The following is a 144,179-nucleotide window of genomic DNA, read 5'->3' on the forward strand; positions in this document are numbered from 1 at the left end:
AAATCAAATCTTTATTTTGTTTTCCTTATTAATATTAATTTTTTATTTTTTAATTTAAATCACAAAACAAATCTTTATTTATTTTTTATATTAAAATTTTTGATTTTTTTTAATTTAAATCACAAATAAAATCTTTATTTATTATTTTATATTAAATCACAAACCCAGAACTCGGAGGCCTCTGGGTTTAAACGCTCTTAAAATACTATTATTGCATATTTGAATTGTGTTTGTGAGAGATAAAATATATCAAATGAGATGTCATTGCGTAGATCTCGAAAAGTTATGTGGAATTAAAAAAAATTACCTGATTTGGATACCCGAGTCAAAAGTTATGGTTTTTTAAAGTTTTGCGGTTCGTAAGTTGACTTTTTTGTGCCATGTGTCAACACCAGGTGAGTCGCGCCTAAATTAGACGTGAATGCCTTAGGAGTTACGCCTAACTTAGGCCTGAATGGTCACGCCTAATTTGGGCGTGAATAAATGCAATAGATCCGTAAGTAATTTCGAAACAACTATATATTAATAATTATTTATTAAAATAGTAATATTTTAATTTTTTTTGCCAATTATCTCTTCACTTCTAAAGTTACTTTTACAAAAGTATTTTTAATTGTTATTTTAATTGGATTAAATATCTAATTAAGTATGTTTACATATGTCAAAGGGAGAGCCTAAATAGATTTTGTATGTCTTGTGTTTCCATAAAGTTTTGTATTGGATTATAATTATATATTGATTGCGGAATTTATATTTTGTAAGGGTGACTTAATACTCAACGTCATGATTTATACTTTGATATTATGGTCTTTTTTATAATATGGGAAATATTACTCTCCTTTTACATGAGGTAATTTATCTCATTTTCTCTCACTTCGATTTTCGCACCCCACTTTTTTCTTCTTTTTCTTTTTCTTTTTTGTAATGGTGGGACCCACCCATTTTCTCTCTACCACATAAGATAACTATCTTATGTGGAAGGAGATTAATAAAACCCTTATAATATATGTATATAATTAGAGTTAAAAGAACGTAAGTAACGTTTTTCGGTTAATAATCGAATGATGTTACAATTATGGTCAATGTTATTAAATCTGGACTAGTGGTCGACCTGATTAAAATACTAGGTTAATGGGTCACTGATCCAACCAATGGATCATTGGTTGAATTAAAAAATTTATATATTAATATATAATAAATATAATAATAATTGTACCATAACTAGAACATTGCTTCGGTGTAGTGGTTGAGCTTGCATCCACCTATACCAATGGTGCATAATTCAACTCGCACAGATGCACAAAAGGTTGTAAATGCTATTTTTATATCAAAAGGAAAAGGCAAATATTGGTGGAGTGACTACACTTCCAGAGAAATATTTCACTAGTAGCATAAGAAATGAAAAGGAAGTGAAAATTATACAATTTAAATAAGGTAACATGTAAGTAAGACAATATATGGCTAAATTTAGGGAACTGGCAAAAAAAAATTCATATTTGAAATAGGGACAGAATCAATTTACATCGATGTAAGAATTATAAATCTTACATTCAATCTTAATCATTGATTTTCGTCCATCAAACAACTATAATTAGTTGGTTATTCTCATTAATTAATTATTAGTTTTCAATAAATTGTAACCGTCAGATATACGAAAATCAACAGTTATGATTAAGTGTAAAATTTATTTCTTACACTGACGTAAGAAGATCATATCCTTTTGAAATACAATCCCAATGTAGAGCGAAAAGCAGTAAAATTTAATCAAGGATTGAAACTAAACATCTGAAATATTGTCGGGGCTTTTGAAATACACAAGTACTTCACTCTAATCAATAAATGTTGCATTGTGGAGAACGGAGTTCACGATGTAGAGGCAATAAACAATAAACACTTGTTTTTAAAAAAGAAAAAAAGAGATCTCAAACAAAATAAGAGACGTAAAAATAATAATAATATTTTGAAAGGAAAATAAGTTTGAATTTGGTCAAATAATGATAATTGTGTCAAGTGTGTGAATGCCTATAGGGATAAATCTTGTATAATTGATCAAAATGTTCGTTTTATTTGTATGAACCTCGAACATTATGCTATAGAATACCTACAAGGTAGAAAATGATATTTTGGGAGGCGTCCAAATATGGGGAGAGGCAATATGTGTCTAAATTTGAGGAACTGGCCGAATTTTCTTCATATTTGAAATATAATTCCAATGAAAAGTGAAAAGCAATAAAATTTTGACTATGGATTGAAACTGGCTAAATTTTCTTCATATTTGAAATATAATCTTAAAGAAGAGTGGAAAACAATAAAATTTGATCATTGATTGAAACTAGACATTTGAAATATTGTCAACGCTTTTGAAATATGCAAGTACTTTAGTCAATAAATATTGCATTATGGAGAACAGAGTTCAAGATGCGGAGGGCAATAAGCAGAAACACTTGTTTGTAAAGGAAAAAAAAAGAAATCTCAAACAAAAATAAGAGATTAAAAAATAAAAAAAAATTGAAAGAAAAATAAATTTGGATTTGGTCAAAGAAATGATAATTGTGTTAAGTGTACAAAGGCACATGGGAATAAACCTCGTATAATCGATTAAAACATTTTTTATTTGCATGGACCCTAAATATTATGCTAGAGAATGTCCACAAGGAAGAAAATGATATTGGGAGAGACATCCCCAGTATGGAAGGGGCAATATGTGGTTAAATTTGAGGAATGGACTAAATTTTCTTCATATTTGAAATATAATCCCAATGAAAAATGAAAAGCAATACAATTTGAGGAAAGATTTAAACTAGACATTTCAAATATTGTTGAAGCTTTTGAAATACGCAAATACTCCATTATAGTTTATAAATGTGTCATTGTGAATAACGGAGTTCAAGACATGGAAGCCAATAATTATCAACATTCATTTTCTTTTACTTTCCTTGAAACACTCCATCTTCCAGCAGATTAACTTTTAACCTTCTAGAACAATCAACAACTGTCGCGTAAGAAGGAAAACGATTCCTTTTGGGGGATACTAAGTCAAATAGAGATCTTTCCAAATTGTCTACAAATAAGGCACATACCTAGATAACTGTATGAAGCTAATATCATATTCTGTCACAATCACATTAGGAGTTTATCTCAAAATCTCAAATTCCTTAGCTCTTGTCTATCTAACACTTTCAAGTATATAGTAATCCATAAATATTTCTCTAAACTACTCCGATGTCATTGGAGGTAAGTTTACAGATCTCCCTCTAAGCACATTATCAAACCATACCTTAGCCAAAATTTTAAATATAAAGGCAGCCAACTCTACCATCTTTTAAGTGGAACATCCTAGAGCTTTGCAACATATGTCTATCTTATCATCAAATTGGTTGGGATCCTTTGACATATCACAGAAAATGTTGGCGGATAAACCTAAAAAAAATATCTTGATATAGCAAAACCACCAATTTCACCCTAAGCTGCAACCAGTCCTTCTTGCCTAAACATTATGCTTACTAATAGTTGAATAAACTGACGAGTCTCAACCAACCTAATAACTATATGAGCTATATTTTTTGCTTGCCTCGTGGGTTATGGAACTATTGCTTATACATCGACCTCAACTCTTAGTGCCCTTCCTCTATGATGATCGCACCCACAATGATCGATAGGTGGTCATCCCTTATCACCTTAACCACTAGCATCCCATACTACAGAGTTACGAGAAACATCCTCAGTCGTGTCATGAGTAATGACTCCACCACCTCGCATTCGAAGTCTTTGTTGCGTATTCTAAAAAAATAAAAGTGGATAGGAATTAGAATTGAGGATTATTTGGTGACTCAAAACACAAGATAACTTGAAATAAGAATTATGATGAGATTTAATAGTCTTAAAGGTCTTTTATAGGACCCTGAGCGTGAGAATGCCCGGGTACATAATCACAATCATGTTTCTACTAAAGGACACATACTCCATTATCCACAAAATAAAACTAAAGATCTACTACTCACTAAACAAAACTTAAGTTAAGATACCAAACTTGTTATGACCTAAATTTTGAGTCATGATCGGTGCAAAGACTATCATCAAATAGCCTGACAAGCCTAACTGTCACAATGATAGATTTAATAATAATAACTAACTCAAATCACAATATATATAAGGATTATCAAGTTTACAACACAACCTGCTCGTAGAAGTAATGGAGCAACTCTAGAACATAATATGTGTTCAAAATACATAATAACAATTTATTATTTAAACTCTTTGCTCACAAGAACAAAGTGTTAGGCTTATCACTAGGATGGCTTATCACTAGGAAACAACAAGACTTACTCAATTAAATCAGGTGAGTGGATTCAGAGGCTATCTCCTTACCTTTATATGAAAATATATAACCATAATTTGGGTTGTGACAAATATGTTTACTTTTGTTACGAAATTGCAACATCTATGGCTATCTCCAATTTGAAGTGGCAATTCGGGTCAACACGACACGACCCGAAAAGCCTCAACCCGAACACGACCCAATTAATTATTTGTGTCAAAATTCTCAACCAGAACACGATCCGCTTATTTTGTGAGTTGACACAACACGACACAAATAACTTTATAATGTAACCATGACCCATTATTGTACATGTTAACACAACTCGACTAGACTTGACCTGACCCGACATGACACGACACGAGTTATAAAATGCTTATATTCAAAACCTGTATTTAGGCACTGATTTTACATCCAATAAAAGCACATACATCTGACGATAAAACATAAAACATCCAAAAAAATTAGATCAAAGGTGGGGCCAAAAACAAGTTTGGCAATAACATATTTTTCCATAATTTCAATATCACTTGTTAGCGAAAACAAGTTTGGCAGTAACACGATTAAACAAAATTACATCCAACAAAATTTGTAACAAGTTTAGCAAAACATTTCTCCATAATTTCAATATCACTTGTATCATCAGTCTTTAACATTCAAAATCAGAAAAGAAATGTCTTCCATTACAAATACCCACTCCATCAAAGGTGCTGCCAAAAATTCAAAATTAGCAACTGTCTTCCATTACAGCCAAGGATTTACAAGTGTCTTCCTTTCCAGTCCCTATACAAAATGTTGCACATAAATATACATGAATACTTTATCATAAAACCTTGTTTATCACATGTGGTTCAACAACTAATGTTATTTCAAACATTTAGCAACAGATACCTTCACAATAAAAGATTTACATAAGTGGCAGGTTTTCCAGCAGCTCAACATTTGTTCTTGAAATTTAAAGAACTAAACCTTAGCAGCTGACAACATAAGTTAATTCTCTTACATGGATATATTAGTTTACTAAAATATTACAATACTCAATATATGAATTGATTTTTCCAATCAACCAAGTTCAAAAGCTATTAATCAAACATAACAATAAAAATGACGTAAAAAATGAAAATTACCTGCTTTGATTTGCAGTCATTGAACAGTTGAGAAACTACTTTGAGAAGCATGCTCACATGCTAACTGTTGAATAGAAATTTCTTCCATGATATCTTTTGTTAATTCTTCAAAAGCTACATTTGAATTCTCTACAAAAGTAAAATAATTGAATTAATTAAAATCTATAGAGAACTAGCTCATCAAATGATGGAAGCCACAAAAAATTACCTTGTTCTCCATACAACAATCTCTAGTGCAAATTAATGTTACCATTGTATCAGGTTTGAGTGCACTTCTGTATTAATCAAGCACTCTTCCCCCAACACTAAAAGCACTTTTAGAAGCAACACTAGAAATAGGTATCTCAGATATACAAAAAAAGAAAAAGAAATAGGTATCTCAAATATATCTCTCGTCATTGCAGCAACCTCTGGATACCTAAATTGGTTAGCCTCCCAATATTTTAATACATTCTACTCAACTTTTTTGTCAAACCTTTAATCCTCTAAATATAACTTAAGTTGTGACTTTTGAGGCACAATCACTTCATTAAAATTATCAAATTCCTAACAACATTATCAAACAACGAAAATTAATAAACACACATAAGATCAAATTAACTTTAGAGGACAAGTATAATTAAATGAACTTACACTCAAAACCTTGGTTGATGAAGAATTTGTTGAATAGTTTCTGATTCCATCAATTGCATACTCCCTAAACAAAGAATTCAGCTTGTTCTTGACCTTTGTTAATTCATTTATCCCATCAGCACTATACAATTTATTGTAACACCATTCAACTAAACTCGGCTTATATCTCAAATCCAAAATGACAGCTATAACTAAAATCAAGCTTAAATCATACTAATACTTCTCAAATTTAGTAAACATCTTTGATGCCATATTCACAGTATAGGCATCATCACTCTTCAATCCATCTTGTAATGTCAAATATGCTATAAAAACATAAGGAAATTAAAGGTTTGAAGTTAGATACTTGGTTCTGGAGAAGACACAAGTGATATCATTAAAAACAGACAGGAAACTATTGATTTTTTCAATTCTATCACCTTCATCTTTAGATGGACAATGTTTGTAATTGGAATAACTTAATTCAAGATGCACAAAGGCACGTTCATAGAAGAATGAACTATCAAGCATGAGAAATGTAAAATTCCACCTAGTTGGGACATCTTGCCTTAAACCTCTTTTAGACCTAAGAGAACTATGACCAACACACTCTAAAACCTTTTGTTTCTTTGCTTGTAATCCCTTCACATATTTGATACTTTCTTCAACTTTTACTCAGATTCATCAACTTCTTTCAATCTTTCCTAAATTATCAAATTTAATACATGAGCACAACATCTCAAATGAAAGAACTCATTATAACCTAGAAGTCCTCCTCCTACCAATAATTGGTCTCTCAAAAATTGAACACAAACATCATTTGCATAAGTATTATACAATGTAATTGAAAAAACCTTCGCTTCTAAACCCAAATCCTTAAAAAAATGTGGATTTTTTCAACCAATGAGATTTCATTATGTGGAGGTGGCATAAAACCAAATTCAGAACTCTTTTTGGTAGATGCCAATTCTTGTCGACAAAATGTACAATCAAACATATATATATCCATAAGTGGTTAGAGAAGTCCACAAATCAGATGTCAAATAAACTCTACTTTAATTCTCCTTTAACAAATCCAATAATCTATTTTTCTCCCTCTTATATAATTTAAGGAAGTCAACCTTCACAGTATTTCTAGTAACAATATTTAAATTCGTACGTAAATAAAGAAGAAGAACTCTAATGTCTGGCCACTTAGGGTATGGCAACCATTCATTTCCCTGGCACTGTTTCTGAAAAGAAACAATTCTTTTTTATTTCTGTGCCTTAGAACAATTTTTGAGAAAAAAAATGTGTTTGATAACATGTTTTATTTTTATTCCGAGAATGAGAAGTGCATTTGATAACACAACAAATAAAAATAAGCATAATTTTTTCGGATCATCACTTTTCTTTTCATATGGTGTGGTGGTGGTGACGGTAGTGGTGGCGTCATGTTGGTGGTGGTGGAAGTGATGGCATGGTGGTGGTAATGGTGGTGGCAAAAGTGGTGATGGTGGTAATGGCATGGTAGGGGCGACAGTGATAATGGTGGTAATGGTGGCATGGTGGTGGTGACAGTAGTAGCTGCGACGATGGTGGTGGTGATGGTGACGATGGTGTAGTGGTGGTTGGTGGTAGCGACAGTGGTGGTAATGGTGGCATAATGGTGGCGACGATAATGATGGTGGTGGTGACGGAGGTGGCTGCGATGATGGTGATGATGATGACATGGTGGTGGCGGTGGTGTAGTGGCGGTGGCATGATAATGGTAGTGGCGGCGACGGTGGTGGTAATGGTGGTGGCGGTGGCGTCGATGGTAGTGGTGGTGGTGACAACAGTGTCTACGATGATGGTGATGGAGATAACATGGTGGCGGTGGCGGCGGTTGGGTGGTGGTGGCGGTGGTTGTAATGGTGGTGGCGACAGCGGCGATGGTGGTAGTAGTGGTGATGGTTGTGGTGATGGTGGTTGATGACGATGGTAGTGATGGTGGTGGTGGTTGGTGGTGGTGGTAGTGATAATGGTTGTGATAGCAGTGTCTACGACGATGGTGATGGAGATGACATGGCGGCGGTTGTGTAGTGGTGGTGGCGACAACAGCGATGGTGGTAGTAGTGGTGGTGATGGTGGTGGTGGTGGTTGTGATAATGGTGGTGACAGTGGTGGTGGTGATGGTGGTGCTAATGACGGTGGTGGTGACATGGAGGTGCTGGTGGTACGATGATGGTAGCAGTGGTCGTGTCGGGATGGTGTTGGCGGTGGTGATGATGGTAGTGGTGGAGAGTAATTGAGAGAGATAAGTGTTTCTCATTTTGTGCCCAGGAAAAAAAAAACAGAAATTTTGTTATTCTTTTTTTTGTTCCCCAGCACAAAAATTAAACCGGTTCATCCCATGAACAAAAAAATAAACCGATTTTACCAAACGAGTTTTCTATCCATTTCTGTTCCCGGGAGCAGAAATTAAAAAAAAAATGATTCCGGGAAGGTTGTCATGCATACCCTTAGTAAATTGAAAAGGCAAATCATGCATAATAATTGCATATATCAACAACTCCCTAAATTTCTCATAATCAAATTTAGAACTTAAACTTGTGGAGTTATTATTTTGACTTATAAGGATCATCTGCCCAACATCTCTACTATATCTTTTCAGGCACGTATCTAGATGTTGTTTCAAATTGCCTGTCCCATATCTACTATCTATGGGTATTCACGGTCTGGATTGGATCAATTTTGGAAGCAAAAATCATTTGATCCAATCCCTTCGGTTTGATCATGTAATCATCCATTCGGTTTGGATTTTTTTTCAAATTCGATCCGATCCAATTTTTTTCGGATTGGATTGGATTGGTTTTTGGTTTTTTGAAAAGCCTAAAATTTGTTTCATGATTATTGTGCAAATAACATATCTTTTATATATATATTGGCTTTGTAAAGTTTTTTTTTTTTAAATACAGAAGCATCAGTAAATGATAATATAGTTTTTTTTTTTTTGCAAAGAGATATGAAGCTTGAAATTTTGATGGCGGGATGTGGTTAGGTTTTTTCTTGGGTTTAGTTGATGAGTTAATGGGTCTTGGGTTTAGAATTTTTTGGACTATGATTGAGAAAAAACGCAAGTAGGTAAAGGGGAATTAATATATTGGATCGGTTTGGATTGAATCAGTTTTCATCAACCAAACCGAAATCTGATCAAATCCAATTAAAATTTGCGGGTTTTTTTTTTATTTCGGTTTTTCAGTTTTCGCTTTATTCGGTTATCAGTTTTTCGGTTCGACCATCGCGGTTTGAATCAATTTGGATTGGGTTATGAACACCCCTACTATTATCAGCTAGGTATAGTGATCCATAATACTTACATTTAGCCTGACTTTTGCCACCTTCTTCTTTTGCTTGAATAAGTTCAAAGTGAGTCCAAACCAGTGATATCAACTTCCTCTTCTTCTTTGCTGACCTATCAATGTCTGCTAACCCAGTTGTACCTTCATCCTTATCAATTGGAAGTATAATATCAATCTCTTCAACCAGCTTTGCATTGCTATTTTGTGATTCGAAATCCATCTATATGCACAAAAATTAATCATATTAAAGGTTATAAATGGGACAACATCACAACATATTAACAAATATATAGATTCCTTAAGACAACTAGAGATTCAAAATTCATCTATCTAAAGAGCAGCATATTAACAAATATACATGTGTACTGATTACAAAATTATTGACTTCGTTTAGGCTTAAAATATAAATTAATTGTAGCTTACTTACAGTTTGCATGGAAAGTAATATACATAAATTAAGAATATTACATTAAATTTTATTCAAAATGTGATACATTTTCTTGGAGTAAAATTTTAACAAAGTGGTCTAGATGAAAGAAAATTTAAAAGAATAAATAATAGAATAATATAATACATTATAAAATAAGAAATAATAAAATATATGCTCATTAATAATTGTTATTATATATGAAAAGTTTTTTTAATAACTTTCATACTTCGGATCATCCCTGCTATTTATTTATCTTCTTCTTTTTTCATCATTTTGTTCATTACGATAATAATGCACAAGTCTATGTAACACTACTTTATATGTAATAGATGTTGAAAACTATCTGGATCTGGCTTCATTTAACATTTAATACTCTTTAAAGGATGAGAAATAAAAATATTCATGCATTTTAAGGTAATAATATATAGCTATCGTCATGTTGTCTCCTCGGTCTTCTGGTGGGTAGTTGAGGAGGTGGGATAAGATCATGGAAACCAAATACTTTTTACTCTGAAGTATCATATGTTTCCCCAACTAAACGGACATTCTACATTTCTTAAAAGAAAATCGCATGAAATTTATTTTAAATAAACCATACAAGTTTCATCGAAAATAAAAACAAAACAAAATACCAAAAAAAATAAAAAAAAAAATCAAAGGGGCGCCTGATAAGTGATAAGACGACCCTGGAGTGTTGAAAGAGCCTAGATATCGAAAAAGATAGTGAAAAGGGCTGAGGCAATGATGAATCCCCTTGTCACGGGAGCATTTATTGCGATACACACAAAGATGACAAATTTTTTGAATATAAAGTCGAATCGAAAAGGGAAAAACTTCATCACAAAGAGAGAACCAAATAACTCACAGGTTGCTGGTTGGTAAGCCACCGGTGTTGTTCTTAGATGAACTCAAGAAGGGGTTAATTGAGTTTTATAAAATTAATTTGCTAATTAAAAATTAACTCAAAGCAATAAATCAAGGTAAGGATATAGAGATATTGACATTATAGTTTTTACATGAAAAACCCAAAAGGAAAAAAAAACACGGGCTCTAATATCGAATACTGAAATTCGACGGGCTATTCCATTATGAAACTTGAGTACAAAGAGTTCTCTAATATCATAGTTTTCTGGTCTATCCTTTACACAAATTCCCACCTGGTATCCTAGTTTTCCAATACGAAATCCTAACCTTTCAGGATTCCAAAATCTTATCACACAAGGGTTCTCAAGTTGCTCTCAATTTTCAAGGAAAAGAGATATGTTGGTATCCCATTTTCCTAATACAAGAACTGGCATCCAAGTTTTTCAGGACAAACCTTCAAAAAGGTTAAGAAGAAATTTACAATTAAAAATATTTACCTCGGTGCTTCTTTTCCTCAAGCAGATAGGTAATTTGAATTCCTATGAAGAAATATTCACTTTGCCAAAAGAAGAATGTATGAATGATTGTTTTCGAGAAAGTTTTTCAATTAATGCATAAGATCGAATCATAATCTTGAAAATCTAATTTTCTCTGTTCTCTCTTGTATTTTCTTCACACATAAATAATATGCAATGAGCCTTATTTATAATAATAACACTTTTTCTCTCCTGCTTGTGTTAGGAATGCCAACCCTGGCATTTGGAACGCGAACTTTTCCCACCAACTTTTTCAAAATTAATTTTCAAAATCTTTTCCAAAAACTAACCATAAATATTTGACCCTTATACAAAATTTTAAATGCAATTTTCAAAAATAAGATTTCTAATTTTTTCAAATAAAAATACGTAGAGCATTAAATATCTTATCCTCTTATACAATGCAATCTTAATCAAAATCTTTGGCAAAGAATATTTTATTTATGTTGCATGAAATCCAAAAAGATAAAATTTATACTAAACTTTACTTGATGTCGTGTTTCTCTCTCTATTCATGATATCTTCCATATCTTCTCCAATATTCATGCAATCTTGAATACTATTTCATTTCAATATAAATATTATTTTAAAATCTCAAACAATCAGCTTATTAGTAATTTCAAGACAATAAATTATTATCAATTAAATTAACATTAAATTGATTGTAATCATCAAAATATATTTTAAATCAATTAAACAATTATGGTATAACAAATATCCAACAACCGCTGCTTCTTTTCTGTAGACTCGAAACTCGAAAGGGGAGTTAAAACTCGAAAGAGAGGGAGAGAGGGTTGTCGGCTGCTGCTGCTGAGCGAAAAGGGTTGTTTGAAACCCTAAGTGTAAGTTGTTTCTTTTATACCACTCACTAAAATGACCGTAATAACCTTATACAAAAAGTATTTGCGGGTTAACATGTTGACCCGAACCCGATACAAATTTTTTCGTGTCATTTATCTATCTTCAACCCTAGCACGACTCAAACAATAAAATGGGTTAACCCAAACATGAGAATTTCGTGTCGGTCTGAGTCGGGTTGGTGGGTCGTGTCAGGAATTGCCACCCTTATATCCAATGGTCAGTTCAATATCATTATAACTTAAAGTTGAACTGAAAAAAATAAAAAGAAAAGTGTTTTTCATGCAAAATAATTTTTTTTTGTAAGCTTTTTCATGCAAAATATTATTGTTAAAGCAATTTTGTAATAATAATTTTTGTATAAATTTACACACTGACATAAACTTTTCGTTTAATTGCATAAGCCATTAGATAATGTGGTGATCCTAATATAAATTTTTATTTTTTAATATTAAATGACCTATTAGAAAAAAATAATATTTTTGTTTTATCTTTTTTGGTGGGTTGGTTTGCCAACCTGTTTCAAAAAGAAATGTGTTTGTATTTTTAACCCATCCACCCAAGCAAGTTGCCACTTGCCCTATTTTGGGTAGGTTGGAGGCTGAGCAAGTTGGCCTATTTTGCCAACTCTTAGGAATGGATAAATTTTTTTGGGTAGGATAATTATATGGAAAAAGATTAAAAAGCGAATCAGATAAAAAAAGTTAATTCTATATTAATTGATATTCTTTTATTTTTTTAATTATTAAGTAAAATTTATGTTATTCTTAGTAAAAAATTTGAAATCACTTCATATAAGTGGTGTTATGAAAGTTAATGTGAAATACATTGAAAGTGAGTTAAATAATTAAGTTAAGATTAATAAATGGAACACTTATTCTCGAAGAATGATAGTTCAAATTTAAAAATTCAACTATTAATTCCCAAAAAAATAAAAATTCAACTATTAACAACTAACTCCTTTAGATATTCTTTTCGTTCGGTATCAAATAACCGTAAAGCATTATTAAAAATGAAAAATATAAAATTGTGATATTTTAATTGTCATGGGTAAATTTTTTTGGTTCTTCAGGCCTATGTGGTCCTTTAATTAAGGGGATGACACTTGAAAATTTATTTTTATTTCTCCTCTCGTCTTTCTTCTTATTAATCGTCTAATTTAGATTGGTTCAGACCACTAAAATTCTTCTCATGTCAGGAATGTTTTTGCTTTGAATTCCCTCTTGACTGCCACATGTAGGGATGATAAGACTCTTGATGTTTGTGACTATTTGCAGATTGCAAAGAAAATCTTTAGGCAGTTAGGTCAAATTTGACTACGCAATTGTTGATTTCCTTGTTTGGTAGAGAGTTTCTTAAAATTTTCCCACCTATTCATATTGCATAGCTATCCAGATTTGGCAGTTGAAATGGAGGAATTGTCACTGTTTAGAAAGCTTTCTTAGAGGTGGTTTTCCTTGGTTAGATGGGTAAATGACAAAAGGTGAAAGCTAACCCAGACCAAAATACCCTCATGTTACCAAATTTTTCCGGTAAATTTTTTCAACCAAACAAATTTTTTTTTTACATTTTCTTACCAAACTCACTTTCCAACCATTTCCCTAGTATTCAAAAAATTTCTCCTCAACCAATCATCCCCTTATAGCATTTTGATGGAGGGGTGAGAGGGTGAAGGCCGAAGGGAGTGATGTTGTTGCTAAAGAGATTTTTGTTGAGATGGTGACTGATTTTGACTGCTGCCACATTGATAGTACTATCACTGATTTTTAAAAAATTACCAATATGTCACGCAGGTAAAATTTTTGCCAAAATATAATGGTGGCAAACCCATTATTACCGTAAAATTTCAAAAGATTATAGTTTTTGATTCGGGTATCCGAATCAGGTGATTTGCCAAATAGGGCACAAGGAAGATTTTATTACCAAATCACACAATTCAGACACCCAAGCCAAGAGTTATGGTTATGGCCTTTCAAAAATGAGTTGATTGGTTTGAACATACTGGCAGTGAGTTTCTATGGTTATGCCACGTAGTAGTTGAAACCGTTGTCACTGACAATAGATTTGCCACTGTGACATTTTTGCAAATTTTTTGTCCTTCATGGCATTCTGGCAATTTTTTTTAAAAGATGACAATACGGTCAATGTCCTCAATGTACCCGCTTATGATTCATTTTTGTGCACTTCAATGATAAGACTCGATAATTCCCTTAGGGATTCAAGGTGTTACCCGAGAATAGGCGTATATTTAAATATGTTTTTATTTTTTTCAAAAATTATTCTGAATATACATTTTGAAAACTAATTTTGAGAGTGAAATAACGATAAATTTTGTTTGAATATAGTTAGATTTAAAGTTATAAATTATTTATATAAATATCATTAATGAAGTTTCTTAACTACAAAATTACCACCATAAAGTAATATAAAATTAAAAAGGAATTAAATTTATTTATAAAAATATCATTAATGAATTATCATATTTATAAAATTGTTATCGCAAAAATAATAAAACAAAAAACAACTTTTAAGAACATTTCTAAGTTGTTATGCATTTTTTTAAAATTAAAAAATAATTATTGTTTTTAGAGTCATTTTTCAAAATAACTATTTTCAAATAATATTTTTCTTTATTTTAAAAATTGAAAAACTATTTTTAAGAATAAAAATCAATCTTGCTCTAAGGTTTTTAAAGGTAGCATTTGATGAGTGTATAAGTATCATGAGGCTTTTTGACCATTTTGTCCCTTATTAATTAAAAATAACCACTTTGCCCTCATTTCAAAACTATTTACTAATATGTCCCTATTTAATCGATTACAAATACACTTAATCGATTAACTGTTCAAAAAAATATATATAATCGATTACAAAAAAATTTAATCGATTAACTTTCGTGGCTTTGTAACAAAGTTGCATAGGAAACTTCTTGGAGATGAACTATTCAAACGAAGCAGAAGAGTGACAAGCTTGGAGCCCTCAAGCTTGAGCTTCCTTACATAGGATGCGTACACCAGAGCCAAAGAGTGATGATCTTCAACATGCTTTCGGATCTGATCCAACCTTGGCCTCAGAGGATCAGTTTTCAAAGCAAGCATGGATCTACTTATTGATTCAAATCCATGTGCATCTCCATCAAAACTCTAGCTCATAATCAAATCATTCAACAAATTAATTAAATCTCTTTCAAAACAGAGACAGTCCCTTTCTAGTAAGATTTCTTGTCAGATTTTCAGTTTGTTTCCCATGAAAGTAGCATAATAACAAATTAATCTGGTTCTATCATGGCTTCCTTTCACTGTTCAAATTTTCTGTTTGTTTCCCAAGAAAATAACATAATTAAATCACCACTGGATCCAGCGAAAGTCTTATCCTCATCCCATTTGAATCCAGATAGCAAGATCTGCTTTTTTTTCTTTGAATTAAATAAACCCAGAAACAAAAAAGAAACATAAATAACAAAAACTCTCTGTTTACTCGAAAAACAAACAATGAAAATGAGCTAGGATATTTTTACTACCAATTTTTTTTACTACCACTTCACTATCACTTTAATTACCATTGATTCAAAAGTTATTTTTTATCTCTCTTCATTCAACTTTTCCTCACAAAAAGCAGATAATATGAAATTAAAGTGTAAAAAAAAAAAGCTTACGATGTTGTGGGTGGTAAAGAGGAAATAGAAAGTGAAGAAAATGCAGAGAACAATGAAAATGGTAAAGTCCGTTGAGAGGCTCAAGAAGAGGATTTGATCTGATAAGAGTTGGGTGGAAATACGCAAAAGGAGAAAGTTTTGCAGTTTTCCTAAACCAAAGTCACTGAAAGTTAATCGATTAAAAAAGTTTTTGTAATCGATTATAAAAAATTTTGTACCCTTAATCGATTAAATGTCTTTGTAATCGATTAAATAGGAGTAAATTAATATATAATTTTGGAACGAGGGCAAAGTGGTTATTTTTTAATTAATAAAGGATAAAAAAGACAAAAAACCAGTATCATGATATCCATATTGATATGACCAAATTCTTTTGGACGTAATTATGGGGGGAGCCGCTTGAAACCACACCGTAGATGTACAAATTCCATGATTTCTTTAATTATAGCATTCATAGGAAATAGGGATTGACATAATTTATTTTGGATGAAAATAATACAAAGAAAAAGGTTAACATTATATTATTTGACATTTTATTAAAAATTGTAATTATTAAATAAAATTTATGTTAATCTTATTAAATAATTTCGAATAAATCTCTGTAGGTAGAAGTAAAATTCACTTCGATAATCTCTACGCCTAGAATTAGTTTTTGGTTATCGGTTAGGGGATGCCTCGAAAAAACTCAAAAGGAGTATAAATAATTGTGTTTACTAAAATTTCACAAATAGATAAAGAAAAATTAAAAACTGATGTTTCGAATTTAAAATAAAAATAAATCATGACGTATGATTTTGTATTTATCTTGCCATTGATTTTTAAGTCAATATCTAATAATAAAAACATATGGTTAAACTCAAAATATTACAATCATAATAACTTTGCTATTTAAATCAACAGATATATGCCACATTAAATTTAATGCCAATTTAATTTCTATCAAAGGTATCTTTTGTTTATAAATTTCTTTTATTGCAGTTATAATAAGTAGGGCATAAATTATTTTTGGTGGGACATTTATACGAAAAAGAAGAAAAGAAAAATTAAAATAACAAAATATATATTATTTGATATTTGTTTTTCTAAATACTAAGTAAAATTTTAGGATAAATTACATACAACCACTCTGGACTTGTGTTATTCCAGGCTACTATCAAGCACATTTAATAAAATAATTAACCTTAAAAAATTATAATAATTAAACATATTTTATATTTTAAATACTTTTGTCCTCAGATTAGCAAAAAAAATAAAAGTATTTTACTTTTATCCTCAGCCCATTATCAATCATCATCGCCCCTCGTTTCCTGCCATTTATCGCGGCCCGTCACTCATCTTATATGTTAGCTTTACTAGATAATTTAAAATAAATATTTACAGGTAAAATTATAAATAGGGTTACGATGAGATTTCCACAATAATAAAGAATACTAAAATGTAGCTTACCAAAAAAAAAAAAAAAGAATACTAAAATGTATATAAAAAAATGTTAGCTAAGGTTTTTGAAGTAGGTCAGGAATTTGGTGGAGCATGAATAAAATTTGCATTCCAACTTTAACATGGAAATAAATCATGAGCTACAATTTTTTATTTATATTGCCATAATTTGTTGGGAAATTTTTTAAAAACTAAAAGATATGGTGGAACTCCGAATATCACAATCTTAATAACATTGCATTTAGATCAACTAAGATATGTGGAAATTAAATTTAATGCCAATTTAATTTATACAAATGGTATCTTTTATTTATAAATTATAATTTAACTATTGCATTTATAACATGTACTGATTGATATCAACCATTTTTGGTGGGGCACTTATATATAGAAGAGGAAAAAACAAAATAAACATAGAAAAGTAATTATTAATTTATGTAATTTACAAATTTTATACAAATAGAATCTTACAAGAATTTCTCAATAATAAATGAGTCAATCTCCTGTCTTACAATCTATGTAGCACCGATACTGACACGAGACACGGGACACAACACGATATTCTGACACGTTAATTCTAAAAAATGTTAGATTTCGACACGTTAGGATATGTTTTTATATTAAATAATATTTTTAATTTATGTAGTGTATATTATATTTAATATTCAACAACTTAACAAAAAAATGAAGCTAAACTTACACCAGCCATCAATTTTGCAAAGAAACATACGATAACCCAAATATTTGTATTAAACTCAATAAAATAATAATCATAATCCAACAAATCTAATAGTTGGAGCTAAAAATGTAACGCAACACACCCATTGAACCTTGTTTTGAGTCTCTATAACGCGTGTTGGAGTATTGGAGAGTGTCAGACATGACACGTCAAGTTTTTTGAAGTGTCGGTGCTTCATAGCTCACAATAAAAAAAATTAGACTATTTTGTTAAACAATCATTGCAACCAAATCATCGATTTTTTTTTCAAGAAAAATTGTTATGAAAAATCAAGTTTTAAAATCTGTCATTTTATATTTATTATAGCAAATAGAGATGAATTTTTTAAAATTATAAACTTTCGATTAGAAAAATAAAAAAATTGATTGTTCTATTAATATATATTTGTTTATAAGAAAATTTAAATAGAATAGTTTTTTTTCTCCCTCCAACATATTTTTGTAATAAATGCATAATAAATTGAATTGGTACAGAAGATATGGAATGTAATCGATGAGGCAGTAGGTGGGTTCCACTTTTTCCTTACCCAAACCTTAAAAAAATAATAAACACAGAGAAAAGTCTTCTAATCTCTCTCTATAAATATTTGCAAGTTTAATAGTTTAGAAGTAGAGAGAGAAAACCAGAGCCTCGCTTTATTACAAGGTATGCTTCTTCGTTTTATCTTCTTCACGTTGATGGGTATTTGAATTTGAGATAAAAAATGGAACCTTTATTAGTCTTTGATATTGTAATGTTTTTCCCTTGGTTGCTTAGAAAATTTCAGAAAATGATGGGTTTTGGTCTTAGATTCTTGATTGATGGAGGAAAATCACATGAACCATGTTAAAAAAAAAACATTCTTTTTCTTACACTATGAAAGCAACCAAGGAAATCTAGTTTTTGCTATTTTATTTATGGGTAAAGAATATCTTCAATGGGGATAAATTATTTTCAGTAAATTCAAAATGACGTCGTTTTGTGACAGAAATCAAGGTGTTTTTGTAATATATATATATATATATATATATATATATATATATATATATATATATATAAAGGAGATATATATAAAGGAGAGTTCACTGATCGAAAGTTTTGTCAAGTGTCACTCCCTGGTTAATTCTACAATTTGGTTATATACAGACTTTCTTTATTGGGTAAATTGGAAAAAAAAACTCTTTTAAAAATTGAATTTTAATTTTTAAATCGAATAATAGTTGAAGACAAGGCATTAAATGTCTCACTGCCCATCACATTGGTATCCAAAAAGAAAGCACCTGTTTTAATTGCTTTTTATGTTGGAATTGGTCATCTCATCTGAAATTCGAAATTTTAAATGGTTTATCAATTAAATTTTGAAATTATGTATTTATTTTGCACAATCTGAAATTCGAAATTTTAAATTCAATAAAAAGAAAACTCTTTTCACAGACATGCATTCACGATCTCTATTCATGGAGATCAATAGAAACAAAAACAAATTTCACAATTGTTGAAGACCTGATCGTCATTCAATTCACAATTTCGTTATGGTTATTTTAAAAAAATATATATATACAATAATGATATAACAAAGACATTATCTTTGTTATATAGACATTATCTTTGTTATATATTTGATTCAAATATCATAACAATCAAGAATCAAGAGAACCCAATGGGTGCAGCTCAGTTGGTAACTTGGCGCTGAGTTAGTAGGGTTGGATATGTGTTCGATTCCCGCTGAATGCATTCTTGGGGAGGGGGCTGAACCTTTAGCCATCACTGTTCCCCCGCACTCCGGATTAGTCCCATAGCCGGCTCAAAGAGTCGAAGATCGTGGGGATACCGGAGGGAGCCAACTCGTCTCAAAGAGATAATTAGGGTTGAGTAACTCCAAAAAAAAAAAAAGAATCAAGAAAGCTGACAGACAAAATAAATTAAATCCCAAAACCAAAACTATCATATCAGATAAACTATCATACCAATATTCTTTTAAAAATTGAATTTTCGAAATTTTAAATGGTTTATCAATTAAATTTTGAAATTATATATTTATTTTGCACAATCTGAAATTCGAAATTTTAAATTCAATAAAAAGAAAACTCTATCAGATAAACTATCATACCAATATTCTTTTAAAAATTGAATTTTCGAAATTTTTAAAAGGTTTATCAATTAAATTTCGAAATTATGTATTTATTTTGCACAATTTGACAAGGCTTGCGACAGTGTCGTTGCATCAGCAGAACCGAAAAGAGCTACGGTATCTCGAAATTATTGCTTATGAATTAATCAAAAAAATGTTGCATGCAGTTTTATTGCAAAACATAAGTTAATTTCAAACAATATTTGTTTCTGACAAGGATGTGGAAAGTTAGACGTGTGATAGTGCAGACGTTGGTGATATTTCCCTATCAATGCTGACGCCGTTAATGAATCCTAATGATCCCCTTCAAGACGATTTTAATTCATGAGTTGTCCGTCCTCCTATGAAGATTAAGCTAGATAAAGTGTTGAGTACTTACCCATTATTTTTTTTCTTTGTGTAGCTTTTTTTTATTTATAATCGTGAGTGTGATGTGTCTGTTAATACATCGTTATTTTTTTGTTTCTGTTTAGATTTGATGCTATTCTGAAAGACGCGTAACTGGAACAATGTCACTTGGAAGCTGGAATAACGTCACTTGAAAGTTTTTTGTTTTTTGTTTTGGAGATTGTTTGGGATTGAACAATATAATTGTAGTTTTTTATTGCTGTGTTTTGGTAATCACTTCCTCCGTGTTTAACTTCAAATAGGAGCGTTCTTGTAGACAAAGTAATGTTTATGCATATTCTGGAATACAAGTTTATCTGTTTGACATTAGTTATTTTCCACAATATTTTCAATTGTTTTATTGGAATGATAAATATGTGGTTAAGCCGGTAATTGTACAATCAGCTGTTTAATAAGTTTCAAAATTCGAAATTTTAATTGTATAATCAATTGATTTAATTGCTTTTTATGTTGGAATACGTCATCTGATCTAAAATTCGAAATTTGAAATGGTTTAAAATTTTGAATCTAAATATGGATGGTGGGAAAAAAATTTCTTTTAAAAATCGAATTTTTATTTTTTAAATCGAATAATTTAATGACCATTTGTGGTGGCAGAGAAGGCATTGAATGTCCCACTGCCCATCACATTGGTATCCAAAAAGAAATCAGCTGTTTTAATTGCTTTTTATGTTGAAATTGGTCATCTGATCTAAAATTCGAAATTTGAAATGGTTTAAAATTTTGAATTTAAATATGGATGGTTGGAAAAGAATTTTTTTTAAAAATCAAATTTTAATTTTTAAATCGAATAATTAAATGACCATTTGTGGTGGCAGACATAAAAGAATAATTAATTAATAAATATGGTTTTGAAATTCGAAATTTTAATTGGATAATCAGGTGTTTTAATTGCTTTTTATGTTGGAATTGGTTGTCTGATCTGAAATTCGAAATTTGAAATGGTTTAAAATTTTTAATTTAAATATAGATGGTGAGAAAATAATATCTTTTAAAAATCGAATTTTAATCTTTAAATCGAATAATTTAATGACCATTTGTGGTGGCAGTCAAGGCATTTAATGTCCCACTGCCCATCACATTGGTATCCAAAAAGAAAACAGCTGTTTTAATTGCTTTTTATGTTGGAATTGGTCATCTCATCTGAAATTCAAAATTTTAAATGGTTTATCAATTAAATTTCGAAATTATGTATTTATTTTGCACAATCTGAAATTCGAAATTTTAAATTCAATAAAAAGAAAACTCTTTTCACGGACATGTATTCACGATCTCTATTCATAGAGATCAATAGAAATAAAAACAAATTTCACAATTGTTGAATACCTGATTGTCATTCAATTCACAATTTCGTTATGATTATTTTTTAAATAATATATACACAATAATGATATAACAAAGACATTATCTTTGTTATATATTTGATTCAAATATCATAACAATCAAGAATCAAGAGAGCTGACAGACAAAATAAATTAAATAATCAGGTGTTTTAATTGCTTTTTATGTTGGAATTGGTCGTCTGATCTGAAATTCGAAATTTGAAATTGTTTAAAATTTTGAATTTAAATATGGATGGTGGGAAAAGAATTTTTTTTTAAAATTGAATTTTAATCTTTAAATCGAATAATTAAATGACCATTTATGGTAGCAGATATAAAAGAATAGTGCATGGCAGATATAATTTATTGGATTAAAATTATTAATTAATTAATAATAAATTTGGCCTAATAGATTATAACCGTTGATAGACGGAAATCAACAGTTATGATCTAAAAGAATATAAACTTACATCCTTTAAAAGAATAGATGTTTTTTCCATTATATATTACCTATAATACACACTTACCAAATATTAGATTTAAAGGATAGGATATTGTGACACCCAAGTTATGTTACACTCATGTGACACCCAGTCAATCTCACCGTTAGATCGCTTATGTTGATCTAACAGTTATATTTATTTCCATCTTTGTATGATCATGATTTCTCAACATAAGCGATCTAACAGTGAGATTGACTGGGTGGTGTAACATAACTTGGGTGTCACAATATCATATCCCTAGATTTAAATAGCAAACTTATTAAATGCATTATAAAAAAATGAGAAATTAGTGTCTCAATGAAGAATTCATTTCTTCGTTAGAGAGCTTGATCTTGTTATTAGGGTTTATTGCTGAGTGTGTTGCAGATTGCAGTGGTGGTAAGTGGAAGAAGAAAGCATGAGTTTGAGTAGAAAGAGAGGTTACGAATCTCCTCCTCTTTCAACCCCACACGCGGCGGCGGCGGTGTCTCCAATTGCAATGGCCAATAAGCGACCCAACTTCACTTGTTACCTTGACATTCCAAAACTCGATGGGAAGGTGAAATTCCTCTGCGAAATCATCTCTAACACTCCGTCTATCACGGTGGAGAATGCCCTCGAAGATTCGGGTATTCGGGTCACCCCGGAAGAGGTCGAAGATGTGTTGAAGCTCTCATACGGGTTTCCGGGTCAGGCCGTTAAGTTTTTCCGGTGGTCCGGTCGGAAGCTCAACGACAATCACAGTCCCTATTCATGGAACCTCGTTGTTGATTTGTTAGGTAAAAATCGGTTCTTTGATGCAATGTGGGATGCAATTAAGTCAATGAAGGCAAAAGGGTTGCTTTCATTGGCCACCTTTGCCTCCGTTTTCAGTAGTTATGTTTCCGCCGACCGTCCCGGCGAGGCGGTTATGGCTTTCGAGGTGATGGAGAATTATGGTTGTGTTAGGGATGTTTTTGCTTTGAATTCCCTCTTGAGTGCTATATGTAGGGATGGTAGGACTGTTGATGCTTGTGATTATTTGCAAATTGCTAAGAAAGTTCTTAGGCCGGATTCGGATACTTATGCTATTTTGATGGAAGGGTGGGAGGGTGAAGGGAATGTTGTTGGTGCTAAAGAGACTTTTGCTGAGATGGTGTTTGAGATTGGTTGGGACCCTGCCAATGTGCCTGCCTATGAGTCATTTTTGTGTACTTTGATTAAGGGACCTGATGGTTTGCTTGAAGCCATTAAGTTCTTCGATTCCATGAGGGACCGGAGATGTTACCCGGGGATGCGGTTTTTAAAGGTTGCATTGGATGAGTGTGTCAAGTATCATGATATCCGCACGGCTGAGTTCTTTTGGGAGGTGATGGCGGGGAGAGCTGGCTTGAAACCCACCACACCGATGTACAATTCCATGATTGCTTTGTATTGCTATCACAATAACTCTGGTACCGCCAGAAGGATGCTGGATGAGATGGTTTACAAAGGGGCTTTTCCGGATCGGCTAAGTTATAACATGTTGTTCCGTTTCTTGATCAAGGGAAAGAAATTGAGGGAGGCTTCAACGATGTTCGCTGAGATGATAAAAAATGAGTGTATACCAGATCAGCCTAATTGTAATGCAGCTGTTAGAATTTACTTAGATGGAGGGGATCCTTACATGGCGATTAAAGTTTGGAGATGCCTGGTGGAAAATTACCAAGAGGATTTAGAGGATACGGCAAATGTACTGGTTGTGGGACTTCGCAATCTAAATAGGACCCCGGAAGCGGTCAAGTATGCTGAGGATATGATTGGCAGAGGAATCAAGTTAACCTCTTCCACATTGTCAAAGCTGAGGCAAAGCCTTGTCAAAGAAGGAAAAGAATTTGCGTATGAAGAACTTTTGAAAAAGTGGAAATCTCATTAGGTAGGTTGGATTTGCTAAAATTGTATATCTGAATAGCAGCATATGCATCACATCTGCATATTATCACTGTAACTGATCCCATTGCGTTAGAAGGTTAAAGGTGGATGAAGTCTATATAGGTTTTTGTTTCAGGCATTTGATTTAAAAAACTTTATTATTTACCAGTCTAGGCTTGTGTTTGTCAACTGTTTCTGATTTGAACTAGATTATCAATGTTGGCTATTTATACCTTTCTGCTTGAACTTTTGCAGTTCGCACTTATTGGTCTGGGATTCACCTACTTGAAGATATGAGTTATACAGAGGATTGATTTTGTCAAAGATTTTATGGACCTGTAGCTTTTGTAAATCATTGACTGATTGATCCTGTTGAGGTGTCAATTATCGCCCTTCAAGTCCGACCGTATATGTTCATGTTCAATAGAATTTATTTAGACTTTGTTGTAAAGGTTTATCAAATATAAATTCTCCTTTTAAGTGTATTTAGGCTTTACATCTTGGCAACCCTCCTTGAAAACTTGAGTTATACTTAATAAATTGACGGAGTTTTGTCATTCTGTGACATGTCTGGTTTGAACTGACTATAATAATGTTATTGTTGTTGGTCACCATTACCTTGTGCTTCTAGTATTGGTGCAAAATTGTGTTTACTATTTGGGATCATAATCTCGGTATCTGTATGTTAAAAAATGATAGCACTATTTGTAACCTTATGAGGTGTTTGATATCCTGGATGAAGTGGTCTTATTTTATGGATTCGATCGCAGTACATGCTTGGGCCGTATAGTTGGAAAATGCTAATTTGTGCTAATCTAAGGAACATGCTCTTGAGGTTTGAATACCTAAACTTCAACAGTAAGAGGGTCTCAAAATTGAGTTAGGCCCGGACAATTTCATTGAAGGGTGCAATTTGCCTGATTGAGAACGGGTTTTTGATGAATGATCCAATATGATTTGATAATGGACTGATACTGAAGACTTGGTCCTGCTTTAACTTTTCTGTCCAAATACTGTGTTCAGTTGGCTAAAGCTAAAGCCTAGTACTGCCCAAAATGCATGACATTAAATGTAGTGATATAGATATTCTGCATCTTGTTTTTAACCGAGAAGTCTCTTTGAATTTTAGAGAAGTGAAATGAAAAATGGAGGTGTAGAGATTGAACCTTCACCACATAACCACAACTGTTTGACAAGCATTAGAAGGAGTACCAATTGAGTTATGCTGCATTACTAGTTTACCCTGCATTTTAAACTGCACTTCAAATACAATAATGCATTGTATTTGAAGAGTCAGTACAACTCACCTTTATCTAGAGCAATCTGATCATTGAAGCCAAGTTGAATAAATGGAACATTTCTAATGGCTGTAGAAATTCGTGAAAAGCTATCACATGCATTCCCTTCCTTGAATGGCTCATAAGCTTCCTGTAGTCCACTTTGCATGAACGTGAGGTTGAGGGCGAATATTCTTAACCTATATATGCAAATATGCAAATACATGTAGCAAATCACATGATGGAGCCAACACCTCTTCGTATTAAAGATATATATCCCCAGCACAAATAGTAGAATAATTATTCATGTACTAATACTATTAGCATATTTATTGCTCATACTTCAAATGGATGCTCATTTAGTTCCTCAAGACCCACCAGCCTAATGATCAAGTCTTAAAGCCTAACCCTGACACACTATTAATGGCACTCCCTAATTTCTGCTTATGGCGTACATACGTATTGGATTGGCTTTTAGTGAGTGGTACATAGATGCAAATCTTGATTAGGCAACATTATTGAGAAAAGGCCATTTTAACATATGATGGTTATCAGAAATACTCAATGTGATTGATTAATATGTTTAACAATGACCACTTAATCAATATCTAACTGTAGTTTAAAAGTTCTATTTAATTTAAATTGAAGCAGTACTTAAATAAAATTGATTAATTTCAATACATTATGATGATGTGGAAGTACAAATTTAAAATCATTTAAAAAGAGGTTTAATTTTGATTGACGCAAAATAAAATTGAGTTGAGAATACTATTGTTGTACATAGAACCAAAAGGAAAAAAAAAATGTTCAGTTTAATAATATCATGAAGGAATACCATGCTCACTTGAGAAAAGTAAAAGAAAGAGAATTTTTTTTTTTAGGGATTTACTAATCTCATGTTACATGAGATAGTACTCTCATGTGGGTGATACAAATATGTGGGGTCCACAATTTAAAAAGAAAAAATTAACACAAAATTCTATGAGTGTATGACATGAGATAGATATCTTATGTAACATGAGACTATCATTTCCCTTTTTTGTATACACAGAAAGAGAAATTCTTAGTTATACAGTACCTAAGAATATATCAAAAGTGAAAACCAGGATATCTCAAAACTATTATACCAACAAACTTTATTTAACTTTCTTAAACTATTAGGTTTTGGAGAGGGAATGCATTGATAAGGTACAAGATAAAGGTTACTTCTTAACTTGACAAATTCGATTTACTTAATCCTTATGACTTGATAGTCAATGTAAGCCATTATGTTGCTGTCGTTTTGCAATTTTTTATTATGGGGGATTCGTACTAGTTCGTTTGTTGAAACATCTATCTTTCTATACTGTAGTATTAACTTTATATTTACAGAATTTTCTTAATCTTAGAGGGTTAAGGAAACTGAAACATTACCTAACCTAAGTTGTTTACTTTGTAAGATATATTGGTAGGTGTGAGGTGTCGCTTGACAATATGAACCTAAACAAGAGGAGAGTTAATTAGTGGCTTAATTTCATTGTAAGAAGACAAACGCAAAGACTTAACCACTAGTGCTAGAGGTCATATAATTTGTTAAACCTCTGTATCCAAATAATTCAGATTTAGATCAATTGGGTAAAGTGTGATTAACGATGGTTTGTAGTTATTAAAGATGTTAAATGTCAAAGACAACACAAAAAAATAAAATCATCGTAGCTTATAAGTGTATTGTCAATTTATACTGTATTTTGGAGAAAAATTTGCAACAAATATTTTATAATACTTACTTAGTATGGTAATTTGCAAAAATATCAACTTTTAATAAAAATTTAGAACGAATTTAGCCTAAGGGATTGGATATTTGTGGGCCGGCCCAACTTTTAATAAAACTTGTTGTATTGAATAACTTGTGTTTAATAGGAACAGTGACTATTTTGTCACGCCTGTCAAAAACATTTATCGGACTGTCACGCCAATAGTAAATTTTGCCAAAATGTCACGCGGCGTGTAGCAAAATATGTTTGCATATAATTCGCTACACAGTGTAGCGAAATATGCCATGTCAGGCTGCACAGTTAGCAAAAATGACACGTGTCGAACAGGCATAATTCACTACACAGTGTAGCGAATTTCTACATGCTTGACACGTGTCATTTTTGCTGACTGTGCAGCCTGACATGGCATATTTTGCTACACTGTGTAGCGAATTATATGCAAACATATTTCGCTACACAGTGTAGCGAAATATACCGCGTGACATTTTGGCAAAATTTACTGTTGGCGTGGCAGTCAAGTAAATTTTTTTGCAAGGTATGGCAAAATGGTCACTCTCCCTGTTTAATAAGTATTAAATTTTATTGAATAATAAAAAAGGATGAGCATTATTCTTACATTCTCTTTTGGCTTATAATCTTTTACAACTTATTTTTTCATCGTTGATTTTCGTCAATTCAACGATTATAATTTATTGGAATTAATAATTAATTAATAAATATGATCTAATAAATCATAATTGTTGGATTGACAAAATTCAACCGTAAAAAATAGGTGGTAAGAAGTTGTAAGCGAAAAGAAGTTATAAGAATAACGCTCCTCCTAAAAAAGAAGGCTTTAATGTTAGTGAATGCAGATAAATTATCTACATTCACTTCCAAAACGATTTTGTTTTGGGTTGGAAGATTATAAAATTATAATGATGAAGACTATTATAATCTTGAAATAAATTATAATTACAAAAACACATTTATTTTTGCCTCAAAACAATGTCATTTTAAGTTCAATGCAAATAATTTATCTACATTTACAGCGGAAAAAAACGAACTCAAAAAAATCACGGTGTTAGTATTCTCCTTGATGGAAATAATTAGAAGAGTTTGATACTGATGGTGATTAACCTGCTTTTCGACATTCGCGTGCTCATAGTGATGGGTGTGAGGAGTTGGCCATTTTAAGCATATTTTCCGTGAAGGGCGAAGCCATGAACTTAACTTATATGAAGCATCTGTACTTTAAAAAGATTTGCGTACGAGTCTATGGATAATTTTTGAATACTTAATTATAATTATGTCAAACACATAGAAAGTTATGTTTTATATTTTAGGCAATAGTTTTTTAAATTTAATTATTAAGTGTGTAAGGACACCACACAACAGATTACGTGCATGAACAAGATTCTTTCCTACTTTCTTGTGAGTTATAACAAATTTCTCAAAACAGAAAAGAAGGAAATATATATTATTAATGTTTTAGGTAATGGAAAAACCTAAGACATGTCAGTAACCTAAAAAAAATAAGTACACAACATTTCAAGAGTGGGTCCTCGAACCTAATTACAAACCTATCTCCAAAGTGAGAGCCACTCAGGATGATTTCTAGCCTCAAACTTAAAACTAATACGGTTAGTTAAACAACTCTAAATTACAATTTTGCTTCTTTATGTTCTTATGTTAAGCAGCTATCAATAAGTTAATATTCTAATATATATGTAAACTCTAAAGAATTACATTTATATTAACCTTTATTGAGATGGACTTAAACAAAAATGACCGATCAATATAAATATTTCAAAAAATTAAATTGATGCAATCTAATGTTATGAAATTGAAAACACAATTGAATCTATGGGTAAAGACATATAGCTGTGTCTTTTTAAAAATAAAAATAAAAATAAATTATAGTGATGTCTCATAACAACTTTATTGAATTACAGAAAGTCGGTGTTCTAATTAGTCTTTTAATTATATTCATGGTAGGTTCCATTCGGGTACCTACACCTGCCACACGTGTCAAGCCATAACTTCAGTATGATAGGGTGGTCCTACTCCTCCCATGCTTCCACTCTTTGACTGCCCTAAACTCTGTGACCAACCAATGCCTGATCATAACTAAGGCCTCACAATGTACCCTTGTTTCTCCTATGAGGATTGAAATTGTACTTTGATGATTAAGGCAAAAAGAAAAAAGATGTCATATCCGTCAATATGATCTCATTCACCCCATGTAAGTATTTTTTATATTATTTTTGAAAATATATCTCTTTATAATTCAGCATCCAATTTGATGCTAACTTTAAATCTGAAATTCTGTGAGAAAAACTATCTGCAGGTTGAAATCTGGGAGTAAAATAAGCAAATAATGTGTTAGAATGTAATATAAATTATTAAAAAAGCTTTCACTCAATACATGGTATCAGAGCTTCCTTGACCACAAGGTCACGAGTTCGATCTTCACCGCCTCCCACTTGTGGAATTAAATAAGCATAAAGTAAAACAAAAAATTGGGCCTATGCAATAATCCACCCTTCAAGCTCAAAGGGCTCTTGTGTGAGCGGGTGTGTTAGAGTGTAAATTTTGCGTTGAAATGATTCTTTACAAACATTACCATTGATTAAAAAAATCTTTTTTTTTAATCAAAATTCGAAATCTAAAGATCGTGTGAGTCATGCAAAGCATCAAGTCAAGAGTTATATAAAGATATATTCTTCCTTTACGAAAGTGAAATATTCATTTTTAATCTAATAAATGCATGTTACGTGCAAAAAAACTACAAGTACGGTGTCATCAAAATTTTAAATTGCAATTATGGTTGCATGCAATTGTGATTGCATTGTAATCATTGTGAACTAATATTGATATAATTTACATCACGGCTTCATATAAAACTATATATATACGCAATTACGGTCACATTACGTGATACCATTAATTGCAATTTAAAACCTTGTTTGATATGCAATCCATGATCTAATCTAAACCACATAAAACCAATAAGAGATATATATAAGGGAATAAGGGAAATAATGTTTTGCTTGATTACGTTTTTTCTTTTTTTGTATAACTTAATTAAGATTTGACACAAGGACAAAACTAGCGAAACTGTGGTGTCATTAGTGGTTGTCGGGGTTGGGAGCCGTTGGATGGTTAATTGGTCACCAAACTGTAGAACCAATGGCATATTTGTGTGCAAGGCTGTTGATCTTGCTTCCATGTTCCGAATTCCCATTCAAAGAACCAACCAAGAATCTTTGTCCCAGTTATTACCATTCTTATTTTATTATTTCCCCCTATTCCATATCAAGTTGTGTTATTTTTTGTCTCTTTCCCACTTAGCATAGAAGAATAGAAATTTCAACCTAAAAAAATAATTAAAAGAAGATAACTTTTTACCACCTTTTTTAATAAATAAAAATATTTGATAAACAAGAAAAACAGAATGTTAGTAATAAATTAATTCATAGTTCTCCTTATTAATAACAAGTTGTGCTCAAATGCACTAAGCATGTGATTATACGAATCTATACATGACACGGAAGATTAGAGAATCGATATATAAAAAAATAAAAATATATTTGTCATATTACATTAGACAAAATTATTTCATTCAATATGAGAAACATATTTCTCATAAAAAAAAATTATACGAATTTATACGAAATGACATAGAAGATGTAGTCCAACAAAAACGTAATATATGGCCTAGAATAAAAACTTAATCCATAAGAAAATGCGTACACGAAGTCTTGCGAGGAAATAACCAAATTCTCGTAAGCACAAGACAGACAAACCCGATGATGACCAATGACTGAATGACAGGTAGGGGTGTAAATGGGCTGGGCTGGGCTGGGCTTTGGCCATCCTGGCCCAAGCCTACGTCAAAAAAAATTCAGCCTATCTGGCCTACTGGCCTATTAAAGGCTTTATTTGTAGGCCAAGCCCGGCCCATTTTCAAAAATAAGAAAGCCTGACATGGCCTACAGGCCTTGTAGGCCTCCCACTATATATACTAAGCAAAAAAAAATAATTGTATAGAGCAAAGAAAGTTCCATTCATGCATGCACTAGTACTTCTCATAAGAAAAAAATGACAAACAAGAAAGAGTCAACATAATACCTCAGCTCTAGAATGTATATCATAGAGGAATAGAGTCAAAGAAATGGGAAAAATAAAAAAAATACAATTAGTGGATGCTGAAACAAAGTCTACAAGAGAATGTCATTCATCTAAAAATCTTTAAACCACCATCAAGACAAGGGAAAGAAGAGCATTATTGAAAGATCTTCATCAGTAACATCATAATCCAGCAAGGTACCCATTGCTCCATGGTATTAAGCTGCAACAGCATATAAAATTTGGAGACATTAGACAAGTTTTCCTTTCGTAAAATAAAATAGCACAAAAAGTAAGAGATATTGGTATTTGGTACTTTGTGTCTTTGTCACATAAAATAAATATTATTTTATTATTTTATTTTAATAAATTAAATAGGCCAGCCTACAAGGCCGTAGGCCGGGCTTGACAAAATTGGCCTATGGCCTATTTATTAAAAAAGCCTTTTTATAAGCCTAAGCCTACTCTACTTTTCTGAAAGGCTGGGCCTAGGCTGGGCTTAATGTAGGCTGGGCTGGGCCAACCTGGCCCATTTACACCCCTAATGACAGGGACAAGCCTCTAGCTAAACCTAAGCAACATAGCCTACTAAAAAGCATCTCGCATGAAAGATAGACTGACAAAGCCACCCGAGCCAACAAATCAGGAGATATGTTAATCCTGCCGCCATACTAAGGTGGTATAATAAACTAACTAACAAGTTATGTTACATATCATAAAAGGAGAGACTTGAGTCATGTATGATAATCTCATTTCAATATATTTAGAGCATGTTTGACACTTTTTTTAAGCTAAAAGCTGTTTCTAAGTTAAAGTTAAAAAAAAAGCTTAAAAAATAAAATTAAAAGCTATTTGATAATTGAATAAAGTTATTCTTAGAGTTTTAAAAGGAAGGATATGAAATGATTTATTATTGGCTAAATTACAAATTAGCCTCTTGTACTTTAGTTGTGTGCCAAAATACCCTCCTATACTTTCAATTAAAACAATTTACCTACTTGTACTTTAGAAAATCACCAATTAACCATGTCTGTTAAAATTCCATCCCATTCTGTTAATCCATCACGTGAGTAAAACTTCTATATTATAAAATTTCTTCTTCCCTCCAAAGCCAAAACGAGAAAAACGATTCATGTCCCTATTCTTTCTTCACATTTCTCTACAAAAAACTATTCTTGTTCCCATATTCTTTGCAACATAAAAATAGGTTTTCACTTCCCTTTGTTCCATTGTTCGTGCTTCACAGTTGTCGTCCTCTTTCTCATTGGTGTCTCCTCTGTTGTATTTGTTCTCACTTTGCAGTTATTGTCAATCCTCCACATATGCAACCTTGTAACATTGTCAAGCTAGTAAGTCTTTAATTTTTAATTTTTTTTAAAAACATGTAGGGTACAATGTTGTGGTATATTTTTTTGTTAAATTTTATTTTTTATTTTCAGTTTATTTACATCTTCTCTGTTTTAATTTTTTTTTGTTGGATTTTGTCATGTTGATTAATTTTATATTTCGTTTTAAAGCTATGCCATCATCGAAACTCATTTCAGCTATGTTGATAAAGTGCCTTGTGAATGGCATTAGACACATGGATTTATACCATGAGACCAATCCATAAGACAAAGCTTTAGTTTTGTTAATACTGTTTCAACATTGAGTTATAGATTCCTCTTCAGTAAAAAAAGCTTCCTTATAATCGTTATTTACTTAATAAATGATATACATCACACAACTATAGTGAAGTAGTTTAGCAGCATTAGAGCATTAGTATTTAAATGAAGATATGTATTTTTGGTTTAATTTGTCTCTACCTTTTTAAGTCTTGAATGCCTCTAATATACATATAAAAGAAGCATAATCTTGTTACATTTCTAAATTTGTTTAATTATTTATACAGATGTCAAGTATGAGCACTGTAGTGGGAGAATCGTCAATGATTACAGAAGTTCCAATTGAAATTGAAGGTGCTCTGGTTGATGGTGAACCTGAAAAGTCCCCCATAATTTGTTTAGATGGATGTGACTTCCCTGATAGTGACGTTGAGTTGCCTGACTTATTTTTTGAGACTGGTATTAGATATATTGATGTTGAGGAGAATATTGGTGTTAATTATGTAGATAGTGATGAATTGAATAGCATAGATAGTTCTGAAGATGAAAGGGGTAAACCGAAATGGCCAGAGTTTAATGAGAAAATCGACATGCAAAGAAAAATTAATTTGGAGGTTGGGATGAAGTTTGCAAATTTTAAGGTTTATAGAAAAGCATTGCAAGAGTACTGTATTGAAAATGGGATCGATTTCTCTTACATTTACAATGAATCTAAGAGGATTACAGTAGAGTGTAAGAACAAATGTGGATGGAAGATACATGCTTCACCTACACAAGAGAGAGATGCATTCCAAATCAAGACATTCTATAAAAAAAAGATCACAATTGTGGTTGGGTTAGAAGCAACACTAAAGTAAGTGCATCATGGTTGTCTAGTAAGTACATGGACAACATTCGTGATCAACCAGATTGGAAAAACACCGCTTTTATCAATCAGGTACATAGAGATCATAATGTGCATGTGTCAAAGTCCAAAGCTTATAGAGCCAAAAGAATGGCCATTGATCGTATCGAGGGTACTAATTTGGAGCAATTTTCCAAAGTATGGAAATATTGTGCTGCAATTAGACAATTTAGTCCTGGTAGTACAACTATTGTCCAATCAGAGCACATGGTCTTCCAAAGGATGTATATCAGCCTTGATGCGTGCAAGAAGGGTTTTATATATGCATGTAGGCCAATTGTGTGTGTGGATGGTTGCTTCTTAAAAAGTCATTTTGGGGGCCAATTATTATGTGCGGTTGGAAAAGATGGAAATGAGAATATGTACCCTATTGCATTTGCAGTTGTCGAGGCTGAAACAAGAGATAGTTGGCAATGGTTCATGCAACTTCTCTTGAATGATATTGGCACTTTTGAAGAAAAGGGTTGGGTGATAATGTCCGATAGGCAAAAAGTAAGTTTTTAACATTTGATTTTTTTGTTATTTAAGCTCATGTGTATAACACACTAACCCTTACTAAATTTCATTGATATTGTAGGGATTGAATGACGTGCTTAAAGCATACAATTGTGAACATAGGTTCTGTGTTCGACATTTATATAGCAATTTCAAATTGCAATACAAAGGAAAAAGTCTCAAAGATGAGTTATGGAATGTTGCACGATCCACTACTATACACGAGTTTGAGAAGCACATGAGAAATATTAAGACTCTTGACTCATCTGCTGAAAAATGGTTAAGAGATATTGAAGCATCATCATGGAGCAGGCATGCATTTAATCCACGAACTAGGTGTGATATATTGCAAAATAACATTGCTGAAACATTTAATTCGTTTATCTTGGAGGCAAGAGATAAACCAATCCTCACAATGTGTGAAACCATAAGAAGAATGCTAATGAAAAGATTCATTGCAAAGAAGGAAGGGATGAGACAATATACAGGTCCAATTTGTCCGCGTATACAAACAAAGTTAGAAAAGCCCAAAAAGCAGTCAACAGAGTGGATCGTTTATTGGGCTGGAGATGACAGATTCGAGGTAGAGAATGCATGGCAAACTCGAAGAGTAGTTCATCTTAGTGAGAAAAAATGTGATTGTAAGCAATGGGATCTTACTGGGATACCTTGTGCACATGTTGTGGCAAGTATATATAGGATGCATTTGATTCCAGAAGACTTTGTGGATCCTTATTACTTTAAGGATACGTTCGAAAAGGCTTATGCTCATATTATTCACCCCATACCAAGTGAAGAACATTGGCCTGAAACAAACCAAACACCACTATTTCCACCAAAATATAAGAATGCGCCTGGGAGACCAAAGAAAGCTAGGAAAAAGGCTGCTGATGAGCCAATAAACCCTTACCGAGTTAGCAGAAAAGGTCAATCTCTTAAGTGTGGTAATTGTGGTGCATGGGTCCATAATGCTCGCAGTTGTAAAGGCGCGCTAAATTCTGACCGAAGAATAAGGAATAAAAAACAACCTCAAAGAAGAGGTGGGGGAACTAATGGACCAAGTACACAGGTTATACAATTCTCATATATTTTTACAGCTATTAATTTGTTTGCTTGCATTCCACTTGTTTTCTAATTAACTTTGTAAATTATCTTAGGTGAATGTGACAAATGGAAGCCAATCAGTTCAATGAAGGCTTGGAGCACAAATGAAGTTCTCTGAAGACATTTTTTTTTTTTTTGCATATTCTGTAATGGTTGAACAATCAATTGGAGGAAATGAGATACTATTAAAGGATTTTCATTTGCTTGTTTCTTAAGATATTATTTTTTTTGCATATTCTGTAATTGATGCTTTTCTGTCATGGTAAATTCTTCTATAGCCTGGAGCTGTCTTTTTTTTTTAAGAGCATCTTCTTGAAGCTGTCATAGTACCCTATGTTTCTATCTTTACAATCCTTCTTGTACCACTCAAGTTGATAATGTTTTGATGTTGTTGCTACTGCCAAATCAGTTTTAGAAAAGAGATCAGGAAAATTTGGATTGACCAAATACTAGTCTAATTTCTAGTAAGGTTCACAATTAGTATAAAAGTTATTTAAGAAATAAAACATATTCAGCTACCTGCATTTGTGGTGTGAATCCTAGCCCCCACAATTGCAAATGGATACTTGCATGCAGTGTATTAGAATAATTCATGTCTTTAGCATGTACTGTAAAGTCCTAACAAATTGCTTTATGATTGAGATTTTTCACTATATTTCCATAATCCAAAGACTGAAATTCTTGATTTTGATCATGGATAGAGCCCAATGCCACTAGTACAACTGCTTTCAAAATACAAACATACCAATATGCATATGTAAGACTTTAGGATGTCATCTCTTATATATATATCATCGGTTCATTCATTAGTTTAGCAAAGAAAATCAACAAGCACTAATCCATGCAGGACAATCAATCTGATTTGTCTCTCTTTGTCAAGGCCATTGCTTATAGTTTATCATGGAGTTCAAAGATACAATTTAGTATCCACATTACGGATTTTTCAGCTTGAAAATTTTCAAAAACGAAATCAGAGTGGGCTTAGAATAATGAAACGGGAAAGTATTAGATGTACCTCGGATTTCAACTGATCAAGCTTCTAATTGATAAATGCTTAAATAACTCTAGCAAGAGATAAGGGAACATTTTAAGAGAAAAATAAGATTGTCTGAAAAAAAATATACATTATAGATTTATATGATATGAGAGGCAGAGGTTTTGAGAGCACATGTACTTCCACGATCATTTATCTATATTGAGGAAAGACTCATATTTAGTACATTTTCTTGTCCAAAGCCAGCATTACATCTAGGGGATTCTGTTTACCTTGTGGGGTTGAGTAGAAGCCTTCAAGCAACTTCTAAGGAATCAATTGTTACCAATCCTTGTGCTACATTAAATATAGGATCTGCTAATTCCCCACATTACAGAGCAACCAATATGGAAGTAATTGAGCTGGTACTAGTAAATTTGGACAACTTCTACAAAGTTTTCGTATACTAGAAATTGCAGAAAGCACTTCCAAGACAATTTTCTGGGTTCAACAAATGAGTATCACACTAATATAAACTACAAATTTTTCGTTTACAAAATAAAATGTTACAATCTGAAATCTTTCTCCACTAATTGTAGTCATCTTGAACCTTAAACCCTTTAAGGTCTCTCTTCCCAGAGGCCAGCCACTGTTGCTATAAGAACTGTGAATAAGTTCTCTAACAATTTAAATTTACATGGAATTGGAAGTGCCATCTACAATAGGAAAGCAATACCACAGATATATGGAATTAGAAGTGCCAATTTTCCTTTTGTGTTGCCAAATTGCATGATGTGCGTCCCTTTGAATTTATACATAAGTTAATTATAGTTTCAAACCTTTGTTTTTATAATTACAAACTTTTCCAGTACGCACACGACATCCCTTTTATAAGTGTTTGAACATCGTATATCGAAGCCTCTACGTTAAGAGTACCCACACACAAAGGTCTTATTCAGAAATTTCTCACAGGCACGTAGAAGAGAAAAGTATTTTATGGTTTGAGTTGAAAATTAGGAAAGCAATGACGCTGTTGAAGATTGATAAGTTTAGAGACATTGCCTTGCTTATTGTCTTCTTCGAAAACCCATATCATCAATATTGGGAGAAATGGATTGAGGATGAGGTGTGAAGGATGGATTAGGTCACGTGATATGCTAACGGAAGTGGATGGAATTTTAACGGATGTAGTTAATTGTTGAAAGTTGAAAGTACAAGCAGATAAATTGGTTTAATTGAAAGTACAAGAGGGTATTTTAAAACACAACTAAAGTATAAGAGGGTAAATTGTAATTTAGCCTTTATTATTAGAGTAAATCATTAGGGTAAATGATAAAATTTATAAATAAAAAATTTAGAATAAGAGTATAATTAAAAAATAAATGTGAGAAATCCAAAAAGCTAACATACATCTTAAGAAAAGCTGCTCTTTAATTAGAGCTTTTAACTTTTTTTTTTCATTATATAAAAAAAAGCTCTTTTTATGATAAGAACTTTTGTAGAATTATGTTAAGAAGAAAAATTAAAAATAAAAACTTCCAAATAATCACTTAAGCTTATTCAGCAATGCCTTACCGGGGTGTTTGGTTTGGGGTAAATGTTGAGAATGATAGACATATCACAAGTGAGAAACTAAGAAACGCTCGTTTGGTTTGGGGTCCTTCCTGATTTAGCCATCTAAAGTAGATGCATGGTCTTCGTAGATGCATAGCATTTTGTGCTAAAAAAGCCGCCCAAGAAACTCCTCCGTGTATGTGGTATTTACAAAAAGCAAGACAAATTCTCACTTAAGCAGACAATGAGAAAGACGAGTGTGCCCCTGATTTGACAACTCTGTTATACCCTTGCAAGCGAAACAAAACATTTAAAGTCAGGGTTATTTTTGTCATTTCATATTATTTTCCCATCTATATCTTACCTCCAACCAAACATACATTTTCTAAAAGTTACCTAATTTCTCCAGTAAAATTTTTTCTCACCAAACAACTTTTTTTTACATTTTCCTATCTATCTCACTTTCTTACCATTTTCCTATCAATTCTATTTCCTTAGTATTCAAAAAAAATTTCTTCAAGCAAACACCCCCTGCATGTATAATGGCATTAAAGATTCCATCTCGCTGATATCATCCCGCATAGCCAAGGAGTAGATCCTATTGTTTCAACTCATCAATACATCTATTTGGATGAGGCTCAACCATGTGTAATTAAGTTTAACTTCTTGTAATCTAATAAAAATAAAGAAAAATAGATTATAAATAAATAATAAAAATAATATATATAGAGAGAGATAAAGATTATTCTTCTTCATTAAGTGAACAGTCCCCACCAAAGTTAACAACTAAATCATGGCCAAAGATTTTGCCTTGTGGGTTCCCTCTTCCCTGTCTAGTTCAGTCCTTAAAAAACAGAAATAATCTCTTCTTTCCTAACCCAACCCAACCCATATTCTGCATTTTCATTTTTCACCTTCTCCCACATTCTGATATGATGCAACATTACTTTAAATCCAATCTCAATTATTATTTATAGACAGCCATTCCTTCTCTTCTTCCCTCCTTCTTTTTCCTCCTCTTTATAACATTCTCTCCCACCCCACAAGCAAAGCAGCTTTAACTTTTTCAGTTTTTTTTTTTTGGTTGGTTCCCCCACTCTCTCTCTCTCCTCTTTATCTCTCTCTACCCTTTTGTTTTGTGAATTTCTGTGCCTCTTGTTGTGATCTACTTCATAATGGGTTTCTCCCAAGGAACCTGCACTGATTCGAGGGACCTTTCCAATGCCCCAAACGCTTCTCTATCTGCTTCCTCTTCTGAAGTTGCAGATCACTCCTGTGACTACAACAAGCTCAAATTTAGAACCTTTTTGAGAAAAATGATCTGGGAATTTGGTTTTGCATGTGTTGCCGACCCTTCCCGTCGCCGGAGGAGCTCCGAGAGAAACCTGGGTAATGGCCAAAACGACGGCAACGTCAACAAGAAGACAAATTTGGAGCACAACAAGGCTTGGTTGCTTGCAGAATCTGGTGGGTGTGGAGCAGAATTGACCAATGCTGACCCTCAATCGGTTCACTCTTCTTTCAGGTTCAGTTTTTGTTCTCAGGTTGAGTTGGAGTCCTTGAACATGAATTCTTCCACTGCTGCAACCGTTTTGATGGTGAATTTGGACAATGGGGTGAGTGATTCTCGCTCCAGGGAACTGAAATGGAGGAGAATGGAGTCATTGGAAAAGACCATATCCCCTGTTGCTCACTCTTTGACCAGGTTCAGCTATGGTGAAATTCTTTCTGCTACTCGGAATTTCTCCAAAGGTAACTTTTTTTTTTTTGTGCTGTGTTATTGTTTTAATCAAAGTTGGTTCCTTTATGTGAGATCATGATTTATTCTTTTGTTATGGGATGGATAGGTAGAGTGTTGGGGAGAGGGGCATTGAGCTGTGTTTTTAGGGGAAGAGTTGGAGTTTTGAGGACTGCTGTAGCAATTAAACAGTTGGACAAGGAAGACAAGGAATCTGCCAAGGCCTTTTGTAGAGAATTGATGATTGCAAGTTCTCTTCATAGCCCAAATGTTGTTCCCCTTGTGGGCTTTTGTATTGACTCGGAGGAAGGTTTGTTTTTGGTGTACAAGTATGTCTCAGGAGGCAGCTTGGAGCGCCACTTGCATGGTATTCACTTCTCAGATTTTCCTTGGCTCATGTTTTATTGGGTTATGAATTTGAATTTGAAATTGATGAATTCAACTGATTCTAGCATGCCTATTTTACAGGGAGGAAGAAGGATGTGAAGGGTAGTTCACCACTTCCATGGTCTGTGAGGTACAAAGTTGCAATTGGGATTGCAGAAGCTTTGGCTTATCTGCATAGTGGAACTGAAAGATGTGTTGTTCACAGAGACATTAAGCCCTCAAACATTCTGCTTTCTTCTAAGAAGACTCCCAAAGTGAGATGTTTTTCTTGTGAATCAATTGTAGACTAGTAGTTTAGTATTGTGGAAACTGTCTTATAAGCAACCCGTGCAAGACATTCTGATTGTTTTTGTTAAATTGTAGCTATGTGATTTCGGATTAGCTACATGGACTTCTGCACCTTCAGTTCCTTTCCTTTGCAAAACTGTCAAAGGAACATTTGGGTACAAACTTAAGCCCTGTGTATTGATTCTGCAAAATTTTGATCTTTTTTTATTATTTCTTTTGATATTATAGTTACTGAAATAAAATCTTATATACCTCCACTTTCCCAACAGATATTTGGCTCCTGAGTATTTCCAACACGGGAAAGTATCAGATAAGACTGATGTTTATGCTTTTGGTGTGGTTTTATTGGAACTCATTACTGGCCGTAAGCCAATCGAAGCAAGAAGGCTTCCAGGAGAGGAGAACTTGGTCTTATGGGTGAGTTAAAGCTTTAATTCTTGCAAAGTTGCCTTAATTCCTGATAATATGATGGTCGAATTTATTCCTTTTATGGATTGTGGTTGATAATAACCAAAACACTCTAAGCATAATCTTCTCCTTCTTGATAGTACATTATAGCAATATTATTGATTTCACCTTGATTTATAGCTTCTATATCACAGAACAATTTGATAGCCTAGCTGTTTATCTTGTTCTATGATCAAAATTACTCGATGTAGCTGAAAGTATGACAGTTAGATTTCTAATGTATCTTGATAGTTTATACAGATGTTATATTTTTATTGTATGGAAAATTAATAGTGTGATGTAGTGATTTCTTCTTGGAAAAATATTGATGAGTTCTCTAAAATTCTATAAAAGTCAGTCAGAATAATGAAGGTTGTGGATGATTTTGAATCACTCACTCCACCAAGATTAGAGTCATGTTTAGCAAGTGTCAATGTACTACGCTTTTTGAATTTAACTGAGAACTTTCTTTTTGTATGGATAAATAAAATTAGCAGAGTTTAATTATGTGCATTGCAGTATCCATTGTGAATTATGTCTTTTCCTTTATAGTAGAAAACTTCCGCCAAAGTTTGGCATTTATGACCGCATTTGTGCTGGTAATTTGAGCGCTGCATTTAAGAACAGTAATATCAAATGACATGGTCTTGTCGATGCATCCTCAATCTCATATTCATTTGCAGGCTAAACCTTTTCTACAGAAAGGGAAAGGAGCCATTGAAGAGTTGCTTGATCCTCAACTCAAGTGCAGTTTGAGATTCTCTAATCAAATGGGTCGAATGATTGAAGCAGCAGCTGCTTGTGTTACAAATGAAGAATCTCGAAGACCTGGCATATATGAGATTATTGCAATACTGAAAGGCGAAGAAGAACCGGTTTTCTCTAAAAGAAAGAAATCCAGTTTTCTTGGGAATGGATGCGTGATTGATTGTTATTCTCAGTTACAACAAACCAACAATGAGATGAAAAGTCACTTGGCTTTGGCAATGCTTGGAGTTTCGGAGTTTGAGGATGATGATTATCTCTATGGTCGCTAAAACATGATGACAACCAGGAAATAACTTTTTACTTTTTGCCATGATTATCACTAGAGTGCTAAAGGATTAGTTGTGAGCGAGTTGAAATTGTAAATAGAAATAGGAGCTCAGACGAGGATTGTTTGTGTGTAGATATTTTCCATTTACCTTTCCCTTTTCTCAAAGGGTAAAGTGTAATAGATTTTCATTCATTGTGTGGTTCATGTTCAATTCATGTTGGAAAACTATATTTATATTATATGATTTTTATCTGATCCTCCTGAGTTCTTGGCTCACTAGCGTCCATGTTTTAGGTGGGATGGGGTGATAGCTTTCATTTCTATGAAGAGCATTAGGGAGGTGGAGGAATAGACATTCAGATTATAACTTGAATGGTCATGTGTAAATTGCCATATTTGAGAAGACCCCCTCTTCTACGTTTCTTCTACCAATCCACAATGGCCAAAAAAAAAAAACACCTACACAGAAGTAATAGTGACAAGTTTTTTTTATATTAATAATTTATTTTGAGCATCTGCAGTATCATTAATTTTTGTTTATTTTTTTTACTAATGCACATGTAGTTTGATAATATAGCTTTGTACATTTATTATCTCTTCTTTATATAACATTATCCTATATTAAAAGATGTGTTGTGTCTAGATACATCTTAAGATTTTGATGATACATAATTACTGTTGCATTTGTTTCAAAGCAGGTCCCATTTGAGATTAGAGCATCTCAGCTACCTTAGGTCAAGGTCAAGGGCCTTGCTTTATAATAATGCACATGTGAAGTAAACCATACAACTAATAAAACAAGGGTTTAATGTTTCTCGTAAAAGTGTGTGGAGTTCATGTTTTCTCTTTTCCTCACATGATTTCATATGGACTCCACATACTTTTATGTGTGTGTAGAAAATTATTTTATCTCTTATGATATGAGAAACATTAAATCCTAAAACAAAATACCATAGAAGCTATCATTGTCATAGATATAGAAATGATGCACACACACAATGATCATTTGCTGTTGTAATTTTTGACAGTAAAAAAAGAAAGAATAAAACTGAAAAGTAGAATGAAGGCAAGAACTCAAAAAATCTTGGCAACATCCTTCACTAGGCCACGGTTGGCTCTTGCAAAATCTGTGAACTCCTCGTATGAAATGAAGCCATCCCCATCTGCATCAATCTCGGCTATCATCTGTTGCACTTCTTCAGGTGTCACTGATCCAAGTGTTTTCAGTGCATCACCAAGCTCTTGTGAAGAGATTTTGCCATCACCATTGGCATCAAAACTCTTGAAAATGCGATCCCTGTCAGCTACATCTTGTGGATCATCAGCCATTGTAGAATGTTTGTATGTATGAGAATGAGTTTCTTCTGGTTTTGGTGTTGCACTAAATTGAGATCTAGAGGTCAAAGGCCTAAGATCTTGGCTTTTAAACAGTTTGGATGCCCTTAAGTTAATGCCATCTTTAGTATTGGAGTTTTCCTTTTTGTTGACAATAAGACCTAGTCACCAAAATAACGTAGTTCACAATTGTTTTACTAAACTTGGTTAAATTTAAAATCTTCCATGGTCTATGTTTAAGAAAAGGAATGGAGGTACATAGACTTTAAGAGCAATGGTTGAAATTGTTTTACCAAATTGGGTCAATTTGTTATTTGAGATGTCGTAGACCCCTACAGGCCTACATGCATGGACCCTCTTAAAAGGATTGTTTTTATCCTATTATGTCTGAAAACCTGATGTAACATCATATTACCATGGGAAAAAAAAACCCATAATCACCAAAAGAAGACTGATGTGTATATCAATTAAACCTTAGTTTGACCAGTCATTATGTATATTTCTTCCAAATATTAGACTAAAAATTGGGCATAATAAAATTGAGTTTCGGGATATGGATATATGTTAAAAATTTAATAATTTTTTTTATCGTTATCGGATTAATTGAGTAATCGATGAATCAATAAAAAAATCTTTAAAAAAAAAAATTTAAATTAAATTAGAATAGAGTCATAGACAACTTACCCACATCCTAATCACTAAACATTATTATATACAAACTGCATCCAACAGCAATACACATGACGGTACTTCCCGGAAGCGATAGGTTTCAATTACAGAGTGGCTGTCCTCCCCATGTCCCTCTTTAATTAAATTTTGTAAAATAAAATTAAATCATTTGCCATTGTTTGGACGTGGGTAAGGAAGGGAAAAGAAGGGAAAGAGAAAAAAAAAAGAAGCAAAGAAGGCAAAGTGTTTCCCTCACACCCCAAAATTTATTTCCTACAATTTGGGATATATAGGCTTGGCAAGGGATATGTTTTTGCTCAATCTAACACACTCCACAGTTTCTAAGATTAAAATCTAAGAATGTTAAACTAACCCACCCCAAAAAATGTTACTGAAGCCGTAAATGGTTGCAAGTAGGGGTGTTAACTGCCGAGTCGAACTTTAACATTAAAAGGTTAAGTTTGTATTTAAATGTGTCGACCTAACCAAGTCAGCCTAACCAAGCCTGTTACCTGTTATAAATATAATTATTGGTTTGTGGCTTGGCTTATTTACAAAAAATGAAAGTCTGGTTTAGACTATTTAAAAAAAATAAGATAACAAAAATTTATCCAAACAGAATATACAATTAACAGTACTAGTAATTCCATAAATATTCATAAATTCAATGTATATCCAAACAGTATAATATAGAACAAAATCATTCAAAAAGTCTGTTTAACCAATAAAATGGATTGAGAAGAGAGACTATTACAAGTATAAAAAATATAAAATAAAAATAAAATTTAATATGCCAGCCTGGATCTAAGGCCGAACTTTTGAATTGGAGCTTGAGAGGCCTTTTTATTAAACGAGCTTTTATACAAGTCTAAGCTTGTTTCCAACAACCAATTTTAGACATGTAAGCTCAGGCCTTCACGAACTGAGTCAGAGATCCCTGAAAGGCTCCTGATTTGTTTACCACTCCTAGTTGCCAGTATTATACATAAGCCTTCCAAAGATCTCACTACTATAATTATATTTATTTTATTGTGACTCTCTGATGACTACTATAATTATATTTATTTTATTGTGACTCTCTGATGCATCTTCAGAGATGGCAATGTCGCTATATCATCAATTGATTTCGACTTATATTAAGTGGGATAAAGGTTACACTCCAATAAACAAGTAATCCTGCAGATAAGCAACTCGACTGACGGTAGCACATAACTCCCTCCATGCACAAGGCTCCCGTTAAGCCTATATATCATAGTTCACAATCAGACACTCCGCAAATAGAATAGGTTGACAAAGTCACCTCAATCCACAAATGAAAGTGAATCCCATCATATTAAGACAGTACAAGTAGATTATGTAGCTAATATATAAGAAAGACTCAAAGTCTAGGTATAATCATCTTCTCCAATATTACTTAAACTTATTTATTCAAACACTAACTCGAGCATCATATTATTTTGCAGATACCTTCTCCATCTGTCCTAGACAAGCAAATTTATCTAGCACCAGTGCAACCATCGCGCGTCACCAGAGGTGGACCCAGGGGAGGGGCTAGGCCTCTCCTGATTTTTAGAATTTTTTTTTTACTATATATATATAATTTTGGGCTGAAAAAAATAATAATTTTGGACTAAAAAAATTAAGTAATTAGGCTGAAAATTTCAAAAAAACTTAAACAAACACAACTTTAGAAATTGAAATTGTAGTTTTTTACAAAGGAAGGAGCAAACTTTTAGGGCTCAAGAAAAAATTTCAAAATCAGGCACACTTGATTATCAAGAAGGTGGTGAAAATCATTGTCAAAGAAGTCAATAGCAAAACACACAAACAGGGGTTCCAATATTTTGAGCTAAACATTGGAAAAGGAAAAGAGCCCGCATCCATTGTCGAATGGAAGATAATCAAGACCAGACTTTAAAATTGAATGGAAAACCAATTTCTTGATGATTTCTACTATTACATATGTTGAAAAAGAAATTGTTTTGAATTTTAGCACCGATTCAATTATAGAAGAGTTTAATAATATGAAAAAACTTAGAGCAAGAGTTAAGTGAATTGACCTTAAATTTTGTAATAAAACTCTTTCAAACTTTTTATATTAGGTTCATGGGTTAAGATATTGTAACAACCAAGTAGTGTTATTACCAATCAATTTCACTGTTAGATCGATTATGTTGATCAAATGGTTAGATTCATTTCCATCTTTGCATGGTTATGACTCTTCATATTTAATATTTTATATTTATTTTCACCTTTGTATGGTTATGATTTTTCATATTTAATGTTTTCACTTTAAATATGGGGAATAATAACTATTAGATGGAAATAAATATAATCGTTAGATCAACATAATCGATCTAACGGTAAAATTGATTGGTAGTAACACTATTTGGTTGTTACAATATCCTTCCCTTACGTTCATATATGATTGTATGTACTTTTCTTAATAATATAAAAAAAATAATTTGCCCCCCTCTATAAAAATTTCTGGGTCCGCCACCCGTTGTAGTCTCACTTAGGGGGCGTTTGGTATAAGAGATATTTTTTTCACCGAGAAAAAAATATTTCCAAGGGTATAGTGAGAAATATTTTTCCCCAGATAAGTTACGAAAAAGTGTTTGGTAGGCCAAAATTTTACCAGGAAAGTTGAGTTGATTTTACTAACGTTATGTTTGGTTGATGATAAAATATTGATAGAAATATGAACTAAAATGACCAAAATACCCATCATTTTGAATATTGTTAAGGGCATTTTAGTCTAATAAGTGTTAAAATGCTTTTGTCTCTTACTAAGAAAAAAAGAATACCATATGTGAGAGCGAAAAGTTTTTTAACAATATATAGTAGAAAAAGAAATTTATGGGAAAAAAATATTCCTAGATTATTTTATTTTTTCTTATACCAAACATGGTAATTTTAAGGCACCATTTGAACTAGGCCAACCAGGCTCAATCGTATGTAGTCAGTCCCAACTTTTTTTTTTTTTTACTGGTCATCAATCAAAATGATGGTTGAGATCCATACAGCGAGTTAATATTGTATAAAACTATAAATTAGAAACATACAAACTACTAGTTATTGCAATGAAATGATTTTGAGTAACTGAAAATTGTGAAATGTGTATGTGAAAGAATATTGTACAACTTAACAAATATGGATTTATGGGATACATTTTGTTTTTGCATGACTACCACAAATTGCAGCTTTGGTTAAACTCTTATTGGGTTTCTCTTTTCTCATGTCACACGAGATATCATCTCTTATGTCATAGACACAAGTGGTGGGCCCATCACTTCTTAAAAAAGAATAAAAAACAAAAAGGATAACACGAATTTCAATGTCTCACAACATGATAAAACTATCTCCTGTTACATGAGAAAATGATTTCTCACCCTTATTATATGGAAATCAAGTTAAACTTCTTGGAGCAGCATAGTCCCATCGCATCAGGAAAAAAGAAAAGGAACATTGACCGTATTGTTCATTTTGTATGCGTGAATGCCACACTTTTGAAAAAATATACCACACTGCACGACACCATAGTCGCTGAGGTACTCGGCTACTATGAATCGGTCACATGGCACTTCCCCAGTGGCTGGAAAAGGCTAGGAGGTCTGGTTGTCTAAAGTAGCTACCTTATGTAATGACTTTGGATTAGGTAAGACACTTGTCACTTATTTGATCAAAGTAGCCATGATACTCAGCGACTTTGGTATGCTTTTTCTGATGATTCAAAGTCGCTGGGTAAGGAAGCTAATTTGACCTCCTAAATATGGTGTAGAAATTTTGAGGACCAAAGTAGCTAACATAAGTAGCTACTTTGGTCTTATATTTTCATTCCGTCATGTACATGTTTGTGTTATTTTTTTACTTTTCCATTTTTTTACATTAATTTAAAATAAAAAATATAATATTAAGTATCCTATAGTTTACCGTAACTAATACGCTGAGTAAGAAAAATAATTCATACCAAATAACTTATGGTTTAATCCTATACTAAGAGAAAAAATAAAATATAAAAAATTTAAATATCATTTATCCTAATATTTCAGCTACCTAAAAATAATTACAATTAAAATAAATATATACAACACAAATATTGAATAAAATATTAAAATTCATTTATAAAACTAATTCATTTAAGAAAAATAATTCATATTGAATAATTCTAAAATATTAAACAATTAAATATATATACCCAAATATAGTTACGGTAAACTATACGATACTTAATAATTCTAAAATAATTTCAGCCATCGGGGGAGTGGCACATGTCCGGTCCAACCAGACCTTTAATCAATATGAATTATTTTTCTTAAATGAATTAGTTTTATAAATGGATTTTAATATTTTATTCAATATTTGTGTTGTATATATTTAATTTAATTGTAATTATTTTTGGATACTTGAAATATTAGGATAAATGATATTTATATTTTTTATATGTTTTTTTTCTCTTAGTATAGGATTAAACCATACGTTATTTGATATGAATTATTTTTCTTTCCCAGAGTATTAGTTACGGTAAACTATAGAATACTTAATATTTTATTTTTTATTTTAAATTAATGTAAAAAAATGGAAAAGTAAAAAAACAATACAGACATGACTAAACAATTTTGGTATGGTCGTGAGTTGCTTTATAAGACCAAAGTTGCTACCTATGTTAGCTACTTTGGTTTTGCAAGATTTTTGCATAATAGGCTAAATTAGCTTCCTTACCTAGCGACTTTGAATCATCTGAAAATGTATACCATAGTCGCTGCATATTATGGCTATTTTGATCAAATGAGTGTGTGTATTCTTTTTGATCTTTCATAAATTTCAAAAAATGAAAAGATAAAAAATTCTTCCTAGAATCCCAAAAATCGAGCCAACCAAAACCCACAAAAATAAAAATAAAAATACATTCGCCGAGTAAAAGGAGAGAGAGGGGTTTTCTTACCCAATCCAAAGTTGCTACGTAAGGTAGCTACTTTGGACAATCAGATCTCCTAGATTTTTCCAACTACTAAGAAAGTGCCACGTGTCCGGTCCATATAATTGAGTACCTCAGCAACTATGTCGCCGTGACAATAGTATACTTTTAAAGGTGTGAGATTTAGGTATATTATTCTTATAAAAGAAGAGTACGATCAATGTTCCAAAAGAAAATGTATATTTTCCTTTATAAAAAAAGCTTTACCGATCATGTACGATATCCTGACTCGTGACAAAGAAAGCTAAAGAATACGACAATTCAATGTGACCATGTGGATGATACAATTCACTTCTAGAACAACAGGGACCTACTCATAAAGTTCCAACTCCTACTATACCATTAATAATCACCGCCAATTTTATATCCTACACTAAACATTCAATGTTTTGATAAAGGGTTTTTATAACAGTAAAAAAAGTGATTGTGTAATATTATAGATATTTGTTTTGCGTGCCGTAATTATTTCTTTTTTTTCTTCAAAAACAATGAACCTCATAAAATATTGTGTGTGTAAAAATTTTATTGTATCATGTTAATTGACAAATAGAAACCCCTTTGATAAATTGCAACAATGATTAGTTTTTAGAAGCATACACTTAGAGGTGTTTGGTTGAGGAGAAATTTTTTGAATACTAGGAAAATGTAATTACTAGGGAAATGTTTGGAAAGTGAGTTTGGTAGGAAAATGTAAAAAAAGTTATTTGGTTGACCGAAATATTTCCAGGAAAATTTATTTAAATTTGCAAAATCTATGTTCGGGAGAAACTTCGCACCTGTTTTTTCACTTCCCCAGTTATCTCAAAATACCACATCTCACGTGGTATTCTGTAATAGTAAATTTCATCTAAAAATTAACACAAAAGTCATTTCTTCATCTATCCTATTTGTCTAGTATTTTTTTTTTCAAAAAACCTAAACCAAACATGATATTTTTCAATATTAAGTTACACTTTTCTATCAATCCTAAAATAAATCTTTTACCAGACACTAGATATGTTTTTTCACAAGAGCATTTGGTGTATTTGGAGCCAGCATTTACCATAGTCACGAAATGTGGAAGGAAAGTTAACCGTACCAATGATATCTCGTGCACTCAATCGTAACGGAACACGCGTCCGAATTTCGTGTGGACAATAACTACCTTCTTTAGCTTTCAACAAACTTCACACTTTCGCTACACTGAAAAACGCGTTTGCCTCTTAGATAATCTCTGTTTTCCCTAATTAACGCGTTGCGTGAGTGGCACCACTAGGGATAGCCTAGTGGTGTTAGGTGTGTTTAGGGTGTATTAGGTGTGCGGTTCGATTTCCTGTAATGTCAAAAAAAAAACGCGTTGCGTGAGTGGATCGCGCTTTATATAAAGGGCCTTGTGTCACATAAACCAACCCAAGTGAAATGAACTAAACTGAACTTTCTCCTTTTTTTTGTTTCTCCGAGTGACGCCATGGACGAAGAGGTGCGCAAGATCTTCGACAAGTTCGATAAGAACGGTGATGGCAAGATCTCGTGCGCGGAGCTCAAGGATGTGATGGCGGCGCTCGGATCCAAGACGACGTTGGAGGAGGTCAGAAGAATGATGGCGGAGCTTGACCAGAACGGCGACGGCTACATTGATCTCAAGGAGTTCGGCGACTTTCACTGCACCGGTGGCGGCGTCGACGCCAAGGAGGAGCTCCGGGAGGCGTTCGAGATGTATGATCTCGACAAGAACGGAGTGATCTCGGCGAGGGAGTTGCACGCGGTGATGCGCAAGTTGGGGGAGAAATGCTCCCTCAACGATTGCAAGAGGATGATCAGCAACGTGGACGCCGACGGCGACGGCAACGTCAATTTCGAAGAGTTCAAGAAGATGATGACTCGCTCCTAGCTAGCACTCGCTCACGGTTAAACTGTTACCAAGTGAGTGGTTTGACTCGGTTGTGTCATTCATTATCGGCACATTTTATTATAATTCCATAGATGAACATAGAAAATTTTCGTTGAAGTTTCATTTTATATTTATATATAGTATATAATGTGATGTGTTTAACATCATCATATCATATGAAAATATCCTAATATTAATGGTGAATAGGAATAACAGAGAAAAAAATATTAGAATTGAAAATGATAAGACGATGAACATAAATATTTAAAATCTTCTCACGATCATATTGACGAACATAAGATCAATTTACTGAAATAAGTGTTAAATTAAACCTTATCACCTAATGCTTAGATCTCTGTCAAGGTTAGATACAAATAAAATTAACCGTTAAAATTATGTATAAGACTTTTTTTCTTAATTTTACTTCAATCTAATTAATCATGTGATTAGTAAATTAGAGCAATTAAAAACAGGTAAATCTATCATCAATAATAAAATAAAATTTATTATTCTTATAAGATATAAATTCATTATATATATATATATATAATAAATAAAAAAATTAGAGTTATAGTATATAGATTAACTGTGATATTGAAGAAAGATTTGAATTTTCTTTTTTTAGTTAGAAGCTATTTATAAGCTAAATCTAAAATAAATAAATTTATTTAATGATTAAGTAAAAAATTTAGTTTAAAAACACATATTTCAAGAAAATACTCTCTTTATCTCTATAATTTTTTTTTTTAAAAAAAGTACTCAATTCAAGAAAAGTTGATAAGAGTTTAAAAAAGAGCTCATTCCAGGAGCTTTTGAATTTTTTTATTATTATAAAAAAAATTCATTATAAGAACTTTTCTCAAAACTTATTTAATGTATCTTCTGTTTATAAATACCTTCTAGCTTTGTTCGGTCCTGGATAGACCGTATTGCTATACCGTAAGGTATGCGCTCAGAGATAGTGTATATCAAGTGTATACTAGGCTTACAGCCGAGGTCCCAATCACTGCGCACAAGCAATAGGAGGGGTGAGTGTGTGCACAGTGTGGGCAGAAGTAATAAATGAGTTCTGAGTGTTTACCTGGGGTCCTTAGGCTCTTATTTATAGGATTATCTTCCTAGGCTTGTGCCTTTTGAGATTCCCCAATCGTAGTAGGATTCAACCTCCTTCTGTTGGGATGTGATCCTTATCTTATATCCTTTGGCTGTTTGGAGTTGTTGAGATGTTGCTGATTCCATATCTCACCAGATATTCTAGTAGGTAGTTGGGATATGATATTCATATCCATAACAAGCTTAAAAATAAAAAATGATCCAAATAGTTACTAAGTCTATATATATCCTCTCCTATAGAGATAAAGACATGCGGGGCCTATCAAATTAAAAATAAATGGCATGATTTTTTATGGATGCGATGAGCTATGTTTTTATTCGTGCAACATGAAAAAAATATGCTTCAAATACAAAATGACATATAAAGTGAATTATCTTATGTCACATGAAATCATGTGAAGGATATTAATTAACCATTTAGTTACTAATCAATAGTTTTTCTTTTTTATATCATTTATCTTGATGCAAAATCCATTTCTAATGAAACTCAGAGTGGATCATTGACAATGTAATGTAATGTCAGAGGATGACATTGATTTAAATACAATTAATAATTATTCCATTTTATACTTTTTCTTACCATAATATTAACGGAAAAGAAACCTCAGAAATTTAATTCTCTTTGTGTTGAATGCAAAATGTAGATAAATTTAACTCATGATACATAAAATAGTTTCGACACTATTTATATGGGGAAAATTAATTAGAAGAACAACTAGGAGTGTAAAACTAACGAAAAGACCGTTATTTATTTCAAATGTTCATTATTTTTAAAAATGATTATTTTATCAATAAACAACGTGAATCAACTCATGGGGAATTATTTTAAGTTAACTAGTAGTCCCGATTCTCGAGTTCGAATTTTAGATATGCAGCCAATATTATTAAACGCAGATTGTGATTATTGGTTCAACTAATGAGTCATTCATTAAATTGATTAAATTTAACTTATATGATAATATATAATAAATATAAAATTAAAAATACCATATTTCATTGAATCAACCAGCAAATCACTAATTGAATAGGTTAAATTTAATTTATATAATAATGTATAATAAATATAAAATTAAAAATATCATGTTAAATTAAAATTGTCGATGTAACGGTAGTAGTTACAAGTCTCAAATAATTTGAGCTGGGTTCAAAGTCAATCCGTTGGATCGGTCGCTTTGGGATTTCATAACTATATATGCTGTCATGTGCATCTACCCGATTCGAATCCTAATAAATCAGCGACCATTGACTATCAGATGCCGGATAATATATATATATATATATATATATATATATATATATATATATATATATATATATATAACAATATTTTATTCTTATATTTTTAATTTTAGATTGTTAGAACCCTTGTAAAAATAATCCCATTCATAATTACTCAGACTCCCTAATCACAAAATTGAAAGTTTTTATCAATTAATTTATGAGTTTACAATTTCTTATATTATAGAAGATAAAACTATATAAAATATGGATGTACCAAAAAAAAAAAAACTATATAAAATATGTTGAATTCATATTTCCTTTTCCTTTTCCTTTTCCTCACATAACCCCACTATAATGTGCATAAATTATTTTCTATAATATAAAAAAAAATTAAACTCTTAATTTATTAAATAAATAGAACAATTGTTATTGCCTAAAATAATTATCATTCTGCATCATGCACAAATTAAAATTTTATTGCAGAAATTGTTATACATCGTGAAGAAGAAAATTTCAAATGGACCTAATTTGACCAGAACATAAGGAAAGTGAGATATAATTTTGTACCAAAAAAAAAAAGCAAATAATAAAATATAATATTATTAAAAAATTGGGAAAAACTACAAGTTATAAAATAAAATTACTATCCAACTACTCCTTGAGGTCCTCTTGCGCTACTCATAAAATACATACTACGGTTACAACTAGGATCTCAACTTGTTTCCATTTGTTCTCCACCTTCATTTTGGTCTTGACTATTCTCATTACCTTTTTCATGTTTCGCTGTTGCAGTTTCTTCATTACCCTTTGTGATTTCTTCCGGCTTCATTTTCACAGGCGGTGGCGGCATTGTTTTCTTCACCAGCTCTACCATTTCAGTGACCTCTTCATCTGGGAAACGTTCCTCACAATTCTCTAAGATCTGTGAAATAAAAATGAACAAATTGATTACAATTACGCAAGGCCAGCTATATAAGCATAAACTAAAATAGACACAAAGTCTTATAGGTTAACCTAGAATCGGAGAGATCAAGATCTAGAAATAGAGATAGCAAGATTCTTAGCAGAAAATTATTATCAAACATGACACAAGCACACTACTATCTTGGTTTTAATAATCACTTGAACGAAAAAGAACAGAACATTATTTCTGAATTGAATTACAGAACTGTTTTTGTCTGAAATAGCGTCTATTAATCTATGATACTAATAATCTTTTCTAATAATATGATAATTTACAATAATTGCAAGGAATGATATGTTTTAGAGGACTGTTACAACTTACAACATAATTCATGCACAGCTATTTTTACATAAATAGTAGGTAACATTGCAGATTCGCAAACCTGACGATCCCGGCCTCCATATACAAGTCCAAGACAAACACAACCAATAAGGAATTGACATACCCCAAATGCACATTTTACAAAAAAGAATGATAATCAGCCTAAGTCACTCTAGAACGCAAATATGAAGATAGTTAACAGCCCATATTGCTCATGAAGAATGGCAATCTCTAAGAGCTGTAAGATACCAAGATTGATTAAGCAAAATACAGCAGAATTTGCAGAAAAATTATGAACACGTCTACAAAAGTCGTTATCCCCAATGGCCCAAGCCCAAGCCCAAGCCCAAGCCTTCAGAGTTTTAAGTAATGGCTAAATTTCTCGATATCTCTAAGCAAAACTGCTTAGTGGTTACAAACAAGAGACCAACCTAAAAACCAGTAACAAATGCTCCATCTCATATATATCAGTGATCTTATCCACAAAATCAATTACAATGTATAGTTGTGAAAATAATTTCTGAGTTAGTGTTGAACAATAAAATTCAAAGACTTAAAATTGGTGATACCATAACATCATGAGGCAAAGAAATCAAGATTGTTTGAAATAGAAAACGATGCAAGGGATCCTGGCAGCATAACTTCTAAATGCTTTTAGAACAGAAATCAAGTATGGAGGATATTTTGATCCACTCAAATATAGTCGACCACCAATTAGACCAACCATAAACTGCTTTTTTTAGGGCCATAGATTACTTGGTCTGAATGTACTTATGTGCAGACTGCAGACTGCAGACAGCAGAGATTGCAGAGTGACCATTCTAAAATCAAATAAAGAAGTCATTATTTATTTTTTCATATATAAAAAATAAGAGGAAATCATGTTTAACTTGCTTAATTATTCTTGTAACTTTGGCACAAAATGTAAGCTAAAAGTACCATTAGTTTTTTTAACTGATTAAACAACAAAGCTAGGCTATAATGATATCAGCTTTTTTCAATGCCTACTCAGTGTATAGGAAGGTTAAATTATGCTTTGAATATTGATTTGTAGTTAAGAAAATTTTGGTCGCCCCTTATTTTGCTACGGTCAAATGAGCAAAGCTTGTGGTAAGCAAAAGTTCAAGAAGGTGGCACAATAAAAGAAACTGAAAAACTTCATAGATTGGTTATTGCTTCTTGAAGATTTGGTCATCACCTATGCTAACTAAATTTTGCTTCTACAGGTGTGTATATACAAGTTAATCCACTTCTTTGGACCTGAGAAAGTAAAAGTAAAGCATAATTGTCTAAATGCTTTCAACTGAGATATCATATCTGGACTCCCTTAAAAAGCAATTCAAGAATTGACAACAAATATAAATGGGTAGTAAACAATTCAAAATTGAATTGGTTAAAAGCCTTGAGTTATGAATTGAGGGACAACCAATTACTTTTTCTTTTTTTTCCCATTAAAAGTTCTTAAAAATGAAGGTATTATGTATCCAAACTTGTTGATCCTACCTATAACAGTTTCTTATATATTAACTGTATTTTGATAAATTCAGAGCAACATAATTTTTTTAGTAATTAAAAAAATAGGAATTATGCTATAATACCTATTAATTCTAAGAAATTTTTTTGTTGCTTATATGTTACAGTAACCAGTTTACCACAGTTCCAAACCCAATGCTTCAAAGCTAAAGACTGATAAAAGAGGAAAAAAATGCAGAACTAAGACAACATCTAACTAAATACTCATTAAACCCCAACTAAGGAGGGAAATAAAAAGAAAAACATAATTTTGATACTTACAGGGTATATTCCAACGGAAGCAACTGGCCTAATGTTCAATATGTTCAGAATCTCAGCTTTTGCCAGGTCATGCTGTTTAACACCTGTCAAGAACTCGTTGATGTTCTCTCTTGTTAGATCAGCGGCAGCAGTGTTAACCAGATAATCATAAACCTGTTAGAGATGCACCACAGTCATCTACCAAAAAAACTTAATAGTATTACCAACTATCAAAAACTGAAAATACCTATAAAAAAATGGGTTATCATCTCAGTAGAATAACAAACCTAACCTTGTATTCAGACTGTGCTACTTTGGCAATAACTCTATTTGGATCTTCTGAAGCTCCTTTAGCTCGTAAGAAATCAAGGACCTCGAAATTCGTGAGCACACCAGCATTGGCCTCTAAGCTATGACAACATCATTAAACATCAACTATATCACAATAGAGAAAGATTCATTTGAAATATGCGTATTCATTTTGAAAAAAGAAGAAGGAAAAAGCAGAGGCATACATTTTCATCTGCAAGGAACCAGAGAGTGAGAGCAACGGCGGCAACTACAAAAAGAACGAAAACCTCTCCTTAACTACTGCAACAAAGTCAATACAAACAGACAATTACAGAATTGAATTTCTTCATAATACAACAAATGACACTGCTAATACAGATTGAACACATAACAAACAAAGCACATAAAATTCAAGAGCAAAAATGGAAATCAGAGGCAATAAGACTGAGTGTGTGTGTTTTCCCCCATTTTTATTAAGCAATCTTCCAAAATTAAAATAAGCCGTATAATTTCAGCAACTAAATAAGAATAAAATATGAAAGACAAAGACTGGCATATTGCTACTGGTCTACAATGACACCAATATCTCCATTGTCAAGGAGCAATGCACAATTACACACGACACATGGTTGAAAAGGGCCAAAACATATACGAGGGAGGGACTATGCTTACTAGGCAGCACCATTGTCTAGAGGCTCGAGCAATGGAGTAGCACAGAGCTGGTTGCTAGAGCTGTCAATACAAACCATCTCACCCCCACTAAGCCGAAGCCTACATGGGCCAGCGCTAAAAAAGCCCACAAAGGTAAAAGCCCATGTTTTGGCCCACAAATCCCTGTGTGCTAGGATCAACCCATGGGCCTTTAATCCCACAAAAATTGGAGAGAAATCCTAAAAACCATACCAAATAAAGAATGAGAGGGAAAACCTGTATGATTCATTCATTCAAAACAAATTTATACTACAATAGAGTCCTGAGACACTTAGGGTGTGAATGATAACTTTCCCAAAAACTTTTTTTTCCTTTATTTCTAGCCTGTAGAACATAAATAGTTAGAAATAATGTTTGGTAAAACAGGCATAGTTATCAAATGTGGGTAGAACCCCAAAAAAACTATAGTGGGTAACAGAGTCCTATGCATGTACCTGATATATAGATATATAACACACATATAACAACTTCAAATAAAAAAATAAAAAAAAACACCATCATAAAAAAAGAAGGAAGCCTTAGATATCAAAGACAGAAAAAAGAGAGTTAAAAACATCTTCATTAAAAAAACAGCAGCACGAGTAACAACATCATAGAAAAAAAACACCATCATCAAAAAATAAAATAGAGAAATAAATTTTTTAATATATTTGATCTTATCTTTTGTTTTCTTGTCCTGAGTCAATTTTCTTATTTTTGATTTAGACATATTTGGACTTTTTTTCTTCTATTTTTTTTTTACTTTTATTTTTTTCTGTAAGTATTTTAAGTTATTATCATATTTTGTCTTATTTTTTCTTTTTTCATCAATCTATTTTCTTCTTCCATGAAGGGTAAAATAGACAGACTAGTTAATTTTCTAATGGTGCTAAGAATGAGTTTGGATGGAAAAAACCATAGGCAGTAAGTAATTAAAAAAATATAGGAGGGTAAGTGATTCAAGCAAAACAAAGGGTTTTTTTTTTGAATTTTTCCCTGAAAATAAACCAGTTTTCATAGCAGTCTAGCAGTAAATAGCGCATTATTGGGCTGCTATAGCACATCAATAGCGAATTGTGCCATGAAGCCACAACTAGAGTGACGCAACACGTCTATTCGTCGAAGCTGCCACAATAGAGGCCATTTTGTGGTAAATCAATGTGCTAGGGAATGAACTGGTAGCCCATAAACACAAATGGATAGAAATAAGAAAAAAAAATTCCCTGACATATTATTATAAAAAACACATATCATAGAATGTTTTATCAGATTAAATACACACTATTTATTAATTATATTATTTTTTAAATACATTTTCTCTCTCGTAGGGAATAGTAATAAATTGTGTTATTTTCCCTTGAACACTTAAGCACATAAATAAAAAATTTCTCTCCATAAACAGTATCAGAGACCAAAATAGTTGTCATGCACACCTTTATGATTCAATGAGTTTCCCAACATGATATACCTTAGCCGATGAGATCAGTAATAATTTAATCTTAGAACACAAACAGAACAAATGCATATCGTATCACCAACAAATTTAATCGTTCAACCAGCAGATTCTTAACTACGAAAATATTGGTTCAACATGGAAACTTTCCTTCACGTGAGTGACCCTGCACATACACTAAATTCACTAATTACACCAAGGATCAGATGTGGAACTCAACCATAAATATATGATCGGTGATAAGGTTATGATTGAGATGAAAGGACAAAAAGAAAGCAAACCAAGGGACATAAATAGCCAGGTTATAAGTTTCTGGCACATACATAATATCATTGAAAAAACAATCAACAATGCAACAAGTTCTGGACATAAAAGCGTAAAACCAAGGGTGTAACAGCAACAAACTCTAGCAGCATAAAAGGATGTTCATGAAGCCATTGCTTAGTATTCTCTTCCCCAATCTCATTCTGTGCATCAAATATTATTACACTTACACCCATAGAAGAACTCTTATCATCTATAATGGCAAGAATGCTAAACTTTTTAGAACGAGTAAATCTTATTATTAATTTTCTCACAATTTAAATTCCCCTTCTATTCAAGCTCCCATCGAATTCTCTTGACACTAACACTGATCGTCATATTCTATAAAATCCTTACATTCCGCAAAATATATCTTGCAATAGACACAAAATAAAATTAATAATTAAACGTTAAATAGAGATTAAAACACAAAAAAAAAAAAAAAATTCTTAAAAACACAAATAAAATGCCCTTACCAGAAGAAGAGAAACGAATAACATTCACTGCAGTAGTATGGTGAGACAGGCTACTAAGATAGGTAACTACGGGTAGCTTCTTCTGTGTTCCTGCTGGTTTTATTGACCAAAACTGTGAAAATAGAAGACGAATCACATGTTAGTGTAACAAATCACGAGGCATTCCTTCGTTGTTTCAATGTTATCTTTATTTCACAATCAACTCAACGATGCTGAAGGAAAATTCACAATGATTTACCCTAACCGATGAGAATAAAGAAAGAATGACCTTAATGTCGAAATCGGCGCCGGCGGTGGCGAGAGTGGAGGAGAGAGAGTGGAAATCGAGGGTTAAGACAGGTTTGTTCTCATGCCAGATTATCTGAATCGAGGGTAGCTTTTTACTCACTAAATGAACGACGAAGAGAGATCGGAAGAAGAGAGAACCTAATCGAGTGAATATCTCATACGTGATAATTAACATGACCATTTATGCCGCGCAATTATAATCATACATTATTGAATTAATGGTGATAAAGGAAAATAAAGAAAAAATATAATGATAGAAAATTACACCATCATCATTGTTGATTTAATTATTAATAGTTAAGATTCTACCACATGACATGATCATGTTCAATTACACATGAGAGGATCCATTTCCATAACCTAATACCCAAATTGCTTTCGCGTGGTTTTTTGTTTTTTGTTTTTACAAAATGGGTCTGGGTCAAATTTGAGTCAATGACTTAATTATTAAAACAAGTCAGTTCAAAAATTGACTCAAATATAAGTGAATCAATATTTAAATTCAGTTCAAAAAAAAGGGTATTTATGAGTCAGGGCCATAGTAGTTAAAATCTGAATTTAAATCTTAAAATCCTGATTTTAACGATTTATTTTTGCTAAAACGATTTAGATTTCACTTAAAATCATTTCCAATATAAAATCTTGATTTAGACATTTTACTTAAGTCTCGATTTTAACTATTGGAATGATGTTAAGCAAGTTAGAAATATTGTTGAATATAACATTGCTGATGTTTCATCCGAAGATGAATGAATTTGTGGAAAATGAAAGAACTTTGTCTCATGATGAAAGTTTAGACGAAGACAATTTTGAATGATGTAGTTGAAAATCACGTAGAACAGAATGTCTCCGATGATAATAACTTGAATGATTTATTAGGTTACACCTTTAGAGTGTGACAATTGTATGCAAATGTATAAGGATGGTGGCAGATAGTCTATTTTTCTTAATTTTTTTTATACATAAGCATATGTATATAAAAATTTAATTTTAGAGTGTAGGTAAAATCTACAATTTGTATTACGATTTTATGATTTACGATTTTTTATTCCCTTTCTGATTTAGGTAAAATCCTGATTTTGACTACCTTGGTCAGGGCAAATCAACTGAACCAGTTTTTTTGCAGAGCCCTAACCAGAAGAATCACCAACTGCAATTTGTGACCTTGCCAATTGCGACTCTAGGTTCAGTGTCACGTGTTTAAAATGAAAAAAATAAATAAATAGATAATATAATTTTGAGATTACAATCAATAATCAGATAAAGATATTCTTACCACTAAAAAAATTTATCACCTTTACAATCAACTTAATCATCGTTGATTTTCGTCAATCTAACGGTTATAATTTATGAGAATTAATAATTAATTAATAAATACGACCCAATAATTTTCAATAAATTATAACCGTTAGATTGACGGAAATCAATGATGATTAAGTTAATTATAAAAGTTATAAACTTTTTTTGTGACAAGTATATCATTTCCTCAATAATTAAATCAAAATCAAAACAACTCAAGAATTTGATTTTGATTTAATCGTAAGAAAAACAAAATGACAAATATAACCTATCTCTATAATTATTATTTAGTTAAAAATTTAAAATTAATAGATATAAAGGATTTAGGTTTAGATATGTTAAGAGTGTAGTGTAGGGTGTTGTGTTCAATTCCTTGTAACCTCCAAAAAAGATATGTTTGGTTGAGATTGTCAAAAAAAAAAATTATGTCTTACTTATTTTAAAAGTATTTTTTACAAAAGTTAAAGTTATTTAAATTTTTTTAAAAAAATTAATTTTTGAAAACAATATTTAACTTTTGACTTTCATTTTTTTACGTGACTTATTTTTTTTGGTTTTTTTGTTTGGTTTTAAAAAAATAAGTTTTTAATTTTTTTGCGATTTATTTTTTAAAAAAATAGATGTCCAAACAGACTTTCTAGTAGAAATATTTTTTTTTTTCTGAAAAAAGTAACTTTTGACTTATAAAAAGCCATCCAAACAGGCCTTTTTTTTTGGAGTTACCCAACCCAATTATCTCTTTGAGACGAGTTGGCTCCCTCCGGTATCCCCACGAGCTTCGACTCTTTGAGCCGGCTATTGTTGGACGAAAAAATATTTCTGCTTTTGTTGCACGAAAAAATTACCTGCCACACTCACTTGAAAGAGTGGGTCCCATTATAATAAGTGAATAGAATAATTTATTATAACAATGATTAGAGTTTATTATTTGGAAAAAAATATTTCTGCTTTTGTTGCATAAAAAAATTACCTGCCACACTCCCTTAAAAGAGTGGGTCCCGTTATAAAGAGAAAATATGAGCATGTTTGAATTTGATTGTCTCATATTTGGGATTTATAGAATTAGATGGATTATTTTCAGTTACTCTTTCTCCTGTCATCTTTAATTTTAAAGATATTTTATTTAGGAATAGGCAAAATAAGTGAGGTTTTTTAATTGATAGTCGTATGTGTTTTACGTTCGATTTTCTTGTTATTTTCGGTCTTGATCGCAGAGTAAGTGAGAAAGGTGTGGGAGGAAGTGAGGAGAAAGAAAGAAAGAAAAAAGTTTATTTTTTCGTTGGATGAGATTGTAATCGACCGATCTTGAAGGAGTAGGTAAAATAAGAGTAAGTAGAATAACCTATCCCATATATATATGGGAAAATTGTTTATCATTTTAAATGACATAAAGTTATGTCATTTTAAGAGAGAGATAGACACAAGAATATTTAAAATTTAAATTAAAAAAAAAGCACTCACTTTCTCTCCCATGATTTTTATTTTTTGTGTCCATCTCTCTTAAAATGACTTAACTTATGTCATTTAAAATGACAAACATCAAACCCTATATATATATAGGGAAAAATGTTTCTGCAGTTAATGCAGATAAATTATTTGCATTTATTCTCAAAATGACGTCGTTTTGGTATTGAAATATTAAAAAATTATAAATATAAAGACTATTATAACCCTGAAATAAATTAAAATTACAAAAACACCATGATTTCTGCCCTAAAATGATGTCGTATTGGCTTACTGCAGATAACTTATCTGCAGTAACTGCAGAAAAAGCAAACCCATATATATATATAAGAATCCATTTATAAATATTTTTTACAAATTTTTGTAAATCATACTACATACTCCAGAAAATTCTTAGTGTAACCTAGTATATTTCCGAAAGTACATAATATAATTTGTAAGAGTTATATACATATATAAGAGTAACCTATTAGGAAAATAATTACTTCACTTTAAGAGTAACCTATTAGGAAAAGAGAGACGAAAAGTAATGCACGTATAAGAAATTTTAATTGCAAAATTAATAGGAATGGATTAGAATTGAAGGAGTTATTCAGTATTATGTCTTATGAAAAGAGGGGTAGCAGATTAAATTTAGAAAATAAATTTATGTCGTATAACATAAAAAAATAATAAATCCATAAAACAGTTGAAGTACGTTTTCTTCACTTTTACTAACTATTGCATATAAAAATAACAATTTTAAATACATGTTATTATTTAGAAATACGGAAAGTTTCGGAATCCTATTCAGAGAGTGTTGCCAGGTAGGATCAAATTAAAAGTTTGTTAGAAGGAAAAGTGGATGAGGAAAGGACCTTACGAAACCTATATATATATATATAAAGAAGGAGGAGGAGGAGGAGGAACGGTAGGATTGTGTACGTAGATTGAAGCCACGAGTATTATTGAGTAACAACTAAGCCTTCACCACCGCTTCAGAAAAACGAGGAGGATCCAGACAGAGACACACTGAGAGAATCACGGAGTTGACAACCACGGCTTATTCCGCAAAAAACCGTGGCACCTTCTTTAAGCGCAACCCCATTCAAACCCCACACACCATAATCCTCAACAACAATAATAACCGTTCCCTTTTTTCCTTTTCTAGCCGCACCCCTTCCACGCACGGTGGTAGGGGCGCTCTTCCTTCCGCCGGCGGTTCCCCCTCCGACCTCCTCTTCCTTGCCGGTGGAGGTTCCCTTTTTCCCAATATATCATTCATTCTATCTGTTTGTCATTTGCATTGTTAGTTACACAACTAACTAACAAACAAACACACATTCTTTTTTCTTTTTTTCTTTTTTTCTTTTTTGTATCTCTAAATCTCAATCGGGGTTGTTGAGTTCTGAAGATGTTGACCATTAAGAGGGTTGCCACTGTGGTTTCCAATTACCAGGAAGATGATTCTGATAAGGGTTCCTTAGGCTGTGGCCGTAACTGCCTTTCCTCCTGCTGCTTACCTGGTTATTATTATTATTATTATTATTTATTTTGTTGATACCCAGTTCATGTTTTGTTGCATCAAAGCCATTTTCATCAAAATTAAATAATGGGTAATCATAAAGTTCTTATTTTTTCTTTTGGGTAATTCCATTTCATTCTGCATGAGAAGATGACAGGGGAGTTGGAATTATACATGGTTTTATTGAATATATATATAAGTGAGAATCATTTTACACTAGAGTAAGTTGCACTCTTGATCTTACTTATATTTAAGAATTCTAATTTATTAGATATTTGAACCGTTAAACAAATTAATAACGAAGATTTGATGTAAGACTTCTTATTCCGTATAGGAATATCATACCCTGTATATATGATTCTTACACCATTCAATAGCTTTAACTTTATAGAAAATGTGATTTTTTATTGATTCAAAGTTGAATTATGATTATCTATTATGTTAATCGTTTGTGTCAGACCTTATAAAAATTCAACTAACAATAAGAATATATTGTATGTGTGTATGTGTCTGTGGAAATTTTACTTATGAATTTGTATATTTGATCTTGTGGTTTTAGTGTCAAAGCTTCCACTTTATATGTTCAAGAAAGATGGGGATGTTCCTGTGGAAGACGGGATTGTGGAATCATCGGAGGATGTTTCTGAAATATCATTTCTCCACAATTTGTTGCTTGGACAATGGGAGGATAGAATGAACAGGGGACTTTTCAGGTATGATGTGGCCAATTGCGAGACAAAGATCATTCTTGGGCAACATGGATTCATTGCTCAGCTGAATGAAGGGCGCCACATGAAGAAACGGCCAACTGAGTTCCGAGTGGATCAGGTTCTTCAGGCCTTTGATGAAAGCAAGTTTAATTTCACAAAAGTTGGACAGGAAGAGGTGCTGTTCATGTTTAAGCAGAGCGATGACAACAAGAGTCATTTTATGTCCAATGCACAGGTTGACAAGATATCAGGATCTCCCAATGTTGTTGCAATAAATGTAAGTACATTCACTTTTCTTTTTAACAAATGTAAGTAAAAATGTTTGAATTTTTCACCAAAACTGTATAATGGATAATGCTTTTAGAAATTTTGAATATACTTTTAATCTACAGGAGCCATAGGGACTTATAATAATGGTTGATAAATGATTGAATTTTCATATTTTTAGGTGAGCCCAATTGAGCATGGACATGTGCTTTTGATTCCTCGTGTCCTTGATTGCTTACCTCAGAGGATTGATCATGACAGCTTCCAGCTTGCAATGAATATGGCTAAAGAAGCTGCAGATCCCTTTTTCAGATTGGGTTATAATAGCTTGGGTGCTTTTGCCACTATCAATCATCTACACTTCCAAGTATGCTTTTTCTCAAATCTCTTGACATGTTAAGTGATTTCTTACGGTTCAGATTATAGTATTATCTGTATTTTTAGTCTTAGCTAACTCATTCTCTGGTATAGGCTTATTACCTGGCAGCACCCTTCCCAGTTGAGAAGGCTCAAAGGCAGATAATAGCAGGAGATAAGGGGCATTGTCCACAAGGAGTTTCTGTTTCTCAGCTCTTGAACTATCCAGTTCGAGGACTTGTTTTTGAAGGTGGAAATAACATACGAGATCTATCTGATACTGTTGCTAACTCCCTTGTTTTTCTTCAGAATAATAACATCCCTTTCAATGTTCTCATCTCTGACTGTGGGAAGAAGATATATCTATTTCCCCAGGTGATTTTCTTTCTTATGTCATTATTCTTTATTATGATATGTTGTGCATGGACTTCTTATGCCTGGTCCCTTGTTTTTAACTCGAATAGTCACATATATGCAACTCAGATTAATTATTAATATACGAATAACAATCTTCCTCTGGTAAAAATTAATGCACTTGTGTAGTGTGCTATCATATTTGTTGGTTTCTTGAAAAGTGTAATTGTTTTGGTAATAAAATTTTGACCCCCTGGACAGACTTAAGCTTCACATTAGCAGAAGGAACTGTATGGTTATACAACCTAGGTTGCTTCTAAATCATTAACTGATATTTTTTATTTATTTTTGGTACATCTGATATGATTCTTCATTCCCAAGTTTTTTGTTGCCAAAATTTGAGTTAATTTTACGTGGGGTGTCTAGGAATTTGTTGTGTATGCTTTCTTCCTACATTTTCTCTTCGTTAATACACAGAAAAGGGTGCTTTGATAGTACTTAACCAAACAAAATAATATGACAGTCCCTTAAAACTTTTTTTCTTACTCTTCTCAGCAGAAAATTTAATTTGATTGCTTTCTTTGTATGACTAGTGCTTTGCGGAGAGACAAGCACTTGGAGAAGTAAGCCAAGAGATCCTTAAAGCTCAAGTGAATCCAGCAGTGTGGGAGATTAGTGGACACATAGTGCTAAAGAGAAGGGTGGATTATGATGAAGCATCTGAAGCATACGCATGGAAACTTCTTGCTGAGGTTTCATTATCAGAAGAGAGGTTCCAAGAGGTGAAGGGTTATATTCTCGATGCTGCAGGGTTGCATGAAATAGATATAGAAGAGAATCACATGATCAAGGAAGAATTGGTTCAGAATTATGAACCAACTACTCCTCAAGCAGCCTCACAACAACTACCTCGAGATTGCTTGGTTCAACAATAAAGAAATGGCTTCTATAGAGGCTGAAAAATATACTCATGTGTATATGTCTCATAGAACATAGAATAGTCATAGATTTTTCTGCTATCTGTAGAACTGATATCAAGTGATTTGATGCTCAATTTCTATCTCACCATGCATCTTCTCTGGGTTTATTCTTTTTTCCATTGACGAAAATATTTGGGCATCTATTCAAAACTTTTTTTTATTGTTTTTTATTTTAAATGTTATTATACAAAATTTGACTCAAAATGCAAAATTGAAAAAAAATAAAAATAAACCTGTGGAATAGTTAATTGTGGATGAAAATTTAAAAATAGTTTTTAAAGATATAATATTTGAATGTTAAGGACTAAATATAGTCCCGAATTGCACTCCATACCGTAAAAAAAAAAATGATATAAATAACATATAACAAAATTTTATAGTGGCTAATTAAAAATAGGATAACTTTTTTAAATTAATTCAGAGGCAATCTCATAAACCTGAGTCAATTACAGGTGGCAAGGGGGATAGAACCCAATATATAAGGCCAACCCGTAAAAAATGGAGGGTTTTTGGGATATCTAAATTAGAGTAAACACCATTTTTGGTCTCTGGCAATATTTACGAAATTCTTTTTAGTCCCTGACAATAAAAAAGGTCCAAATTGGTCCCTAACAGTATGTAAAAAGGGCTACGTTAGTGATGGAGGAATTGACATAAGGACTAATGTGACCTTTTTTTCATAATTTTAGAGACCAATTTGATCTTTTTTTATTACCAGGGACTAAAAAAGATTTCGTAGATATTGTCAGGGATCAAAAAAGATGTTTACTCTCTAAATTAAGACCTGTTTCGTCTTTGATTTTGTTTTTGTTTTTTTTTCTGGGCTTTTCACTTTCAGGCTACTAAATAAAAAATAAAAAATTAAGACCTGTTTAAAATGTTCAAACCTTCGACAAAATTTTAAACGTGATTGGTAGAGTCATCAAAGTGAAGTGCAATCCATTGGTCAATACTCAATAGTCAATAGGACAGAGTAAACTAAAACAGTGTTAAATTAACTTTTGGCTCATAAAAAATTTGGTTGATTCGACTTAGTCAACTTGATAAGTAAGTTAAGCAGATTAAAGTTAGATTAGCTTGGTTCAATTTTGTAATGATACTAATAAGTTATTTATTATTATTATAGTAATAATAAAATAGACACGTCAGTGAACCAACCACTTAATCTCTAGTTCATTGTCCAATTAAACAGTCCAAGAACTGACGGACAAACATATGAACGAACGAAATAAATCTTACATTTTTACCAAAAAGAAAAGAAAAGAAATACATCTTACATTGACATGATAGTCCTAGATATTTTTCGTTGAAATTGTTCGTTTGGAAATTTTCTGAAAAGCTAATCATAGTGTCATTAAGTTATATATTGATTGATAATGAGTTAAATTCATATAAGTGAGATGATTTATGAACTCAATGCCTTAAGATTTTAAGTTAAAATATGATGTGATACCCATTTGTTATAGTTGAAGTAGTTTAGCTCATTGGTGATAATCTATCGTCATGGATTTACCCTGGCCCGCCTAAGAGTGATATCAAAGTCGAATTCAACTTAGGCTAGCCTAGTGATTGGCTAGAGGTGTGGGTTGTACATGTGCCAGGTTGAGAGTGAATATATCAATGTGAGTTTCACACGGAGAGAGATTATTGGGATATCTAAATGTGATGAAGTCTCACATTAATTGATAATCGGCTAAGTGAAGCCCATATAAATGAGAAGACCCAGAGATCTAATGTTTTAAGGTTTTGGAGTTAAGACGTGATGTCAGACCCATTTGTTGAGGTTTGGCTAGCTTAGCCGTTTGGTGATAGTCTCTCCTAATGAATTTCCTCAGTCCCGCCTAACATATATATAAAGGAAAATGATAAATGCTTATTTTTATGAAATATATTATCTCATATTTAGAATATGAAATAAAAAAAATTATAGATATATAAATATAAAAAAATTAATTATGATTAAATGTTAAAAATTGTATACATACAAAATAATATGTAATAAATGTGTGTAGATAAATGTCATTATATATAAAGCCCACCATGTTTCAACTTGCATGTTAGGAAAATTGTTGCACTTGTTTGCGTCATTGTTTTGATTAACTCAATTACAATTTACAGCGACTTTTAGACCAAAATCTTCATCACTGTTGGGAGTTGGGACACGGTCCCTTAAACTATCACGCGGAAGCGTTTACCCGGTTGGCACACATTACACATCGGTCATCTAATACCGTCAAAAGGCTTTATAAGTCTCTTGTCTGACAAACAGCGTAGAAAAATTACAAAAAGCGAAAATACAAAAACAAAGATGAGATGAAGAAGACACAATAATTTTAACGTAAAAAACCTTTTTAAATATGGTGAAGTAAAAATCATGAAATACTATTTTAGAAAAAATTTCACTATGAAAATAGCAGGACTACAAGAAATCAAACATCTCTAGACTTATTAGAAGTGCTATCAAACCTCTCAAATAATGGTAATACTCTCAAACTTCATCAATAATGATGGTTCTCTCATACTTCTCTAAAAATGTCTTTCACTCAAACTTCTCTCTAGAGGAGTTAACTAAAAAAATCTCTTTTACAAATTATCTTTTTGACTTTATATAGGTAATCCGAAAACCCTATCCCTTTCTTCTGGTCTTCATCAATGATGAAGTGGGAAAGCATTTATTAGAGTGATTGAGAAATATCAGACATCGAACCTTGCACTAATATGCAGCGCATGCCTAAGCCTCCAAGCCATTATTTCCGAAAGATAAATAGTGAACTTACCCCAACAAATCCGCCATGAAAACAGAGTTTTTTTTTTTTTTTTTGAGATTATCTCCACGGTGATCCCATAAGTTTCTTATGATTAATTCGGAGTGTAGGACAAGTTAAGGATTAAGATTTTAAATTCCTTCCAAAAATAATACTGAGAAGAATTGAACACATACTCTCATTCTACCTGTTCAACTCTCACGCGCCAACTGAATTACCATCATTTAATAACCGTAGCAACGTAGTTGATAACATATCATAGAGATAGATAGTATAGTTTATGCTCTTAATTTTAATTTATATATTTTATATATTTGTTTCATCATTAGGTAACTATCTAAAAGGACCAGTGACCCACTAAGGGCCCTCCTGCCCCATATGGGTTCTATGCTCTATAGTATAATGTTTATCGTTAAGAAGTAAACCTATTTATAAAACTTTCAACAACATTAACTAAATTGATTAAAGCCAAAATCAAGAAGTGAAAAGGATTGAAAACCAAAGTACAAAGCAAATTCTTTATTTTATTTTAATTTTTTTAAACCGATCATAAAACTAGGATTATTATTCCCACAAACTTTAACACTTTGAGCCGGATATAGGACTAATTTCGAGTCGGAGCTTCATCAAAATTAAAGCTATAATCCCTCCCCAAAAATGTATTTGGTAGGAATTGAACTCAGATTCTCTTTCTACTCTAACTACTCAGTCTGTGTTGTCAACTAAGTTATACCTATTAGGTAACAAAATCTTTATTGAATTATAAAACTAGGACTTAATAATTAGAGGAAGGTTATACTTACAATCTATTTTCGTTTACAACCTCGTATAATCATATCTTAACCGTTGATTTCCGTCAATTAACGATTATTATTTTCACAAATCAAACTCATTAATTAATTATTAATCGTAATAAATGATAATCATTGATTGATGAAAATTAATGATTAAAATATGATTGTAAGAGGTCATAAATGAAAATAGATTGTAAATATATCATATCTCGTATAATTAAATCAAAGAGAAGCAGTTGTTAAATGTAGCACTTCCGTGCACTTAATTATCTATTTAAACTAATGGTGGGACTTGATCCTCGGATATACCTTCCCCACCTTTAATTATTTGGCATTTATATTTATGTAGATTTGGTTTTAATGGAACATATTATTTTATTTTTGGCCACTAACTTTTGTTGAGTATAACTCATATTTTGTATTAAGATGACAATTGTTGTTTGGAGAGATGCATAAAAAGTCAACAAGTCCCACTCATGAATAGCTATTTTGGCCTCAAATTTATCTTTTTTTACTTTTATTTTTAGTAATTTGAGTTTGGACTCATAAATAATTATTATTGTTTAGGGTGCTAAGCCTATTTATATTTTTCCATAAACAGAATATTTTATAACAAGTATGGTAAAGTGAATATAGTGAAATTTTATTGGACGTAACTTATATTAAATAAACTAGGATAAATTTATATCTTTACTTTTTCTTGATTTAGAAGAAAAGAAAAATGAATATGAAAACGAAGATAGTCCTCCCCGACAATCTTCCAATGTGGAGTCGTATATTAATGGGAAATACTTTTTTTATGTTGTAGAAAAATAATTATTTTATATTGTAGAAATAAAATTATAAGTGAGACTTATAGATAAGAGGAGAGAGAAAAAAAGAGTGGTGGGATCCATCCCTTTTTTGTATGTGTAGAAAAATTGTTTCTCTTATATAAAATGAAATAAATATAACCCTATATTAATATATGATTTTATAAAAATTATGTTATAAGAAAAGTGATTGTGTCATGTTATAGAAATTCATTTTTCGTACCTTAATTTTTTTTTTTTTTTGCTTCAAAAAATGCAGGCCTCACAAAATATTGTGTGAATAGAAAAAATAATTGTATCATATTCCATGATAAATATAAATAATATAAGCCGAATGCATGCAGCTTTGCACACAGCTTTTTGGGTTCTGCCCTTGTTTATTTGCACTTGTTAAAATTTTGCTTGGATGGAAGTCTTGTATCATATGCCGAGATTGTGTTTCACTAGTCAAATCTTGCTACATATAAAAAGGGATATTATATATAATATATAGACAAGTAGCATTATTTAATTCACGATTAGTATTGAAAACAATGGTAAGTTAAGATTAAAACTACGTCTCGTCAGATCTTTATTATTAATTAGTTCATTCTATGAATTTTTAAATCTCAAAATTTGATGGTATCATGAATGGGTAAAGTCTATGGCGGTGACAAATCGATATTATCACTAAGTACAAGTGAATGCAATAAACTTTTTTATATATATTATTACTATTATTTAATGTTAAATACATATTTTAAACAACAATTTTCTTTAACTGATTACGTGATTAATATGTCGGAACTCGTAACTTTGGAGATTGAGCATATTTTAGTGGAATCGTAGTAGATATTAGTTAATTAAAATAATAATAAAATGGAATATAGCTATCATTAATCATAAAAGAGAAATATGATAAACGGTATAAGGTAGATTATTTTTTAAATTTCGTAAATGATATATTGAGTATTCAGTATTATGGAAGTATTTAAAATATTTTAATGAAAATGATCCCTATATTAAGATAATATAAAAAAAGGAGAGTTATTGTTCTAATTCTCATAATTATTTTTGAGACGCTATAAATTATATATTTTTTAGGTAGTTAAAAATTCAGTTGTCCTGTGTTGCGAAATCGGCAAGTATATCGTTCGTTTCAAGTAATAAAATGATAAGTGGAGTATTGTTCCCACGAAAATTAATGCACTAAGTACTAGTTTAACCATTCCCCTTAAGTTGAAAAATAAAAATTGGTTGAGTTGTGAAAGTAATTGAATTTAGAATTTCAAAACAAAATTTAAAAATAAAATTTAAAACAGAAAATTAAAAATAATTAAAGTTGAACGCATGCAAGAAGAGATCAAGAAAGTGAGAAAATATTGATAAAAAATTTATAAAAAGTATGTAGTCAGGATGCACTTTACCTCTGATCCTCCCTTATATTCCTATATTGTATTTTATAATTAATTAATTCATTTGGTCAGACAATTCATTATCATCCACTATTTCTCTCATAATTTTTATTCCTGGTATTTATCTCTCTCCTAAAATAACTCAACTTATATTATTTAAAATCACAAACATCAAATCCATTTAAAAATTGTACACTTTTTCTTTCTTATGTCGTTTATTAACGAGTGATTGTGAATCTAAATAAAAAGTCAAGTAAGAATAGTCAAGGAACCACTGACATCGAAAAAACATTAAAAGGGGATGGAATATTTTTTGTTTCCTGGAAAGTGACCCTTCCAGCCTCAAAATCCCATATTGGATAGAAGGGTGTTTTAAATGGGACCTGGAAATTATGGGTCCCTCTAAAAAGTTTTATTATTCTTCTTTTATATAGGATAATTATCTTATATTGTAAAAAGAAAATAGATGAGTTCCACCATTATAAGAAAAAAAAGAAAAAGATGAGGTGAAAAAATCGAAATGAAAAAGTAAAAGAGAAATTATCTTATATAGAATAATAATAATATTTCCCTCATGTAAATTATTGTAACACATAAAAAGCTGATGTCCGATTTCTCTTGAATGCGTGGTATTCATCATTCCAACGAAGTGGGTATCATATTTACTAAATTACTTAGACAAAATTAACCCTTTAGCTTTCCGTCACTGACTGAAAAGTTGAGGTTACTTCTGTAAATTAAACATATATTCCCAGTAATATTTTACTGTCGACAAAACATATACTAGTAAAATTATCCAATATTTTTGATAATATCTAGTTTACTAAACAACTTTTTTATACCACTTCGGATAAATTCAATTTCTTATTATATTTCTAGAAATTATGATTATACACACACAAAAATTTCTCTTTCTACCAAATACTCTTAGGGGGCGTTTGGTTGAGAAATTTTTTTTGGAATAGTAGGGAATGTAATAGATAGAGAAATGATTAAAAAGATAGACAAAGTGAGATAGATAGAAAAATGTAAAAAAAAGTTGTTTGGTGGGGGAAAACTTTACTGGGAAAATGTAATTAGGTAACTTTATGAAATCAACATTCCATTAAAAGTCAGATAACCGGTTTTCTGAAAATCCCACCTTCAAATTGGGTTTCTAAACAGGGCGGATATCTATGTTTCTCATAAATCCAGACAAATTGAATAGATGAGTTTTGGTGAAAATATGTTGAAACAAACATGATATTTCTAAAAGCCATACTTCAGAAAGATAGATATCCGCTGAAAAACTCCCCACCAAACACCACCTTAAAGAAATAACAGCTTCATAGTTTATATAGATGCAACCATTTTGTACTTTTGAGGGGATCCCTTGCAACCACATATTCTCTGTTGAGATTCCATTTTGCTTAATTTTCTCAATGGAGAACATTTTGGGTCTGCTCAGAATTCATGTTGAAAGAGGGGTCAATCTTGCTATCAGGGATGTAGTGAGCAGTGACCCTTATGTGATCATCAAAATGGGCAAGCAGGTCAGGTTTCTCCACTTCTGTGATATCATCAAAATTGTGTTTTTCTGAATCTCTGTGATAATTGCTCTTCTTTTGGTTGCAAAGTTGGGTTTTTTCTTCTTCTGGGCATTCTGTGACAAGTCTCCGGTGCTTGTTGACTCTGTTCCTCTGTCAATCTTTCTCCTGATTTTTCTTTTTATTAATAGTACTGATTCTGATGATTTTTCACCTTATTGACTTTTTACTTGACCAACAGTGGAGTATCTGTTTCTTTTTCATGGTTTCTCAAAATCTATAGATTGTTTTGGAACTTTGTTTAAGCTGTGTTCATCCGTGATAAGTGATGATAAATTTTCTGTTTGCATCCTAAAATAGCTCTTCGGTGAATTAGATTATGCACTAAGCACTGCAACTAATTCAGCTTGTTAAAAGATAGGTGGAAATTTATATGCAAGGGGGTAATTAAGTCTATATGTTGTAACTATATAGTCTATAGTTAGAATAGAATGTTTTATATAATCAACAATATGTTTTTCCACGATTTGGGTTAATTATTTTGTTTGTTGGCTTTAAATTGAAGAGGGGTAGCAACCTTGTGTGTTTCTTGTTGTCTGTACAATACATCCAACTCATTACTGCATTTTATGTGATATGCAGAAGCTGAAGACTCGTGTAGTGAAGAAGAATCTAAATCCTGAGTGGAACGATGACTTGACTTTGTCCATTTCTGATCCTCATGCACCAGTCCAACTAGTAAGTAGCTGTTCTTGTAACAGCGTGTGTGTTTCAGTACCACAGAGCAAAAGTTGGGTTAAAAAAAGAAATTAAAATTGCATTGACTATCATTGTTAGCCAATTTACTGATGCATATTCACTAATGAAGCTCTTCAAATTGCAGAAACTTGATTCGTGTATAACAAAACTTTTAAACCATATGAACATTATCTTAGAATCAAGATGTTAAACTTTGGGGATTATGAAATTATCACATCTGTGGGGTTTGGTGAAACATTGCATAACTTTGTTACTTACTGTGCCTATTGAAGATCATGGAAGTTTGAATTAATTCAATTTATCAGCACATTCTATTGAATTCAACAAGGGCAATAATATGAATGTCCTGTGATGCAGTTTGTGTATGACAAGGACATACTTAGCTTGGATGACAAAATGGGGGATGCTGAGTTTTCCATTGGTCCATTTCTGGAAGCAGTGAAGATGCGTTTGGAAGGTCTTCCTAATGACACTATAGTTACAAGTGAGAAACCTAGCAGACAGAATTGCTTAGCAGAAGAGAGTAAAATTGTGTGGAAAGATGGCAAAGTTATCCAAAAAATGGTTCTTAGACTAAGAAATGTTGAGCGTGGGGAAGTGGAGCTCCAGTTGGATTGGATTGACATTCCTGGTTCAAAGAAACTGTAGGTCACAACATGTTGGCATATTGTACATATGAGGCTTGCAACCTCATAAGCCAGCAGCACCTTATGCTTTAATTTCTCCTGTCTTTTTATCTCTTCTCTTTTTCACATAACTTGAAAACAATTCAGCATGTTGAAATGTCTTTTTTCTGCTGGTTTTTCGTTGATGGTATTGTAATGACTAGTAGTGAGTGAAAAGAATGGGAAATGCTATTTCCCCTGTTGTAGTTTAGACTTTGAATTATGCGGTAGTCTTATTTAATATACAAGGAACATAAGAGAAATGATGTTGTATTTAATTAGAATCTACTTCGCTATTGGCATGGTGATATAATAAATTTTGCCGTATATTTTTTCTTTTCAATAAGTTTAATTTTTACATTTTGATGGTAATATAATTTGTACCAGACAGTCTCTCCCGAAAGAAAAAGGGCAAGTACTTGGGAGGAAAAAGGGTTTAAGAATTATATGAAAGATTTGGGTATAACTTGTTGCTTCTTTTGAAATGTGACCTTAAAAATTGTATTTAGGGCCTGTTTGGTGTGACGTATAAAGCATGATAGTATAAGCTTATACTATATGTTATAACATTTTTAGTTGTTTGGTGTGATCACCGTATAGTATAAGCTTATACAGCATAATCCCTTAATACATCAAAACGATGTATAACTTAATCCGGCCTAAGGGTGAGGGATAAGACTTGATAAGAGATTGATGTATTAACATCGTTGACCAATGTAATTCTTAAAAATTAATATATTATTTTAATATTAATCTATTAAAATAAAAATTTATTTTTCAATATATGAATTTTTAAAATATTGAATATTTTTATTTTTATAAAAAATTTATATTTTAGACACACTGATCAATAAATTTTTATAAAAATTAATATCATATGACATTTTTTGAAGAATTATATAAATTATTTATTAAAGGATATTTTTATTAAAAATATTTATTTTTATCATATATAGTATTATACAGTGCATTACCAAATACTAAATGATATTATCTTATACAATATCATGCCAAATGCTTAATAGTATTAAAATTCAATCAGACCTTATACTATCACGTCTTATACTATCAGACTTTATTCTATACTATACACCAAACATGCCCTTATCTTGTGAGTAACAACTTAATTGTTGTAAGATTTATTGCACCAATACTGCTTATTTTGTAGTTCTTTAATATACATACATGCCCGTATGTGTTGTTTTGACAATGGCAGCTTCCATCTCTTGAGCATATGATTTTTTTTTATTTTAATGTAAATGTGAGTTACCGGTTACATTCACGGGGCTAGATATATTTTAGGAAAATCATTTTCTTATATTGTTAGAAATTGTTTTCTCATGTAATGATGTATCAAAATTTGTGCTATTTTTTTTTAACATGTAGTGAGACCTACTATTTGTTGTATCTATAGCATGAGAGATGTTATCTCATATGAAAAAAGAAAAAGAAAACCCTATATTTTAATGAGGAAAACCACGTGCACGAGGTTGATATTAATTTTGTCAAAGTTGCTACTATATATTTATGTAGGAAAAGAAAGCTTTAATATCTCCCTTTTTGGGATCCAACCACCACGCCCCTCAACTAAGAGAAGTTTTGGGTTGGTTCGCTAACTTGGCTTTCTTTTCCTAAGTAGGTTCGATTTTTAGAAAGATCACTATCCATATTTCTCGTGGCTTGAATTCAACTATGCAGGATTACAAACACGTTCATGGAAAATAAGGGGCATGGGATAAACAAATCAAATCATGTTTTTTCTCAATTTTTGCATTACAACAACTTAACCATTATCCTTTAATCCCACGGTAGAAACTTAAAATATCTATTCAATTAGGGAAAAATGTATATCATTTTAAAGATGAAAAGTTGTGTCATTTTAAGAGAGAGAAATAGATAGATAAAGGTGGAGAGAGTTGACAAAAAAAGTAAAGGTGTGGATCTCACCTCTTTGTGAGAGTAAAATGATATAAGTTGTGTGGATATACACTTTTCCCATTCAATTATAATAACATCCAAACATAATTGTTTGCAGTGATTTATTTGGAAGGTGAAAGGTTCGAAATAAGTTGTGTGGATATACACTTTTCCCATTCAATTATAATAACATCCAACCATAATTGTTTGCAGTGATTTATTTGGAAGGTGAAAGGTTCGAATTTAATAAGGGTTAAGTGTGTGTGTTTTTTAAGGTCATTTTAGTTTTTTATACTATGTACTACGGGGAGTAGATAGTTATAATATGAAAAGTTATTTTTCTCCTCTCTATTAGTAATATTGAGAAACCATCTTGATAAACATTGATTAGTTTTAGTTTCATACTCATAAAATTTTATGACTTATTTATATATAATGTTCAAATTTGCAAGTTTTTCTAAATATTAAGTCATTACGACCTCATCTCAAACACTAACCTGATCATGATTAAATAGCATAGATCCAGACGAAGGGTTCAAATCAATAACATCTCTAAAGGTCCAAAGATAAAAACACGATTAGTAAAAAAATCGTGTATCATGCGTACACGCAATCCTGAAAATACACAACTAAAGTGACAATAGTTCAGGACTCATGAACTCTCCTTAATAGCTAATGGCTAAAGAATATCCACAAAATTCCAGTTAAGCCTACGTATAACAATTTACCAGAGGCATCCCACAGATGAGATATTCTGACAAAGTCATCATAATCCACCAATAAGAATGCAGAGGCATCCCACAGATGAGATATACTGACAAAGTCATCACAATCTACCAATAAGAATGCATGTATCCATACTAAGGCGGCATAACAAGATAACAAATAGGTCATGGCGTTTTTGTAAAATTGAGGCTTAAAGTCCATATATAATCATTTTTTTAAAGATATTTTAATCGGTTCATCGCTTCGCGACTAGTTCGATTCGGAGAGATCTTGGAATTAAGGCTTTGAATCTCCCTTAAATACGATACTGAGAAGAATCGAATACATGTTCTTACTCTCATACACTCAATTTTCTGGTGCTAACTGAGTTACCATTATTTGATATAATCATCTACTTTTAGTTTACTTAAGCTTATCACTCAAATAATGACTTGAGCATTGGATTACCGTATGAGTAACATATCCTATCTATCTCTGTCCTAGACAAACAAACTTCTCCGACATTAGTACCATCATTTTGCATATATCATTCTGCATAGTAGAACAACAGGTCTCGTTCCAATCATCCGTCAATCACAACTTGAAGATTCCAGAACTTGCAGAGGAAGTAGCATCGTTACAACAGTGCCAATGTTAAATCTCTCCTTGAGTAACAGACAAAGATTAAGAAAAAAGTTAACAAAGAACAATTTTTATTTTTTATTCCCGAATGCACAATCAGAATACAATTCCAAGTATTTATTCATTCCCTACACAACTAGACTAACTATTTTAACTACCTCAACCAATATCCATATGCCACGTAAGACTATTACCTATTTGTTACTATGCCTCACTAACAGTAATAGTCCCAAAGTCTAACAGAAGGAACCCTTTCTCTGCTCACCCTTCTTACTGGTGGTTCCCTAACATACCCCCTTTTTCAACCATAACCTTGTCCTCAAGGTTCAAATTAGGATATGCACGATGCATAAACTCTTCCCTCTCCCAAGAAGCATCTTCTAGAGGAGCATTAGACCACTGAACCAAATATTCATGCTTGTTTTGCTGTCCCACCTTAACTATTCTGTTATCCAAAATTGCAACTGGACATTGTAGTGGCCTATTATCCACCACAAATTGTGGAACAAAGATAGGTCTCTCTGGTGGCGGAACAAACCACGGTTTCAAAATGGAAACATGAAACGTAGAATGGATTTTGCATCCTTCAGGCAACTCGAGTTAATATGCTACAGCACTCACCACTTTAATAATCTTGAAGGGACCAAAAAATCTTTTTGCAAGTTTATGATTACAACGGCATTCCACCGATACTTGTCCATAAGGCTGAAGCTTTACCCAAACAAAACCACCAACCTCAAATACTCTCCCACGCCTATGTTTGTCTGCTTGAGTCTTCATCCAATTTCTGGCCTGCTGCAAATTCTTCTTCAGAACTAACAACAATGCATTGTGTTGTTCCATCACAGTATCCATGGTTTCAATTTTTACCAAGCCCCTAGGATAAAAAGGAATTGGTGTGGGAGGTTTACCACACAATGCCTGAAACGAAGACATTCCAATAACCAAGTGTACTGTTGTATTATAGTGTAATTGAGCCCATCCAAGCAACTTGGACCACTCATGAGGTCTGTCATTACAGAAAAACCTCAAATATTGTTCTACATATCGGTTAGTCACTTCGGTTTGCCCATCTGTTTGTGGATGGTAGGTTGTGCTTACCTTCAATGTTGTCATACTATTCTTGAAGATCAAAGACCAGAATTGACTTAAGAATATTCTGTCTCTGTCAGAAATCATAGACCTGGGAAAACCATGGTTCCAAACAACTAAATCAAAGAATATAATAGCCACCTTTGCAGCCATAAATTATGTGGGCAAGGCACCAAAATAAGCATACTTACTAAGCCTATCCACAACAACCAATATAGTTGTAAAACCATTAGAGAGTGGTAAGCCCACAATGAAATCCAAAGTTAATTCTTCAAATACTTCTTTTGGCACTGGTAACATTGTAATAAACCAAAGGGAGCTCGTTATGCATATGTTCCCAATAAAATGTTGCAGATACTCGAAGCAAGGTTCTAAGGACCCCAGTGTGTCCATCCACAAAATAATCATGAGCCTCCTTAATTACTACTGGAATGAGTCTTGATTCAGAGCTAAGTAGAAAGCGTTGTTTATGAAATAAAACTCCATCCTTTTGAGACACAAACGGAACAGAATAGGAATCAGCTTGTAGTTGCTGATGTAGTGAAAGTAAATATAGTCTCATTCTCTGTTTTAACTTGTTGAGTACATCAAATGTAGGCTCCACCAAAATTGCATTGACTGAAGGTACTTCCCCCTCTTCATGACATCGAGATATGCCATCGGCAATGACATTTTGCTTACTAGACTTGTATTCAATCATGAAGGAATACTCCATTAGTTTACACACATATTTCTGTTGCTCCAACGTTTTGATCGTTTTTCCCAGCAGTTCTTTAATACTCCTATGGTGAGTCTTTATTCTAAAATGGACTCCCAACAGGTACTGCCTCCAGCGTTTTACTGCTTCTTCTATAGCATATAATTCCTTGACATACGTGGATGTTGTAGCCATTCTCGGACCTAATCGTTTGCTGAAAAAAGCTACTGACTGCTGTTGTTGGAGGAGTAATGCCCCTATACCTGTATTGGACACGTTCGTTTCTAACACAAAAGGTAGCTTAAAATTAGGTAGAGTCAAAATAGGAGTACTTGACGTAGCTACCTTTAGTTGATCAAACGCCAATAGGGTATTTGATCAAATGGTTGCAGTTGAAGAAGGGGGGTATGTTAGGGAACCACCAGTAAGAAGGGTGAGCAGAGAAAGAATTCCTTCTGTTAGACTTGGTGTTTGGTTGAGGAGAAATTTTTTGAATACTAGAAAAATGTAATTGATAGGAAAATGGTTGGAAAGTGAGTTTGGTAGAAAAGTTTAAAAAAAGTTGTTTGGTACCGTAAAATATTAGTAGGGAAATTGAGTTAAATATGCTAAGTATATGTTTGGTTGAAAATAAAAATTTGATGGGAAAATGGATGGAATTTACGAAAGTAACCTTTTTATAAAATTTTGAACCATTACAACATATAAAAAGAAGGGTATTAATGTCATTGTATTCACCCACTTTTTCATTTCTCCAGATTTTGACAAGAAATACCACATCTGTAAAGCATTCTTCAACAGTGAATTTATCCAATTTTAACATGCTTTTGTACTTAGATAGCAAAGTGTGTTTGATGGCTAAAAGTAATGGAATCCTTCAACCAAATGAGGAGAATGGAGATTGCTACATGCACTTAGATGGGGAAATTTTAAGAAGACTTGAACCAAACACTACCTTAGGAATTATTAGTGTTAATGAGGCACAGTAACAAATAGGTAATAGTCTTACGTGGCATATGGATACTGGTTGAGGTAGTTGAAATAGTTAGTGTAGTTGTGTAGGGAATGAATAAATACTTGGAATTGTATTCTGATTAAGCATTCGAGAATAAATAAAAAATTGTACTTTGTTAACTTTCTCCTTAATCTCTATCTTTCACTTAGGGAGAGATTCAACATGGTATTAGTTGATTAAAATGATAATTAACTTAAAAGTATATGTTAAATTCGTATTTACATATTATATATTGACAACACGAATAAGACATGTATTTAAATGAGTGAACCCAAAATAAAGATTCATGTTGCACCCCCTACGTCACCATTGATTAAGTATAAAATCAGGATTATACGTTTAATCTCAAAATAAATTACACATAAGATAAATGAGGAGACTTTTAAAAAAAAAATACAATAAAAAACAAAAATGGACTAAGTATTTAAAACAAAGTAAATGCCTTTGATAAAATAAGATGTGCTCTTCATCCCATATATTTAATGAGAAAAATATTTTTGTTTTTATTGCAAAAAAAATATTTTTCTATTACACTTACATAAAAATAAATGTCGTTCATTAACTTTTTTTCTTTCTACTCTTCAAAATAGGATTCATTCACTTTTATAAATGTGATAGAAAAATATTAATGTTAAATCCATACTTTATTTTTTTTTTTACTTTTTTGTGTTTTCTTTTCGAATAAGCAAAATGTCGTTTGTTTGGGTTTTTTTTAATTAATTTTCATATTATATTTTCACCTAATAAAGAAAAGAAGAATCTTCTAGAATTGGTTTAGGGGGGATGTATTGGATTAGGATTTTAAAAACTTTTTTAAGCTAAAAAATCTTATAGATTTTAAAAGACTATTTAGAATTGGAGAGACTTTAAAGATTTTTTTAAAAGACTTTTTTTACAATAAATATTTCATAAGATTAGATTTTAATAGAATTTATAAGATTTGAAAGGACAATATGAATTTATAAGATTTTAAACAACCATATGAATTTTTAACAAACATTCAAAATTACAAGAGTCAATACAAAAGGAAAAGGTTATATTTACAACCTATTTTTGTTTACAACAATTTACAATCATATCTTAACCGTTGATTTCTGTCAATCAACAGTTATCATTCATTACAAATTAAATATTAATTAATGAGTTTGATTTGCGAAAATAATAACCATTGATTGACGGAAATCAACGGTTAAGATATGGTTGTAAAAGATTGTAAACAAAAATAGGTTGTAAGTATAATCTTCCTCATAAAAAAATAACAAAGAAATGCAATGAAATTAATAAAAAAAGTAAAACCTAATATAATTTTCTCCATCAGTAAAAGATAATATAATTTTTAACAAACATTAGAAATTACTAAACAACAACTTTTCACATGTCTAATGGGTTGAAAATTATCTTCTTCATTTGGTATCAAAGCTATGCATATATGATTATAAGACCCAATTTTTTTTAATTATAAAAATAATTCTAAATTTGCATATAGAACCTAAAGTTCATGATAAAATTTCGTTTGAAATTTTTTGCAATTGATCTTGAAAACCTTGGGGTTTTTGTTTTATGTGATGAGATTTTTCTAACCATATATCATATGTATTTTCATTGAATATTATAAAAAAATTTCGAATATGAAATTTTGAGTTTAATTATATGAAAGTTTAGAAAATTTCTCAAATTTTTTTCAATCAATATATTGAAACCTTAAATTGCTTTGGGGCTTTTGAGAAACAAGCTTTTAGTTATCTATTGACACAAAAATTGTTTGAAATCATTTTCTATAGTGAAGGAATTTCGTTCATGAATGTATTGTTACGAAATATAGGGTTCATATTATGAAATTTTCAATCTTTCTTTAAATTGATATTTGGTTTGAGTTCCCTTGTTATTTTTTCACTGTTGTATGTTGTTTTTAATATAAAAATCACATATTTTTGTGCTAAGAAAAATCGCGACCGATAGCTTGAAAAATTACTTTTTAAACTTCCAAAATTTCTCAAAAATTGCTCAAAAATATGTTATTTTTGAGATAGATTATATTAAAATCTCGTTGGTTTGTTGTTTCTTTGTTGTTTTGTGATGAAAATCACTCAAAAATATACTTTTTTTTACGAAGCTCCCATGACGGAACCCAATTTCGAGCAGTCAACCTGCCAAAGGAAGAAGAAAACACTGCAATAGAAGAATCTCAAGAAATCCTAGGGGTTAGGATGAGATTGTGAGAGATGCATCCTATTTATATTTTTCACTCAAAATTATCTCGAAATTCACACCAATAGAAAATCCATTAAAATCGTTGAATTTTTGAATACCACGAGATTGTGATTCCATTGTTTAAAATCCTGATTGAATTCCAACGGATTTGGACGGATTCTAAAATAATTCTTTAAAATTCTAATCGAATACTACGTGACTTTTTTTCAATCCTTTAGAATCCTAATCAAATACTAGTGGATTTTTTTGTCCAAAAACAATCCATTAAAATCCTTTAAAATCTGAATTCAATACTCTCCGTTAGCCTTTCAGTTACACACTTACACGTTAGCATTACCCTTTACCTTCAAAGCGAAAACGCCGTCAATACATTCAATGCACTCTGATTAAAAATATGAAAAATTATAAAAGCGTGTAGTCAGATGCCGAATGAGTTCACACTTCGGATTCTATTCTCTTTTTTTGCATTACAAACACAGTGAATCACACAAATTTAATTTTAGCAGCTTCTGGATTCTATTCTATACTATTACCGGTACTTATCAAATTCGATAATTATACCATTATTATGTGATTAGATATATTCTATTAGGTTATGTCTTTAAATTTCTATTTATAAAAAAAAAAATTATACCATTATTTTTAGTTTATTACCATCTCAGTATTAGGTATGGTGGTCATTCTTTATATTTTATAGCAAAATGATTTTTCTTCGTACATGGTAGGATTATAATTGCACCAAATAAAATAATTTAAATAATAAAAAGAAAACTTATTTTATTATTTAGATCTTGAAAATCACTATGATTATTTTAAAATAGAGAATAAAGTACATTTTAGATTCTCAATAAAAATTACGAAATTCTTTTTAATCCCTTGACAAAAAGTTAACTTGTGTTTTTTCTAAAATTCAAAATAGATCTAGTTATCGAAATCGTAATTCCTCTAAAATTCAAAGAAGACTCACGTTAATTCCTTACAAAACTAACATAGGTCTATTTTGATTTTAAAAGAATCACAAGTTATATATATTTTTTTTTGGAAGGAATTAAATTAGGCTTTAATGTTTCTATAGTGAATATAGATAAGTTATCTACATTTGCTCTCAAAATGATCGTTTTGGGTTGAAAAATAAAAAAATTATAACAAAAAAGACTATTATAACCTAAAATAAACTATAATTACAAAAATACCTTGATTTTTGCCTCAAAACGACGTCGTTTTGGGCTAAAGGGGAGTATTGGATTAGGATTTTAAAATACTTTTTTGAGATAAAAAATCTTATAGATTTTAAAAGACTGTTCAGAATTAGAGAGATTTTAAAGACTTTTTTTACAATCAAGATTTTATAAGATTGAATTTTAAAGGACTTTAATAGAATTTATAAGATTCGAAAGGACAATATGAATTTATAAGATTTTAAAAAACCTTATGAATTTTTATCAAACATTCAAAATTATAAGAGTCAATAAAAAAATTTAACAAAGAAATGCAATGATATTAATACAAAAAATAAAACGTAATATAATTTTCTCAATTAGTAAAAATCATGATAATTTTTCGTTTGTAATTTTTTGCAATTGATCTTGTAAACCTTTGAGTTTTTGTTCTACGTGATGAGAGTTTTCTAACCATATATCATATGCATGTTTTCATTGAGTATTTCAAGAAAATTTTGAATCTGAATTTCTGGGTTTTATTACACGAAAGTTTAGAAAATTTCTCAAATTATTTTCAATCGATACATTGAAATTTTAAATTGCTTTGGGAATTTTGAAAAATAAGTTTTTAGTGATCTATTGACACAAAAATTGTTTGAAATAGTTTCCTATAGCGAAGGAATTTCGTCCATGAATGTATTATTATGAAACATAGTGTTCATATTATGAAAATTTCAATCTTTCTTTAAATCGATCTTGTTTCGTTGATGTAAAATGAAAATTGGTTTGAAGGTTTTTGTTCCCTTGTTGTTTTTAATATAAAAATCACATATTTTCATACCAACAAAAGTCATAACCAATAGCTTGAAAAATCATTTTTAAACTTTCAAAAATTCTCAAAAAATTGCTCCAAAATTTGCTGTTTTTCAAATGAATTTTAGATTAAAATCTTGTTGGGTTGTTGTTTCTGGGTTATTTTGTGATGAAAATCGCTCAAAAATATGTTATTTTTGAGCTTTGACGAAACTCCTATGGCGGAACTCGATTTCGAGTGAGTCGACCCACCAAAGGAAGAAAACACCACAGTAGAGATCTCAAGAAATTATAGGGGTTAGGGTAAGATTGTGAGAGAAACATCCTATTTATATTTCTCACTCCAAAGTCTCACAAAATTCACACCAATAAAAAATTCATTAAAATCGTAAGATTTTTGAATACTACAAAATTGTTTTTCCTTTATTTGAAATCCTGATTGAATACTAACGGATTTGGACGGAATCAAAAATAATCTTTTAAAATCTTTATCGATACCCACGTGACTTTTTTTAATCCTTTAAAATTCTAATTGAATACTAATGTATTTTTTTTGTCCAAAAATAATTCATTAAAATCTTTTGAAATTTCAATCTAATAAATCTCCTAAATGTAAATAAATTATTTACGTTAACTATAAAAAAAGCGAATCGATTAAATTAAGCCCAATATTGAAATTATTTACTCTAAAATAACTAAGCTCCAAAAAAAAATAAAAACAATTATTTGACTGGACCCCGTATAAAGACATGTAAGAATAGTCAAAGAAACCACTGACATCGAAAAAACATTAAAGAAAGAACAGCTTCTAGTTTATATAGATGCAACCATTTTGTACTTTTGAGTGAAGGGATCCCTTGCAAGTTGCAACCACATATTCTGTGTTGAGATTCCATTTTGCTTAATTTTCTCAATGGAGAACATTTTGGGTCTGCTCAGAATTCATGTTGAAAGAGGGGTCAATCTTGCTATCAGGGATGTAGTGAGCAGTGACCCTTATGTGATCATCAAAATGGGCAAGCAGGTCAGGTTTTTCCACTTCTGTGATATCATCAAAATTGTGTTTTTCTGAATCTTTGTGATAATTGCTATTCTTTTGGTTGCAAAGTTGGGTTTTTTCTTCTTCTGGGCATTCTGTGACAAGTCTCAGGTGCTTGTTGACTCTGTTCCTCTGTTAATATTTCTCCTGATTTTTCTTTTTATTAATAGTACTGATTCTGATGATCTTTCACCTTATTGACTTTTTACCTGACCAACAGTGGAGTATCTGTTTCTTTTTCATGGTTTCTCAATATCTATAGATTGTTTTGGAACTTTGTTTAAGCTGTGTTCATCCGTGACAAGTGATGATAAATTTTCTGTTTGTATCCAAAATAGCTCTTCGGTGATTCTTTCTTCATTAGAATTAGATTATGCACTAAGCACGGCAACTAATTCAACTTGTTAAAAGATAGGTTGAAATTTATATGCAAGGGGGTAATTAAGTCTATATGTTGTAACTATATAGTCTAAAGTTAGAATAGAATGCTTTATATAATCAACAATATGTTTTTCCACGATTTGGGTTAATTATTTTGTTTGTTGGCTTTAAATTGAAGAGGGTAGCAACCTTGTGTGTTTCTTGTTGTCTGTACAATACATCCAACTCATTACTGCATTTTATGTTATAAGCAGAAGCTGAAGACTCGTGTAGTAAAGAAGAATCTAAATCCTGAGTGGAATGATGACTTGACTTTGTCCATTTCTGATCCTCATGCACCAGTCCAACTAGTAAGTAGCTGTTCTTGTAACAGTGTGTGTTTCAGTACCACATAGCAAAAGTTGGGTTAAAAAAAGAAATTAAAATTGCATTGACTATCATTGTTAGCCATTTTACTGATGCATATTCACTAAGGAAGCTCTTCAAATTGCAGAAACTTGATTCGTGTATAACAAAACATTTAAACCATATGAACATTATCTTAGAATCAAGATGTTAAACTTTGGGAATTATGAAATTATCATATGTGTGGGGTTTGGTGAAACATTGCATAACTTTGTTACTTACTGAGTTACTGTGCCTATTGAAGATCATGGAAGTTTGAATTAATTCAATTTATCAGCACATTCTATTGAATTCAACAAGGGCAGTAATATGAATGTCCTGTGATGCAGTTTGTGTATGACAAGGACAGATTTAGCTTGGATGACAAAATGGGGGATGCTGAGTTTTCCATTGGTCCATTTCTTGAAGCAGTGAAGATGCGTTTGGAAGATCTTCCTAATGACACCATAGTTACAAGTGAGAAACCTAGCAGACAAAATTGCTTAGCAGAAGAGAGTAAAATTGTGTGGAAAGATGGCAAAGTTATCCAAAAAATGGTTCTTAGACTAAGAAATGTTGAGTGTGGGGAAGTGGAGCTCCAGTTGGATTGGATTGAGGTTCCTGGTTCAAAGAAACTGTAGGTGACAACATATTGGCATATTATAAATATGAGACTTGCACCCTCAAAAATCAGCAGCACCTTATGCTTTAATTTCTCCAGTCTTTTTATCTCTTCTCTTATTCACAGACTCACGTTGACATGTCTTTTTTTTTTTTTTTTTCCGCTGTTTTTTCGTTGATGGTATTGTAATGACTAGTAGTGAGTGAAAAGAATGGGAGATGCTGTTTACCCTGTTGTAATTCAGACTTTGAATTATGGGTAGTCTTATTTAATATACAAGGAACATAAGAGAAAATATGTTGTATTTAATTAGAATCTCCTTAGCTGTTGACACGGTGATATAATAAATTTTGCCGTATTTTTTTGTTTTCAATAAGTTTAATTTTTACATTTTGATGGTAATATAATTTGTACCAGTCATTCTCCAGAAAGAAAAAGGGTAAGTACTTTGGAGGAAAAAGGGTTTAAGAATTATAGGAAAGTTTCGGGTATAAATTGCGGGAAACATTTTCTCATGTTGGCATGAGAATTGCGTGCAAAGTTTTTTTTTTTTTTTTTTTTTAGTTAATGTGAGGTCTACCACTAGTTAAGTCACAACATAAGAATTCAATTCTCATGCAGCATGAGAAAATCAAACCTCATACACTGTTGCTTCTTTTGAATTGTGACCTTAAAAATTGTATTTATCTTGTGAGTAACAACTTAATTGTTATAAGATTTATTGCACCAATACCGCTCATTTTGTATTTCTTTAATATACATACATGCCCGTATGTGTTGATTTGGCAATGGCAGTGTCCATCTCTTGAGCATAAGGTTCTTTTATTTATTTTTTATTTTATTTTATGTAAATGTGAGTTACCGGTTACAATCAGGGAGCTACATATATTTTAGGATAAAACACTTCTTCAGCAACATTAGTGGAGTTTTTTTTGCAGCCATAGGCTCACCAAAATTTGTGCCATGTTATTTTCATTTTATTTTTTCAAAAAACTTGGTGGGACCCGTAGTTGTTTCTCTCTGCGGGAAAATCTAAACCTCTGTAGTAACAGCTGAGGTATAAAGCCCTATATTTTAATGATGTTGATATTAATTTCGTCAAAGTTGATACTATATATATTTATGTAGGAAAAGAAATAATGGCGGAGCCAAAATTTAATTTTAGCTGGGATAAAAAAAATTGACATACTAAATTACTAAAATATTTTTATAATTATACAAATCTACTATGAAAAAAATTTATTTAAAATCTTTAAAGTAATAGGATTGGTGTTATTTTAACAAATAATAAATATTTATTTAAAATTTAAAATATGATATAAAATTAAATTAGTAAAGAAAATACAAATTATATATATATATATATGTGTGTGTGTGTGAAATTTTCATGTGATTTTATGAACATTGTTTCATGTTATGTTAATGAAAATTTATTTCATATGATCTTTGTGAATATTTTTTTTATCTTTTATATTTTAAATCAAGTCTTTAATAGGCTAATAGGTCAGTATAGATTCTAAATATTTTACATAGGCTTAAGCTATCAAAGTCATAGTCTAGTCTAACTTGGCTCATTTATACCCCTAGTCATAACATGTGAAGAACATTAACATAGAGAGACAACAAACTTTACAATTAAAAAGAAACATGGAACAATCTGCGACAAATGTCTAAAATCATTTAAATGACATTGGATCCACATAAATCATTTAATCAGTATTGAAATATTTTAAAAAATTTAAAAATACAAAAAAACAAAAGAAGTTGTTAATGAATATGTACAAGAAATTTTCATACTCCATATATATACATATATCTTCATTGATTTTTCTCTTTAACAATTTTCACTGATTAATCGCCAAAATTCTTATTCCTGTTGTGACATCAAATACAAATAACACCAAGAAACAATTCAATTCCGTTACCAATAGCAACTATAGCTCTACATTAAAATATATTTTTTTGGAAAAAGATAAATGTAAAACAGTACTCATTTTTTAAATGAAATAAAATCAATAAATACAACCATAAAAAAAAGTTGAAAATAAAAAAAAGGCATGAATTTCACTTATTTTAAAAACACCCAATAAACAATTATGGTTAGCAAAGACAAAGATTTTCTCTTGTACAAAGTTCAAAAATATAAATCAATTTTTTTTTCGAGCGTAAATATCCTTTTGGATCCCAAGCAAAGACAAAAAAGGTATTTACTCTATAATTTTATCTCCTTATATTAAACCAAGAGTAAATATCATTTTCGGTCCCCAACAAAAAACAAAGTCTCCACTTTAGTCTCTTACAAAATAAAATTAGTCGGTTAGTCCCTATAAAATTCAAAGTGGACTCACTTTAGTCTTTTCGAGAGACTAATGTGGCTCTTTTTTGAATTTGTGAGAGACCACAATTTTAACTAAGTGGATTTACTTTGAATTTCTTAAGGACTTGTAGACTAATTTTTTTTGTATGAATCTAAAATGAGGACTATATTTTTTTTGTTAGAAACCAAAAAAAAAGTATTTACTCTAGAACCAAAAAAATATACTATCTATTATTATCCGCTTTTAGAGCAGGAAAAAGAAGAGGGGAGAAAAATATACTTCCCACCAAAAAAAAATTATCACCCTTATAAATTACAATCGACTGCGTGACGGTATCCGGTTTTTTTGTGGGAAGGATACCGTCACATGAAAAGGAAGGAAAAAAGGTCTGTGTGATTTTTCTTTTTCTTGTTGTTCTTCGTCTGCGCTTGCGGTTTGAGTTCAAAGTCATAAGAAGACAAGGCACACGCTTGGGAATCCTCCACCGTCCACTAATCCCGAATTCCGACACGTGCAGATTATCGGTGCCTTACTTATTCGCCACGTGGCCTTTTCACAAAACTATCGTTTTTGGCCTCGAAGACAAGAGTGAAGAAGTGCGTGAGTGTTAACCAGAAGATATCAATCAGTAGAGAAGACAAGGGTTCTCATACTCTCTGTAAGAGGTTTCTTATGTCTTATTCTTACATTTTCAATTCATCAACTGTGGTGCACTGTGTCTCTTTCTTAATGAATCATAATCATAAGTCATAACATTTTTCTGGGCTTTCAGGGAAAATAATGGTCTAGTTTAATATTCACTCAATGATTATGTCTTGGTAGGTAGGTGGGCCGAGAAAGCCCAATTCAAAATATTAGTGTTTGTGTTTAACCAAAGGATCATAGGTTTCAAGTAAGCATTGAGTGAGGTTAGAGCTTAGTGTTGGTTGAGGATGATATATAATAGAGTTTAGAGCATTAGAGAACTCCCTTTTAGAGTTTACTGTTGATTGAGAATGATATATTTTAAAAAGGGTTGTGTCTTTTGGTAGTTATTTTTGTATCTCTCCTTTATTTTGGAGTTGTTAAGAGATTTCAACTTTATGTCTTGTTGGCAGTTTAAATGTGTTATTTTTTGATGGATTGGGACATTGTTGATACTTGTTAGATGTAAAATTGATATTCTTGTTGATAGAGGAGAAATCTTGTTACCTGTCCACAACATACTGACATAGTTTCCTTTATTGATATTTTAAATTGTTTGTAATCTTTAAATTTAAGGGAAATTCAACAATTCCCCTCTGGTTTACTCCAGAATCACTTATGCCCCTGTGGTTTTTTTCTTATCACATATGCCCCTGTGATTTGTAAAAGGGTATGTTTTTTATCACATATGCCCCTGTGGTTTCTTAGTTTTTACAAAGCACAGGGACATATGTGATCGAAAAAAAACCACAGGAACATAAGTGATTCTGGAGTAAACCATAGGGGCATTGGTGAACTTTTCCCTAAATTTAATTGTCAAGGTCACTAGTTCATTTACATTTTAGTTGGGCCATCTTGGTTATATTCAACAGAAGTATCTTTTTGGAAGACAAGAAATGTTTATTTTGATTCACATACTTTCATAACTGCAAGTGTAGAAAATCTTGGTTTCTACCTTTTCATCTCCAAAGGAGAGGAAAGGGTAATTAGTTAAGGCAAGAGGTATCACATTCTTTTATAAGGTGGTTGTGATGTTCTGATTGTCATCCCTACGTTTTATAATCCAAAACCTGTCATGTTTTGATCGTTCTTTATTCTAACTTCTGGTGCATGCACTAAGCTTCAAAATCTAGCCAATAACTTAATTTGGAACACCTTGTTCAGAATGTATTTCATTTTTTTCTATAAGGTCTGTTATCCTTACATTTTGGTTTTGTGGTGTTACTGTGCTATATAATTCAACATATCTGCTTGAATAGGTCCTGATATTCTACTTTCTCTTCTCTTTGACAGGGGAAGTGAAACCCTCTTCATGACGGAAATAAATATTGCAAGGTAAGCTTACACCAAACATAATAGTAAATTAACCTTAAAGGCTTGAAGCCATACCACTATTTTTGAAACTGCCCCTGCAACTTCCCTCTCCTTTGGTCCTCCCCTCAACCCCAGATAATGAAAGTTTGGATTTTTTATTCTATTTTTTATTTTTGCTTATAATGCTCTTGATGATGATATTAGCCATCTCTCAATAATTACTGAGAAAAATATTATTATTTCTATTTAAAATAGTAAGGTTTGCATTTAGTGATACTGTATACATGGGCTTCATTGTACATTATTGTTGCGTATGACATTGCGATTATTAATATTAATTATCATGATTCTTTCATAATTTGACTAGGTGTCGTCTCGAGACACAGGGATTATTCTTTTCCAATATTTCCAGAACAATAGGATGGGAAAACACTCAGAAACCTCCATATAATGTGGCTGCCCTGAGGTCAAAGTGGGACTTTCACAGATTGGCTTCTTCCTATCAAGCTTTTACTGCAGTATATCCAAGAAGGCCTTTTTTCTGTAGAACACATTCTATGCAGATTAGTTTAGAGGAATCCGCATCATTAAAATCTGGAGATAATTCTAGTGAGGCTGAGGATCCATCTACAGACTCACAAGCGGAGACTTCAGCACAACCACTTACCAGTGAACAGGTATGCTTTTTTGTCTGCTTCATAGTTGTCTTTTGGAAATCCCAGAACTGCCATTTGATCACAGATGTGTTCTTAACTTCTCATGCACCTGGAATTTTTCTCTTTTTCTTGGGCAGATGGTGCCATTTTTTTTAAAATTATTTTTATATGCCTTTCGAAGCATTGATATACCTTGTGAACTATAAAATGTCTTCACGATTTTAGAACTACTTACTACTTCTCTTCTTCTTTCTCTACTTTTGTCTCAGTTCTCTTTTCTGCAAGAATAAACCCCAAAGTGGTTCAGATGATGGTCTATTTGCACACCATTAGAGACCTAGGATTTAATTCCTGCTTTTATTGGGATTTTGTTTGTTTTTTCCTTGGCTTTGGGAGGGGACGTTTCTTGTACAATGTAAGGTTGACCGATCGTTGGTAATCTTAAAATAGAGAATTGATGCACCTTTATCATTCTCATGTTAGAAAGAGTCTGAACTCTGAATAATAAACAAACTCAGATTAAATTCCTTCCTTTACCGTTGTGTTATTTTCTTTATCCCTTTTTCCTTTTCTTTGCTTTGGGGTGTTTGTTTTGTGATGAGAGGTTAGCCTGTCTGTGTTTATCCTAAGACACTACCTTGCATTACAGTATTTTCAAAACAATAATTGATTCACCATTAACATACTCCTATCATGGCAATTCAGAACAATACATAGACCTGGGACGGATGTAAGGATAAAGGAAAGCTAGTAAAGGGAAACTGTTTCAGGTTCTGAACTGTATTTTAGGATAGATTGTTATTCTTCAAATGATATGGGTCTCTCGCATTTGTTGTTAGTTGGGTTATTAATTTCTAAAATAATAAAAATCAACCTGAAGAAATGGTTTCACCAAGTTCCAAAAGTTGAACACCTTTTTTATTTGCTGTTATTTTAAAGCCATTGCTATTATGGTTACTATTTGTATTTTTTTATACTTCTTTTGTTTGATTTTTTTGGTGAATGGGGAAAAGGGCTTCATGAATCTGTGACGCATAATGTATGCAATTGATATCCTGTTAAGTTATAATGTTCTGAGATTGAATTTAATATGGTGAACTTGCATGTTTAGTGCAGTATACTGAGAATACTTTATTGGGCTAAAAGTTTTTAAGATATGATTACTATGTTTTTAGCCAGAGTGGCAACACTTGTTCAAGATACCTCTTATTTTATTTTATTTTTTATGCAACTTGGATTAATAAATTTTACTTACATCTTCCATTTCAAATTTTTTAAACAGATAATGTCACTGCTTGCTGATACTGAAAGAGCAAAACTCACTAAGAAGCTTAGTGAAGCCAACCAGCAAAATCGGTTCCTCAAAAGACAGGTGTGTGCATTATATATCCTTGATATCTTCTGCGTTACCTTTAAATTTAAATCTCGGTGCAATTTTCTTTATGATAGCAGTGGTTCTTGTTTTGACTGTTTATGCTAATACCTTACTGGTCACAGTTGCATCACAATCTTGTATAAGAAATGGGCGAATGTTATTTGAGCCAAACTATAGATAGATCTTTGGAGAGATGTATCAGAAGTTGATTACACGGGATGGGTTTAGTCAAATGCAATCTGGATGTAGCATCTTTGTAAGTATGATGTCAATAGTTGCTAACTCGACAAGTATACCAGCACTACAAGTAATAAAGTAGTGAATAGAGTATCGTTCCAATTTCGCTTAAGTTGGATGGATCGAATAATATGAGAAGAAACTAGAAATAAAAACAAGAATGCTATCAAGAAAGGAGCATTTAGGGTTTCGATTTCCCCCAATCTTCACTTGTGTAACCTGACTTAGTTTCTAATTTGTAGAAAATCAGAATCCAAACATGTTTCCGTTTTTATTTCCTATTAATTAGGATTGATTAGGATTGATTGTGATTGATTAGAATTGATTGTGATTAGGATTGATTAGTCATCGCTTAGTCATTCTTAGCGATTCTTTCTTGTATAAATACTCACTCATGTAAATTATTCAAAATCATATATACAGAAACTTCTTTTCAATATGGTATCAAGAGCGGGTTCGTTCCTACCCTAATTCAAATCTGAAATGACCATCCAAACACTTCCATCACCGTCAAACACCTCATAAACACCTCCTTGAATCTGTCCAACACAGAAACCTAGTCTACTGACCTCCGATCAAGAAAGTAAGGTGACCATTCGACTCAGAAGGTCCGACAAGTCGACCGCCGCTGGACCCATCGCCGTCAACCGCCGCACGCGCCGCCACGCGCCGTCACACGTGCGGCCAGTTTCCGGCGCGTGAGCTCCACGCGCCGACTTCCCAACGTCTTTTTCCGCCGCGACTTGCACAGACCTTCTCGCCGACTTCTCCTCTTCCTGTTCCAGAGGTCAGATCAAAAATTTACAAAACTTGATTTTTCATCAACGGTCAACCCTTCTCTTTCTATTCATGGCTTCCTCAAAACACTCTTCCTCTTACTCTGATGGTGTCTTTCTTAGCAAGACTAAGTTTGAACAACTTCAGAGACTTTTGACTCAACCTCCTAAGGCCACTAGTCATGTGGTCCAGCAAGGTACAGCTTTCCATGTTGATAGTCAAAATCATTGGATCCTTGATTCTGGAGCCTCTGATCATATGACAGGTAATCTTGGCTTGTTTTGTTCATACACTCCATATTCTGAACCTTCTCGGGTCAAGATCGCCGATGGCAGTTTTTCCCAGATTGCGGGACACGGAACCATTAAACTTTCTGAGCTGATTACTTTGACATCAGTTCTTTATGTTCCTTCTCTGACTTGTAATCTCATTTCTATTAGCAAGCTCACCTCTGAGTTGCATTGCTTTGCTAAATTCTTTCCACATGGTTGTGTTTTTCAGGAACAGGACTCGAAGAGGATGATTGGCAGTGCTAGAGAGGATGGTGGACTTTACTACTTTGAGGAGGATGTGACTCATGAAGCTGTTTTCGTAGAAAAAAACTCTTTGTTTCCTTTTGATTCATGTAATGATGTTATGATGTGGCATCGTAGGCTAGGCCATCCAAATTTTATTTATCTTCAGAAGTTGTTGCCAAACTTATTTATTCATAAAAGTCCAAGTTTGTTTTCTTGTGATATTTGTCAACTTGCCAAGCATACTCGTGCTCATTATCCTTCTAAAGTTCACCATGACTCTTCCCCATTTTCCTTAATTCATAGTGACATATGGGGTCCAGCCCGTGTTAAAAATATTTCAGGTACTCGATGGTTCATTACCTTCATTGATGACCATTCTCGAGTCTGTTGGGTGTATCTTCTAAAGGATAAGTCTGATGCTGCATCCGTGTTTAAAAAATTTCATGTCATGGTTCAAACCCAATTCCAAGTTGCTATACAAATTCTTCGTACAGATAATGGCAAAGAGTATTTTAACTCTATTCTTGGAGAATATTTTTCCCAACATGGCATCCTTCACCAAAGCTCGTGTCCTGACACACCCCAACAAAACGGAGTTGCGGAAAGAAAAAACCGACATCTCCTTGAAGTTGCTCGGGCTCTTATGTTTACCACGAGTGTTCCTAAATATCTTTGGGGAGAGGCAGTTCTCACTGCCTCGTATCTGATAAATCAAATGCCATCTCGCATTCTGAAATTTCAGTCTCCTCTTTCTAGTCTTGTTCGTATCTTCCCTTCCTTCCGAGGTGTCTCCTCCTTACCTCTCAAGTTATTTGGTTGCGTTGCATTTGTCCATATTCCCTCCCATCAACGGTCTAAGCTTGATCCTAAGTCTCTCCAGTGTGTCTTTATTGGTTATTCTCCTACTCAACGTGGCTATAAATGTTATTCACCCTCTCTTCGTAAGGTCTTTGTCTCTATGGATGTCACTTTTTCTGAAAATGACCCTTTCTTCCCCTCGACTTCTCTTCAGGGGGAGATAGGAGTAGATGAAGATTAGTCATGGGAACCTACTGATGCCACGGTATTACCTCTAATTTTGGAAACAGGGGGAGCTACAGAATCCTCACCATCAGGAGCCTCCTCAAAATGGGGACAAGTTTATAGCAGGCGAAAGCCTCCTCCAAGTGTGAATAACCCAGAGCCTCTACACTGCCAGGATTCTGAACCATGTTCTAGTTCCAGCACCCCAATACTTGAGTGTCATGGTGAAAATGATCTACACTTGCCCATTGCTCTCAGAAAAGGTACTCGATCTTGTACTACTCATCCTATTTCTAATCATATTTCATATGGAAAGTTGTCCCCAGGGTTTCGTGCTTTCAATACTATGTTGGATAGTACAAAGATACCGAGAAATATACATGAGGCTCTCAATGATCAAAAATGGAGGGATGCTGTCTTTGAAGAAATGAATGCTTTAAAAAGAAATGGAACTTGGGAGATAGTGACCCTACCCAAAGGAAAACAGGCAGTAGGATGCAAATGGGTGTTTACAATAAAATTCAATGCAGATAATAGCATCAACAGATACAAGGCAAGATTGGTTGCAAAGGGTTTCACTCAGACTCATGGGATAGATTATCATGAGACTTTTGCTCCGGTTGCTAAAGTCAATACCATCCGAGTTCTCTTATCTCTTGCTGCCAATCTAGATTGGCCTCTGCAACAGTTAGATGTGAAGAATGCATTCCTAAATGGTGACTTACATGAAGAAGTCTATATGGATCCTCCACCTGGTTTTGAAAAGGGAAATGGATCAGTGTGTAAACTAAAAAAGTCTCTATATGGTTTGAAACAGTCTTCCAGAGAATGGTTCGACAAATTCAGACAAGCAGTCAAAAGAAGAGGCTTCATTCAAGCACAGACTGATCATACTCTCTTCCACAAACACTCTAAGGATGGTAAAATTGCTATTCTTATTGTATACGTAGATGATATAATTCTTACAGGTGATGATATTGAGGAATTGAACACCTTGAAGAAATTTCTAGCAGCTCAATTTGAACTCAAAGACCTTGGCACTCTCAAATATTTCCTTGGTATGGAAGTTGCTAGGAGCAAAACAGGCATCACTCTAACACAAAAAAAATATGTTCTAGATCTTTTGTTGGAAACAGGAATGTTAGGGTGTAAACCTGCTGAGACACCTGTGGAACCTAATACCAAGTTAGGTATTGAAGATGGGAATGAGGTGGATAAAGAACAATATCAGCGATTGGTTGGTAAACTAATCTACTTATCTCATACGCGTCCTGACATTGCCTTTGCGGTGAGTATGATTAGTCAATTCATGCACTCACCCAAGGAGAAGCATCTTAGTGCAGTCTATAGGGTGCTTAGATACCTCAAGAATACTCCAGGAAGAGGATTATTCTTTAAAAAGGGGTATAAAAGGACAATTGAAATCTACACTGATGCAGATTGGGCAGGCTCATCAGTAGACAGGAGATCTACCTCAGGCTATTGCACCTATGTGTGTGGAAATCTTGTTACTTGGAGAAGCAAAAAGCAAACAGTGGTTGCAAGAAGTAGTGCTGAAGCAGAATTTCGAGCTTTATCTCATGGAGTTTGTGAAGGAATCTGGTTGAGAAGACTTCTTCAAGAGTTGAAGATTTCATATTCCCTACCAATAAAACTATATTGTGACAACAAGGCAGCTGTTAGCATTGCTCAAAATCCTGTGCATCATGATCGAACAAAGCACGTGGAAGTTGATCGTCACTTCATCAAAGAAAAATTAGATGATGGAAGTGTGCGTTTGATATATGTTCCAACCAAAGAGCAAACGGCAGATATCCTTACCAAGGGCCTACACCGACCAGCATTCGAAGACTTGATTGGCAAGTTGGGAATGATCAATATTTACCTCCCAACTTGAGGGGGAGTGTAGAAAATCAGAATCCAAACATGTTTCCGTTTTTATTTCCTATTAATTAGGATTGATTATGATTGATTAGGATTGATTGTGATTGATTAGAATTGATTGTGATTAGGATTGATTAGTCATCGCTTAGTCATTCTTAGCGATTCTTTCTTGTATAAATACTCACTCATGTAAATTATTCAAAATCAATATATACAGAAACTTCTTTTCAATATAATTAATTTCCCTTTTAATATTGCCAATCAATTCATCTATATTAGTTAAAACCCAATGTCTTGGTTCCCTAACCCTTTACTCCATTCAAGAATCCTAATTTCTTGGTGTTTCTTAAAAGGGTTTAAGCATTAAGAATAAGCATTATCAAGATTGCACAATTCATATGTCTATTCCTTGAATCATACAAATTAATGATGAATTTACCATATCCAATTCAAATACCAACATCTCTATTGTCATACTTGAATCTTAAATCAATCCATAACAGAGACTCCTGGAAGCATTGCGCAAAAGAATATTCATTCAATATTAAAAGATTAACTCAAGAAACATCAAGATTCAATTGGATTCCATATAACCCTGACTACAAAAACAATTAGCTAAACATAGCGAGAACAAAAATAAAAGGAATCCTAAAGCCTTCCCCAAATTCCATCTCAAAGAGGTGCGTGGTGAATCTTCATGTATCCCAGCTTGACCGTGTCTTTTACGCATCTCCGGCTCTCCAAAGTATGAAAGTCAGAGCAATTGTGATCCAAATATACTTTTATCTCTTCCTTTGTGCTTCTTTTATAAGAGGGAGCCCTAATTTTGGACCATTTTTTTCTAATTTGGGCCTTTTCCCCATCGTCGGGTGCTTTAGTGCTCTGGAGCGCGCTAATACAGTAAGATTCCATGTTGTGCAGCGCATTAAAGCGTTCTTGAGCATGCTATTAGTGCACAAAACTAGTAGCCTCCTTGCATTCATTTGCTCACTCTAAGTTCTTCTGGATTAATCCTTGCTCCAATTCAACTCAATTCACCTACAGAAATAGCAAGAATTACTCATATTTGTAAGAGAGGTAAGGTTACGGTCTTCTAACCAAAATAACTCTATGTTCTCATGCTTTAGGCTAGATTTGAGAGCTAATTACCATGATAAATTTTGAGTTTATCATCAATAAAACAAGATAACTATTTTTGGTTATATTGCGGATAAAAAGAAATGGATCAACACAGAAACATGATAGAAGTGGGATGCATGGTATTTGGAAAATAAGTCCAAGTGGAAGGTAAGATGAATTTGATAATGTTATAGATGTATTATAAAACCATTCATATGTCTTTAACTAATAGCTTAAGCTTTGGGATAGTTGGTTCGGGATATGCTATCTGAGAATTAGTAGTCTGATATTCTTTTTCCCCATTAGGCAATCAAAGGGCAATTGTAGTATATCTTGTTAAGAATTGCTTGAGCCTTCTAATTTTTCAACTTTTTGTATTCTCTTTTCTTTACTTTTGGGATCAGGGCTCCTGGGCAGGGGGTGGGGATGGGTTTTATTACTGAACTCACAAGTTATGCTGATTTATGATTATATGCTGAACCATTTTTGGGGCAAAGTGTTTTTCTAGTAATTTGAGGTGTAGTCAGAAGATAGAATGAAGATGTATAATGGCAAAGGCCATTGCACTAAGATCTTGTGCTGGCCTCTTTTTCTCTACAGTTGCATATAAAGGAGGATGCATTGGTAAAATTTAAAAGTGAACTTGCTGTTATGGAGCTTGAAGTTCAGGTTAGAATTTATTGCCACCTTCTGAAGTTTTATGCTGTTTTTATGTTGCCAATATTTCTGTGTTTGATACTTGCTGACCAACACGGACTTGCAGTTTTCGTGCTTTATAAGTGAATGAGCCCCAGGACTAGGAATTAATAATTTTTCCATAATACTTTTTATGTTATGCCTATATCTTAATAACCTTTATGTTATTGTTTTGGGAATCAAATCATCAATTTTTGTGTGGTTATTTATCTCTTTTACTCCTCTTTTGCACAGAAGATTCACCTCATGAATACTATCCACTCAGTGTTTTTGCTGTAGTGCTCTATTCTTTTGTTGTTAGAAGTCACGAGATACAATCTTTTAGCATTTCAATTGTTCAATGTTCATGAATATATTATTAAGCTTGTTATTAGTTAAACACAGTTTGTGAGTAAACATGAAACTGGGAGAAGAATACTAATTTAAAATTTTGTTATAGCTTTTATAATAACTAATAGCTACAAATCAACATCAATACCACCTTTATCCCAAACTAATAATTACAAATATAAAATAAAATTTGGTGTCCTAGAATATAAAGATACTAATTGTTAATTATATGATTAAACAATTAAATTAATCTGATGGAACTTTTAATAGTAAAAGCTATATTATACTAATAAGATGATAATGAGAAAAAGAATGTTATCTAACCAATTAAGGGCAGTTTAATTCTCTGCCCAATCAATTATTAAGCTCTCCAAACATGTATTTTTGTTAATGTTAGTATGCATGGCACTAGTTTGCCTCACTGGAATTCATTTGTTGCACTATTGAATTGTTCAGACTTCAAAGCTGCTGAGAATCATATGCAGTGCTATGATATTGTTTACTTTGGGTGCAGGCTTTGGCCAGACTAGCAGAAGAAATAGCTCAATGTGGTATTCCAGAAGGTTCAAGGAAGATCAATGGAAAGTACATTCATTCCCACCTTGTTGCTAGATTAGAAGGTATACTGGTATTTTCCCTTATTACTCAACAAGTCTACTTCTGGACAACGGTGTTGATTTTTGTGTGGAATAAGCTAATAGAACTTAATGGCAATGTCTTTTCTTACCAACTTTGCCTCTTTTGTGTCCTATAAATGCATTATATTTGCCTACATAGCTGTACATGAAAAATTGAACGAACAAATAAAGGATGTTGATGCGGCCCAATCGAAGGAGGTTTCTGTGTTTTGGTTTGGCATGGCTGAGGTAAGCACATCCAACAGTAGGCTTCCAAATATGCAGTGGGGATTTGGTTTGAAACTAAAAATCATTGGAACTGTGTTTTGCTTAAATTAATGTCTATTTGTATGTGCTCTCAAAAATTAATATATAGCTTTTTATAGCCAGTGTTAAGAGCCCGTTTGAATGGGCTTTTTTTTCTTCAAAAGTTGCTTTTTTTAAGAAAAAAAAAGCACTTCTCGAAAAAAGTCTGTTTGGATGCCTGCTTTTTAAAAAGCAGAAGTCATAAAAAAAACCAAAAATTTACTTTTTTCGGAGGCTAAAAATTTTAGCTTTTAAAAAAAGCAGAAGTCAAAAGCCAAATATTTTTTTCAAAAATCAAATATTTTAAAAAAAATCTAAATAGCTGTAACTTTTATAGAAAGTACTTTTAAAATAAGGAAGTGATAAAAAGGACTTTCTTGAAAAGGCAATACAAACGAGCCCTAAGAACGCAATAGAATCAGTTATCTGCTACAACTAACTTGAATCATTGAAAGTTCTCTGTTCCTTCTTCCTCCCATGCTATTCCCACTAAAAGTTCAGGTTTATGGAGACACATACAAGTTTAAAAAAAACTACTCCCTATTAAACCCTGACTAGCAGGAGTGGAGTGAGGGCAACCTTTATAAGTAACCTTATTCTTGCATATTTGAAAAGTGACTGTTTCTTAGATTCAAACAGCTGACCTTTCAGTCACTCCAGGCTTACCCTTTTAGGTACATTCAAGTTTCTTTGACTATATTATCAAGCTATTTCGGTAGTGAGTTTTGATTTCTTTATAAAATGTGTCCCAAATAACATCAATGAGTACATTAATGTATACAAATTTGTTTTTCAGCACTAAGCATTGGCTTCAAATGTTCAGAATATATAAATTCTTCTGTGAAGTCTTTGCAACATTGTGTTATGGGGTGGTTTCAGAAATTTAATGTGTGTGCTAATGCCTAAGTTTCCTGTTTGAACTTGTGTTTCCATCAGAGCGTGCAAGTTATGGGCACCTTTGATGGTTGGAGCCAAGGGGAGCACCTTTCACCTGAATATACTGGTTCTTACACAAGGTTCTCAACAACATTGATGCTTAGGCCAGGAAGGTACCATTTTTGTCAACTCGCTAAAGCTTTTAAATTGAGCTTATAACCTAGAGTCATCTTTTAACCCAAAAACAAAAAACATTATGTAGGTATGAAATCAAATTCTTAGTAGATGGTGAATGGCAGCTATCACCAGAGTTCCCCATTATTGGTGAAGGGTTAACGAAAAATAACTTGTTAGTGGTTGAGTGAGTGATCTGTCTTTTCAATCCTGACCACTCTTATATGTAGTTATTTTCTCAAATTTATTTAAATTTTCTTTTTGATTTGGCTATAGGCAACTTTATCCTAAGTTTCTTTCTTATTCCGCAATTATAATGTTTCATTTCTGGCACAATGTTTTTTTTTAAAAAAACCTAACAAGCCAGTCTCTTCCGCTAACACAGTTACTTATTATGGAATGCTATGTGGACATGAGTACATAAATAGCATGTTTAACCTTTTTTTTTTTTTTTTAAATAATGGCTGACAAATTTGGTAATTCTTCTTAAGATTTGAGGCAAAAATGAAACAATATATAGTCAATGGATAAAAAGGAAATTTAAGTAAATTTAAGGGACAAAAGAATAAAACTTCACCAATATTTATATGCGTTTTTTTACCAAAAAAATAAATATATATACATATTTTTTAATTTCTCCATTTGTGCATTAAATGAAATTATGCTTAGATTTATCAGTAAAAAAATTGCACTAAATTACCAAATAACTATATCATTCTAAACTTTTAAAAAAACACAAGAAGTTAGTTCCCATAACTAATTCAAAAAAGAAAAAGAAAATCTTAACATAGTAGTTAATTGTGCCGCAATAGTGCCGCAAGCCGCGCTGTATGAGCGTTGAGGTGCCTCTCCGCAAGAAATTGCGACGCGCCGCACCGGAACGCCATAGCGGCCATTGTGATCGCATTTGCGGTCAAATTACGGCTATATTGCTGTTATAAGGCAAAATATCAATTTTGTCCTAAATTTAAATGTGTAACGTAATTAAGAGTTTTTTAGTCTATCCGCGTCTTTCTCTCTGTAATTTCTGCTATCTCTGCCTATAAAAAATGTTTCTTTTTGTTATTATTTTTGTCATATATCTATTCTGCTATTTTCGCAACCGCAACTCGTTATAATAATATAGTATTTTTTGGGGTTGGCCACGACATGCCGCAATCCGCATTTGATAACTGTGAATCTTAACGTGCCAATTGTAGATTTATTTTTTCACGAGATACCATATTAGTAAATTCTCTTAACTTTGTTTTTTTTTTAAAGTTCAGGAATTAAAAGTATGTACAAGATTTTTGTTTTGTTTACTAGACACTACTCTACAAATGGAAGAAGACACACCAGCATGTCCATAATGTAAAATATTAGGAGTGTTCATCAATTGATCCAAATTGATTTAAATCATTGTGACTGAACTGAATTAACCAAAAATTGAAAAAAAATCTCGCATATTATAATTGGATTGGATCGGTTTTCGGTTTGGTTAGTGAAAATTGATCTAATCTAAATTGATATATTTATTATTTTTGAAAGATGGTTACTTGAAATTTTGTTGTTTTGTAGACTTGGAATCTTATATATTATTAGTAGTAAATTGTTTTGTTTTAATTTTTTATTGTCTATTAATCTATTTTAACTCTTTATGAATTTTAAGACTTGTTTTAGTTTGAAGACTTGAATTTTTCAATAATTTTTTATTTTGATATAGTTAGTGATTTGTATGACTGAAATTTTAAACTTTTCGAAAAATCAAAAACCGATCTAATCCAAATCAAATAAAATTGAATTGGATTTTAAAAAAATAATCCAAACAAATAGAATAAGATAAGATGCTTCAAAATCGATCCAATACGGATCACAAATACCTCTATAAAATATTACTATAGGGCACGTCACGCTATCAGCAGCTGGTTCTTTTCAAATGGTAAAACTTGATTTGCCGTGAACATAAGAACTGCATCACTTAATCAAAGGGTTTTTCTATTATAAATGACAACATCAGATGGTTAGCGTAGTGATGTAGCCATGCAATTATGTGTATTTAATGAAGGGTTTTATAAGAGTTATATTGTAGGAAAAGTGATTGTGTAATGTTATAGAAATTCGTTTTGCGTGCCTTAATTTTTTATTTATTTTTTTGTTTTAAAAAGTGTGGGCCCCACAAAATGTTGTGAGTGTAGGAAAGTTTGTTGTGTTATGTTAAAGGATAAAATGAAAACCCTTTAATGAATATCTTTTATTTCAATCATATAATTGAAAAAAAGGGTTTTGTTGTTGTTGTAGTACAAATAAATAATTAAAATTGCAGACAACCTCAAGAAGTTTGCTGTGTAAATGCATATTGTGTACCTTTTAAGTAACTTGTATTTGGACGGGTCAAATACAATTGAAATAATTGTAACAATTGAAATTGTTTATAGTTTTTTTTTAAAACTGTAAACGATCATCATGCATTGCTATTGGATGACACTCAATTTCTCACGCATCTCTAAAAAGAGAAACAGAAAATAACACCAAATAAAGAAGTAATATATTTGTGTATGCTAACGTAGGACTGAGAGTGAGAGGCTGAGTAACTCAGATGTAATGGGCTAGTTGTTACCATCTTCTCCTCAACCTCAAAAGTCAAAAGAAACAACATAAATTTGGGAACATTTAGGAGCTAGATGCCAACCTTGACAAATATATCTATGAATCGAAATAAAGAAAGAACTAGGGAGGTTATATCTCTTTTATCCTACCCTCTTTTATAATAATTTTTATTGTGAGTAGATCAAAATTAAATCAACGTAACTATTGATTTGATTTTGATCCAACGATAATAATTGTGATTGTAACGAAAAATAAGTTATAAATATAAATTTAAAAAAATAAACAAAAACTTTCGTCCACTCGTTCACTGCATGATGGAAACTTGCCTTTTCCATGCAGCAACACTTCAAAATGAACTCTACCCCAAATGAATACCACACCGTTATTCACCTTGTATTTCATTAACGCATTAAATTTTCCATTTACTTTTTTTAAAATAAAAATAATTTTTTTTTCCATCTAACGCATTAAATATTGTCCAAATATATACATAAATATATTTATGAGCGAACCAAAATGAGGCAGAATAAAGGGTGTTTCTTATTTTATATTATTTTTAAAAAAAAATTGGACAAACCAAAATTACAAAAGACTTGAAAAAAAATTGAATATATAAGCAGAAGCACTCAGTGCAGGTTCATTACAGTTTCATTTTCTGAGTGGTATTCTTCCTCTGATTTCTGGTTGATGCATTTTTATTCTTCAATTCTCTTAACTGTGCCTTGAATGTTGCGTATATCTCTTCCTTTGATGCTCTTCCTCTTTGCTTTAGCGCGTGGCACTACCCTTCACACACCATCTCCTTCTTCCTTTGGATCCTCCAAAGCTGCTTGGTACTATCGCTGCCTCGGTCTCGACCCTTAACCTCGTTACCCAGTTCGTTTTCTTCTACAAATTTTCAATCTTTGGGGTTTGATTTCATCTGGGTTTGTGCTAAATTTCAAAAGAGAAGGCCACAAGATGGTGAAGAAGAGCGCTTTGGAGAAGATGGTGCTGCAGAAGAACAAGAACAAGGGAAACAACAACAACAACGAGGATCAGAAAACGAGGAGCAACAGGTTCTTGGTCAACATCAACATCCTAGGGAGTGCGGGTCCCATAAGGTTTGTGGTCAATGAGAAAGACCTTGTTTCTGGGGTCATTGACACTGCTCTTAAATCCTATGCTCGTGAAGGGAGGCTTCCTGTTCTTGGGTCTGATGCCAACAATTTCTTTCTTTACTGTGCAAATGCTGGATTTGATGGTATGTATCGTTGCTTATCCTTTTGGAAAATTGTTTTTTCCTTTTTCATTTGGTGCATGAAAGTCACACTCTTTTAGTCTTTTTTTGCCACTTTGCGTGTTTGATCCAAAAGGCCATTTCTAATATGGGAAATCATTTTTTATGCTACATGAGAACAATTATGTGTAGCCGATAAAAAGAGAAAAAAAAAGGGGATGAAATTCACTTTGATTTTATGTGTATAGAAATTTGGCTTCTATCGAAAAATGAGATAAATATAACTCTTCTAATATATATGTTAATTGTGTTCTATCTTCTTCCTATGATGTTTGCATATCCCATCTCAAGTTGTCGTTTGTTTTTCATTGGCAAATGTTTTAAGGGAAAAGTATTTCTGTGGTTGTGAGCCATAACATAACAGACCTCGGATCCTGATAATTTTTTTATTTTATAAAAAATTTGGTGCATCCTTTTTTTTTGGTCTCTAAGTCAGACATGCGGCTGATGCAGAAAAGTAATGTCATGTTTAATCATATGTCTTTTCTTTTCTCATGTTTATGTGTTGGTACACTTGCACTCTATTTTCACCATGTTATTGGGGGTTGTTGTTTCCCAATGAAAAACAAAAATTAAAATTGATTACTACACTATTGTATGGACTATGGATAGCTTTTCATTTTGGACTTTAGTGATTGAATAACTATATACATGTCATGTGCCATGCATTGATAGAATAGTAGAGCACATTTTAAAGTTTGGTTCTCTGTGGTTATAAGCCAAAGGGTTATTCTTTTTGGTGGAACTTCTTTGACAGCTCTGAATCCATTGGAACCCATAGGATCTTATGGGGTGAGGAATTTTGTGCTGTGCAAAAAGCAGGTGTACTCATCAAAGACAGCACCAGAATCGGAGCTTATTTCTCGAAAAAGCAGTGGTGGCTGGAAGGCATGGTTAAACAAATCCTTTAGTTTTAAAATATTATCCCAGTGAGATATATCTTTTTTCATGTGAATGTGTTCTAAAAGTCCTTTTGTATTCTTGGATTGTGCTCTATAGTCACTCTTAAGATTGTGGCAATTGTGCTAGTAGTTCTTGTGTTTTGTGCAAGCTCCCAAGGACAATTTGACATTGAAAAATTGTGTGTTCTTCAATCTTCATTACTAATAAAAAAAATATGCTTGTTATTTAGAAATTTATATCATGGGTTTCTTCACCTGCAACCCGTACTGATATTGTATTTGATTTCAACTTTGATTGGTTATAGCTATTATAAACAAATTAGTCAAGTTTGGAATCCAGGGAAACCTATTAGGGGGAATAGGATTCTATTCATTGAAGGTTGACTGTTTAAAGAAAGGTTAAGAATTAAAGAAATTTTCTGGATAAAGATAGTCGTCAGAGAATTATTAAAAGGTTTTGAGTCTCTACTAATATTAATTGATTATGATATAGAACTATAGGAGGATTCATCTCTTAATAGGTTTGACCATTTGAGGTGTAGGAGAAAGATTGTGTTGAAGAAAATTACTTGTATATATTAAAAAAAAATGCTAGTATTGATGTTCTTTTTTAAAATGTTTTTACTATTTGGTAAAACTTCATAGAGATTGGGTTCAAATTATTTAAGAGGCTTAGTATAAAGTTTTAATAAATAATAGAAGCAATATTAAAAAAAATGTCAAACAACATATTTCTAACATTATTATGTTATATTGGAAAAAATTACTCTTATACAACATGAGAGATCTTTTTTCCTACTCTCATGTAACATGAGAGAACAATTCTCCCATTATTTTTATTTTATTTTATTTTTATATATAAATGGCAAGGCCATCACATCACATGTGTCTATAACATAAAAAATCTTCTTTGCTATTGCATGGGATTAGATGAGCGCTATAATATATCTACTTGCCGAAGAATCGAAAGTCCTACTTTCCTATTTTGAATGGGTCAAGATTCTTTCTTGGCCGGAGGGTTCTTACTTGTGAACAAGGATTCGGTCTTATGGCTTTGATGGGCCCATCTTAAGATAGGGACGTGCCACATGGGGCGTTAAAAAATGCTTGGTCAAGTTGGGCCAAGTACTGTTTTGGGCCGGGTGAATATAAATCAGTAACCACCTGAAATTGTTTGAGAGAAAAAAAAAATCACTTGTTTGAAGGACAATGATTTATAGTTATACTTTATTAGGTATGAGAGGTGGCAAAGTGGGCGGCCCGCTCCGCCCCGCCTCACCCCGCCATCAACCCGCCAAAAAATGAGCCAACCCACCCCGCTCCGCTTTTGAAAGTTGGCTCAAAAACTCAGCTCGTCCTGCCCCGTTTGGCGGATTGGGCAGGTTGGCCCGTGTTGCCTTGCTAACAGTTATGCAAGTATACGCGACAACAAGTAATATAGGGCTTTTGTGAGTCTCAGTTATCGTTCCCACAAGGATCTTTGGCGTTTTTGACTTGACTAAAATTGTAATTACTAATCAGAACCAAAAATAAAATAAAATCAAATTAAGTGAACTGCTATTCTAAACCAAGTGCAAGGAAAATATTTTTGAGAAGATTTTCTTTTTCAAATAGAGATTTAGTTGATGCAAGAAGTTGAACTACTGACTGAAAATTAATTAAATAGAAGCATTTATATATTTTTTTATTATTTTCTCTCAAGTTGTAGAACAGAAAATTAAATTTCTGATTTGAACAAAAATAAGAAGTAGCAACAAAGATTGATTTAAAAACAGTGTTTGAAAATAAGTTAGATTTCAATTTCCCCTTCCCTCATTTGCTATTAAGTTGCTTTGACAGAAAATAGATGTTGTTTTTTCAACAGTTCCAGCTTAATGAAAATACACAAACAACCATTGTTTCCCAACAACGGTTTTCCCCCCATAAATAACATATGACACATCTCTGTGTATCATTAGTACAAGACCTTGAAGCACCATTTCCTTAAGTTACATGGGGGTAACTTCATCCCTGGAGCCATACCCATTGAGAGATATCTCACTCAACTTTTCATGTGCTTAATGTGAGGTCTAGTGTGGGTTATTTCCCAATAATTCCACACCACTAGGAGTAGCCTATGTGTGGCCATCACATATCAAACTCAGCATGAAAAACACACAGTAAACAAACTGGAAATTAATACTTTAAGCTTTAAAACAGCAACTAATAACAAATGAGTTCTGGGTACTCTTTCAACCCAACTCTAAAGAAATTTAGCTCATCACCATAGGTTTATGAGCATACAAACAGCAAAGAGAAATTACAAACATGAATTTAAAAACCTCCGAACAAAGAAAATTGAAAGGCAGAAGCTATATCCAGAGAATAGCTCTACTACAGTGCTCAGAAAATCACAAATTAAAATCCCTAAAATCAGAACAGAAACAATAAAATTAAATCGAAAGAGACGAAGAGAAGGAAAGCCTTACAATGCTTTTTTTCTCTCCTTTTATAGCCGATACTCCTTCATGCATAACGGTTCACACCTCAGCCCGCACGTGTGCTCCATGTTCTTCCCAATCGTGTGTTTCCCTTGCAAGGATAGCACCCGCACTCCAAAAGAATCTTCAACCCACACTCCTAACAAATTCCAGCTCACCAAATCGGTTAAGGGATGTGTTTGGCTTTTTCTGTATCAAGCAAAAGTTGGTTAGGGTTGGTGTTTTGATTGGTTTGGTTATCAAAAAGAACCGTGGGTTACGCTAAGGCTTTGTGGCTTGACCGAAATTAAAGGACGGTTTGGCTTGGTGGTTCGATTGTAGAAAGGAATCCAGATGGGTGGCTTGAGTTGGGTTTGGATGGTGTTTTTTCTCACAGGGGGTTGTGCTAGGGTTCGTGTTTTTCTTCTGTTGTGTCAAAGCTGTGTTGCCTTTGTTTCAATCTCTTCCTTTTCTTCAATTTGGCATTCTGACTTGCCTTTCAAAAGATCAGCCCATTCTTTCTTTTCTTGATTTTTTTATTCTTTTCTTTCTTCTTCCTTTACTTTTCTTTCTTTCCTTGTCTCTTCTGACTTGTAGTGTAAAAGTCCAACCCAACTCTTTGTCTTCTTTTTGTTCTTTTCTTTACTTGGGCAATATCAACAAATGAGCTTGAAAATTACAAATAAAAGCCCATTAGCTCTTAAAACAGAATCATTCAACTCAATGCATTTGGGGCTAATATTATACACAAGATATTCATTTCATTTACATTTTCATATTAAAACCACATGTTTCAAGTCACATTTCCTGGACTTATCAGCCCGCCAGCCCGTTTCTATTTTACACTAACCGGCCTTGGCCCGCCTATGCCCGCTATCAACCCGCCAAAAAATGAGCCTGCCCCGTCCCGTCCCACTTTTGAGATGAGTTGACAAACTCAGCCCACCCCGCCCCGTTTAGCGGGTTGGGCGGGTTGGCCCGCCGAGCCGAGCCCGTTTTGCCAGCTATAGGTATGAGTACTTTTTTCTTTTGAAAATTACAAAGTTGCATAGGTTACAAGAAGTTCTCCTCAATCTTCGACCTTTCCGCAGCATAAATGATTTTCTTCATTTCGGATTTTCCCTGGTCTCTATCCTCATTCTGAATTCATATTGTGAAACTCTTGGATTATGCTCAAGAGACAATATCATAGAATTCCAATCTTCAATTGGCTAGCATGCTTCAAGCCTTCAAGCTTTAACTGAAATACCCGATTAACCATTCTTTTTTGAAAGTTTAAACTCCCATGGTGTAGGTTCAAAAAGAATACAAATCATACAAAGACATCAAGTGATGGTAGCAAGGGAGTTTAAATATTTTCATACCTGAACCACCCAACACTCTAGATTAGTCTTATAGTCGGCTCAAAGAGTCAGAATTGTGGAGATATCAGGAGGAGCCAACTCGCATCAAAAGAAATAATTAGTTTAGGGTTAGGTTAACTCAAAAAAAAAAAAGATCATACAAAAACAACTACATAAAAGTGGTTTCTTTTCTTCGCCTTTTCAAATCACAATTCACATTGTTTTAGTACCCTCAGGCTTTGTTTGACAGTTTGGAGGGGAAGGAAGGGTATTCCATTTCCTTGTTTGAGAGTTAAAAAAAATGATAAGGGAGAAAAACAGAGGGCAAATGAGATATTTTTACCATTTTATCCCTTTTTTAAAATTAATATCATTATTATATTTTACAAATTAAATTAAATTTAAAATTTATAACCAAATTATTTATATACTTTTCACAAAACTAAAAAAGATCATACTTTCGGCGAAATTTCTACATTGCAAACGACGAAAATTTTGTCACAAAATTATTTTTTGTCGGAATACTTTTCGTCGAAAAGTGAAGGAATTTTTTCTTCAATGAAAATTTTTTCAAAAATAAATTTTCGACGAAATTTAGTTTCTGTCAAAAGTTTTGATGAAAATGATTTCTTTCATAAAATATTTTAAACGAAAAAGGAATTCCGTAAAAAATTTTGACGAAATATTTTCCGTTGAAAATTTCGATGAAAATGTGTTCTCACAAAAATTTCGACGGAAATTATTTTGTCAAAAATTTTAAGGGAAATGTTTCATTCGAAACTTTCGACGAAATTTAGATTCTGTAAAGAATTTTGATAAAATATTTTTTCATCAAAATTTTTTATTGAAATATTTTTTGTCAAAATTTTTTAAGTAAATATTTTCTGTCGAAATTTTTTGACATAAACGTGTTTTCGTTGAAAATTTTGATGAAAATATTTTTTTAAAAAAACTTGACGAAAATATTTTTCGTCGAAAATTTTTGATGAAATTTTTTTTTGTCAAAATGTTTAATGAAAACGTTTTCATCAAAAATTTTTGACTGAATTTAAATTTTGTAAAGAATTTTGATGAAATTTTTTTCCATAAAAAACTTTCGATGAAAATGTGTTTCGGTGAAAATTTTGATGAAAATATTATTCGTCTAAAATTTCGATGAATATGTTTTTTGTGAAATATTTTGACGAAATTTTGATTCCGTAAAGAATTTTGACAAAAAAAAATTTCTGCCAATTTTTTTTGTAGAAATATTTTTAGTGACAAATTTTGATGGAAATATTTTCGTCATGGAAATATTTTTCGTCAAATTTTTTTTCGAAATGTTTTCCTTAAAAAATTTTGACGTAATTGTTTTACGTCGAAACTTTTCGATGGAAATGTGTTTCGTAAAATTTTTGGACGAAAATATCTTTGTTGAAAGTTTCGACGGAATTTAGATTCTATCAATAATTTTGACTGCACTTTTTTTTCGTAAAAAAATTATGTCAGTGATTATTGCAAAATTTTGTTCTGTCTCTAATTTCGTCTTTAGTTTGATGGAGGAGTAAATGCAACATGGAATGAGATGGCTAAGTGTATTCAAAATTTGGGAAGGAGGGTGTTGGGAGAAAGCAAAGGAAATGGATTTCATACAAAGGAAATATGGTGGTGGAATGGAGAGGTGCAGGAGGCAATTAAACATAAGAAGGAGTGCTTTAGATCTTTGCATAAAAGTCCCAGTGCAGAGAACCTGCAAAAGTTTAGATTGGCGAGAAAAAATGCAAAGAAAGCAGTGCGAGAAGCTAGAGGCAAGGTTTTCGACAAGTTGTATAAAAATCTTGGGAGCAAGGATGGTGAAAGAGGTATTTATAAACTTGCAAAGATAAGGGATAAGAAAAGTAAAGACCTCACCCAAGTTAGATGCATCAAGGATGAAAATCAAAAACTTCTGGTGAGAGATGAAGATGTAAATGAAAGGTGGTTGAAATACTTCAACACGCTGTATAATGGGGATGGAGATACAAGCGAGGTGGACTTAGAGGACGCGTGTGATGATATGAATAGAAGATTTGTACGCAGAATTAATACACATGAAGTTAAGGAGGCTTTAAAGAGGATGAAGACTAATAAAGCCTTAGGGCCTGATGGTGTCCCTATTGAAGTGTGGAGAGGCCTGGGGGATGTGGCAATAAAATGGGTGACCAATCTTTTTAATAAGATTCTCCAGGCGAATAAGATGCCTGATGTATGGAGGAAAAGTATGATTGTGCCTATCTACAAAAACAAGGGAGATATACAGAATTGTTCAAACTATAGAGGCATTAAGCTAATGAGCCATACTATGAAGTTGTGGGAGAGGGTTATTGAACATCGCTTGAGGAGAGATACCAAGGTTTCTGTAAATCAATTTGGATTTATGCCAGGAAGATGTACCATGGAAGCAATTTTCTTGATGCGACAACTAATGGAAAGATACCGAGAAAAGAAAAAAGACTTGCATATGGTGTTCATAGACCTTGAGAAAGCATACGATAGGGTTCCAAGGAAAGTTTTATGGTGGGTCCTGGAGAAGAAAAAGTTTCCATTAAAGTATGTAAAGGCAATCAAGGATATGTATGATGGGGCTACTACATGTGTAAAAGCTTGTAACGGATCATCAAGTTATTTTCCTATCACGGTAGGTGTACACCAAAGGTCGGCTCTAAGTCCTTATCTCTTTGCCTTAGTTATGGATGAACTAACAAAAGATATTCAAGAGGAAGTGCCATGGTGTATGCTTTTTGCAGACGATATTGTGCTTATTGATGAGAGCAAGGAGGGTGTTAATAGAAAACTTGAATTGTGGAGAAGCACATTGGAATCCAGAGGATTCACATTAAGTCGAAGCAAGACTGAGTATCTGAAGTGTGAGTTTTCTCTGGTACGAGATGAGGACCAAGAACCTGTGCATCTAAATGGTCAAGAGGTACCCAAAAAAGATGCTTTTAAATACTTGGGCTCCATTTTACAAAACGGTGGAGAGATTGATGAGGATGTAAATCACAGAATCAGAGCAGGGTGGATGAAATTGCGCAGTGCATCTGCATTTTTGTGTGACCGCAAAATCCCCCTGAAGTTAAAAGGAAAATTCTATAAAACGGCAGTAAGACCGGCAATGCTATATGGAGCAGAATGCTGGCCAGCACATAGGCAACATGAGCATAAGATGGGAGTAGCAGAGATGAGGATGTTAAGGTGGATGTGTGGTTACACAAGGATGGATAAGATAAGAAATGAAGATATTCGACGAAAGGTCGGAGTAGTACCGGTAGCCGAGAAGATGAGAGAACATAGATTGAGGTGGTTTGGGCACGTGATGAGAAGACCCATGGATGCTCCTGTAAGAACAGAAGTTTGTTACCAAGAGCTCAACACTAAAAGAGGCAGAGGTAGGCCGAAGCTTACTTGGGGGAAAGTAGTAAAACAAGATTTAATGGAGTGGGATATAGATTGGCGGACAGTATGTCTTAGAACGGAATGGAGAAAAGCTATAAGTATGGTGGAGGGTTAGACCCGCTGTTATTCCTATGTTCCAGATGGTCCCTTTTTAGTCCTTTTCCCCTTCATTTCCCCCACTTCTTCTTGTCCTTTTCTTTTTTACTTTTATTTATTTATATATACATATATTGTTATTTTATTTTATCTTATTTTATATTTTTATTTTATTTGTTTATTTTTATTTATTTATTTTTGGCTTTTTTACTTTTTTACTTTTTTTTTTGTTTATCTTTTTTGCAACCGTTTTGTATCTTTCATGTGGGTTCATCTACCACCGACCCCAATTAATTTGGGATAAAGGTGTTGTTGATGTTGATGTTGATATGATTTTCATTAAAATTTTCATCACTATTTTGACGAAATATTTTTCGTCGATAAATTCTGTCGGTATTTAAGACTTTTCTAATATTATCATATTTAAAAATGATTCACATTTATGTAGTTTTCACATTTTAATGCTAAGGATATATAAGTAATTTTTAATATTTCTTCCCTCAAACCCCACAAATTGGGGAAACTTTAATTTTAAGAAGAACGAGGGTTTAGTTAAAATGCTCAATTTCTTTCGCTCATTTTTTTAAACTCACAAACAAAGGAAGGACTTACTAAAATTCTCCATTTTCTTTTTTTCCCCTCCTAAAATCAACTCTCTAACAAAGCCTCAACAACAACAGTAGGCACAATAAAAAGTTAAAAACAATAAGTGAAAAATACTTATAAGTTAAATATGAAATCTAAAATACCCAAATAATAAAGTGCTACGTGAAATAGGATCTCAAAATGATTCATTTTGAATGTTTTCCCCACTGTGATAAAAAGAGGCATATGCTCAAAAGTAGAAGTAAATGAGAAATTCTTATATGGATATTGCTTATCTTAACTTTCAAATTAATGATTAAATGTGTATGGTTCTCGTTTGTTAATACCTTTTACAAAAAAAAAAAAAAAGTATTTTTAAAAATAAAATAAAAACCACGTTTAATTTTTTTACAAGAATTAGATATTTTTTTTAAAAATAAAAATAAAAAAAGAAGTTTTGATACTTTTCTTAAAAAAATAGAAATAATAACTTCAAAAGAAAAAAAAAAAACTCAAGAAAAACTATATCAAAAGAATTTATATCGTTTTAAAACTGATCCAAATACACTTACTTTCTTACATATATCAATGGGTTTGCATTTGTCATTTAACATGACACAACAAACTTTCCTACACACACAACATTTTGTGGGGTCCACACTTTTTGAAGAAAAAAGAAAAAAAGAAAATTACGGCACGCAAAATAAATCTCTATAACATTACACAATTATTTTTTTTACAATATAACTCTTATAAAACCCTATATCAAGTAGTTGATTTTGTTAAGAGGTTCATTTGTTTTATCTATGCTTTTATTGATGTGAATAGTATCTGCCCAACAATTTCTTCCTCTTTCTGTTTGGGCCAATTTGATAAGATGGAAGTTATTAATTATTCATTGATAACTAGGGATCCTGGTCACGCACAGACTAGGCCTAATAGATTTTTTTGGCCCAATAGATTATTTAATTTGCGGTATATGTTGACTAAGCTAAATGTTTTGAAGCCTCGGGTTAGAAATGGAGTTAACTTTTAATTATGGCCCAATCTTGTTAAGATAACAGTCCTCAGCTTTACGTGCAAACCCAACCCAAAACCAAAGGTGAAGCCTTGGGCCTCCCGAAAATCAGTCTATAATATTTTTGGTCAATGGAAGGTATTTTTATATGAACTTGTCTTCTTCTTACTGCTAATGCACACTTCCATTTGTGTAGCCACAGTAGTTGGGGAAGAACAAATAGTGGTTGGAACTTGGACGTAATATGTGAGGTATTTATACAATGTATGTAGAAAAGAAAATGTGCGACACAAAATGTTATCTAAGGACTTAAAAAGGAGAGTATATGAATATAAGTATTATTACCATTGAGAGAAACAATTTTGAAGTTAATTTTTTTTTTCTTTTAAACAAATGCATTTTTTTAATCTATTATTGATTTTCTTTTTAAGTATGATCATAGGAGAGGGAAAAGTGAGCTTTATCATGGGATTGAAAAGAAAAGTTACAGATGACCTAGAGGTGTCTAGGTATGGTGGTGGTCCATGCTCCCAAGTGACTATTCTTTAGACCTCAACATAGTGCTTTCATGGAAAGAACAATTCTACTAGGGACATGGATGGGAAAAAGAGAGTTTGAACCTAGATTGACTAGAAATTTATATTAATGAACTTTAAGGTGGATATTGTTTCAATCTCAACGATGATGAAAAGAACAAGTATCACCTTCAATTAGTGCGGATTCAATGTTATGTCTCCCCTTCCAAAACTTAATGTTGTGGTTTTGATTTTTGGTCCAAAATAAAGAATCTAAATATTTGTGAAATCTCATCTATATTAAGTAAACTAGATTCAGTCTCTGATTTTTCAGGAGGAAAGAATGTATAATCCCGGGGTTTTGGTAATTACACATAAATAAAACTCATTTTAGCTTTTCAATATAGATGTTAAGACATAATGGGCTTAAAATTTTCACATCAAATTAAAGTCCCTAAAGTAATTTATTAAAACAAATAGTTTTAAAAAAAATTATTTTTCCATGTATGTTTGTGTTAGATGAATAGTAAACCTTAGAAATTGCTCATATATATTAAAAATTCATTCTCAATTCGGATGAGAGAAATAAAACAATGCAATCATAAAGATAGTATATTTATAAATGAGATATTTCTTTTATTAAAAAATAGATGATGCAAATTTATGAATTCATCCGTTTATTGGAAAGAAACTTCCAATAAAAAAACTACTAAATTAATTTCAAGAGAAACAGCAAAAGTCTATCTAACAACCTTTTGCTTCGGAATAATAAAATCAAAGCTTAATATTGAATTTATGATAATGAGTTGTCCACTCGTCATATGACCTAAATTCGATGGACATAAAAACAGTAAAGGTTCGCAGAATATAGAATAAAAAATAAAGGACAAACTGACCGTCCGAAAGATAGAAGGTCAATTCAAGAATTTCAAGTGGAAGGGTCAACTTCCAATATATCAAGCAATCTTTTAAGGTATATATAACCAATGAGTTTGATGTAGAGTTAACAACTCATATGCAACACTAATTTATATTTTATTGATGGATCAGCTGTAATGCAATCAGAAGAAAAAAGAAAAAGAAAAAAAGGTTCACAAATTATTGGCTTTAATTCATTATTCATTTCTAATGGTTTCTGTGGTGAAAGAAAGAGGTTAACTGGATCAAGGAAAACTTTTATTATTAGTGGATGTGTTCTATTAGCTTGACATACAATTGGCTTTCAAAGCAAACCCCTGCTACTTTTCTTCTTCTTCTTTACTTTTTAATATATTATTATTCATTCAAAAAAAAGAGGACCTTTTAACTTCAATAGTGGAGAATATGTGATGGATGATTTACTAGTACTCATGGGAAAAGGGAAAACTTAGAAAAGGTTGGTGGAAAAGTCCTTTCTGCACTTCAAAGTGGGGGTTGCAAGAAAAACCTTTCTCATGCTTGGAGGGCCCCTGTGTTTTTTCCCAAGGAAGAAAAAGAGTAGTGCTTGATGATGGAGCCTGTCAAAGTGAGGCAAACACCTAGTCCATTTCAAGAACCCAGCACCATAAAATTTGATTGCTGAGAATGGTTTTCGTTGATTGTGACCCTCAGGTCAATTGCTTAAGTGTGCTGTACCATGAGATCTAATGATAATTGTAGTGTATATTTTATTGGAAGGTAGTGCTTTTTCACATAATAGTAATTTTAATTATTAATCATCATTATTTGGTACCATAGCTTTGGTGTAATGTTTATCCACACCACCAGTCTTATGTTGACCTGCTACATATATATCCACATTGACACATATCGGTTTATAACTTGAAATCATAGTACATATGAAGCTGAGTTGACATATATGACAAGTTTTTATTTTTTTGTACATAAATTTTTTGTTTTAATATGAACATGGCTTCTTTTTTATGCAAGTTTTGTATATTACAATGCTTGTCTCAAAGTCTTCGACTCTAGCACTACCACGCTTGCATTTATTAGTGCCCACTCACATATGCACGAATTAATACTTTCATGAAGAGTTAAATGCATTGTATATTAAAATTTTAGATATGGTAACACATGCAAAAATTCGACAGTATCAAATATCTAGCAAAAAGAGGATCCCTATTTAAAATTTAAATGTGTGATCAAAATACTCTATTCTTGTCATTCAATATGTTAGGTTATATTAACTACAAGAGAACATATATGTGTTGGGTATAAGTACTTCCAATTCAAGATTTTGACATTGGTAGAATGATAATAAGACTGTACTGCCTCCTGTGTGTTCTAAGACTGTATTTCATTCTTCATATGATCATATCCATTGAAACATAAGTTTTTTTTTTTTTTTTTTTTAAAAAAGTATCCATTTCATTTCACTCTCTGATAAAATATACGCTTAGGGTATAAAATTAAACAATGTAACATGGTATGCTAGCTAGCTTATAATGCGTATAAACCAGATCAAAGTCATGCATTACAATTTACAATGAAAGAGACTCAGCAACGGTGATCCACTCGCGCATAGAGAAATATAGTTCACAAAGCCTTATGTTAGTTACAAGGCTTTAGATTAGATGTCCCCTAACTCTGTGTTTGATTACGTAATTGGATAAAAGCATCACCACCTTCCCTTTTTCTACACCAAAGTGGTTGTTCGATCCTAGAGGATCTAGATATCCAATCAGAAATTGGTAAGTTTCTATAGGATCTAGATGCTCTCTTTCAGATATTTATGAAAAAGGTACTTTAGAGAATAACGGATTACTAATAACGACATATGTAAAAGGCGGGGTGTGTGCATAGTAACAACTAAGAGAGAGAGGGTTCAAAAGTGTGTACTTGGTTGACTTAACTCATTATTTATAGATGAGCTAAGAGTGAACTTTTGGTTCTCTTAAGAATAGTGGGGGTTTAGTTCTTGATCTATTGCTATCGCACTAGGGATTAGTATAATTAATTAAGGAATCTTTTCTTAATTTTTCTCTTAGATATTAGTCGTTTTTTAGCCTTCTTGAATGCGGGCATCTGTCCATAATAACAGTGGTGATGAAGTGTGAAACAAATATAGCTAAAAGAGATGTGTGATATTCAAATTATGAGAGTAAAGGTGGTACGTTTTTTCAATCTTTACAAATCAAACAAAAAGTTTTACTTTTACAGCAATGACAACCGCTAGAGTTATATTTTTAATGGTGTATATATCTCACGTTTTCACTGAATCATAATGGTCCTCAACAATAAACTAATAATTATATATTTGACACCACCCAAACTAGTAACTACTTTTTACCGCACATCAACTTTTAGAAAGTCGTAACATTTTGAAAATCTGCGACGGGCTCTGTATTTGCAAATTGTAATAGATGATCTTATACTATCTGTTATGATAGTGTGTCTAGCACTTTTGGTAATTTATTGTTTGACAATAATATGGATGGGGTCTTTATCATAATCAAAATAAAATCTACTTTAAAATGGGTTGTCAACGACAAAGTATCATTTATCTTTCTTTGATAGGCTTCATCTTCAACATCATATACTCTATTGATCTAATTGTTATTTCAGTGAACTAAGTTGTGACAACTTTTAGCCTCTTACTTCTAAAAAAAAAAAAACTCTTACGATGTTTCGAGAGAAATTTTTTATAACCAGAGAAAAAAAATATCTCAGAATATGGTGGAATATTTTTTGGCCTCGGTAAGTTACAAAAAGGTATTTAGTAGATATTAATTTTTTCAGGAAAATTGAATTATTTTTACTAATACTATGTTTGGTTGATAGTAAAATCTTGATGGGAATATGTAATAAAATTACGAAATTACGCATTATGTTCAAATTTTTAATCACTTTGCAATCCATTTTCGAAAAGTTTATTCAGGACATTTTTTTTAGCAATACGTTTTAGAATCCAGTTTCTCAGATAAAAAAAATACCATGTTTGAAAGTGCATATTTTTTTTTTTGCAGACTTTAGTACAAAACCATTTTGCCGGGTAAAATAAAATACTGATATTTGGTAAATTAAACACATGCCAAACATGATAAATATATTTGACTTACACTACTTTCCCAAGAATTTTATCAAATTCTCCATACCAAACACCCCCTTAATTTTTTGGGGACACAGGAAATGGATCTTCTCATGTGTAATTTAACATGATTATGTCATGTGAGAGGATCTTAACCATTAATAATTAAATCAACGGTGATGATTGTGTAACTTCCTATTCTTATATTTTTTTTCTCTCCTCTCTTATCACCATTAACTCACTCATGTATGATTATGATTGACCCACATGACATGGTTATGTTAATTAACACATGAGAGGATCCACTCCCCTCTTTATACATTATGCATTAAAGATGGCTTTCGTTGTAATAATTTTGAGGAAATAAATAAAGTGTAAAGTTGTAATCATTGAAATACACATCGTAATCCTTCAAATAATTTCCTGAAATACGGTTCTTCCGCGAATATACCTCTAAATTATGTGAAACCATGACCTTACCGTGTGATATTGTGCCACCTCTACAACCTCCATTGACAGAATCTTTAGCAAGATCAGCTCGTAGGAATCGCAGAAAAAAGATAACCAATAAAACGATCTACCAATAGTCTAATACAACACCAGCTAAATAAAGACAAGCAGCAAAATGGCACAGCCTAGAAAGTTTGTATAGTGGTGAAGTGATATTACATATAAAAGTGTATATTGAGTGGTAATGGTGTCTGTGATTACGATTAAGGTGTTGAAAGTGAAGATGTACTATTACAATTAAAATGGTTTTATTTTCACACTATATATATTATTAGTTCAGACACTTCTCAAGGCGGGGATAGAAGGGAACCTCCTTAGTTGAAGGAGGTATTCATATAAATCATGTTCCTAATATACAAATTTTCATTTATAAAATCATGAATAGAATTGTTCGCATGGGAGTCCTATTTTAATTAATTTTTGAAAAATCCAAAGATGATATGATGATTTTTTGAGGGAAAAAAGAAGTATCTTTTAAAGGATACAAACTTGTGTCTTTTTAGGTGATTTACACAAAGTCTGACAGGTAAGACTTTGTGTAAATATGAATTTGTGTAAATTTGAAAAGTTACTTTTTTTTTCTCTCTCTCAAGTTACATCACTGACGTGTAAAGTGAATTTTTTTTTTTCAGATTTACACAGTCTTACTGGTCAGACTTTGTATAAATCACTAAAAGAACACAACTTGTATCCTTTTAAAGGACATCTACTTAACCCTTTTTTATGATCAACAATCTAATATACGTTGTTCTCAATCATAAAAAATATCATGATGATAATAAATACTAAGTGGAAATCCATGTAGCACACTTTTTATGTTAAATAAACTAGACAGTTTCAAAAAAAAAAAAAATTCTAAACTAAACAAAATATGGGATCACCGTATAAGAAATAAATTTATCTCGCGTAATATGCGAAATATTAAACCCTAATAAAATATAAGGCAACTTATAAGTGATTTTCATATAATTATCTATGGTAATACTTAATAGTACGTCATGCATCAATAGTGATTCCTAAGGCACATGGAGTATTGTTACTGCATGCGGTGGAGCTGTGAGGACTAGAGGTTTTAATGGAAAATCTAGATTCAATCAATGCTGTTTAGATCATATGGCTGCCTAGTGACCCATGCTTGTGAAAGTATGGAACCTCAGAATCAGAATAACCCCATGTTTTTGGGAGAAAGTAACGGAGGAGCTCATATTGGCTTGTCGATGGTCTCACTCTTGGGGACTCGAGTCATGAGGCCACTACTCCCATTGGCTCTTCTTCTGTGTTTCGCTAGCTAGCTTAGTCCCACAATAGTTTTTTTTTTTTTTTTTTTTTCCAAGTTCTTGCCTCTTTATGCTTGTAACCCAATAAAAATAAAGGATAACCTTCCATATGATTAAGATCATATCGTGAATTCTCAATGCCTTGACAATTAATGAAACTGGTAAAATATTTAAAGAAGCGAGCCTCTCCATAGGGCACAGATATGAATATCTTTTAACGCTTGAAAAGATAATTTGTTGTGTGAATTTCATATGCTGAGAATAGAAATTAACAGTAACCTTGAGTAATTATGATAATATACATATACTTTTTTTTGGTAAACATACATATACTTTTTTTAACCTGTTAGTTCCGATAAGAACAAAAACTTCTTTTATTACTTTTTATCAAAGCTATTATCATCTTGACCATCTGACAATTCACCTAATTGGGTACAAATTTACTTTTGGATGGAATTTTTTTTATTGTGTACATTGAATGCATATTTACTTCTCCAGGTGTGTTGGGAGAAAGTGTTTCCGAATATTTTTGATCAGCACATTATGCGCTCTAAAAGGATAAAAAAAATTTCAAAAAAAAAAACCCAATATGAAAGAAACTCTCCCATTCATAGATAGTAAAAATCAAAAGAATCATTACATCACTGTCATTTTCCAAATCAAAATATTTTACACCCATCACTTATCTGCAAATGATCACATTCATAGATCTCACGGAGAACAAAGAGAAACGATTAAAATTAGATAAAGATCAAGGTACGTGCCGTATTATAAAGTATACAATTTATCAAAATCTTGATCCCATTAAATTTACAATACTATTTATTTATTTATTAATAACATAAACAACAAAACCTAAATACAATTTCCTCGCCCACATCACTCCCCAACCCCCTCAATTAAACACTGTTTCATACAACTCATGCTAAACAATTTATTTGAATTTAATCTAACACATTAAGAACCAAAAAAATTACTAAAGAAAAGGACATCCAACTTAAGAATAAAGCAAATTATATAATTTAGAGAAAGAAAAACACTAAAGAGAAACATAATTAAAAGGTACAATTACAAATTACAGACTTTGGTAGCTTTTTTTTTGTTTTTTTGTTTTAAATTTTATTTATCCCCTGCCTCACTCACTCGGTTGTTGCTGACTCACTCAACTTGAAAGTTCAATCAAACCATCCTATTCCGAGAATCCAATTAAACCTACAGTTTACAGTTCATCTCGTTCCGTTTCCTAACTCAGTGGACCCCACTGAGTCAACTCACTATGACTCACCGGCTGGAAGCTTCCACGCGGAGGTGGCGATGAGTGGCCTCGTGTGCCACCCAAGCATGAGGCACCCATTGTTCTCCTCCACCCTATACCCATCACCGCCGGCGAACAGAGCCAACAACATGCTCGCTTGCTTGAACGCGTTCGAACCGAGATGAACCGGGTCGAAACCGGCCGAGCCCATCCTCCCCCTCCACTGGTTCAGTGTCTCGTGTCGCTCGACCCGGTCCACCCCTTCGCAAGCCACCACGTTGCAAATCTGCCTCCCAAGGTAGAGCTCCGACATCAGCAGGTCCTGACTCGGCGGTGCCAACCCGGTCGACGACGACGAAGACGAACCCTCCAGCGAGTCAAACAAGCTTGAATAATAATGCAGAGCCTCCGTGAACCGGTCCACAAAAACCGGTCCATTGTGGTTCGCTTCCTGTTCAACAATAGTCACAATCTTGGGCTTAATCTTCTTAACAGTACCCAGTACCTTCTCAATGGATCCGGGTCGGGCCAGCATGCGGTGGAGCTCGAAAACGGAGTTAACAGCAACAGCCTCACCGGGTCGGATCTCGAGCATGTTCGGGTCAAGATCCGCCAAACTGTTGCAAACGAATCCGCGAAATTCGAACTGAACCCCAATGGTATGAGCCAGCTGAGCCAACTTCAACCCAACCTGTTGAAGCGCGTCGGTGTTGTCCGGCTGCGGTGGTCCGATTCCGGTTAACCGGAAAGTCGGAGGACCGCCGACGCGCAATGCTAGGGCCTGCATCAGCGCCGGCCATTGCATCCCTTGTTTGAGGTCGAAATCGATGACGTGGACACTGCCGGCGCCGGCGAAGGCTTCGAGAATCGCCTGATTCGCTGTGAAGTGTGCGAATTTCAGGTAAGGGGAAGATTCGTAAAAGTGCATGTGGAGCATGTCGGAGAAAGAGGAATCTAGGGTTTCCTCAGGGTAGATTCGGTAAATTCTCCGAGCAAGGGCTTGTGCGAAGTAAGAAGCTACCTTCCTCATAGCTCCGGCTTGCGACGCTGCGAGCAAACCTATGTGCTTGACAAGCGTGTCAGCGAGCTTGAGATTCTCTTGCTGAACAGCTTCGGCGCAAGCCATGAGAGTGTGAACGAGACGAACCCCTGTTTCCTGCGAGTCAACGAGAACAACGGGTCTTGTTGGTTCTGACACTGTTGGTGGTGGCGGTGGCGGGAGTGGTGGTGAATCTGATTCAATTGGCCATGGCTTCAATCGCTTGTTGCTGGTTTCGATTTCGGTTTCGTTGTGTGGGTTTTGCTGTTGTTGTTGTGGTGGGTATGCTGCTATGCCAGGGATTGCTCTGAGGTCGTATTCTGAATCGTCGTTGAATATTCTTGTTGGGTTGTGGATTTGTTGTTGTGTGTGATTGGCGAGGATTGAAGAAGGGTCTATTGGGTCGTTGATTTGAGGGTTCCACGATGGATCGAGGATTGTGGTGGTGGTAGTGGTGGTGGAAGAAGGGTTCAGTTCTGTGAGCATGCTTTGAACCCATGAATAGAGATCGGTTGGGTCATAGTGAACGGTGTCAGAAGCAAGGTGGCAAATTCCATCTTCCTTAGCAGTTCCCATAACCATCTCAAGCTGTTCCAGCTTCTGAGCCACGTCAGCCATGTCTGAAGAACGTACGTTGTAACCCAAAGCCGCCAGCAACTCGTCCACGCCGCCGCCGACTGTGGCGGCGGCGGCGGCATGTTCTTCATCCCACATCTTGGCCTTGCCACTCGACATTGACGAGCATTCACCTTTCACACTCCCTCCTCCGTAGCTAGATTGGTGATCCCTCTTCATCTTTTTTTTTTTTTCCTTTCACCTCCTCTCTCTATGTGCCAACCAAATAGGAAAATTGATTCAACAAGTGAAAAAAAAAAAAAATTGGATTAAAATTCCAATTGGGTCAAATCATATCATGGGAAATGAAATGGGGTTGCGGAGTTTCAAAATTCAAGAAAAGGGGTTGTTGTTGTTGGCACTTGAGAAGATGGGTGAGAGGTCCGAAGAGAGGAGCATAGAGTGGAGAAGATAAGGAAGAATGGAAGTCATAATAATGGAAATTTTCACTCGTGTGTGTTTTTCCTTTCCTTTTTATTTAATTTTTTTCCCTAGACAAAAAATAAAAAAAAAAGTTTCGATTTTGTAATTGTAGAGAAAAAAAGAAATAATATTTTAATTATGGGTAGTGTGAGAGAGCATTTTGTGTGCGCTAAAAAAATGAAGCTCCGGCAAAAAATACTTGAAAAGGCATCAAAGAGCCGTGGGAGCACCGCAATGCCAAGAAAGATGCCCATGATAGTGTACAGCTCGTGCATACCCCAGACACCATACACTATAAAATCAGGTGGCCGTACACTTCATCTATTGAGAGTCTTGGGGACCGAGAATGATCGTGGGCCCCACCATATGTCCAATCCCTCACGCACTTTCTTCACGCGCGTGTTTAACACTCCCCTCCCTCACCACTTAGGGACATTGACCATATTGCCACTCCTTTCATAAAAATTTACCTGATTGTCACTTCTGAAAAAAAAATTGTCAAAATGCCACGCCTGAATTCCGCTGGTCTGACAAGCGGGAATGGACTGGACACGTGTCAGCATCTGAATGGTCAACCATTCTCGCTGGGCCGCCCAGCTAGAATGACAGAATGCTGACATGTGGCAAAAGCACAGGCATTCTCTGCATGTCTGTACTTTTGCCATGTGTCAGCATTCTGTCATTCTAGCTGGGCGGCCCAGCGAGAATGGTTGACCATTCAGACGCTGACACGTGTCCAGTCTATTCCCGCTTGTCAGACCAGCGGGATTCAGGCGTGGCATTTTGGCAAATTTTTTTTCAGAAGTGACAATCAGGTAAAATTTTGCCTAAAAAGTGGCAATATGGTCATTGTCCCCACCACTTATTCTACTTCTGCTTCGATTGCGGTTCCATAAAATGATATTATTAGTAATGAAATGATGATTGGGGGGATGGAATTAAGAATGCGGAAGTTGGAACTCAAAAAAACAATGGTTAATAGAGGGAATGCCAATGTCAATAGAGTGAATAGACCCTCCAATTTGCTATGCTTAGTATAAAATATATTTGATTGGGCTCCATCATTTGTATTTGACTTTGAAATTTAATCCCTGTTAATGTCCCCTCATTCATTATTTTTTGGTACAACTATGTCCTGTTGTCCTATGTCCCCTAACTTTTTACTCATACGAGTGGGGGATGCTGTTGTGGATACTCGCTTGTGTGTTTAGGAAGAGTATCTGATTGGGACTACGGAAAGGAGCTGCACTCAAAAAATAAAAATCAATTTAACTTGTTCAAGTATGATTTTATCAAAAAAATTGTAAGAATAATCCTTAAGAGAGAGAGAGAGAATTTTAAAACCGATAATGTTATGTCAAGCAAAGTGGACAACCGTATTTATGCTCCACCCTTCTAAATGTGCGATGACAAATATAGTTAAGATACTCGAAGCTTTTATATTGTTAGTAGTGTGTCATTTGAAGAAAAGAAAAGAAAATTATCCAGCATTCACTTTGTACATTATAATTTGGGGGTAAGAAAAAAGAGAGCATTTATGTTCATGAAAAAAATGCAACTTTAATAATGAAATGACATTTTTGTAACTTTAGCATTTATTCATTCATCTTAATATACCACTTCTTCTTTTTCCTCACCGCTTCGGCTTTCTATTTTTATTTTTATTTTGGTAAACTACGCTTTCTATTTTAATATCACACTTTTTTTACTTGTGAAAAGTGATTTTTTTTTTCTTTTATTATATTAGCTGAAGTATTCCGTATCATATTTGATGAATTAGTATTTTTGAATGATTATTTAAATTTTCAAATAATAAAACTAAATATCCAAGTTACCAGTCATAACTCTCAGAAAAATAAAAAATAAAAAACACCTCAGAGTGGTATTGCCATGAGGTGTGGCCTATGGCAAGTGTGTGTGGTCGGTTTCCGTAGGTTCGAGTGGGGAATAACATCACGCTACGCACATGAGGGAGAGATCAAGGGGACGGGTCAACTTTGGTCTTCACGCGCCTCGCTCCCACGCCATAACACAGAACCTAATGGGAAACAGCTTAGTGCAATTGTAGGACCAAGTGGCGATCCCTTGTAGTGCGTGTCATCACACGCATTTCATGTGAGACGATGAAAGAGAGAGGAGATGAGTTGCAAAGGGGGCCCCACAGAAAGAGGGGTCTGTGCGGAGAGAAGATCAACGAGGACGGGGATTCAGACGTCAACATCGATTTTAGGACCATCCGACGTGGGACCCACCGTCCCAAAAACAAAACATTACTACTACTCCATTCTCTCTCTCTCTCTCTCTCTCAACGAAAAGAAAATAGTTGCCAGGACAGCACGTCCTCAAGAACGGCGTTATCAAAATACTTTTGCTATAAATTATAATGCAAAGAACCTTTCTAATTATAGGCTATATATTTAGAAAATTTTCTTTTCATTAAAATTCAATAAAATGCAAGCTTTCGTAATTTAAAAAATTAATTAAATAAAATTGTAACTCATATAAAAAAATTTAAATTCAGTTACTATTTTTAAAAAAGAAAAAGCAAAAGAAAGGATCCGTCGAGAGAAACGGCGTTATTATGATTCCGTTTAGCGTAACTGTGTAAAAGGGACGTCCTTGAATAGCAAAAAGGGTGGTGTCCGCATCCGGACGGTGACGTTAGCGGAGGAACACAACCACAGACGGGGCCTTCTCTTTATTTTTATTTTTATTTTTTTGGATTAAAAAAAATTTAAGTGGGATTAGACATCAGTATCCCACTAGCATGGCGGAAGAGACATGACTATTAGCTTTTTTGTCATGAGAAATTATATATTCGTAATATAATTAAAAAACTTGAATTCAATATTAAATTTAATAAGCTTATTATGATTATTATTATTATTATTATTATTATGAGTTTTACTATTAAAGAGCAATATTGAAAATTGGAAGGAAAGGAAGAGGGAGAAGGGGCACTGACAGGTGATGTGGTCAGTGATATATGAAAGGAGAGAGGGCCATGACCATGTGATTCTGCCACGTTTTACAGATTCTCTTGTCTCCGTGGTCCCTCCCTCTGCACTCCCCTCACTTCCTCATAACCCTGTTTCCTCTCTGTATCACTTCCAATGTCTCTCCTATTCTTTTTTCTATTTCTCCTCTCTCTCTCTCTGTACATTTTCTTTTTACTATCCAAAATCTCAATTAATATCAATGTACCATGCCAACCTATTCAACTCAAAATCAATATAGTCAATGAAATGTACATATGACAGTTGATATCATGTTATCATTAAACAACGGTTGTACTAACTGTGCCTCTAATCAGTAATCACCATAGGGACATGATCTCAAAAGCCAATTATAAGGTATCCAATAAGTTTTTCTTTTTCTTTTTTAAATTTATGAGAACTTCATTGAAAACATTCAACAATTTCTTTTATCGAAAAAACATTTCTCGTGCAATAGGAGAGTTTCTTCTAATATTACAAACTCTTCAATTCTCATTTGTGTTCTATATACTTTTTATAGATGCGTTATTTGTGAAGTATGTATTTATGTATTATGAACTAAAGAGTGGTTCGGAAAAATGTTTGTTCAAATATAAAATTAGTTTTGAAATCTTTATACTTTGTGATAACTGTTTTGAATATTGTTTAACAAATTGATTGTCAATGATAAGAACATACGAACTTTTCATTTATGAAAGTTACGAATTGGAATATAATCAACTTCTTGTGTTATTTATTAGAGTCATTAATTGGTTATTATATAATATAATTAAAATTATATAATTCATAATTAAAAATAGTAATAAATAAAAATTTTCATTTATATTTCAATGGTGTTTATTTATATCACGATCTTTAACATGTAAAAAAGTAGTACTAATTGTTTACGTGGCCATCTACATCTGCTCAACAAGATAGGTGGCAGATTGTGTCTGTGATTTTGATTTTGCTATTTCTGTGTACAATCTTGTTGTACTACAAATCTTGTACCATGTACCACGCAATTTCATACACGAATCTAGTTAAAATCTTCAGTTTAAGATAAGACGAAGGAACAGTCGATCAACAAAAGAAATTCGTGTTTTAATTCGTAATTAGTTTTTTTTTTTCCTTTACAATGTCAAAAGTTCACTAAAAAAATTACAAACATTAATCCATTCATTTTTATTTATTACATTAGACTCTACGTTTTTTAGAGTGATTAAATTCATGAACTTACTCTCTCTTGAAGAATGATGTATGTCATTCTTTCAAATTTCAAATTTTAAATTAAGAGTAGAATATTGTAACGATCAGTTAATATTACTATCAATGTTACTACCAATCAATTTTACTGTTAGGTCAATTATATTAACTCAACGGTTAAATTTATTTTTACATTTTATCTAAATTTAAAAATATTTGTACAACAATATAAGATATTTAGGGGTGTATTGAATTAAGATTTTAAAAGATTATTTTGAAATTAAAAAATCCTGTAAATTTTAAACGACTATTTAAAAATATAATGCCGTGGGATGTTCCTCATAATGATTAAGGATTGGAATCAAGTGTTTGTGAGGAAATTGTTATTCAGTTATGCTTTGGGTGTGTGTGAGTTAATTTCTTATGCCTAATAGATATTGTTAGGTACATAAATAGTGATAACAACATTGTGGATATGAAAGAAAATAATACTGGAATCAATTTCTCTGCTCTATGGATATCTGCCACAGGAACGCAGTTCCTAACATTGGTACTTTATCTTGAACACCACACCACTCTCTTCTTTTGTTGAAATGCATTTGAATGGACTACAACAACGGTTAAATACTACATAACTTTTTTAAATTACTTAAAAATCTTAATTTAATGCCAATAAATTGTTTTATTCAAAAAATATTTTTTAAAATCTTAATTGCACCTTGAAAGAAAAACCCCGCAAGAATCGAATAAATATCACAAAATAATAGTACAATTTGAGGGAAATTCTGCATCTGGGTTAAACGACTAGTCATGATAATATATTCAAAGCTTGTCCCCCACTAAAGAAAGTGACGAACTTTGCGTACTTATTTTCTTTAATGCAGAGGATTCAGAGTTTCTAGTCTTGTTTGCAAAGCCCTTGGTTTTTTCCGGTGTTGTAGAGCCAAATTATTCCGGTGCTTCCCGTACCACTCCCGATTCAACGGGACAAATCAATTAAAATCTAGCAATGGCTACGACGTGTGTATGGAAGTCAGAAAAAAAAAAAATTAATCCAAATATCATGGAAAGAATGGAAGGCGCACATACTCCCGCTGCACTGAAAGATATCTCATTGTAGATATACATAATGGTATTGTAGCCCTTGTACAAATATAACCCAGCAGCTCCACGACAAAATCGTAAATGTAAATACCTTATTTTTTATTTATTTATAAATTCATCGATTATTCGACTAGTTTAATTCGAATCAAGCGGTAGGATCACATGAGAATAAATTTATTAATTATTTGACTAATTAAATTCGAGTCGATTACAACTACGTAAATAGCAAAACTCTTCCTAGCAAGTACCTTATCCTGTTTCTGTTTGTGGGAAGTGGACCTTCAGCATCAAGTCATCACAAAATTACCACAGTAATCAATCCACAGAGGAATTGCCGACAGATTCAATGCTCAATTCTTCAATTATGGTTCACTAATATCTTACCTACCTACTGTGCATGCACTACTTGTGCTTCCAGCTACAATTCCATACTTTTGCTTCACTTCCTTATCTCCTAATACTATGTTTAGAGACTTTATTACTGATGGGATTTATGTTTTTTGAAATAGATCGCCTGAAGTTACCTATAGATTTGACATGCTCCAATCGAGTTATAATGGTGTAACAATTGAAAAGGATGATTCAGTTGATACAAATATAGGTATATGATATAAATGAGGGATATTCTAACTACTAAAATTTTCTACTACCAACTTAATACTTATCTAATTATCATTAGATTAACATTTTCTCTCTCTTCAAATTTTTTTTAACATTTTTTCTGTTTGATCCAATAGTGATGTGATGGGTAATAAGTTAGTAGTGAGAGTTTTTAGTAGTTAGAACTTAGAATATCCTTACTCTATGATATAATATTTAAAATTTACTAAATATCGCTCCCAACTAAAAGTCATTCATCTCACGTCATGTACAACTGGCGGTAAAAGGCTCGAATTTGACGCAATAGCGAATTACGTAGCACCGATACTGACACGAAACACGTGACACGTCACTCCGGCACGTTAATTCTAAAAAATGTTAGATTTCGACACGTTAGAACACGTTTTGATATTAAATTATATTTTTAATTTATGTAGTGTATATTATATTTAATATTTAATAATTTAATAAAAAATGAAATTAAACTTATAATACCCATCAATTTTGCAAAGAAACACAAGATATCCCAAATATTTATATTAAACTCAATAAAATGGTAATCATAATCCAACGAATCTAATAGTTGAAACTAAAAACGTAACGCAATGTAACCTTTGAACTATTTTTTGAGTTTCTACAACGCGTGTTTGAGTGTCGGAGAGTGTCAGGAAGTGTCGGACACGACACGTCAGGATTTTTGAAGTGTCGGTGCTTCATAGATAGCGAATATGGAATTGAAACAACCCAAACAAGGAATCGAGTACTATCTAAAATTATTATGTCATTTGAAACTATTTTTTATTATAATTACTTATTCAGTCGTAAAAGTTTAATGTCTCTAATAATGTCATAAACTTCATATCTGAATAAAAAATACTATAGCTTTTTTTTTTTTTTCTTTTCATATAACACAAACGATTGTTAATACGAAATGTATACCATAAGGATGCATTCTGCCAATAAGAGATATTAAACTTTAAACTTACACAAAATAAAACACAAAAAATTATAACCTAGCTAATTATATGATTGTTTATTATTTTTAATAAAAGGAAAACATAATCTCAAATGGTAAGGAATTTATTTCCTTTAACAAGAGATTTTGGGTTCAAATCTTGTAAATAAAAAGAATATTTTTATGAGAATCGCTTCCTATAATGGACCCCACGTAGTTTTAATTGGATAAATCAAATAAGTAATAAACCGATGAATAAATCTAAAACATGTGTTCGAATCTCTCCAGTATCACTTTTGGTAGGGGTTTAAAACCTTAATTCTAAACCCGTCTCGAATCGGATTAGTTGCGAAGTAATGAACCGATTGGAGTATTTCTAAAAAATAAAATAAAAATCTAAAGCATAGTCGTCAACATTACATGACGTTGATTTGGCTAATGATATAATTCAGGTTCGAACTGAAATATCTAATTAATATATCATTTATCACCACATTGAATCTGGACAATAATGAATTACAAATAACATGTATATATGAATAATATTATACACACATTTCATTATCACCCCACATCCTTATACCATGTATATAAAGAAAGAAGGATAATTTTTTCCTTTTTTTAAAAAAAAGATATAAAGGTATGATATAAAATTATATAGATGTATAAGATTGTTATGTCATTTATGAGCTGTAATAGGTAGGGGGCAATCAAGGCACAAATTAGAGGTCAATATAACCTATTTTTTGGCCAGACGAAACCATCCAGAAGCAAAACGAATCAAAATTAATGGTTTCTTTTATTTTTGGTACATAAAATTAATGGTTTTAGGTTATGCAAGTACCGCTTCTTAAATAAATGATGACTATTATTTATTTATGTTTTAATGTTTTCAAGATTGACCGCAATTTGATAAATCTTAAAAAAGCCACCTTACATTTGTCAAAGCCTATGCTATATTTTTTAGGGTAATATTATTTGCGTGAATGGTGTTACGTATACAAATTACTTTATTTTTCATAGACTTTACGCATATGTAATTTTTAATATTTTTTTTATTTATCCTCTTCCTCTTTCTTCCAAAGCAATCAAATAGATCTTAATTAAATTAATGAAATTAGGGAATTTATCTATACTTAGTACATATACTAATCTCTCAATCAATGTATGAACCCAAAAATAATCATTGAGTCATCAATTCAATAAAACATTAAGTCTAAAAGATAACTCTTAATCCCAAAATAAAAGACTTAGATTAAAGACCCATCATCCATTAATTACATCATCAGATTTGAATTACATTAATATTCTAACTCAATGGATCATATATGCAAGACATGAATAAAAACAAAGAAAAAAAGATGAAGATAAAGGGAAACTCCATTAGTTGACATTGAGAAAGAAGGTGATCAATTTTTCCACACTTTAAATATTCACATTCTTAGCTTAAACTAATATGGATAAAATAACTCATATTGGCTCATTTTAACATAAGCGAAAAAATAACCAAACCTAACTTAATTCACCCCAATTAATAGCTTAAATGTTTTGTCCTAGAGATAGAGATGTCTAGTCAGAGACTGATAAGTTTATATTGGATATAAGGACTAGGTATCTATGAATTAGGTGCCTTTGAGGATAGCAAATTACTATGCATTGATTATAATGACATTTGTCAAATAGGTAATGTGTGTGTGTACAGTGACAACATAACATTAATAAAAAGAGAATAAGGTGTCTATACCTGTAGACTTTATCTCTTATTTATAGGATTTACCTGTGGATAGTGAATTTCTATACTTTTGCGGGCTCTTTTGAAGACCCATGTCTGTATTCCTCGCTGTCGCATTAGGATTAGCACCCTTAATTGATGCTTTCCTTTATTAGCTTTAGTTTCGTCTTTCAATTGCCTTTTTTTGGGTCTTCTAGAATATAAGTCTTTTATGAAGAAAAAAAAACTTAACTTCTTGCACACTCAAAAAATAGGAGAGAAAAAAGTGATGGAGGTAAGGAAAAAAAATTATTGTGGGACTCATCTAAAAAATGTGAGTGCATAAGGGAGAATAGTTCTCCGCCAATAGGAAAAACTATTCTCCCCTTAAATAAATTGACTCACTTAAATTTAGAAATTAAATAAAAAAACGAAAACCAAAGCACATTCTTCTTCTTCGGTTTGGATTACGTCCTTGCATTGAATTATGTAAGTTGCAATAAAATCAGGATGAAATTCTGAAATTCATAAGATTTTAAAACAAATTAAACAAATAAAATTAGGAACATGCAATTAAAAATCAACATTCACTACACCCATAATATTGACCCTATTTGAAGTTGAATACAAGTAGCATTTCATAGCATCACCAACAAAACAAGAGACCAATATATATATATATATATATATATATATATATATATATATATATATATATATATATAGGGGTTTCATTATTCTCTTTTTACATAAGATAGTTTATCTTATGTTTTAGAGAGAAAATGAATGAGTCCTACCATTACAATAAAAAAAAAGATGGGGTATGAAAATCGGAATGAGAAAGCATGAGAAAAATTCTCTTATGTAAAATGAGAGTAATATTTTCCATACATATATATATATATAGGTAAAGTGTGTATCATTTTAAAGGATGTAAAGTTGTGTCATTTTAAGTGAGAGAAAGAGATAGATAAAGGAGGAGAGAGAGTGGGCAAAAAATATAAAGATGCGGGTCCCACCCTTTTGTGAGAGTGAAAGGATATAAGTTGTGTGATTTAAAAAGAAAAATGCTTTTATATATATATATATATATATATATATATATATATATATATATATATATATATATAAAGTTTTAAATGAGTCCTATCAAATAGATGGCGATTTGTTCTCACTTTCTTGAAAGTTGACATATCAAATCCAGAGAAATGGGAATCTAGTCATTTCTTGTATTTTTTCTCACACAGACCAAATATGCTGCCCCAAGCAGAAAAGCTGCTTTAGAATAACTAATTTATGCTATTTATTTTCATTTTTCCTATCTTTTTTCATGCGGAAGTTCTCTCTCTCTCTCTCTCTCTCTCTCTCTCTCTCTCTCAACCCAATATTAACTTCATCTAAAATCAATTGGCCAGTTCAAGGGTCAAATCAGACCAAATGCGCCGGACTTCTAATGTAATTAATGTATGGTAGATGCAATAAACAAACAACAATGATAATCAAATATATAATGAAGTATAATACAATAATAGCCACCAATACGCTCTAGCTAACATGGTCACTTTCCTCTTATAATTTAGTTGTTACTTAACCTATACATCACATTATGGGTCACTTTTAATTTTCTATTTTTTTTAAATATTTTAATCAATTTATTGTTTCGCGATTAGTTCAATTCGAGACGAATCCTTACCTAGTATCAATTAAGCTACCATTATTTGATTTAAATTTTTATCTTTGAACTCATCTTTTTGAGATTTATATTTTTTTTTTGATAATTTCGTCAAAATATATACTATAAAGTAAACTTTTATAGTCATAGTCTAATAAGAAAAGCTATATAGATAATAAATTAAATCTAATTTTCTCGTTATACGTACATGTGGTGCTTCCTTTTATTATTATTTTTGTTGTCATTTCAATACTTCATCCTAGCTGTGGAATTGTTCCTCGTTCAAATAAACTCCACGAGATTCCTTTGGTTGCCGTTAAAGTTCCAAATCCTGTTGATACTGTGTTGTACCTTTACGTTAAACCAACTGATATAATCATTTTAAAATCGAATATATATATAATTAAACACCAATCTCAGTGCATGAAGCGCATATTATATGCTTATATCTAATCAAGAAATCAGTTAATTATTGAACATAATTGCTAAGCCTTAGGCTGCTGTCGCTTAATAGTTTGCGCCGGCAGCAAATCATACAAACAAGATACATTCTACCAAGTGATTAAGAGTTAAATAATGGCATGTCCTAATCTAAGTTCTATTGATTATTTCTCTCTTTTCATTATTGGGATTATTAATTTAGGATAATTATTGAATGCATAAGCACACGTTGACGTATTCGATGGGATCACTTTGAAAATAATTTAAGAGAAACATATGGCACACATACATATGATTGGGGAATAGGTGTGGAACATTTCTTCAATAAGATGAGGCATTGACCCAAAGGCTTTTGGCTTAGTTGTTGCTTGCCGCACCCTCTAAGAAAGCTATAGGGGGTGCCCAACTGGCCAAAACGAATGAGCAATGTATAGTAAGTTAGTAACAACCAGGAATTTTATGTTCAAACCAAAGGGCCTCGGGTACTTGAATAATGGTAAAAAAAAAATGTAGGTGTGCTCGCTTGGAATTTTCAACGTCGAGATTGTAGAATTTATGTGAATCAATAAACTTTCATTAATTGCACAAATTTTTTATTTGAATATTTTGAAGTAAGGGGCACTTCTTTTGATTATAGGCAGGAAGGGCAAGCCCCACAACTACACTATTCTAATTCTACTAAGCGGAAAAACTCTAAAATCACAATAAAAAATAGTGTTTCGAAAACCTGACTCTAATGAATTTGATAATATTTAAACCGGATTAATTAAATTTCGGATAAATGAGTTGAAAAAAAAAAAAAAAAACTGTCACAATGAGAGGAGCAATCAATAGATCAATAAACACGTGGATTAACTAGTACAAGATTATTTCAAATTAGTTAGTGGTTTCGAGTTTGAATATTGAATATATAACTATATTAAAATCTGGTAAAGAGAACTTTGTTATTTTTGTTATCTTTCTAGGCTTGAATCGAATAAGTTAAATAATTGATGAACTGATAGAAAAATTTAAAAAAAGAGCTTGTAGCTCATGAATCCCAAAATCATGTATACGATTCCTTCTCACATAGCCATGTGCAATCTGAGTCTATCAGCTCAAATTCCTTAACTTGGTAATAACATATGTAAAGTAGCAATTCAATCCAGAAGCATAAATTATTAAGTGAAGGCTCATCAATAGTTATATATTTCTCTAACACGCTCCCTCTCATAAGAGTCCACTAGACATGAAGGATGAATAATACACAAGCCCACCTATTTATGCTAAGTAATTCCACGAGAAAGTGGGGGGAGATGTGAGAATCAAACCCGTGACACCGACACTTTGATATCATATAAAAAATCATTTCAACCCAAAAGTTTAAGCTGTTAGGTGAAGACATCTTCAATGATTTATATTATACTCTAACACGCGCCCTCACACAAGAGCTCATTGGGCTTGAATGGTGGACGATGCATAAGCCCACCTACCTATGCTAAAAAATTCCGTAAGAAAAAGTAGAGGACGATGAGGATCGAAACTGGGACATGAGCTCTGATACCATGTCAAAAATCAATTCAATCCAAAAATTTTAGCTATTAAGTGAAGACTCAAACATTGATTTATATACTTCTCTAATAGCATGCATTATGGAAGCAAAAGGATGAGAGATTCAACATCCATTGAAAACCAAGTGACCTAGACACCAGAGATCAGATTCCACCTAGAGATGCTTGAAGGTTGTGAAAATGCCCCAAAGTTCTGCAATAAACACACTGGAGGAGCCTACATTATTTTTTGGCAAAAATAACATAGGACCCAGCAACATGCAGCATCTTGGAACATACCTCCAAAACTAGCTTGATTGACCTTCGAAGTAGTAAGTGCACTTAATAGAGTAAAAATAAAATAAAATTGATAACCAATGATTAAAACAAATTAACGATTTTAAGTTGAGATTCCAGTCTATATGATATATGGACAAAGTATTTCCTATAATAATTTGGGTTAATCCTTCTTAGAGAAATATGAAAATAATTAATGTAACATCACCCAAAAATTTAAATTTTTGGGTTCAATTGATTTTTTATATTCCTCTCCCTTTTTTTTTGGTAAAATATATTCCTCTCCTTAATTAGCTTTTGGAATTGCATTAAACCCAATTCATTATGAATTATTCTCAATTCTTTTAAGGTATTAAATCTATTTCCATCCTGATCCAATCTTAGACGGGCTAATCTAGTCCCTCAATTTTTTTTATTAGAGGTAACGATTTATATTTTATTTTTTATATCAACATGAAAAATATATTTATTTCAAATTAATCATGGTAAAAAAATTATACTAGAAAAAATGATTAAGAAAAAAACTATAAATAAATAGAGAAAAAAATAATAAAAAAACCTTCTGAAACGAGTTTATCTCTTTACAATGTTAATAATTCCTTCACACTATTTCAAAACACAATATCCGAAAATATAAATTTAATATTAACTTCAAGATAATAATAGGAGAGAAATAAATTCTTTCCCAATGGAACAATTAAACAATATCCATTGATATACTTTTTATTTATATTATACTTGCAAAATAATAATTAGAAGATGATGATAGAATAATATTTATTTTTTCTGAGTTTTTTTAATGAAATATTAATACATTAAATAATAAAAACAGCTAAATTTTTTAATATTGATTGCTATTTAAGACACTAAATATTTGGCCATATTAGCATTATTGGTCCCCCCTAACAATGTTTATCTTCTAAATAATTTTAAAGCAGTATTTGTCTAACATTTTTGTTTGTAAGTGACGGTTGAAGCTACTAACATTTTCTGCGAGCATTGCTCGTTAAACAATACTTCTTATACATATCGTGGACGTGGAGTCACAATCATGAACAAACACGACTTTAAAAAATTAACAAAAGCATTTTTAAATTAACCCGTTAAAATTAAAATTGTTTTGTCAATATTCAATCATACATGATGTTTGAATTGAATGAATTGGAAATCTCTGCATACCTTGGGAGAGATTCCACTGGACTGACATGAACAAAGAGGAATCATATGGCTATGTTTCTCTCATTTGTGGTTGAAAATTTAGAGTGTATTTATGCAAAAATTTTACTAGCAAAATGGGCTAACGCGTCTAGCCTTGCCTTCAACCTACAAAAAATGAGGTGGGGTGGATTGATTCACCATTGAGGAGTGGGTTGAAAATACCAATTCATTCCATCGCAATTCCGCCTAAAAAAATATATTAAAAAATTATCTAAAGATATTGATATGAATATTTTATTTTTAATCTCTAACATCTAAATATTTTTAAGTTTTAAAAAAGTATCAAGAAATAAGTTAAAGACAAAAAAATGATTTAAATCAATAATTTCATTTAATATAACTATACAAATCATATCTTAAGATTACTTAATAATTTCAATATTATTATAACAAAATAATGACATCAAACATACAAATATTTGCAAATGAACACATTATTGCATGTAATTAGTATTTTATAAGCATTAGTTTGATTTTGATAGATACTAGCATTTAAATCCAAAAACAAGTTTAAGTTTCTTTTATTTTTTGCGTTAATATCTTTTTCTACGGAATCAAAAGTGAATAAAAAATAACATTCGCAGTAAAATAATAATATTTTAACCCTAAAAGAAAAGATTGTCTCACATAATAGTCATTGACATAGAACAATCAAGCCATAATTTAACATTTAATAAAAAAAAATTAAAAAATTACATGTGAGTTGACCAGCCTTGCCTCGTCTATTATCCATTTTAACGCGCCTCTTATATAAACGGATTATTTGAATTGATGAGTTGAAATACACAACCCAATAACTAGTCCATTTTAACGAATTGATGAATTAATCCGTCAGCTTCAAACCATTTTGCCATTTCTATTGAAAAACATGCATTCAATGTAAGTAGATAATTAACGTGTCAAAAGTCTCATTGATATGATCTTTGAAAGTATTGTATGCCTAGTTACAAATGGATAGTGGGTAGGGGTGTTAACGAGTCGAGCCGAGTTTTGGTCTTAAAAGGCTAAGCTTGTGTTTAAATGTGTCAGCATGACCAAGCCTGTTAGCTGTTATAAATATAACTATCGGCCTCTGGCCTGACTTATTTACAAAAAATAAAAGCCTTGTTTAGCCTGTTTAAAAAAAATAAGACAACAAAAATTTATCCAAATAGAATATACAATCAACAACTCTAGTAATTCCATAAATATTCATAAATTCAATTTATATCCAAAAAACATAATATAGAACAAAATCATTCAAAAAGTCTGTTTAACCAATAAAATGTAGTGAAATGAATTGAGGAGAAAGAGATTACTATTACAAGTAGTATAAAAAATATAAAATATAAAAAAAAAATATACTAGGCCAGCCTGAGAGGCTTTAAGGTCGAGCTTTTGAATTAAATTAAGCCTGAGGCCTTTTTATTAAACGAGCTTTTATAAAAGTTCAAACTTGTGCCAACAACCAATTTTAGACATGTAAGCTCAGGCCTTCACGAGTCAAGCTAAAGGTCCCTGAAGATCCCTGGTTTGTTTAGCACCCCTGATATTGGGCATGGCTAATGACTTTGCTTGTAAAAGTAAGTGCTTGATACCTTATAATTAATCACCCTCTCCCCACCACGATGCACTATGCACAGTAAATCTCTTGACTCACAGTAAAACCCTTCAAATCCATTAACCCCATGACCCTGTTGTTACTTGTACCAAGGAGAGAGATCTTAAATCTGAAATCTCTGTCTCTCCCTCTCTCTCTCTAGAAATAATGGTTATATTACACTAATGTCTCAATTGCAAGTGGTGTGATTATTTCTTACTATAAGACAAATGGGAAAACAGAAATAAAAATGAACAAGAAAATTTTCAACTTAAAGGAATCACTGAATTAGGATATTCGATGTGTTCTGAGCTGATGCTTGTGACTGTTATTAAACAAGAGTCAAACTAAGTATGGCAACTATAACTAGCTGGCTTTGGTCCTTCCATGGTAGCATGTAAAGAACCTTGGGATACACCACCCCAAAAGCTAGCTCAAGGGGTGGGAGTGCCCAAGGCCTTATAAAGGTCATATTAGTTGCCCATCCAATCAATGTGGGACTATATATCTCAACACGCCCCCTCACGCAAGAGCCCTTTGGGCTAGAAGCGTGGAATTGCACAGGCCCAATTTTTGGTTTACCTTTTGTGCTTTTTATTTTATTTTTAATTCCACTCTTTAAAGCGGGGGGACGGTGAGGCTCTGATACCATGTAAAGAACCTTGGGATACACCACCCCAAAAGCTAGCTCAAGGGGTGGGAGTGCCCAAGGCCTTATAAAGGTCATATTAGTTGCTCATCCAATCAATGTGGGACTATATATCTCAACAATGGTAGTACCAATTTTGCTAGGTGATGTTAAGGATGTAATTCACTGGAGAGAAATAAAATTTATTAAAAAAATATGGATTAGGCTTAGCTCACGTAGCATGGACTAGACTTTTTTTTTTTTTTTTGAAATATTTCAATCGGTTTATTATTTCGCAACTAATCCGATTCGAGGCGGGTCCAGGATTAAGGCGTTAAACCTCTCCCGAAGGAGATACTGGAGAGATTCGAACACATGTTCTCACCCCCACCTACTTAGCTCCCACGCACTAACTGAGCTACCACCATTTGGTTAATTGATAACTGGAGTACTGGACTTTCTCTTGTCCCATTTTAACATGATAAAAATATACAAATTAATTGCTGGTCCTTAATGTATGACTAAGATTCATCACATGGTATGATTATATTAAAATGAAATTTGAAAAGATTCATTTACCCACGTAAAACTTGGTTAGATATCATCTTCACTTACTATTTTTTTTTATTAGACCGCAATAGAGGTCTCACTACTTATAAGTGAAGAAAAAAATTAACGATCATTAATTTAAGTAATAGGGAACTTGTTTTTCTTAATTAGGGATTTTATGTTTGAGCCATGGAACAAAAAAAATGTTTTTAGGAAATAAAGTTTGAATCAGATTAATTTGATGAAGTGATAGAGAAATAAAAAAAAAATTAAAGTTAAAATTGAACTAGAATTTGAAAAAAAAAATGGATTGAAGTATTCTTTTGTGCTTGATATATGAAGGTCACAAACTCCTAGTAATTACTCGAGTGATCTCCTTGTCTCCACTTGAAATGGAGAAAAAAAAAAAGTTTTGATAAATTAAGTCCCCAAACTTAAAGTACATTGCTGGATTTCTTTAAGTTGCACACACACATATATATAGAGAGATATATTAGAGAAATATAATATAAAATTATTAATGTAATCTAATGATAAATTATTAGGTTGAAATAATTTTCTATATAATATTAGAGCTTATATGATCAATTTGTCATTAATTTATTTTTCAACGCCATTATTCTATTAATAAATAATTAAAATTATGGAATTCTTTACCAAAAATAAGTCTCCAATTAATTTCTAGTTTTTAACAAGGAATGGTTAACGATGAGGTATAAAAAATTGCATGTATCGTATTTTAGTGTTTCAATTGACAGCAAATGCCTAAATAGGTACGCCTAAATTCTGTCCTTTATAAAACTGTCATAGTTAACAGTTTAGTGTTAATTAGAACTGATTAGTAGTGAAGTTTAATTAAGGAGGAGATTTGTTGAAGGAATATCAAAAGTAATAAAATTTTGAAAATGAAACAAGAAAGATTGTTAAAATTTGGGTATTTCATTAATCATCTCTCTATCTCCGATGTAAGACTTCTTTTATTTTAATAATGTGGGGTTAATTAATTCACCCAGCAACATAGAAACAATTCTAACACTGTCTCCAAATTGGGACCATAAAAGGTTGAGGAACATCTCACCCATGTGCACCACCAATGAGTCACATGTTCCACTTATACATTCTCCTGAAACAGGATCACTAGTCTCTGCACGAATCAACCAGCAAGAGGGCCTTCCTCATATCTTGAATTTGTGATTTTTGGGTCCCAAAACATGTAAGGATATGCATTTTTGTGCCACTATTGTTGAAGCAACTTTAATCTGAACAAAGGGAAATTGAAGGATGAGCAAGCAGCAAGGTCCACTTTATTAGAGCAGGTCATTGCCTATACTAAATTATCCCCACATGCATGCTCTTCCATGTGATTTTGGACACGTTAGGGTCCCTGGTCCTAATGATGTCCATAAAAAGTTGAAGTGTAGGCCTCAAGCCAAATTACTTTGACATTATTATTTTCTCTTTATTAAGAACTATATACATTTGACCATTTTTCTTTTTCTTTCTTTACATATAAATTCCCCATATTCTAATTTAAATTTGTTAAGGATGGGATACCTAATTGAGAATATAAAATTTAGATTTTGTAAAGAATTTAAAAATATCACTATATGGGAACACATTTGATCTTGAGG

At 32.4% G+C, this 144,179-nt stretch overlaps 12 protein-coding genes across 26 annotated transcripts; 9 read left to right on the forward strand and 3 right to left on the reverse strand.

Moving 5' to 3' along the window:
• Window positions 1–22,556: 22,556 nt before the first annotated feature.
• On the forward strand, window positions 22,557–24,678 carry LOC133312953 (pentatricopeptide repeat-containing protein At1g77360, mitochondrial-like). Its single transcript, XM_061514250.1, has 2 exons — window positions 22,557–24,115; window positions 24,367–24,678. Exon 1 carries the CDS (start codon window positions 22,640–22,642, stop codon window positions 24,113–24,115), a length of 1,476 nt encoding a protein of 491 aa, XP_061370234.1. The 5' UTR covers window positions 22,557–22,639; the 3' UTR covers window positions 24,367–24,678.
• A 9,061-nt stretch (window positions 24,679–33,739) lies between these two features.
• LOC133312964 (uncharacterized) lies at window positions 33,740–35,448 on the forward strand. The gene is made up of 3 exons (XM_061514262.1): window positions 33,740–34,252; window positions 34,338–35,324; window positions 35,413–35,448. Exons 1-3 carry the CDS (start codon window positions 33,740–33,742, stop codon window positions 35,446–35,448), a joined length of 1,536 nt encoding a protein of 511 aa, XP_061370246.1.
• Window positions 35,449–38,779: 3,331 nt separating this feature from the next.
• Window positions 38,780–41,978, forward strand: LOC133312950 (probable serine/threonine-protein kinase PBL7). The gene is made up of 6 exons (XM_061514247.1): window positions 38,780–39,638; window positions 39,734–39,991; window positions 40,093–40,265; window positions 40,375–40,454; window positions 40,569–40,716; window positions 41,430–41,978. Exons 1-6 carry the CDS (start codon window positions 39,062–39,064, stop codon window positions 41,781–41,783), a joined length of 1,590 nt encoding a protein of 529 aa, XP_061370231.1. The 5' UTR covers window positions 38,780–39,061; the 3' UTR covers window positions 41,784–41,978.
• An 878-nt stretch (window positions 41,979–42,856) lies between these two features.
• LOC133312969 (polcalcin Ole e 3) lies at window positions 42,857–43,111 on the reverse strand. The gene has a single exon (XM_061514266.1). It carries the CDS (start codon window positions 43,109–43,111, stop codon window positions 42,857–42,859), a length of 255 nt encoding a protein of 84 aa, XP_061370250.1.
• A 6,890-nt stretch (window positions 43,112–50,001) lies between these two features.
• Window positions 50,002–53,882, forward strand: LOC133312943 (probable calcium-binding protein CML18). Its single transcript, XM_061514236.1, has 2 exons — window positions 50,002–50,666; window positions 53,761–53,882. Exon 1 carries the CDS (start codon window positions 50,212–50,214, stop codon window positions 50,632–50,634), a length of 423 nt encoding a protein of 140 aa, XP_061370220.1. The 5' UTR covers window positions 50,002–50,211; the 3' UTR covers window positions 50,635–50,666; window positions 53,761–53,882.
• Window positions 53,473–59,680, reverse strand: LOC133312942 (uncharacterized). 3 transcript variants are annotated; one of them, XM_061514232.1, is made up of 6 exons: window positions 59,508–59,680; window positions 59,240–59,351; window positions 56,542–56,585; window positions 56,319–56,436; window positions 56,048–56,200; window positions 53,473–53,890 (listed from the first exon to the last, which is right to left on the reverse strand). In XM_061514232.1, exons 2-6 carry the CDS (start codon window positions 59,261–59,263, stop codon window positions 53,681–53,683), a joined length of 549 nt encoding a protein of 182 aa, XP_061370216.1. In that variant the 5' UTR covers window positions 59,264–59,351; window positions 59,508–59,680; the 3' UTR covers window positions 53,473–53,680. The 3 variants fall into 3 exon arrangements, with proteins under 3 accessions (XP_061370216.1, XP_061370218.1, XP_061370219.1); XM_061514234.1 differs by having other exon boundaries at window positions 53,474–53,890; window positions 56,542–56,617; XM_061514235.1 differs by having other exon boundaries at window positions 53,474–53,890; window positions 56,542–56,614; window positions 59,508–59,522.
• Window positions 59,681–63,683: 4,003 nt separating this feature from the next.
• LOC133312966 (GDP-L-galactose phosphorylase 2-like) lies at window positions 63,684–66,417 on the forward strand. The gene is made up of 5 exons (XM_061514263.1): window positions 63,684–63,795; window positions 64,354–64,781; window positions 64,953–65,138; window positions 65,243–65,503; window positions 66,076–66,417. The coding sequence occupies exons 1-5, from the start codon at window positions 63,684–63,686 to the stop codon at window positions 66,415–66,417; spliced, it is 1,329 nt and encodes a 442-aa protein (XP_061370247.1).
• Window positions 66,418–73,588: 7,171 nt separating this feature from the next.
• On the forward strand, window positions 73,589–75,499 carry LOC133312945 (protein C2-DOMAIN ABA-RELATED 4-like). 2 transcript variants are annotated; one of them, XM_061514239.1, is made up of 3 exons: window positions 73,589–73,779; window positions 74,392–74,491; window positions 74,870–75,499. In XM_061514239.1, exons 1-3 carry the CDS (start codon window positions 73,649–73,651, stop codon window positions 75,158–75,160), a joined length of 522 nt encoding a protein of 173 aa, XP_061370223.1. In that variant the 5' UTR covers window positions 73,589–73,648; the 3' UTR covers window positions 75,161–75,499. The 2 variants fall into 2 exon arrangements, with proteins under 2 accessions (XP_061370223.1, XP_061370224.1); XM_061514240.1 differs by having other exon boundaries at window positions 73,589–73,759; window positions 74,396–74,491.
• Window positions 75,500–86,236: 10,737 nt separating this feature from the next.
• On the forward strand, window positions 86,237–88,185 carry LOC133312949 (protein C2-DOMAIN ABA-RELATED 4-like). Of its 2 annotated transcripts, none has more exons than XM_061514244.1 (3): window positions 86,237–86,473; window positions 87,100–87,199; window positions 87,584–88,185. In XM_061514244.1, exons 1-3 carry the CDS (start codon window positions 86,343–86,345, stop codon window positions 87,872–87,874), a joined length of 522 nt encoding a protein of 173 aa, XP_061370228.1. In that variant the 5' UTR covers window positions 86,237–86,342; the 3' UTR covers window positions 87,875–88,185. The 2 variants fall into 2 exon arrangements, with proteins under 2 accessions (XP_061370228.1, XP_061370229.1); XM_061514245.1 differs by having other exon boundaries at window positions 86,243–86,453; window positions 87,104–87,199.
• A 2,341-nt stretch (window positions 88,186–90,526) lies between these two features.
• On the forward strand, window positions 90,527–103,112 carry LOC133312941 (protein PTST, chloroplastic). Of its 2 annotated transcripts, none has more exons than XM_061514230.1 (9): window positions 90,527–90,831; window positions 92,151–92,192; window positions 92,539–92,848; window positions 94,110–94,199; window positions 100,361–100,429; window positions 101,301–101,406; window positions 101,564–101,652; window positions 102,646–102,758; window positions 102,848–103,111. In XM_061514230.1, the coding sequence occupies exons 2-9, from the start codon at window positions 92,170–92,172 to the stop codon at window positions 102,948–102,950; spliced, it is 903 nt and encodes a 300-aa protein (XP_061370214.1). In that variant the 5' UTR covers window positions 90,527–90,831; window positions 92,151–92,169; the 3' UTR covers window positions 102,951–103,111. The 2 variants fall into 2 exon arrangements, with proteins under 2 accessions (XP_061370214.1, XP_061370215.1); XM_061514231.1 differs by having other exon boundaries at window positions 90,675–90,838; window positions 102,848–103,112.
• A 2,898-nt stretch (window positions 103,113–106,010) lies between these two features.
• LOC133312955 (uncharacterized protein At4g22758-like) lies at window positions 106,011–107,708 on the forward strand. Of its 2 annotated transcripts, none has more exons than XM_061514252.1 (2): window positions 106,011–106,588; window positions 107,382–107,708. In XM_061514252.1, the coding sequence occupies exons 1-2, from the start codon at window positions 106,306–106,308 to the stop codon at window positions 107,555–107,557; spliced, it is 459 nt and encodes a 152-aa protein (XP_061370236.1). In that variant the 5' UTR covers window positions 106,011–106,305; the 3' UTR covers window positions 107,558–107,708. The 2 variants fall into 2 exon arrangements, with proteins under 2 accessions (XP_061370236.1, XP_061370237.1); XM_061514253.1 differs by having other exon boundaries at window positions 107,447–107,708.
• Window positions 107,709–123,640: 15,932 nt separating this feature from the next.
• Window positions 123,641–126,210, reverse strand: LOC133312935 (DELLA protein 1-like). Of its 9 annotated transcripts, none has more exons than XM_061514222.1 (3): window positions 125,519–126,210; window positions 125,277–125,398; window positions 123,641–125,204 (listed from the first exon to the last, which is right to left on the reverse strand). In XM_061514222.1, the coding sequence occupies exons 1-3, from the start codon at window positions 125,839–125,841 to the stop codon at window positions 124,027–124,029; spliced, it is 1,623 nt and encodes a 540-aa protein (XP_061370206.1). In that variant the 5' UTR covers window positions 125,842–126,210; the 3' UTR covers window positions 123,641–124,026. The 9 variants fall into 9 exon arrangements, with proteins under 9 accessions (XP_061370206.1, XP_061370203.1, XP_061370205.1 ...); XM_061514219.1 differs by having other exon boundaries at window positions 123,641–125,248; window positions 125,330–125,386; window positions 125,471–126,210; XM_061514221.1 differs by having other exon boundaries at window positions 123,641–125,248; window positions 125,330–125,373; window positions 125,485–126,209.
• Between the last annotated feature and the right edge of the window lie 17,969 nt (window positions 126,211–144,179).

This window comes from Gastrolobium bilobum, unplaced genomic scaffold, assembly GCF_033153095.1.
Source record: "Gastrolobium bilobum isolate Gb01-03AN ecotype WA unplaced genomic scaffold, APGP_CSIRO_Gbil_v1 utg918, whole genome shotgun sequence".
Taxonomy (NCBI): Eukaryota; Viridiplantae; Streptophyta; class Magnoliopsida; order Fabales; family Fabaceae; genus Gastrolobium; species Gastrolobium bilobum.

Coding starts and splice junctions, on each gene's coding strand:
- LOC133312941 (XM_061514230.1), top strand. CDS start 92,170: ATGACGGAAATAAATATTGCAAG. Junction 100,430..101,300: donor TTATGGAGCTTGAAGTTCAG/GTTAGAATTTAT, acceptor CTTTGGGTGCAG/GCTTTGGCCAGACTAGCAGA. Junction 101,653..102,645: donor TTTGGTTTGGCATGGCTGAG/GTAAGCACATCC, acceptor TGTTTCCATCAG/AGCGTGCAAGTTATGGGCAC.
- LOC133312935 (XM_061514213.1), bottom strand. CDS start 125,841: ATGAAGAGGGATCACCAATCTAGCTACGGAGGAGGGAGTGTGAAAGGT.
- LOC133312949 (XM_061514244.1), top strand. CDS start 86,343: ATGGAGAACATTTTGGGTCTGCTCAGAATTCATGTTGAAAGAGGGGTC. Junction 86,474..87,099: donor GTCAGGTTTTTCCACTTCTG/TGATATCATCAA, acceptor TTTATGTTATAA/GCAGAAGCTGAAGACTCGTG. Junction 87,200..87,583: donor CTCATGCACCAGTCCAACTA/GTAAGTAGCTGT, acceptor CCTGTGATGCAG/TTTGTGTATGACAAGGACAG.
- LOC133312964 (XM_061514262.1), top strand. CDS start 33,740: ATGGACAACATTCGTGATCAACCAGATTGGAAAAACACCGCTTTTATC. Junction 34,253..34,337: donor TAATGTCCGATAGGCAAAAA/GTAAGTTTTTAA, acceptor TTGATATTGTAG/GGATTGAATGACGTGCTTAA. Junction 35,325..35,412: donor CTAATGGACCAAGTACACAG/GTTATACAATTC, acceptor AAATTATCTTAG/GTGAATGTGACAAATGGAAG.
- LOC133312966 (XM_061514263.1), top strand. CDS start 63,684: ATGTTGACCATTAAGAGGGTTGCCACTGTGGTTTCCAATTACCAGGAA. Junction 63,796..64,353: donor TTCCTCCTGCTGCTTACCTG/GTTATTATTATT, acceptor TTGTGGTTTTAG/TGTCAAAGCTTCCACTTTAT. Junction 65,139..65,242: donor TCAATCATCTACACTTCCAA/GTATGCTTTTTC, acceptor TCTCTGGTATAG/GCTTATTACCTGGCAGCACC.
- LOC133312953 (XM_061514250.1), top strand. CDS start 22,640: ATGAGTTTGAGTAGAAAGAGAGGTTACGAATCTCCTCCTCTTTCAACC.
- LOC133312942 (XM_061514232.1), bottom strand. CDS start 59,263: ATGTTATTCGTTTCTCTTCTTCTG. Junction 56,437..56,541: donor GGTTCCTTGCAGATGAAAAT/GTATGCCTCTGC, acceptor ATGTTGTCATAG/CTTAGAGGCCAATGCTGGTG. Junction 53,891..56,047: donor CTTCCGTTGGAATATACCCT/GTAAGTATCAAA, acceptor TTTATTTCACAG/ATCTTAGAGAATTGTGAGGA.
- LOC133312955 (XM_061514252.1), top strand. CDS start 106,306: ATGGTGAAGAAGAGCGCTTTGGAGAAGATGGTGCTGCAGAAGAACAAG. Junction 106,589..107,381: donor TGCAAATGCTGGATTTGATG/GTATGTATCGTT, acceptor CTTCTTTGACAG/CTCTGAATCCATTGGAACCC.
- LOC133312950 (XM_061514247.1), top strand. CDS start 39,062: ATGGGTTTCTCCCAAGGAACCTGCACTGATTCGAGGGACCTTTCCAAT. Junction 40,455..40,568: donor ACTGTCAAAGGAACATTTGG/GTACAAACTTAA, acceptor CTTTCCCAACAG/ATATTTGGCTCCTGAGTATT. Junction 40,717..41,429: donor AGGAGAACTTGGTCTTATGG/GTGAGTTAAAGC, acceptor ATTCATTTGCAG/GCTAAACCTTTTCTACAGAA.
- LOC133312943 (XM_061514236.1), top strand. CDS start 50,212: ATGGACGAAGAGGTGCGCAAGATCTTCGACAAGTTCGATAAGAACGGT.
- LOC133312945 (XM_061514239.1), top strand. CDS start 73,649: ATGGAGAACATTTTGGGTCTGCTCAGAATTCATGTTGAAAGAGGGGTC. Junction 73,780..74,391: donor GTCAGGTTTCTCCACTTCTG/TGATATCATCAA, acceptor TTTATGTGATAT/GCAGAAGCTGAAGACTCGTG. Junction 74,492..74,869: donor CTCATGCACCAGTCCAACTA/GTAAGTAGCTGT, acceptor CCTGTGATGCAG/TTTGTGTATGACAAGGACAT.
- LOC133312969 (XM_061514266.1), bottom strand. CDS start 43,111: ATGGCTGATGATCCACAAGATGTAGCTGACAGGGATCGCATTTTCAAG.